This window comes from Papio anubis, chromosome 4 (assembly GCF_008728515.1).
Source record: "Papio anubis isolate 15944 chromosome 4, Panubis1.0, whole genome shotgun sequence".
In the NCBI taxonomy this organism is placed as follows: domain Eukaryota; kingdom Metazoa; phylum Chordata; class Mammalia; order Primates; family Cercopithecidae; genus Papio; species Papio anubis.
The window spans coordinates 178,213,631-178,338,345 of record NC_044979.1 but is presented as its reverse complement, the minus strand read 5'-3'; the positions used below and the strand labels follow the sequence as shown (position 1 = coordinate 178,338,345).

The 124,715-nt window shown below is 50.7% G+C and overlaps 3 protein-coding genes across 8 annotated transcripts; 2 read left to right on the top strand and 1 right to left on the bottom strand.

Moving 5' to 3' along the window:
* Positions 1-3,743: 3,743 nt before the first annotated feature.
* Positions 3,744-10,271, top strand: ERVH48-1 (endogenous retrovirus group 48 member 1). The gene is made up of 3 exons (XM_017956416.3): positions 3,744-4,063; positions 7,288-8,615; positions 9,508-10,271. The coding sequence occupies exon 2, from the start codon at positions 7,572-7,574 to the stop codon at positions 8,421-8,423; it is 852 nt and encodes a 283-aa protein (XP_017811905.3). The 5' UTR covers positions 3,744-4,063; positions 7,288-7,571; the 3' UTR covers positions 8,424-8,615; positions 9,508-10,271.
* A 6,586-nt stretch (positions 10,272-16,857) lies between these two features.
* NDUFV3 (NADH:ubiquinone oxidoreductase subunit V3) lies at positions 16,858-31,551 on the bottom strand. Of its 2 annotated transcripts, XM_003895430.4 has the most exons (4): positions 31,417-31,548; positions 27,969-28,089; positions 22,254-23,348; positions 16,858-17,643 (listed from the first exon to the last, which is right to left on the bottom strand). In XM_003895430.4, the coding sequence occupies exons 1-4, from the start codon at positions 31,462-31,464 to the stop codon at positions 17,486-17,488; spliced, it is 1,422 nt and encodes a 473-aa protein (XP_003895479.1). In that variant the 5' UTR covers positions 31,465-31,548; the 3' UTR covers positions 16,858-17,485. The 2 variants fall into 2 exon arrangements, with proteins under 2 accessions (XP_003895479.1, XP_009200457.1); XM_009202193.3 differs by lacking the exon at positions 22,254-23,348 and having other exon boundaries at positions 31,417-31,551.
* Positions 31,552-36,535: 4,984 nt separating this feature from the next.
* WDR4 (WD repeat domain 4) lies at positions 36,536-73,302 on the top strand. 5 transcript variants are annotated; one of them, XM_031665778.1, is made up of 11 exons: positions 36,536-36,712; positions 39,039-39,104; positions 40,740-40,828; positions 51,440-51,596; positions 52,624-52,736; positions 55,391-55,451; positions 59,585-59,683; positions 61,050-61,114; positions 61,923-62,106; positions 63,481-63,550; positions 65,571-66,587. In XM_031665778.1, the coding sequence occupies exons 4-11, from the start codon at positions 51,582-51,584 to the stop codon at positions 65,762-65,764; spliced, it is 801 nt and encodes a 266-aa protein (XP_031521638.1). In that variant the 5' UTR covers positions 36,536-36,712; positions 39,039-39,104; positions 40,740-40,828; positions 51,440-51,581; the 3' UTR covers positions 65,765-66,587. The 5 variants fall into 5 exon arrangements, with proteins under 5 accessions (XP_031521638.1, XP_031521635.1, XP_031521634.1 ...); XM_031665775.1 differs by having other exon boundaries at positions 36,542-36,712; positions 40,740-40,880; XM_031665774.1 differs by lacking the exon at positions 65,571-66,587 and adding an exon at positions 71,720-73,302 and having other exon boundaries at positions 36,546-36,712; positions 40,740-40,880.
* Positions 73,303-124,715: the final 51,413 nt, after the last annotated feature.

The following is a 124,715-nucleotide window of genomic DNA, read 5'->3' as shown; positions in this document are numbered from 1 at the left end:
AGGCTTGCACAGAGACCTCAGCTGGGGACTTCACTCGTGCCCTCTACCCATGCCTAGTGCAATTGTTTAGTCATTTAGTCCCTGAATACCTGCTTCACTCATTACACTCATGTTTCTAAATTTGTAGAATTTGTGATACAAAGAACAAGAAAATAAATTGTTTTTGTATTTTAATGTAAATTGTTGGCGAGCAATTTAGCAAGTGCCTCTTTTTTCCTTTACAAACCCATTTGCGGGTGGGCGTGGTGGCTCATGCCTATAATCCCAGCACTTTGTGAGGCCAAGGCAGGCTGGATCATTTGAGGTCATTTGAGGTCAGGACTTTGAGACCAGCCTGGCCAACATGGCGAAACCCCATCTCTACAAAAACAATAATAATAAGCTGGGCGTAATGGTGTGCACATGTAGTCCCAGGTACTTGAGAGGCTGAGGCAGGAGAACTGCTTGAACCCGGGAGATGGAGGTTGCACTGAGCCAAGATTTCACCACTGCACTCCAGCCTGGGCAATAGAGTTAGACTCTGTCTCAGAATTAAAAAAAAAAAAAAGTCCCACTTGAGGCCAGGCACAATGGCTCACACCTGTAATCCCAGCACTTTGGGAGGCCAAGGCAGATAGATTACTTGAGGTCAGGAGTTTGAGATCATTTTGGGTGTGAACCTGGAAAATCTGAGACAGGTCTCTGTTAATTTAGAAAGTTTATTTTGCCAAGGTTGGGCACGCACCCATGACAAGTTTATTTTGCCAAGGTCGGGCAGGCACCCGGAACACCGCCTCAGGATGTCCTGATTGAAAGATTCTCCCCTGGGCCTGAAAGCTTGACAGAATGAATAACTCCTCCTCCTCAGGCCAGTCCTAAGGCGCAAACGAGCGCCAGCAGCAAGATAGCAGAGGCAGGAAGAGAGCTGGCTGGAAGACACATACCCTCTGAAGATCAAGAGGGAGGCTGTCCCAGTACTACATAGCAGTCACGTCAGGCTGGGACAATTCCTGTTTACAGAGGACTATAAAACCCCTGCTCTGTCCTCACTTGGGGCTGATCCATTTTCAGCCTCAGGCCGTCTGCACCCAGGCGCTCATTAAAACAGCGTTTTGCTCCACACTGTCTCGTGTTGTCTGTTTGCGAGTTCTCAGGGTTCCAACCAATGCAAGAGCCTTGCATCCAGTGCTGAGACCTGCGAGGGGCTTCGGTCCACGTCCGCCATGCACCTACCACCCCTCCATTCCGGACAGCAGGCCACAGCAGCCAGACACAGGAAGCTGCTCAGCCACTAGTCGCCTCTCTGGGCCTGCACATTGGTCACTGATCTCGCCTACTGGTAAGTTTCCTGGGAGCCCAGTTAACAGGGAAAAATCCACATGGCCTCTCTTGGTTTCTCTGGCCCCAAAATCCAATGTTGGTCCAAGAAGGCTATATCATGACTATGCATGGTGGCTCACGCCTGTAATCCCAGCATTTTGGGAGGCCGAGGCTGCTGGATCACGAGGTCAGGAGTTCGAGACCAGCCTGGCCAAGATGGTGAAATCCCGTCTCTACTAAAAATACAAAAACTAGCTGGGCGCAGTGGCAGGCCCCTGTAATCCCAGCTACTTGGGAGGCTGAGGCAGGAGAACAGCTTGAACCCGGGAGGTGGAGGTTGCAGTGAGCCGAGATCGCGCCACTGCACCCTAGCCTGGGTGACAGAGTAAGACTCCATCTCAAAAAAAAAAAAAAAAAAAGGCTACAGCATCTGCCAGGCACTCGCTGATCATCTGGTCTTAGGGGGACGCCTCTATGCCATTTGATCCCGTTCTGGGAATTAAGAAGGCAGTGGTGACAATTGCCCCTTTTATCGTCTCCCTCCGGCTGTCCAGGAAGGTCTGCTTTTCCCTGTTCTCTTGAGCCTACCCTCCGTTATGGGAAATTCCTAGTCTTGCATTCCAAAGGACAGCCCTTTAGGTTGCCTCATGAAAAACCTGCAAACCTTAGGCCTCAGATAAGATACTCCTCTCAGCACCTTGTTCTTTTTTTGCAATTCAGTCTGGCCACAGTACGAATTGAAAAATGGGTTCAAATGGGTCGCAAATAGAACATACGACTTTACAATTTTGACTGACTTAAGGAATTATTGCTGACGATTGGAAAAATGGGGAGAAATTTCTTATATCCAGGCCTTTTTCGCACTCAGATTACAACCCGACCTCTCCAATTCTTGCTCACCTGTTCAAATCCTCCTCCTCCATTCTCGCTGCCCTGATCACCTTTCTCCTCCCAACCCTACCTCTTTTTCCCTGTTACATCCAGAAGACTGCTGTCCACCCGTCCCTGCTCCTACCTCTTCCTCTCAACCGTCGTCTTTAACCCCCCAAGCCTCCTCTTTGTCTTCCCAGCCAGCACCGCCTCCAAGAGTACCCACTTGTTTTCCTACACCATCCTCTCCTCAGGACAATTCTAGCACTGCCTGTACCCATTCTCCTCCCTCGCCGCCCTCTCCTGAGGCCTGCAAACCCACCCCGGCACCTTAGGCTCCTATCTGTCCTCTGCTGCCTATTAACTCAACCCCCCTTCCCCCTTCAAACCCTCACCAGAAACCACTTCCGGTTTTTCTTTCTCTCCCGCCCTTACTCGTTCAGGCATCATTTTTGGCCCATGCCCCACCCTTACTTCAGCGTCTGTGCTAGCATGCCCCCTTGGGGAAGTCGCAGGAACTGAAAGTATTGTTAGAGTTCGTGTTCCCTTCTCCCTCACTGATCTCTCTCGAATTCACAAAAGACTTGGTTCATTTCCAGAAGACCCTGCCATAAAATTTTTTGCCATAAAATTTTTATAATATAAAAATTATAGGCCGGGCGCGGTGGCTCAAGCCTGTAATCCCAGCACTTTGGGAGGCTGAGACGGGCGGATCACGAGGTCAGGAGATCGAGACCATCTGGCTGACACGGTGAAACCCCCTCTCTACTAAAAAATACAAAAAACTAGCCGGGCGAGGTGGCGGGCGCCTGTAGTCCCAGCTACTCGGGAGGCTGAGGCAGGAGAATGGCGTAAACCCGGGAGGCGGAGCTTGCAGTGAGCTGAGATCCGGCCACTGCACTCCAGCCTGGGCGACAGAGCGAGACTCCGTCTCAAAAAAAAAAAAAAATTATAGAGTTTCAGTACCTCACCCAGGCTTATGAACTAACTTGGCATGACCTCTATGTTATCCTGTCTTCCACCCTCACCCCGGAAGACTGGGACGTATCTGGACCCTAGCTCAGACACAGGCTGATACAATTATCACCAAGCTCCTGCCCAGCCTACTGGTGCAGAGGTAGTCCCCAGCCAGGACCCCCACTGGGATCATCAAGGTGGGGCCTTTGGACGCTGCCACCGAGACCACGATTGTCTCCTTGCAGGACTCAAAAAGGGTGCCCACAAAGCGGTAAACTATGAAAAACTTTCAGAAATCACCCAGGGTCCTGACAAACACCCAGCCCTTTTTCCTCTCTTGTTTAACTGAAGCCACGAGAAAATATACCAACCTAGACCCAGCCAGCCCAGAAGGAACCACTCTCTTAAACGTTCGGTTCATCTCCCAACCCATCCCTGATATCCGGCACAAGCTTCAGAAGCTTGACGATGACCCTCAATTGAATCCCACAATGAGGCCTTCTAAATTTAGCCTTCAAAGTCTTTAACAGTCATTATCAGGAAAGTAAAAGGCAAAAACAGGCAGAGTTTCAAATGGTTGCCTCCGCCATTGGGGCCCTGCAGGTCGGTGGGGCTGCAGCGCCACACGGGAGCCGCCTAGCAATCCACCTCCACCTGGCACCTGTTTCAAGTGCGGCAATGAAGGCCACTGGTCCAGACAATGCCCAAACCCAGGTAAGCCCACCAGGCAGTGCCCCCTCTGCGGAGGACACCACTGGAAGTTGGACTGTGAGCGGCCCCTGCAAGGACCGCCCCCATCCCTTCCTGAGCTGGCCAACACCTACTCGAGCTCATCGGCCTTGCTGCTGAAGACTGACGGTCCCCTGGAACGGACACCCCGGCAACTACCGTCGCTTCATCTGAGCCAAGGGTAACCCTGATGGTGGCAGGTAGCCCAGTATGTTTTTAAAATTAATATCAAGTCAACCTACTCTGCTTTATCTAATTTTTCAGGACCCACTGAGTCCTCAGGTCTCTGTTGGGGGAATTGAAGGACAAGTCTCCAAACCGCGAGCACCGCCTCCACTTTTCTGCTCCCTTCACACCTTTCCCTTCACTCACTCTTAGTCCTGCCCTCATGCCCAACTCCGCTTCTAGGCAGAGACATCCTTTCAAAACTCCACACCACTTTCCACTTCCATGTTCCCCATAGTACCCAACATATCCACCCAGACCACTCCGGGCCATCTAACTTTCTTCTCCTCCTCCAACCTCCCACCTTAAAACATGTCACCTTTCCTAATCCCCCATCCGTAGTTAACCCCGCTGTTTGAGATACTTCCACACCCTCAGTCGCAAAATACCACACCCCCTTCTGCATTACCCTCAAAAACCCCACCCAGTTCCTGTCACAGAAGCAGTATCTAATCCCCCATGCAGCTCTTACAGGCCTAAAGCCTATCATTTCTCGCCTCCTCGCCTGTCAACTACTCTGCCCAACAAACTCCCCTTTTAACACACCAATTCTACCTGTTAAAAAGCCAGATGGAACTTATTGCTTAGTCCAGGACCTCAGGCTCATTAACCAAGCTGTACTCCCAGTATGTCCAGTATTTCCTAACCCATACACTTTACTTTCTGCAATTCCCTCCAATATCACCCATTTTTCTGTCCCAGACCTAAAGGATGCTTTTTTTCCCCCACAATTTCTTTGCACCCTGATTCTCAAGACCTCTTTGCTGTTATGTGGGAAGACCCCAACACCCACCTTTCACATCAGCTCACCTGGTGCATATACTATCTCAAGGTTTTAGAGACGGCACCCACCTTTTTGGACAGGCCCTTGCTCGTGACCTCTGTGCCTTAGCCCTAAAACTGTCCACTCTCCTTGATGATGGGCTCCTGTGTAGCCCCTCTCAAAGAGACTGCAGCGCCCACACTCTCTCTCTTTTAAACGTACTGGCAGAGCGGAGGTATTGGGTCTCCTCTAAAGAAGCACAAGTGTGTACCCCCTCAGACACCTATCTAGGGCTAGCTCTTACCCCATGAACCTGAGGCCTCACAACTGACCACATATCCCTCCTCCAGTCCCTCCTGCCTCCGCAAACTAAGGAAGAAATTCTCTTTTCTAGGACTAGCAGGATATTTTAGGCTCTGGGTTCCCTCCTTCGCTCTACTTGCCAAACTGTTATACCAAGCTGCTAAAGGCCCTGTCCATGAGCCTTTAAACCCTGCACAGCCTATTACCCAGCCTTTCTGTCTACTCCAGAAGGCTCTCACCTCAGCCCCCGTCCTCACCTTCCCAGACCTCACCAAACCTTTCTTCCTCTATACCGATGAACGGCGTGGAGTTGTACTACACGTTCTAACCCAGTCTAAGGGATCCACCCTCCAGGTTGTTGTCTACCTCTCTAAACAGCTGGAAACCACAGTTCTTGGATGGCCTGCCTGCGTCCAAGCACTGGTGGCAGCTGCTGCCCTCACCCGTGAGAGCCTAAAACTATCTCTCCATGCCAACCTAACAGTTTATTCAACCCATAACATCAAAGACTTGCTAGCTCACCGCAGTGTACTAAGTCTTATCTCTGCCCCATGGCTCCTCCAACTGTACGCTTTATTCACAGAAACCTCCCAAATCATCGTGCTAACCAGCTCCCATCTAAATCCGGCCACGCTCTTACCTGAAGCAACTACCTTCCAAGACCCTGCACATTTGTGTGTGGACACCGTTCAAACCTTTCTTATACCTTTTCCAAACCTAACAGACCAGCCCCTTCCAGATGCCTCCTGTACTTGGTTTGTAGTTGGCAGCTCCTTCCTACATCAAGGACGCCGACATGCTGGCTAGGCTATAGTGTCACCTGCCCACACTGTTGAAGTCAGTCCGCTCCCCTAGGTGCCACCTCCCAAAAGGCTGAACTCATCGTCCTCACTTGAGCTCTCACTTGAGCAGCCGGACAACAGATCAATGTATATTCAGATTCTCATTATGCATCCACGTAGCGCACTCACACTGGTCCATCTGGAAAGAATGGGGTTTCCTAACTGCAAACAACACCCCTGTCGTACATGGCTCTGTCATCAGCAAGCTCATTCTGGCTGCCAGGCTCCCGCAGAAACACACCATCATCACTGCAGGGGCCACCAAACCCCAGACAATCCTACACTGGCCGGAAATGCTTTAGCAGATAGAGTAGCCAAACAAATAGCCCTACAACCCGTGCAAAGCCAGTTTCTGTCTCTGCCCTCCTTCTCTCCTCTTTACTCCCCAGAAGAAAAGGAGGACTACCGAGCCCAAAACCTTCAAAAACAAGGACCACAGTGTGTCAAGGAAGGGCACTTCGCTCTTCCTCACTCTCAAACAATCCCTGTCCTCCAAAGCCTCCACGACTCTTTCCATGTTGGGTACACACCTCTCCTGCAACTTCTCCACCCTGTCCTCACTTGTCCTCATCTTTCCAGCTGTGTTCGAGAGATTACCCAGTCCTGCTCTATCTGCCGCTCAGTGTCACCCCAGGTTCCCTCTGGCAGCTGCCTTTTCCTACCCGCCAAGCCCAGGGCCAGGCACCTGGGCAAGATTGGCAGGTAGACTTCGCTCACATGCCACCTGATAAACGACTCCGCTACCTTCTAGTCTTTGTCTGTACTTTCTCCGGGTGGGCAGAAGAATTCCCAACAACTTCAGAAGGTGCAAATGTCATCACACAAACTCTCATCATGCATATAATTCCCCGTTTCGGACTCCCAATATCCATCTAGTCCGATAACAGGCCTGCCTTTATCAGCCAAATTACCCAAGGCGTCTCTACATCCCTGGGAATAAAATGGGTTCTCCACACACGCTACAGGCCTCAATCTTCAGGCAAAGTTGAAAAGGTCAACTCTGTCCTTAAAGCCCAACTCACCAAGCTCACTCTAGAAACCTGCCAGTCGTGGCCGAGAAATCTCCCTTTCGCCCTCATGAGACGCTGGCAACACCAAAGGCAGCCTCTTTTTAGAGTCCCTTTGAGATCGTGTATGGCCGAACTTTTGTCTTAGGGCCTCCACCCTTACCAGACTCTGAGCCACTTGGGAATTACCTCCCCTCCTTAATCCAGACACGATCTTTCATTCGTGAAGCAGGGAATGAGGCCATGCCTCTCCCTGCCGACACCTTGTTCTCTCAACATAACTGTCTTGCAGGCACAGACGTGTTTATCGGCCAACCCGACCCTCACAAAAGCTACAACCGAAGTGGACAGACCCCTACACTGTGGTACTTGGCACGCTAACTGCAGTGAGAGTCCAAGGACTCCCCCACTGGATCCATCGTACCAGGGTCAAGCTCGCCCCCAAGGCTGCTTCTTCCTCCAAAACATTAACAGCTAAGTGTTGCCTAGGTCAATTTCTCCTACCAAGCTTAAATTAACCAACATTTTTTTCCTAAAAGTCAAAACACAAGGAATATTAACCACCTGCTTCCAGGAATGGCCTGTACCTACCCAACCGCTTGCTATACCTCTCTTCCACCCAAAAGTCTTAATACAGGAATATCCCTCACCCCGATCCTAATACTGTCAGTAGCTGTCCTGCTGTCCGCAGCAGCCCCTCCCAGCTGCCGTGAGTGTTATCAGTCTTTCCACTACAGAGGAAAGGTTCAACAATCCTTTACTTACCATACTTACATAGAAAGATCCTGTTATGGAACCTTAATTGAAGAATGTGCTGAATCAGGAAAGAGTTATTATAAAGTAAAGAATCCAGGAGTATCTGGCAGTCGTAATGGGGCTATATGCCCGCAAGGGAAGCAGTGGCTTTGCTTCACCAAAATTGGACAATGGGGAGTAAACACTCAAGTACTCGAGGACATAAAGAGAGAACAGATTATAGCCAAAGCCAAAGCCTCAAAACCAACAACTCCCCCTGAAAATCACCCGTGGTATTTCCATTCCTTTTATACGAAAACTACAAGCAGATGCATCCCTTCCCAAGCCAGGAAAATACCTGTTTGTAGATCTAGGAGAACCATCGCGCTTACCATGAATGTGTCCAATTGCTGGGTATGCCAGGGAGCTCGTGTGAGGGAACAGGGGCTGTGGGACGGGCTAGACATTCCCCCTTACTTACTAGCATCCCAAAACCCCAGCCTCACTCTCACTCCTCAGGAATGCCCGCAGTCCTGGACACTTAGCAACCCAGTGAGAATATCCCGCAAGTGGACCAATAAAACCCATCGCACCGTAGGTGAAAACCCCTGTCACCAAACCCTAACGGTCAACACCTCCAGAGCTGAGTGGTGGCCAAGCTTATCCCCGGAGCCTGGTCTCCTTCTAACTTAAGCTACCTCAATTGTGTCTTGTCCACAAAGGCCTAGTACTGTACAAACACCACTAACCCTTATGCTGCATAGCCCTGCCTAGGTGCACCATGCGACAATCCCATGAACACCAGCCTACCATGGACTGCCCCTGATGGATTCCTTTGGATATGTGGAACCCAGGCTTACTCATGGCTACCTTATCACTAGCAAGGTACTTGCTTCCTAGGCATAATTAAACCTGGATTCTTTTTACTTCCAAAGCAGGCGGGCAACACCCTCAGAATCCCTGTGTATGATAACCAGAGGAAAACGATCCTCGGAGGTAGGAGGGAGCCAACGATGGCGAGAGGATGAGAAACAGGCCTTACAGTCCTGCCACTTGGGCGGAGGATGGTTCGTGGGGTTATCGCACTTTCATATATACGCCAAATAGAACAATTAGACTACAGGCTGTTCTGGAGATAATCACCAACCAAACCGCCTGAGCCCTAGAAATGCTCGCACAACAGCAAACCCAAATGCACGCGGCAATTTATCAAAACAGGCTGGCACTAGACTACTTAGTAGCAGAAGAGGGTGGGGCCTGTGGTAGGTTTAATATCTCCAATTGCTGTCTTAACATAGGCGATAAATGGAAAAGCGGTTCTAAAAATTGCTTCAAACATCAGAAAAGTAGCCCACGGACCAGGCCAAACCTGAAGGGAGGGGACCCAACAAAACTTCTAGGAGGTGGTTCTCTAATTTAGGAGGATTGAAAATGCTGGTAGGGACGGTCATCTTCATCGTTGGGTTCCTCCTGTTTCTCCCCTGTTATCCCACTGATAATGAAAGTCATTAAAACTCTTGTTGAAACTACAGTTAGCCGCCAGACAGTCCAGACGATGCTCCTGCTACAATGGCACGATGGATGCCCACCTGTCTCTCAAGAATCCCCCAAAATTAAGTTTTTCTTTTTCCAAGGTGCCCACGCCACCCCTATGTCACACCTGAAGTAGTTATTGAGAAAGTCGTCCCTTTTCCCTCTTTTATAACCAAATAGACAGGAATGAAAGATTCTCTCCGGGGCATGAAAGCTTGAGGAATGAATAACTCCTCCTCCTCAGGCCCAGTCCTAACTTGCGCCAGCAGCGTGCATCAGCAAGATAGCAGAGGCAGGAAGAGAGCTGGCTGGAAGACACATACCCTCCGCAGATCAAGAGGGAGGCCATCCCAGTGCTACATAGCAGTCACGTCAGGCTGGGACAATTCCTGTTTACAGAGGACTATAAAACCCCTGCTCTGTCCTCACTTGGGGCTGATGCCATTTTCAGTCTCAGGCTGTCTGCACCCAGGCACTCATTAACACAGCGTGTTGCTCCACACCGCCTCGTGTTGTCTGTTGGCGCGTTCTCTGGGTTCCAACCAATGCAAGAGCCTTGCATCCAGTGCTGAGACCCGCGAGGGGCTTTGGTCCACGTCCCCCGTGGACCTGCCACCCCTCCATCCCGGAGAGCAGGCCACAGCAGCCAGACATAGGAAGCTTCTCAGCCTCTAGTCGCCTCTCTGGGCCTGCACATCGGTCACTGATCTCGCCTACTGGTAAGTTTCCTGGAAGCCCAGTTAACAGGGAAAAATCCACACAGCCTCTCTTGGTTTCTCCAGCCCCAAAATCCAACATTGGTCCAAGAAGGCTATGGCATGGCTGGGTGTGGTGGTTCACGCCTGTAATCCCAGCACTTTGGGAGGCCGAGGCTGTTAGATCACGAGGTCGGGAATTTGAGACCAGCCTGGCTGGTGCACTCTCAGGGTTCCAACCAATGCAAGAGCCTTGCACTGATGACATGTCCCCAGGGTGGTTGGGGCACAGCTTGGTTTTATACATTTTAGGGAGACATGAGACACCAATCAATACATGTAAGAAGTACCCTGGTTCTTCTGGAAAGGTGGGACAACTTGAAGCAAAGGCAGGAACACTCCAAGCAGGGAGGGAGCTTGCTGGGCACAGATAGGTGAGACACTGCAGGCTGCATTCTTTTGAGTTTCTGATTAGCCTTTCTGAAGGAGGCAATGAGATACGCATTTATGGCAGTGAGCAGAGGGTGACTTTGAATAGAATGGGAGGCAGATTTCCCTTAAGCAGTTTCCAGCTTGACTTTTCCTTAGTGATTTTGGAGCCCAAAATATTTTTTCTTTCACACGGGCAGCATGGGAGGATCACTTAAGCTCAGGAGCCACAGGTTGCAGTGAGCAGAGATCACACCACTGCATTCCAGTCTGGGTGACAGAGCGAGACGCTGTCTCAAGAAAACAAAACTAGGCTGGGCACGGTGACTCACGCCTGTAATCCCAGTACTTTGGGAGGCCAAGGTGGGTGGATCACAAGGTCAGGAGTTTGAGACCAGCCTGACCAACATGGTGAAACCCTGTCTCTACTAAAAATACAAAACTTAGCCAGGGAGGCGGAGGTTGCAGTGAGCCAAGATCGAGCCACTGCACTCCAGCCTGCGCAACACAGCGAGACTCTGTTTCAAAAAACAAACAAAATAAACTAAACCCACCTGTAGGCCTGGAGTAATCATGCTTGTAATCTCAGCACTTTGGGAGTCTGAGGCAGGCGGATTGCTTGAGTCCAGGAGTTCGAGACCAGCCTGAGTAGCATGGTGAAACCCCATGTCTACAAACATTTTTTTTTTAAAGCTGGGCATGGTGGTGCACACCTGAAGTCCTAGCTACTCTGGAGGCTAAGGTGCGAGAATCCCCTGAACCCAGGAGGCGGAGCTTGCAATGAGAGGAGATTGAGCCACTGCACTCCGGCCTGGGCGACAAGAGTGAAACCACTTCTCAAAAAAATAAAAACAACAAAATACCACTGAACTCCCGCCTGGGTGACAGAGTGAGACCCCTTCTTAAAACAAAAACAAAAACAAAACAACAAAATAGCACTTGTAACTGCAGCTAATCAGAGCATGGATATTCGGGGCCACTTGAGTCAGTGCTCCTGGCTTGCAATCTCTAAACTTGGCCCAGAGAAGCTCTTCTCACGTGAGTTTTGCCCCTGCTTCTTTCTTTAGGTCGACACCTGCTAGGCTTAGGACACTGTGGGCGGGGACAACAGAAAGGATATTTTCAACCTTTTTTGGTAACAAGAGTTGTTTCTTTTTTCTTTTTTTTCCTCTGCCCTGTCTTATAATGATAAAAGAGTTGCCTCTTTATTTTTATTTTTTTATTTTATTATTATTTTTTTGAGATGGAGTCTTGCTCTGTCGCCCAGGCTGGAGTGCAATAGCGCGATCCCGGCTCACTGTAAGCTCCGCCTCCCAGGTTCACGCCATTCTCCTGTCTCAGCCTCCCAAGTGGCTGGGACTACAGGCGCCCGCCACCATGCCTGGCTAATTTTTTGTATTTTTAGTAGAGATGGGGTTTCACCGTGTTAGCCAGGATGGTCTCAATCTCCTGACCTCGTGATCTGCCCACCTCGGCCTCCCAAAGTGCTGAGATTACAGGCATGAGCCCCCGCACCTGGCCTATGTTTATTTTTTATCTATTTTTTTGAGACAGGGTCTCACTATGTTGCCCAGGTGGGTCTCGAACATCTGAGCTCAAGTGACCCTCCCATGTCAGCCTCCCAGAGTGCTGTGATTCCAGGCATGAGCCAATATGCCTGGCCAAGAGTTGCTTTTTATTTTATTTATTTATTTAGAGACGTAGTCTCACTCTGTTGCCCAGGCTGGAGTACAGTGGCGTGATCTCGGCTCACTGCAACCTCCACCTCTCAGGTTCGAGCAATTCTCCTGCCACAGTCTCCCGAGTAACTGAGATTATAGGCCAGCGCTATGATGCTCGGCTAATTTTTGGGTTTTTAGTACAGACGGGGTTTCGCCATGTTGGCCAGGCTGGTCTCGAACGTCTGACCGCAGGTGATCTGCCCACCTGGGCCTCCCATAGTGCTGGGATTACCAGTGTGAGCCACCACGTCCGGCCTCCAAGTTTCTATTTCACATTTCTCATCTCCATCCTGCCAAGTGTCTATTCCGCACAGTATCGACTCATTTGCTCTGAAGGATGAGCTGAGTTCTCCTGGGCTACCTCCCAAGCTCCTGTTTGTGTCCTCCAGGTTCCTGGTTTATCTTTTGCTTACTTGTTAGGGTTTATAACACTCTCATTCTGTCTTGCAATCTCCATAGTTGTTTAGCTTTAATTCACAGGCAAATAGGTTCTAAGATCTCCTCCAGTACTACTGTAGCCTTCGATTCTTGATTTTTTTTTTTTTTTTTTGAGATGGACTTCCGCTTTTGTTGCCCAGGCTGGAGTGCAATGGTGTGGTCTTGGCTCACCGCGGCTTCTGCCTCCCAGGTTCAAGCGATTTTACTGCCACAGCCTCCCAAGTAGCTGGGATTACAAGAGCCCGCCATCATGACCAGCTAATTTTTGTATTTTTAGTAGAGACGGGGTTTTGCCATGTTGGCCAGGCTGGTCTCAAACAATTTCACCATGTTGGCCAGGCTGGTCTCAAACTCCTGACCTCAGGTGATCCACCCATCGCGGCTTCCTGAAGTGCTGGAATTACAAACGTGAGCCACCGAGCCTGGCCGAGTTTTGAATGTTGAATGTTAGTTCATCTCGTTTGGCTGGATTTCATTGTCTAGTTTTCCTCCCACAAAGGGCTTGGGGAGGTGACAGTCTCTGAATACAGGCAGTTGAAAGATGGCATCTATGGGCCAGCACAGCGGCTCCTGTCCTGATCCCTGCACTTAGGGAGGTGGAGGCGGGGAGATAGCTTGAGGTCAGGAGTTTGAGACCAGCCTGGCCAAAATGGTGAAATCCTGACTCTAGTATAAATACAAAAATTAGCTGGGCCTGGTGGCCTTTCCTAAAGGATTGGCCTCAGCCACTTAGCCTGAGGCTGCTCTGAGACCGCAGTGGAGAGCCACTGAGCTGTGGCTTCCTCACACCCAGATGCTGCTTCAGCCCCAGTGCCTCTCACACCCCCATCCAGAGGCCTTGAGGACTGCCCTCCAGGGCTCCCTCCACCAATGCCCTGTGCTCCTGGCGAAATCCCTTTCAACATCCGGGTGAGGCATGATGTCCTTCAAAGCCTTCTCTGATGAATCCCCATCTCTGCCCCTCCCCAGGCAGCTCCCCTACCTCATCTTCCACATCTGTTATTATCCAGCACATCGCCATGCATCTCTCAGCTGCCCCCTTCCCAGGCCGTGCACTCACAGAAGGCAGGCTGTCTTTATCATGTCTGAACCCATGGCTGAGGCATAGTGCCTAGCATATAGTAGGCATTTCAAATAATGTTTATTACAGACAGGTCTGTAAGAGTGAAAATTACACTAGAAGGAACACTGTTTTAGCAGTTGTGAATTTTTTATATTCTATTGCTTCAGATCCCTTCTAGAATAAAGGCCAACCAAGGTCAGGGGGAAGGGGAAGGAGGGTCAGGGAAAGAAGGTGGTAGAACCAAGGAAGCTGAGCACCTAAAACACTCACTTATTTTAATCCTATCTCTGGCCAGCCCTTTTATTAAATTAAAATTACCCCTTTAATACTGGATCAACAAACTATAGTCCAAGAGACAAACCCTGCTTCCTGCCCCTTTCTGTAAGCTAAATGTTTTTTTTTTTTGTGATGGAATCTCGCTCTGTCGCCCAGGCTGGAGTGCAGTGGGGTGAACTCGGCTCACTGCAAGCTCCGCCTCCCAGGTTCACGCCATTCTCCTGCCTCAGCCTCCCGAGTAGCCGGGACCACAGGCGCCCGCCACCACACCTGGCTAATTTTTGTATTTATTTTAGAAGAGATGGGGTTTCACCGTGTTAGCCAGGATGGTCTCCTGACCTCGTGACCACCCACCTCCGCCTTTCAAAGTGCTGGGATTACAGGCGTGAGCTGTGCCCGGCCTCCGACAGCACTCTTCAAAGACAGAATGTGGGAAATCACATAGACCCAAACAATAGCCCCGTGGGTGCCCACTGTATTGCCACCAGATGGACTGTCAAGAAGTCATCTGCAATGCTAGCTACAAAATGCAGAACTGTGCTTGGTGCTGGCTATTGGGTTTTCAGCCCTTTCAATGGGTGGAGGAGCGTAAACCAAAATCCCAGAAAGACTAGCCCAACAGGACTAGTTCTAAGGGAAGAACTTTGTATATTTTTTGAGATGGAGTTTTGCTCTTGTTGCCCAGGCTGGAGTGCAATGGCGCGATCTCTGCTCACTGCAACCTCCGCCTCCCGGGTTCAAGTGATTTTCCTGCCTCAGCCTCCCGAGTAGCTGGGATTACAGGCACACGCCAACACACCTGGATAATTCTGTATTGTTAGTAGAGATGGGGTTTCACCATGCTGGTCAGGCTGGTCTCAAATTCCCGCCTCAGCCTCCTAAATTGCAGGGATTACAGGCATAAGCCACCGCGCCCGGCCAGGGAAGAACTTTATACAAGTCTCATGCTTCATCCTAAAAATATATGCAAATCAAAATATATTCATGTTCATTTTAATATTAAAGGAATTTCCATTTCCAAAGCATCACCGCCCATCACAGTAGTTCCATGGATCCCAGCTTGAGAAGCTATTAAATGAAAAACCAAAAAAAAGCAAATAGCAGGATAGAAAAGTTGTATGTACATTAAAATGGTTACATCACTTTAACCACCACTAGGGAATCCTGTAAGATGTTAATGGCTGGGCATGGGGGCTCATGCCTGCAATCCCAGCACTTTTGGGGGCTGAGGCAGGCTCTGCCTCTACAAAAAATACAAAAATTAGGTGGGCATGGTGGCCAGTGCCTGCAGTCCCAGCTACAAAGTGAGCTGAGATGGGAGGATTGCTTGGGCCTGGGAGGATGAGGCTGCAGTAGGCTGAGATTGCACCACTGCTCCCGGCAAGAGTGAGGCTGTCTCAAAAAAAAAAAAAAAAAAAGCCTGGGTTAGCTTAGTGGATTTTAGGTAAGTTTACTATTTTCTTTTTGGTAATGTAGTTTTACCACTTTTATTATAAAAAATGTGTTTAGAAGAATCTGGCTGAGTTGCTAAGTCTCCTGTGTGGTAACACAATCTGAGGCAGATGACAATACTAGTTTTCAATTTTGATATTTAAAAAAAACTTTTTTTTTTTTTTTGAGATGGAGTCTCACGCTGTCACCCAGACCGGAGTGCAATGGCATGATCTCGGCTTACTGCAAACTCTGCCTCCCAGGTTCAAGCGATTCTCCTGCCTCAGCCTCCTGAGTAGCTGGGATTACAGGCGTGTACCATCACAGTCGGCTAATTTTTGTATTTTTAGTAGACACAGGGTTTCACCACGTTGGCCAGGCTGGTCTCAAAACTCCTGACCTCAAGTGATCCACCCGCCTTGGCCTCCCAAAGTGCTGGGATCACAGGTGTGAGCCACCGTGCCCTGGCCCTCACCTACATTGGTTACTTTCTCTAAGTCAGACTGGGCTCTGTCTCTGCACAGTGCTGGGGGAGTGTGCTCCATGTGATGCACAGGAGCCCCCCCGCCCCCACTGTCCCGGAAGGTGTGCCTTAAAGTTATCACAAGGGATGGAAGGTTACTTGGCCAATCCAGAAACCCTCAATAGGTAAAACAGCTCACTGAGTGCCTATGGCCAGCTAGGATCAACTTTGTCATTGTACTGCACAAAACTTCACCTCTTCCTAATGTCACCAATGAAAATGTCCCCAAGTTTACACAAAATACCTAACAGAGGCAAACAAAACAATTCTCTTCCTTTTCTGATAGTAAAAGACTGCAATACAATTTGTTTGCAGTGCAGCAGTTAAAATTAGTAACATTCCTGTTTTTGTTTTTTTTTTTTTGATGGAGTTTCGCTCCTGTCGCCCAGGCTGGAGAGCAATGGCGTGATCTCGGCTCACTGCAACCTCCGCCTCCCAGGCTCAAATGATTCTCCTGCCTCAGCCTCCCGAGTAGCTGGGATTACAGGTGTCCACTAGCCTGCCTGGCTAATTTTTGTATTTTTAGTAGAGACGGGGTTTCACTATGTTGGCCAGGCTGGTCTCAAACTCCTGACCTAAGGTGATCCACCTGCCTTGCCCTCCCAAAACGCTGGGATTACAGGCATTATCCACTGCACCTGGCCAAAATTCCCGTTTCTAATAATAAAAAGCCAGGGCTATAGGATTAGAAGTCACTATTACTGGCTGGGTGCAGTGGCTCATGCCTGTAATCCCAGCATGTTGGGAGGCCGAGGCAGGTGGATCATGAAGTCAGTGGTTCAAGACCAGCCTGGCCAAGATGGTGAAACCCTCTCTCTACTAAAAATACAAAAAAAATTAGCCGGGCATGGTGGTGCGAGCCTGTAGTCCTAGCTACTTGGGAGGCTGAGGCAGGAGAATCGCTTGAATCTAGGAGGCGGAGGTTGTAGTAAGTCAAGATTGTGCCACTGCACTCCAACCTGGGCGAGAGTGAGACTCTGTCTCAAAGAAAAAAAAAAAAGTCACTATTACATTATTGATACTCAGCTGATAATCAGTTTAATGCTAAATTGACTAGGCTCAGTACAGTAGAATCATACGGCTGTAAAGCACTTAAAATTCTCTAATTATATGGATTTGTCCAGTGATCCATAACCTTAAAGAAAAATTCCTTGCACACAGTAGATATTCCAAAATATATGTTGGATAATCAGCATTACTGTTGCTAATTCACCACTCACTGTAAAAAGCGTGAAAGTGGATGGGCACAGTGGCTCACGCCTGTAATCCCAGCACTCTGGGAGGCTGAGGTGGGCAGATCATCTGCGGTCAGGAGTTCGAGACCAGCCTGGCCAACATGGTGAAACCCTATCTCTACTAAAAATACAAAAATTAGCTGGGCCTGGTGGTGAGTACCTGTAGTCCCAGCTACTCAGGAGGCTAAGGTAGGAGAATCACTTGAACCCAGGAGGCGGAGGTTGCAGTGAGCCGAGGTCGCACCACTGCACTCCGGCCTGGGTGACAGAGTGAGACCCTGTCTCAAAAAAAAAAAAGTAAAAGTGAAACTGATTATGCACACTGGGCTTTGTTACTCTTGAGTGGATTTTATTTTTGCACTCCAGGATGCAGCGAAGACAGTGGAAGGTTCATCTTCACAGCGAGGGCCCTCAGTGTCGAGGTGACTCCCGGCCTGAGGAGGGCTGAGGCATCCTGAATTTGGAGAGATCGAGGTTTAGGTCTAAGAAGGTGTACGTGGTGTAGTCATGATGCTGGAGGTTCTTGTAGGTAGTGTTGTCAAATGGCTCAGCAGGCATTGGGGCCAGCTCTGTGGAGGAAATACGATACCCATGAGACCAACAAAAGGACAGCTCTTTATGAATGACTTGGCTCACACACAGGCCCTTATTATCTACCAAGCATTCTTCCTCAACCCTATCTGTGAGGAACAAATTGTCTAATTAAAAAAAAGACTACAAAAGCCACAGTAAAGAAAAAGAAAGATATTACTTAGAAGTTTATTCTAAAACATACAGCCTTACCAATTTAAGAAATGGAATAGTTATTACAATGTGTCTTTTTTTTGAGATGGAGTCTCGCTCTGTCGCCCAGGCTGGAGGGCAATGGTGCGATCTCGGCTCACTGCAACCTCCACCTCCTGGGTTCAAGTGATTCTCCTGCCTCAGACTCCCCAGTGGCTGCGATTATAGGCGTCTGCCACCATGCCTGGCTAATTTTTGTATTTTCAGTAGAGATGGGGCTTCACCATGTTGGCCAGGGTGGTTTCGATCTCCTGACCTCAAGTGATCTGCCCGCCTTGGCCTCTCAAAGTGCTGGGATTACAGGCGTGAGCCACCGTGCCAGGCCATACAACGTGTCTTAACGTCTTAGTTTGTATACTTCTAGGCTTCTCAAAAGTTTGAAAATGCCTAGAACAATTATGGCAGGACTTTCAGGTAACTTAGAGATGCATGATAAAATCCACCTCTATTAGAAATCTGGGCTGGGCATGGTGGCTCATGCCCATAATCCCAGCACTTTGGGAGGCCGAGTTGGGAGGATTGCTTGAGCTCAGGATTTCTAGATCATTCTGGGCAAAATAGTGAGACTCTGTCTCTACAAATAATCAAAAAGCAGGGGCCAGGCACAGTGGCTCGCACCTGTAATCCCAGCACTTTGAGAGGCCGAGGTGGGCAGATTGCTTGAAGCCAGGAGTTTGAGAGCATCCTGGCCAACAAGGTGAAACCCCGTCTCCACTAAAGTTACAAAAGTTAGCAAGTCCACGTGGTGGCATACGCCTGTAATCCCAGCTATGTCGGGAGGCTGAGGCACAAGAATTGTTTGAACCCAGGAGGCAGAGGTTGCAATGACCTGAGATTGCATCACTGCAGCCTGTGTGACAAAGTAAGACTGTCTCAAAAATAAGAAAAAAAAAAAAAATTTAGCAGGGCATGGTGATGCACCTGTAGTCTCCAGCTACTCAGAAGGCTGAGGTGGGAGGATCACTTGAGACTGGGAGGTGGAGGCTGCAGTAAGCCGAGATCACATCACTGCACTCCAGCCTGTGGGACAGAGCAAGACTCTGTGTCCAAAAAAAGAAAAAAATTGAAAAGCTTAAAGTAAAGGACCCTTCTGAATCTCTGATACAAGAAAATTAGATAAATTCTAATAACAACACAGCATTTAAACATTTGGTAATTCTAAACTACAAGTAGGGGTTGAGGCAAAAGAAGTACTGGTTTCCTGCAGTAGGACATAAAATATAACATAATGGCAAAATCAAAACCAGCACGGAAACAAGGCTGACGTTTAGGTTAAGATTTGTACTGACTCAATTTCTGGAAATCAGGTCATTAGGTCTGTCTTAACTTCCATTCGTGCTCCACACAAAAAAAAAACCTAAATACATGTATTTTCTCACTATTTCAATTAATATCAAAAGCTCTGATTTTCAGTTTTAAGTTATGTTAAACAAAAAACGATGTCTTATTTAAAGAGCTGGCATCATTCCAATCTCCACAAGCTGAGTGTCTTTGGTGTGGTGTAGATACATCTTCAAAGCAGAACATATTATTTTAGTTACTCATAGCGAGTGGTGATATACGTGACCATTTTAGATGCTGGAGTTAGTGAAAACATCTGCATCTAGGAAACGCACGCTACCTGAGGCAAGGCAAGTACTGGCAAGGCACGGCACTTGGCCTAGCTGATGAAAGAGGTGGGTTGTGCGCATGGGCACAGAAGATATTTAAGAAACAACACATCCATGAAATGTTAGAATTTTCTCTTCAGAAAGGTTTGCAATCTGAAAACTCTCAATTCTGTTTTTATCCTGCGAGTTGTGTTATTCGTCTCCATTTTAGAGCAGGAGGAGTGAAAGCAGCAGCATCAGGAAACGCAGTTCCTGAGGCCTGGGAAGTCTGGCAAGCCCCGGCACTTGGCGTACTGATGAAAGAGCAGATGGAGAGGGGAGAAAACACATAAATCCCGCCGCACAAGGAACCAGGAACAAGAAGGCGTCAGGTAAGGCACATAAGGCAAGGGGCGGCGGTAGAGGATAGAGAGCAGACACAGGACGGAGCCGCACTCGTTCGGGACCATGCATTTTAGAGAAGTCTTCAAGAAGAGCCATGGATTCTAAAACGGAAGCTGGCCTTTTCATGTTTGCCACGACCCACCTAAAGCACATTGCATTTTATCAAGTTTAGTGCTCAAGAAAATGGTAACATAGCCGGGCGCACTGGCTCACGCCTGTAATCCTAGCACTTTGGGAGGCAGAGGTGGGTGGATCACCTGAGGTCAGGAGTTCGAGACCAGCCTGACCAATATGGCAAAACGCTGTCTCTACTAAAAATACAAAAATTAGCCAGGCGTGGTGGTAGGCGCCTGTAGTGGCAGCTACTCAGGGCGCTGAGGCAGGAGAATCGCTGGTACCTGGGAGGTGAAGCCAGCAATGAGCTGAGATCGTGTTGCTGTACTGCAGCCTGGGTGACAGAGTAAGACTCCATCTCCAAAAAAAAAAAAAAAAAAAGGAAATGGTAATATAATAGGAATAAATGCTGTTGCCCTTTAAAAGCCTTCATACGCTAGGCATGGTGGCTCATGCCTGTAATTCCAGCACTTTGAGAGGCCAAGGTGGGTGGATCACCTGGGGTCAGGAGTTCGAGACTAGCCTGGCCGACGTGGTGAAACCCCGTCGCTACTAAAAATACAAAAATTAGCCAGGGGTGGTGCCACACGCCTGTAATCCCAGCTACTCTGGAGGCGAGGCATGAGAATCGCTTGAACCCAGAAGGCGGAGGTTGCAGTGAGCCGAGACTGCGCCATTGTACTCCAGCCTGGACAACAAGAGCAAAACCGATGTCAAAAAAAAAAAGCCCTTCATAAACTTTCTTCTAGAAGAGTAAAGCAGCCCATATGTGTTTTCAGTTAACCGGAGAAGGAAATGCTGTCCCGGGGAAAGGATGTGTATGCAGCGGCTGCCCTGTACAACACACTGCTTTAATTCCTGAACTGTGAATCTGCCCTATGCACAGGATGCTAAAAGTAATCATCTAATTTACCCGAAGACTCTCATGCCAAGTGACTAGCTACTGCTCTTCACCTAAGCAAGTTAAACCGGACGCTCCCCTTTTCACTTAGTGAGATGCCCCACAAGGTCATCAATGAACACTTAGACACCTTCAAAAGTCAGCGGTGACAATGTTAAGCTGCCAGTTTTCAAAAATTATACTGGTTAAGAAACGGTCAAGAGTGCCAAGGACATACTCTTTTTTTTTTTTTTTTTTTTTTTTTTTTTGAGACGGAGTCTCGCTCTGGCGCCCAGGCTGGAGTGCAGTGGCCGGATCTCAGCTCACTGCAAGCTCCGCCTCCCGGTTCCCGCCATTCTCCTGCGTCAGCCTCCCGAGTAGCTGGGACTACAGGCGCCTGCCACCTCGCCCGGCTAGTTTTTTGTATTTTTTAGTAGAGACGGGGTTTCACCGTGTTAGCCAGGATGGTCTCGATCTCCTGACCTCGTGATCCGCCCGTCTCGGCCTCCCAAAGTGCTGGGATTACAGGCTTGAGCCACCGCGCCCGGCCGACATACTCTTTAAGATGAAGGTTGGGGGCTGGGCGCGGTGGCTCATGCCTGTAATCCCAGCCCTTTGGGAGGCCAAGGTAGGTGGATCACGAGGTCAGGAGACCAAGACCATCCTGGCCAACGTGGTGAAACCCCGTCTCTACTAAACATACAAAAATTAGCTAGGCGTGGTGGTGGGTGCCTATAATCTCAGCTACTCGGGAGGCTGAGGCAGGAGAATGGCTTGAACCCAGGAGGTGGAGGTTGCAGTGAGCCAAGATCTCACCACTGCACTCCAGCCTGGTGACAGTGTAAGGCTCTGTCTCAAAAAAAAAAAAAAAAAGGTGAAGGTTAAGCAGGGTACAGATGCTCATGCCTGTAATCCCAGCACTTTGGGAGGCCGAGGTGGGTGGATTCCTTGAGGTCAGGAGTTCGAGACCAGCCTGGCTAATATGGTGAAACCCCGTCTCTACTAAAAACACAAAAAAATTAGCCAGGTGTGGTGACCTGCACCTGTAATCTCAGCTACTTGGGAAGCTGAGGCAGGGGAATTGCTTGAACCAGGGAGGTGGAGGTTGCAGTGAGCAGAGGTCGCGCCTCTGCACTCCAGCCTGGGCAACAGAGCAAGACTCCATCTTAAAAAAAAAAAAAAAAAAAAGAATGTTACATATTATATTTTAGGGATTCTGAATATAAAGATGTGGATTGTCCATAATGAAGACATACTTTTCTGCCTGGCTGAGACAGCATTACAGGCCATGTTTCTAGTACAGAATTTGATTGACTGTAACACTGCTCTACAAGCATATGGAAACTAGTTCTTTGGCCTCACTACCCTAAGGGACAGGGTGCACTTGGGAGCGCGAGTCAAGATATACCCTGTGTGCCGCCTCGGTCATCCCCTGGCGCGGCCGCATCTTCCATGGCCTCGCCCTCGGCCTCAAGCTTCGATGCTGCTGTCTTTTCATGGAAACCATGGTGATGCTCAACAGGAGCTGTCTCCAAATTGCTTGGTGGTATCTGATCCTCCACAGTTGCCTCTCCAGCCTTCAGGTGTCCTTCTATTCCCTGTGTCCCCGAGGTTTCCTTTCTGGGTAGGGGAGGGGCCGCCTTGCACTGGGGCTCTCGCACGGGTTTTTCCAGATGCCCCTCTGCTGCCCCAGGAGGAGTGGCTGGCAGCTGCCCCCCTGCTGTGGCCTCTTCTGCCAGCACAGTAGGCGCTGGGCTGCCCTTCGGTGGTGCAGACGACCCTGATTTTGTGTGGACAGGTAACGGTCCTTTAACTTCGAATGGCTTTTGGCTTTCTTTATCTATTTCATTTAATCTAAATGTTTCCTGCAATTGTTTTTCCTTTAAACTTTGCTTCAAAAACTCTTCATCTGCTTGAGATCTGGGCACTGTGGTTTTTGGTCTCGCATCTTCCCTGCCTTCTGATGGCTTAGCAGGGGGCCCTTTCTTCTTTGGCTGGTGGGGCTTCTCTGGACCGGTGACGTCCGCATGCGGCTTCTGCAGCAAGGTTTTCTCTTTTGCTGATACTGTAACTCGGGGGGCTCTGCTTTCAGAGGAACGAGAGGCCTCTGGTTTTCGAAGCCCCCCTCTGCCTTTGCTCACCACTCGAGGAGTGACCTCTGAAACGTCAGCCTCGTCATCAGATTCAGAATCAGAGGAGCTGGACGAGGATGAAGACGAAGGCGACGTCACTTTCCGACCCACCCGGAGAGCTTCTGAGTCGGAGCCCTGTTTTCTGAATGGAGACACAACTTTCTGTGGAAACTCTACCAAAGTCTTTCTTGACATACATTTCGGAACCCCTTCATCTGTGAACAGCACGCTGCCACTGGGATGGGGACTAGCTACCATCCCGCCCTTATTCGCAGCTGGTGGGTAAGAACCGGGTGAAGATAAGTTTTTAGACAATTCAGCTGCTTCCTGGGTGGCTAGGAGCTTGCCCCTCTCCTTTGGTTCCACTACATCTAGGAAATGGCATAAAGAGGAATATCATTTAACAAAACAACTTAAAACTCAGTAAAAATCACAGACATTTCATGACACATTACTCGTCACTGATGGTATCTTCAATACACTCATCCTAAGACAGGTCCCATAGAAACCCACCAAGCAACCAACTGAGGATGGAAAATGTTCAGAAAATCATCTGCTTTGACAAGCTTTTTTCCTTGACGTTATTCCCTAAACAGCACAACAACTATTTACATGGTATTTACATTGTATTAGGTATTGTAAGTAATCTAGAGACGATTTAAAGTATACAGGAGGATGTACTTAGGTGATATGCAAATACTGCATCACTGTATATCAGCGACTTGAGCATCTGCAAACTTTGGAATCCTGGTGGGAGGGGTGGCCTGGAACCCATTCCCCGCAGATACTGAAGGATGACTGTATAATAAAACACAAAACTACTGACCTAAGACTAGCTGCGTAGGCCTATCTCACAGCCTAAGATGGGGACTTTCAGAGACTGTTTCTCTTCCCTGAGAGACCATAACAAACTATGTAACATAAAGGTCTACAAATACTGTACTGGTAATTAGTAAAGGCAGGAGTTCGCCTTGTTGCTTCCCTATCTCCTCTCAATATAGAACTCAAATTTCCTGAATCTCCTTTCTGCTTTGTTGAAAAGTGAGGGCACGGCCTTCAAGTTTTTAGTGATCCCCCTATCAAAAGTAAAAAGGGTTAGGGTGTGAGACATGGATTAGCAACCTTAAAATACTTCCGTATCTTGTCAAAAGGTCACAAAACTAACTTTGGAAACAAGGCACATTCAGAAACAGAGGTGCATTTAAACATTACATTAGAGAATAAAGTTACTCAAATTTTACATGGTAATGAAAACTTCTACAGATGTTTCACTATAAAAAGGTTTTTTTTTTTTACTTATTTATTTCGAAATGCAATTTTGCTCTTGTTGCCTAGGCTGGAGTGCAATGGTGCGATCTCAAGTCACCACAACCTCTGCCTCCCGGGTTCAAGCAATTCTCCTACCTCAGCCTCCTGAGTAGTTGGGATAACAGGCATGTGACCCCACACCCAGCAAATTTTGTATTTTTAGTAGAGACAGGGTTTCTCCATGTTGGTCAGGCTGGTCTCGAACTTCCAACCTCAGGTGATCCGCCTGCCTTGGCCTCCCAAAGTGCTGAGATTACAGGCGTGAGCCACTGTGCCTAGCATTTTATTTTTAAATAAACACATGAGAATTGAGAATTTTCAGAAGGAAGACAGTACAGTGATTAAAATATAAACTGCACTGCCAGAATGCCTGGGTTCAAATCCAGGCTTCTCCGCTGACACCTGTGTGGATACCGCATGACTTGGGCAGCTCAGTCCCACACCTCGACTTCCTTGTCTGTGACATGGGGATAACAGTAGCATCTACTCCCTGGGTTGTTGAGAACTGGGGAAGATGAAAAAAGTGCTCAGAACAGTGCCTGGCACTGCTTGTTATAATTGGACATATATTTCGTTTTCTTTTTGTTTCTTTCTTGAGATGGAGTCTAGCTCAGTCACCCAGGCTGGAGTGCAGTGGTGCAATCTCGGCTCAGTGAAACTTCCGCCTCCTGGGCTCAAGTTATCTTCCTGCCTCAGCCTCCCGAGTAGCTGGTACTACAGTTGTGTGCCACCATGCCTGGGTAATTTTTTTTTGTTTTTTGAGATGGAGTTTCACTCTTTTTGCCCAGGCTAGAGTGCAGTGGCGTAATCTTGGCTCACTGCAACCTCCACCTCCTAGGTTCAAGCGATTCTCCTGCCTCAGTCTCCTGAGTAGCTGGGATTACAGTCATGCACCACCATGCCAGGCTAAATTTTTTGTGTATTTTTAGTAGATACGGGCTTTCACAATATTGGTCAGACTGGTCTCGAACTCCTGACCTCAGGTGATCCACTCCCCTCAGCCTCCCAAAGTCCTGGGATTACAGGCCTGAGCCACTGTGCCTGGCTGGATACATTAAATTTCTATTTCCAGATATTCCTCACTTTCAAAACTGAAACAAGGACTCAAATGGATAATTAACTTTGGCTTCTAGACATACTCTTCAAAAAGCTACACAGAAATTACTCAGTCAACAATTTATTACTGACTGTTGCAAAATTAGGCCTGGTTACTGGATTCAAGGAAAGCAGCAAGCTGGAGAGCCCTGCGGTTCCCCAAGGTGCACCTCCAAGAACACCCAGCCCCTGACATCTGTGCCGGCAGCCTTCATCAGGGAGAACGCATGTGCTGGGAAAAGCTGGACACCTCTGATGAAATAAGGCACAGCATGTCCCCCCGCCCCAGGGTCTTGTCCCGTGGCAGACACTCTGACTAGAGATTTGATTCCAACGATAAGAGCTTTGGGTACCCTTACTTGCATGTAGGAAACTTCCATTAGAGCTTCCAAAGCCACTTCTGGCTGAGAAAGGTTTGATCTGGCAATGTGCCATGAAGGGCGAAAAGTTCCTCTGTATCTTACACTTACCAACTACCAACACTTCCGGGGAAAATATGGGCCTGCACGTGTCCATTTACAAGGATTATTTATTTTTCTTTGTACAGGGATTTTTTGTTTGTTTTGAGATGGAGTCTCGCTGCGACGCCCAGGCTGGAGTGCAATGGCACAATCTCAGCTCATTGCAGCCTCTGCCTCCTGGGTTCAAGCGATTCTCCTGCCTCAGCCTCCCGAGCGGCTGGGATTACAGGCGCCTGCCGCCACGCCCAGCTAATTTTTGTATTTTTAGTAGAGACGGGGTTTCACCTCATTGGCCAGGCTGTTCTCGAACTCCTGTCCTCAACTGATCAGCCTGCTTCGGCCTGCAAAAGTGCTGGGATTACAGGCGTGAGCCACCATGCCTGGACTCAGTATTTATTTTTGTCAAGACAGGGTCTCACTCCATCACCCAGGATGGAGTGCAGTGGTGCAATCATAATTCACTGTAACTTCGACCTCCTGGGCTCAAATGATCCTCTCGCCTTAGCCTCCTGAGTAACTAGGACCACAGGTGCACGCTACCATACCCAGATACTTTTTAAAATTTTTTCTAGAGATGGGGTCTCACTATGTTGCTCAGGCTGGTCTCAAACTCCTGAACTCAACTGATCCTCCTGCCTCAGCTTCCCAAAGTTCTGGGATTACAGGCATGAACCCCCATGCCCAGCCTGTGCAGGAATTCTTTTAAAAATTATGAGATACGTGGCCCGGTGCAGGGCTCACGCCTGTAATCCCAGCAAATTTGGGAGGTCGAGGCAGGAGGATCACCTGAGGTCGGGGATTCAAAACTAGCCTGGCCAACATGCAGAAACTCTGTCTCTACTAAAAAATACAAAAAATTAGGCGTGGTGGTGCACGCCTATAATCCCAGCTACTTGGGAGGCTGAGGCAGGAGAATAGATTGAACCAGGGAGGAGGAGGTTGTGGTGAGCCAAGATTGAGCCACTGCACTCCAGCCTGGGCAAAAAGAGCGAAACTCTGTCTCAAAAAAAAAAAAAAACCAAAAAAAAAAAACGCAAAAAGTTACGAGATACAACTGTTCTGTGTATTGATGAGCTTAGTTCTGAAAACTCTCCTCCCACCTCAAAGCTCTCTGCAGTGTGCGCAGTAGCTACGTGTATCCCACCGCAGCCAGTCTCACAACCACCTAGCGAGGCTGGCATGCTCATCCTGCTTAAGCACGAAGGAACCGAGGCTCAGAGGCCTGCAGGGCCCGTCAAGGCCAGAGGCAGGAGCTCCATGAGAGCCCAAGGCCCAATCCCAGGTCAGCGTTCCCCTCCCCAAACCACACGCCAGATGGCCACAGAATGAAGCATTCCGTTTCCACTCACACACACACGCATGTAGCTAAAAAGGGGGCTCTTTGGCTCTGCCATGATATTTTAAAATCCATTTAATCCAAATTCATAAGTCTATGATGTAGGATTGCAGACACAGACTAAAATTCACCAAAGGAGAGGATAATGTTAGTAATGAAATTCAACTAATTGTTCATCAGTAAACATTTAGAGAAATGTCAAAAACATGCCAGGTAGGCTGGGCACAGTGGCTCATGCCCATAATCCGAATACTATGGGAGTATGAGGTGGGGAGATTGCTTGAGCCCAGGAATTCAAGACCAGTCTAGGCAATATAGTGAGACTTTGTCTCTATGGAAAATTACAATATTAGCCAGGGTATGATGGTGTACACCTATAGTCCTAGCTACTCCAGAGGCTGAGATGGGAGGATCACTCGAGCTTGGAAGGTCGAGGCTGCAGTGAGTTATGATTGTGCCACAGTACTCCAGCCTGGGTGACAAAGCAAGCGTCTGTTTCAAAAATTAACAACAACAACAACAACAAAACAGGCCAGGGATACGCCAGGTGTGGTGGTATGCGCCTGTAGTCTCAGCTACTCAGGAGGCTGAGGTGGGAGGATTGCTTGAGCTCAGGAGTTTAAGGCTGTAGTGAGCTATGACAGTGCCACTGCACTCCAGCCTGGGAGAGAGAGCCAGAGCCCCTCTCTTAAACTATGTAGCTAGTAAAACTCATTGTTGTGCTTGGAAGGCTGACTAACCTATTTTCTTTTTGCACTCTCTTTCCCTTATGACTACCATCAAAATCTTACTTTTTGGTGGACTCTGCTTCTTGGGATTCTGTGGCTGACCCTTTTCATTCTTCCCTGCTTCCGCAGACAAAGAAACCGTAGAAGCAAGTCCTCGAAACACCTGGGCTTCCTGGAGTACAGCCTGACAAAAGAATTAATGAATATGGATGTTTAGAGTTATGCCATTATAATAGCTAGTACTGTATACAAATACTTTCTTATTTTTTTTTTTTTGAGTCTGGGTCTCCCTCAGTTGCCCAAGCTGGAGTGCAGTGGCACAATCAATCGTGGCTCACTACAGCCTCCAACTCTGGGGTCCAAGCAATTCCCTGACACAGCTAGGACTACAGGCACGCACCACCACGCCTGGCTAATATTTTTTATTTTTTTATAGAGACGAGATTTGGCTATGTTGTCCAGGTTGGTCTCAAACTCCTGGCGTCCTCAAACTCCTGACCTCAACTGATCCTGAAGCCCCAGCCTCCCGAAGTGCTGGGATTGGCCAGGTGCGGGGGCTCACATCTATAATCCCAGGACTTTGGGAGGGTGAGATGGGCAGATCACTTGAGGTCAGGAGTTCCAAGACCAGCCTGGCCAACCCCGTCTCTACTAAAAATACAAAAAAAATTAGCCCGGCATGGTAGTGTGTGCCTGTAGTTCCAGGTACTCCAGAGGCTAAGGCAGGAGAATTGCTTAGACTCAGGAGGTGGAGGTTGCAGTGAGCTGAGATCACGCCATTGCACTCCAGCCTGGACAACAGAGTGAGACTCTGTCTCAGAAAAAAAAAAAAAACCATCCAAAGTGCTGGGATTGTATGCATGTAGGTACTGCGCATATGAATATTATATATCACCACTACATATAAGTGCAAAATATTCACATGGTATACTTCTAATGGTTATTACAGTTTTCATAGTGTATGCATATCATGGACATTTTGTAAAATACAAAAAGGCTGCAAGAAGAAAACACCTGAGTTCAAGGACAATCACTGTTAATATTTGGTTTAATAAAGATTATTTATTAACTTACAAAATACTATGTTCCTTTTTATTTTATTTATTTAGTTTTTTGGAGACAGGGTCTCACTCTGTCTCCCAGGCTGGAGTGCAGTGGCGGAATCTCGGCTCACTACAACCTCTGCCTCCTGGGTTCCAGTGATTCTTGTGCCTTAGCCTCCCAAGTAGCTGGGATTACAGGTGTGCACCGCCGCGCCTGGCTAATGTTTTTGTATTTTTTTTTTTTTTTTGAGACGGAGTCTCGCTCTGTCGCCCAGGCTGGAGTGCTGTGGCCGGGTCTCAGCTCACTGCAAGCTCCGCCTTCCGGGTTCCCGCCATTCTCCTGCCTCAGCCTCCCGAGTAGCTGGGACTACAGGCGCCCGCCACCTCGCCCGGCTAGTTTTTTGTATTTTTTTATAGTAGAGACGGGGTTTCACCGTGTTAGCCAGGATGGTCTCGATCTCCTGACCTCGTGATCCGCCCGTCTCGGCCTCCCAAAGTGCTGGGATTACAGGCTTGAGCCACCGCGCCCGGCCTTTTTTTGTTTTTTGAGATGGAGTCTCGCTCTGTCACTCAGGCTGGAATGCAGTGGGGTGCAATCTTGGCTCATTATAACCTCCGCCTCCTGGGTTCAAGCGATTCTCCTGCCTCAGCCACCCAAGTAGCTAGGATTACAGGCATGTGCCACCATGCCCAGCCAAGTTTTTGTATTTAGTAGAGACAGGGTTTCACCATGTTGATCAGGCTGGTCTCGAACTCCTGGCCTCAGGTGATCCACCCACCTTGACCTCTCAAAGTGCTGGGATAACAGGTGTGAGCCACTGCACCCGGCTCTTTTTGTATTTTTAGTAGAAATGGGGCTTTACCATGTTGGCCAGGCTGGCCTCGAACGCCTGACCTCAAATGATCCACCTGTCTTAGCCTCCCAAAGTGCTGGGATTACAGGTGTGAGCCACCCACCAGGCCCTATGTTTCTTTCTGTAAAATGTTTTCTTATCCTTAGAAAATAGAGTAGAAGAAATATTATCTGGCCATTAAAATGATGTAGGTATATAATAACTGCTTCAAAAATGTCTACAATATAAGTATTTACATCTTACATTATGCCAACTCACTCAGCATATATTCACTAAGGCCTACTAAGTGCTAGACAGTACAATGTTCTAGATGCTGGATACAGAACAGAGGTGCCTGTATGTGCGCATATAAACATGAAACATTTATGTTCATGATTGTAAGCATGAGTACATGTGCTTTTGTGAACATATAAAAGCTGATAAAAATCGTTAGGAACTAGATGCTTGAAGGAGTAATAGTGGACTGTCAATGGATTTCCCTATCTGTACTTTTAAATTATTCTGTAGGCTGAGGCACGAAAGTCGCTTAATCCGGGGAGGTGGAGGTTGCAGGGAGTTGAGATGGTGCCATTGCGCCCCAGCCTGGGCCTGGGCGAGAGAGTGAGGCTCTGTCTCAAAAAAAAAAAAAAAAAATATATATATATATAAAAATATATACACACACACACACACACACACAAACCCACCACCCCCCCCCCCCCCCATATATACATATTCTGCAGGGAATAGTTAATGTTTTTGTAATAACAGCCATTTTAAAATTTGTAAGATACCGAAGTGGCCTTAGTCTTATTTTATTTATTTATTTATTCTGTTCCCCAGGCTGGAGTGCAGTGGTATGATCTCGGCTCACTGCAACCTCCGCGTCCTGGGTTCATGGGATTCTCCCACCTCAGCCTCCCAAGTAGCTGGGATTACAGGAATGCACCACCACGCCAGGCTAATTTTTCGTATTTTTTAGAGACGGGCTTTCGACATGTTGGCCAGGCTGGTCTCGAACTCCTGAACTCAAGCGATCCGCCTGGCTCGGCCTTCCAAAGTACTGGGATTACTGGCAGAATCCCAAAGTGCCCGCGGCCGGCCTTGGCCTTAGCTTTCTATTTGCAGAAAAGAAAGCCCTTCTTCCCCTTTCCACAGGCCGGGTCATGTCAGCTGGCTTCTCAACGGCTGTCAGTAAGTTACCGGGTTAACCAGGTCCCTGAGAGTTCCCTCATTTCCTCTCTTGGCTAAAAGGAGAAGTCATTGTCCTTCAAAGAAGCCGTGCGGGAGGCCACACTGCGGCTGACCCCAGCGGCGCGGCAGCATCACCTGGGAAGGTCCGCCCCTGTCTGCCGCCCAGGGATGCAGCCCCCAGGAGCGCCCGTCGGCACGGGGCACGCCAGCCTCGGCCTGCACCTCGGGCAGCGGGCTTGGGGGAACGTCGGGACGCTCGCCGGCCACACCTGGCCTGGCCCCCGGCTGTCAGTCCTGGGCCCAGGGAGCGGGGTCAGCGGCCCAACCAGGACGGCTAAAGGTCGCGGACAGGCCCGGGCCTGACCAGCACCGCGCCCCCTCACCCCATCCCCTACGTGGGCTCTGGGCCGCGCAGCCAGCCCAGGGAGGCTCCTCCTTTACCTTCAGGGCCCCAGCTCGTCCTTGCCGCAGCAAACACGGGACAGCCATGGCGGTGACACTGGCGCACCAGGAAGGGCCGCGGCAGCTGTGCGGGCACCCGCGCCTGAACACCCGCCCCTTGGGCCGAGTGAGCCAATCACAGGCCAGCTGGGGGCGGAGCAGAAGCCGTAGGCCTGCGCGCGCATCCCCAGTAGGGCTACGTGCCGCCCTTGGGGCCACGCCCCGGACCAGAGCCACCAATCATAGGGAGCAGCGTGAAGGGCCCGTCCCCGGCAGGTGCCGAGCCCTGTGCCCGGCGGGCGCCTGGGCGCTGTGGCGGGGGCGCGGCAGAGACCTGTAGGGGCTGCTGGGTACCCCTCCCAGGCGTCTGCGCTGGGCCTGCCTGAATGTCCACCCGACCGCTTCGCACTTCTTTGCCCTTGTCCTCGCAACCTTAAATCTGCGACCTTCCCCAGGGACACAGTTCCTACTTGATTGATAGTTCTGTGCTTTGAGAGGTTTTAAAGCTCCTCAGCTCGCGACCTCGGCGCCCGCACCACGCGCCCAGCTCCCTCACCCTCTGTCGGCAACGCGGCCACCACTGCACACCGCCCCTCCTGCACGGCCCCTGCCAACGCTAATACCAGAGTTAGGCCGACTGGAAATAGAAGCTTTGTTTCACCTAAGTGTTTATGACTTTCAGAGCAAAGAGTTTGCCCCCAACGTTAGTCTTAATTGTGGAGTTGGTGTAATTAGTTATTAGCTTCCTTCTCTGCCTCTTGAGTTCTCTGCCTTCCCCCGCGTGCCCAGCGCCCATTCGCATTTCATCGGAGATGGACGTGCCCACACCTTCAGCTTCCACAGGGTCTGAAGAGGCCCTGCCACAGTCATTTAAATGGATTGTGTAGGGATTCCTGACTCACAGCTAGCGATTCATTGAGGTGGCAAGATAAACTGGCAGAATGAGGTACCCCCAAGCCCTTATCAAAGAGGAGTCTGGAAGCAAGTAATTGCAAGGGCATCTGCCACCATCCACCCTGGGAGGCAAAGAGATCTTAGGATAATCTTAGATCTTAGGATAATCATGAGAAGGGAATCCTTTGTCTCTAAAGGGAGAAGGAAAAAAAAATACCAACAGATTTTTTTTATTTAAATTTTTTTTTTTTTTTTTTTTTTTCAAGACGGAGTCTCGCTCTGTCGCCCAGGCTGGAGTGCAATGGCGCAATCTTGGCTCACTGCAAGCTCCGCCTCCCGGGTTCGTACCATTCTCCTGCCTCAGCCTCCCGAGTAGCTGGGACTACAGGTGCCCGCCACCACGCCCGGCTAATTTTTTGTAATTTTTAATAGAGATGGGGTTTCACCGTGTTAGCCAGGACGGTCTCAAACTCCTGACCTCAAATGATCGCCTGCCTCGGCCTCCCAAAGTGCTGGGGTTACAGGCGTGAGCCGCTACACCTGGCCAGATTTTTTTGTTTTTTCTTCGCCACCAGGCTAATTCTGCTGTGTCCAGGGAAAAGGTCACATTTGCCTTTGTGAGGTGTGCTTAATTCACAGTTTAGTAACACATTTGGGGATCCTGATCTGGAATTGGAAGATCCACGTCACCGTCCTTCATGGACCTGCAGCCCCCCACTTCCACACCACCACCAGCGGGCACATGCAGCCAGATGTTGACATCTTGCTGGAGTTACAACACTCAAGAAGAAACAAAAAGAAAAGACCTCCTCCGGCGTGGTCCCCGGCCAGGTTGGTACGGGTGGGGTACATATGGTTGAGGGGGCATGAACCATGTTGATTTTTTTTTTTTGAGACGGGGTCTCACTGTGTTGCCCAGGCTAGAGTGCAGTGGCACAGGGGCAATCTCGGCTCTCTGCAACCTCCGCCTCCCAGGTTCAAGTGATTCTCTTGCCTCAGCCTCCCTAGTAGCTGGGATTACAGGGGCCGCCACCATGCCCATCTAATTTTTGTATTTTTAGTAAAGACAGGGTTTCACCATGTTGGCCAGGCTGGTTTATAACTCTTGACCTCAAGTGATCCTCCTACCTTGGCCTCCCAAAGTGCTGGGATTATAGGCGTGAGCCACCGTGCCTGGCCTTTTTGCCCATTTTTCCATTGTGCTAATGGAAGGATTCTCAGGTTCCTAATACCTTTTACTCAGGACAGGACCAGAAATATAACACAACAATCCATAACTTTTTTTTTTTTTTCATTTTTCTGAGACGGAGTTTCACTCTTGTTGCCCAGGCTGGAGTGCAATGGGTGATCTCGGCTCACTGTAACCTCTGCCTCCCGGGTTCTAGTGATTCTCCTGCCTCAGCCTCCCAAGTAGCTGGGATTACAGGTGTGTGCCACCAAGCCCAGCTAATTTTTGTATTTTTAGTAGAGATGGGGTTTTGCCGTGTTGGCCAGGCTGGTCTCGAACTCCTGACCTCAGATGATCCACTTGCCTTGGCCTCCCAAAGTGTTGGGATTACAGGTGTGAGCCACCGCACCTGGCCAATCCATAAATTTCTTAATTGAAAAAGAAAGCCCACACTCACTCTAGGCTAATGTAATCGATGAATTATAAAAATGGCCATAGTTGGGCCAGGCGCAGTGGCTCATGCCTGTAATCTCAACACTTTGGGAGACGAGGCAGGCAGATCATCTGAGGTCAGGAGTTCGAGACCAGCCTGACTAACATGGAGAAACCCTGTCTCTACTAAAAATATAAAATTAGCTGGGCGTGGTGGCACATGCCTGTAATTCCAGTTATGTGGGAGGCCGATGCAGGAGAATCGCTTGAACCCGGGAGGTGGAGGTTTTGGTGAGCGGAGATCATGCCATTGCACTCCAGCCTGGGCAACAAGAGCGAAACTCCATCTCAAAAAAAAAAAAAGTGATAGTTTTCATGAGCTTGTTGATCTGTATCTAGGACTACAAGGAAGATAGGCATGCTACAGACATTTGTATCTAGCAGTGGGTGCTACTGTAACATGTGGCATTAGCTTTGGACTAGATGCCTGGAAAAGCAGTGGGGAAATTGGTAGTGAACACTGGAACAATGGTGAGAAAAACTATGGGAGGTGGACAAATGGTGAACGACTCTGTGTCATGGTGAAGGATTTGTAAAATTGTTCCCTTCAGTAAGATGGGCAGAGAAAAAGGCAACTACTGAATTCTGGGACTTGAAAAAAATCATCTCAGTATAATGTTGAGATTAACCTGTTTTTCTTTTGCTTGAATATGTTGAGACACTTATAGAAAAGAGTGTGGTTAAAAACAAACAAACAAATTCGCTAGCAGAATTTAGAACATACATTGGGTTGGAGCTGGGGAAAGTATTATTAGACTCTATAGTTGGTAACAAGTTCTCAAAGTAAGTCATAACCTGGGCCAAAGATCAAATTCAGAGTGGTGCTAGTAAAATATGGCCTTAAGAATAATGCTGAAGTCAAGGTGATCTCAATGATTTAAATGTTAACTAGTATACCCTTTCAGCAATATACAAATATTTATTAAAAATCTTAGAGCGAGGCTTGTTTCAACAAGATTAGTGGTAGTGTTGGCCAGGCGCGGTGGCTCACACCTGTAATCCCAGCACTTTGGGAGGCCGAGGCAGGCGGATCACAAGGTCAAGAGACCCAGACCATCCTGGCTAACACTGTGAAACCCCGTCTCTACTAAAAAATACAAAAAATTAGCCAGGAGTGGTGGCGGGTGCCTGTAGTCCCAACTACTAGGGAGGCTGAGGCAGGAGCATGGCATGAACCCGGGAAGCGGAGCTTGCAGTGAGCCGAGATCGCACCACTGCACTCCAGCCTGGGAGAGAAAGTGAGACTCTGTCTCAAAAAAAAAAAGACTAGTGAGAGTGGCTTCTGGGGCATGGAGAGCACCTGAATCAGATTCTTGAGAAGCCCACAAAGTTTTTAAGGGACTTGTAGTGAACAGAGCACCACCAGCTGCAAAAATGTGGAGAGAACAGTTTAGAGTGAAAAGATCTGTGGGTCCACAATTTGCTAATGACAGGAAGTAGGTTGAGAAAGTGTCTCAAAAGCCTTTTTCTTCAAAATGGCCAAGAAGGTGCTGGAAAAGGAGGGACACCCAAGAGGGCAGAGGCAAGAGTTGTGCGGAGATACAGCCTGGGGAGGCGCTCCCAGGAAGCAGAACTCTGGCCTGGTTAAGGAGGACTTCTTATTCTTGTAGGGCCTGAAAACAGCTTCCAATAGGATTTGAGAATTGCTCTGGCCCAGTGATTGCTCTGTCTCCTCCTCTTCTCATTTTCACATGCAAGTATTTATTGTGGTTATCTGGTCCTGGTTCACCATCATATGTTGGGTGCATGGGAGAGAAAATTCATCTTCTTAGTTTGTAAGTCTCTGAATCAAGAGAAGCTGCACTGGACAAGCCAATCTAAGACAGACCATGAGATCCTAGATTTTGTGCCTGATGCTGGGATTGTAAGAGGCTTTTGGGGATCTTGGGATGAACACTGGAAACTAACCATAGTTTGGGTTGGAAATATCACTCCAGTTTGGAGATTTTAAGTCATCTTTGGCTTTTCTAAGTGCAAAGATTAAGTAGGCTTACCTTTAGCGACCTCAGACTTAACGCCACCCGAGACACCCACACCCATGACCACATTTTGGACTTTTTTTTTTTTTGAGAGAAAGGGTCTCGCTCTGTCACCCCGGCTGGAGTGCAGTGGGGCAATCTTGACTCACTGCAACCTCCACCTCCCGGGTTCAGGCAATTCTTCTGTCTCAGCCTCCCAAGTAGCTGGGGCTACAGTCGCACGCCACCACGCCCAGCAAATTTTTATATTTTTAGTAGAAACGGGGTTTCACCATATTGGTCAGGCTAGTTTCGAACTGCTGACTTCATGTGAGGCACGCATCAAGTAGCTATCAGGTCTCTCCAGTTACAGCGGAAAAAGATCCAGAACCAGCCCTACCCCGTCTAGAGGAAAGGACGAACATTAGGCAAGCACTTGGAATCGTGCGAAGTGCACGCCATCAGATCACCTTGGTGAGTTAACCGCCAAGCCCGAAACACCGAAGGCCACGAATCCCAACCGGGAGGACGGTCACAGCGCCTGCTGCGCATGCTCAAGGCAGGCTCGCCTGGAGCATGCGCAGTAGGTGAGGGCTACGTCATCTGACGGCGTCTGCGCCTGGCGTCAGCGACCGGTGCAGACAGGAAGAGGCTCTAGGCGGGCACATGTGTATGGCCGCGAGGCGGGCGGGTACATGGCGGGCTCTGTGGGACTGGCGTTGTGCGGGCAGACGCTGGTGGTGCGGGGCGGCAGCCGATTCCTGGCCACCTCCACAGCAAGCAGGTGAGGGGGCCTTGGTCTTGGAACAGGGTGCCCAGGCTGCGGGCGCGCGTCGGGTCCTGGCGGCCCCGCTTCTCCGGCACCGCTTGGTCGCACCTGCTCTGGAGTGACCTCGGGGAACCCCGCTCCATCCTGCGAGCCCTCAGCCGCAGTCTCCGCCTGGCCGCGTGTCTGCGCCTGGAGGGTGCGTTTTCGGCGCTCCCTCCCCGGCCGCTGGCGCGCTCCTTGCCGTAGATGGCTGGTCTGCGGTATTCTTGCCCAGTTAGCGCTGGGTCACTTCCGGTCTCCGCGGCGCCGGCGGGGACCGGGTGGGCAGAGCACGTGGGACGTTGCTGACCAGTCAGCAAGGCCCGGCCGAACACGCTCTGGAGAACTGGGAAGAAGTGGGTCTCGGGTCTCCCTGGTGAGAAGGGAGGGGCTAATGGCGAGCTCACTGACCTCCGGGCGCGCTCCCTCTCCTTGCAGGGGTTGCCCGTTCCCTCTTCCCGGTCTGCATCCACTCACCCGGCCTTAATTGCTCCTTAGCGCTCCAGGTCATCTCCGACACTTACTTACTCGACCCAAGGGTGCACGTAGAGCTCGCAGCGCGCACCTCCTAGTGGCCCTTCACACGGCTCGGGTTTTGCTTTCCATAATTTTATTCTCCTTCGTTAGTGTATCGCCAGTGCTAGGACGACGCCGGGGATTTTTAAATTAGTTAATGTTTGTTGATGGAATAGTCTTAACTCAGGACTCTGGGAGCAATTAGTAGTGCTGTCAGTTTCAGCCCCTCGTTTTCTTTCCCAGGTTATTTGTGATTTCACACTTGGACGACGTGTCTGTCACATGTACTGTATATTCTTCGTTTGGTTTCAGAAAGCCAATTCGATGTTAAATTAGGTCTCACAAAAATTGTACTCGGAAACTTGTCACGTATCCCAGATGATTTTGTTTTAGACTCCCGGTCTAATACCTGCCAGAGTGAGCTGTGGATGTATTAGACATGATCTGCTTACCTTCAGTCTATGCATTTTGAGGAAATTCTAGTGGTTGGTGGAGTTTCTGACTTGGAAGACAAGTCTGCGGTTCCATATGGAAAGTTTTTTGGTGCACTCACTTTAAAGGCTATAAATATGTACAGGATACGTGCCGGGGGGTGGGATGGGATAAACCGAAGAGAGTTTAGCGTTTAGGTTCGGTGTGGAAGATGGGTAATTCTTATGTTGGTACGTGCTTGGGGTCATGGGAACATTTTCAGGTAGGTGAGATATGTTTCTAAATAAGTAATGGCTCTTTGAAATTTGTATACAGAATCCCACTGAAAACTCAACAGTATCAGAACATGATTTCTTATAACCATGCCGCATAGATTTTCTGGTGCCTGAGAGAATAGCATAGTAATACCTGTTGAGTATTTATCCCTCATTTGTTTTACTGAACTTTTTTTTTTCCCACAGAACTGTGCAGGTAGTGTATGACATATTCCAATAAGAGATTAAGCAAATAAAGTTTGTTAACTGTTCTCTGAAATATTGTATCTAGACAGTTTTCTTGTCAAGGAAAGACTTTTAATGAGTATGCAAATATTTTTTGTTCCACAGAGAAAAAAAAATCAACATTTTTTTGTTTTGTTTTATTTTAATAAAGTGCTCCTTTACAAATCATTGTTAGGCAGGCGGAGCATGGTGGCTCACGCCTGTAATCCCAGCACTTTCGGAGGCCGAAGCAGGCGGATCACCTGAGGTCAGGAGTTCGAGACCAGCCTGACCAACATGGAGAAACCCATCTCTACTAAAAATACAAAATTAGCCGGGTGTGGTGGTGCATGCCTGTAATCCCAGCTACTTGGTAGGCTGAGACAGGAGGATGGCTTGAACCTGGGAGGCCAAGGTTGCAGTGAGCCAGGATTGCACCATTGCACTGTAGCCTGGACAACAAGAGCGAAACTCCGTCTCAAAAAATAAAAATAAAAATCATTGTTAGGCTGGGTGCAGTGGTTCTACCTATAATCCCAGCACTTTGGGAGGCTGAGGTGGGCGGATCACCTGAGGTCAGGAGTTTGAGACCAGCTTGGCTAACATGGCGAAACCCCGTCTCTACTAAAAATGCGAAATTAGCCGGGCATGGTGGCGTATGCCTGTAATCCCAGCTACTCAGGAAGCTGAGACAGGAGAATCACTTGAACCCAGGAGGCAGAAGTTGTGGTGAGCCGAGATCGTGCCATTGCACTCCAGCCTAGGCAATGGGAGTGAAACTCCGTCTCAAAAAAAAAAAAAAAAAAAAATTTAAAAAGTTGCTATTTCTGTCTAATGGTAACTCCTTTTAAAATCATTCTGTTATTTCTCTTTAGTGACGATGACAGCCTCTTCATCTATGACTGCAGTGCTGCGGAAAAGAAGTCACAAGAAAATAAAGGGTGAGATGTGGGGAAGCTTTTCAGGGCCTGATTTAATGGTTCGATAATGGGACCAGAGGGTCTAAGAAGCGATTATTGTCTTACTTGCTGAATTCTTAGCTTCTGTCACACACTGGTGCGGGTAAGTACCACCTCAGCAGAGACATGTAAAAGTAACTTTCAAGTTAGGCATTAAGAGTACATTGTTGGCCGGGCGTGGTGGTTTATGCCTGTAATCCCAGCACTTTGGGAGGCCAAGGAGGATGAATCACCTGAGGTCAGAAGTTCCAGACCATCCTGGCCAACATGGCGAAACCCTGTCTCTACTAAAAATAAGTTAGCTGGACGTGGTGGCAGGCACCTGTAATCCCATCTACTTGGGAGGCTGAGGCACGAGAATCTCTTGAACCTGGAAGGTGGAGGTTGCAGTGAGCCAAGATCGCACCATTGCACTCCAGCTTGGGGGATAGAGCAAGACTCCGTCTCCAACAACAACAACAACAAAAAAGAGTACAGTGTTAGTGCCAGGTGCGGTGACTCATGCCTATAACCTCAGCACTGTGGGAGGTCAAGGTGGGAGGTTCACTGAGTTCAGAAGTTCGAAGCCAGCCTGGCCAATGTGGTGAAACTCCATCTCAACTAAAAATAAAAAGATTAGCCAGGCATGGTGGCAGGCACCTGTAGTTCCAGCTACTGAGGAGGAGACTGAGGCGGGAGAATCACTTGAACCTGGGAGACAGGTTGCAATCAGCCGAGATCACACCACTGCACTCCAACCTGGGTGACACAGCGAGACTCCGTCTCAAAAAAACAAAAACAAAAACACAGTGTTAGGACTTTTCTAAATACTTTTAGTTTCTGTCAGTAATCACATACCTTTTTTTTGTTTTTTTTAGACAGAGTCTTGCTGTGTCGCCCAGGCTGGAGTGCAGTGGCGCAATCTCAGCTCACTGCAAGCTCTGCCTCCTGGGTTCACGCCATTCTCCTGCTTCAGCCTCTGGAGTAGCTGGGACTACAAGCACCTGCCACCACACCTGGCTAGTTTTTTTTGTATTTTTAGTAGAGATGGGGTTTCACTGTGTTAGCCAGGATGGTCTCCATCTCCTGACCTCGTGATCCACCCTCCTCGGTCTCCCAAAGTACTGGGATTACAGGCGTGAGGCACTGCGCCCAGGCTGCCTAATTTTTGTAGTTTTTTGTAGAGACGTGGTTTCGCCATGTTGCCCAGGCTGGGCTTGAGCTCCTGAGCTTAAGCGATCCTCTCGCCTTGTCCTCCCATAGTGCTGAGATTATAGGTGTGAGCTACCACACCGGGCCTGTTACTAGTATTTTTAGTGTGAGTTTATCCCTGCCTCTAGCCTTGGGTTAGTCCTTGCCCGTGAGGAAGAGGGTCATGTGTCTTTGAGAGTTCTTCCAGCTTAGCTCTCTGGGTTCTGGCACGTATGCTGGGAGATTTTCTCTTTAGTTAGGCTTCACGCTGATAAAATTAGAGCTGTTTGGAACTTCCCCATGTCCTTTTAGTATGTCTGTAATTTGGCTACATGAACCCCTTAACAGTTTCTACCTCCTTCCGTGTTAGAAATTACCATGCTGGCCATGGGGGAATGCATTCTTATTTCCTTAGCAGAAGCTTAACTGTCTTCCTCTCTTCCTCAGGGAGGACGCGCCCTTGGACCAGGGGAGCGGTGTGATTCTGGCGTCCACCTTCTCCAAGTCTGGCAGCTATTTTGCTTTAACCGATGACAGTAAGCGTCTGATTCTTTTCCGTACAAAACCATGGCAATGTCTGAGTGTCAGGTATGAGATGCTAACGCTGGATTATTAAGCTGTCGAATGCACACCTTGTCCTTGCATGCCTGTAGCAATAGTGACCATAACATGGTGATAAGTGATTGACATGGAGCTGCAGTTGGGTGCCAGGCACCGCTCAGTGCCGTATGTGTGTTGGCTGATCTGATCCTCACAGCAGCTCTGGGAGGGTGCAGGGGTGCTGTTCTGTTCCCCGTTGGGTGGTAAAGAGTTAGGTAGCAGACGTCTGGTGAGTGGGCTTGGAAGACAGAGCCGGGCCCTGTGGCTGGTCCCTCCGGCTGCAGTGTTGGTGCCGGTGCCCCTGCCTTCCAGGGCGGTCCTCTGTCGTTGTGATTAGCGGGAAGGAGGCTGTGGGCCTGCACTGGAGAGTGGTAGGGATTTGGGGTCTGTTGAGGGTGGGTTTAGTGCACATATGTCTGAGTGTCTGAAGAGTGGATGGGGAGTGCATCCGTGTGGATGAGGAGGCCAGTAACTCTGGCAAGAACGGAGATATCGCTATGCCTTGCCCTCTTACCAAGCAAAGTCCAGAAAGGTTCTTCTGCCTTCCCTATTCCTCTTTTTTTATTTTTTTGAGATGGAGTTTCACTCTTGTTGCCCAGGCTGGAGTGCAGTGGTGCGGCGATATTCGCTCACTGCAACCTTGACCTCTCAGGTTCAAACGATTCTCCTGCCTCAGCTTCCTGAGTAGCTGGGATTACAGGCCCTCGCCACTATGCCTGGCTAATTTTTTGTATTTTTACTAGAGACGAGGTTTCACCATGTTAGCCAGACCAGTCTTGAGCTCCTCACCTCAGGGTGATCTGCCGGCTTCGGCCTCCCAGACTGCTGGGATTACAGGTGTGAACCACTATACCTGGCCTGTCTTTAAGATTTTTATTTCATCTTCTTTTTTTTTTCTTTTTGAGAAGGGTCTCATTCTGTCACCCAGGCCGGAGTGCGGCGGTGCGATCTTGGCTCACTGCAGCTTCCACCTCCTGGGTTCAAGCAATTCTCCCACCTCAGCCTCTCGAGTAGCTGGGACTATAGGTGCATGCCACCATGCCCAAGAATTTTTGTATTTTTTGCTAGAGACGGAGTTTGACCACATTGGCCAGGCTGGTCTCGAACTCCTGATCTCAGGTGATCCACCTGGCTCAGCCTCCCAAAGTTCTGGGATTACAGGCTTGACCCACCGCTCCCAGCTTCATCTCATTTTCAAAGAGAAGAGTAAAAATCCAAATTCAGCTGGGCGCAGTGGCTCCCACCTGTAATCCAGCACTTTGGGAGGCCGAGGCAGGTGGAGTGGATCACCTGAGGTCAGGAGTTCGAGACTAGCCTGTCCCACATGGCGAAACCCGTTTCTACTAAAAATGCAAAATTAGCCGGGCATGGTCGTACATGCCTGTAGTTCCAGCTACTCAGGAGGCTGAGGCAGGAGAATCTCCTGAACCCAGGAGGCAGAGGTTGCAGTGAGCCAAGATCATGCCATTACACTCCAGCCTGGGTAACAAGAGCAAAACTCCAAAACTCCATTTCAAAAAAAAAAAACCAAATTCTAGGTGGCATCAAAAGCAATGAATGCCTGTTCTGTCCTCTCTTCCAGTCAGGTTAAAAAGAAAGCCCTGAAACGCTGCATCATTTCTACTTTATGTGTTTTTGTGTATATGGGTTTTACTATACATGTTTTTATGTGTATGTGATTCACAATATGTTTTTGTGTATCAGGTAGGTAATAGATGCGCATGGTTTAAAAACTTAAAACACAACAAAATTAAACCAAACCAAAATTAAACAGCCTCCCTTCTCACCTGCCTTCCGGCTCCTTTCCCATAGGCAGTGATGGTTTCCCAGTAGGAAAATGACTTTTAACTGCATGTCCCCACATGTCCGAGTCATAACTGATAATAAATGGCTGCTTCCACCTGACTGCTGTGGATTGCATCATCTTTATCTTGAAAGACCTGTGAACGGCAGCCTCTTGCTAAGGTAGCTGCAACACGAGTAAGTCATTTAGGACCTAGAATAGAGAAGATGGGAAGTATTTTCAGGATTCAGGGTGAATGCCTCAAGGTGGCCTTGAGGTGTCCTGCCCTGCGCCCTCCACAGGGATCTCTGCAGGTGGCAGGGGCTTTCTAGTAGGTTGGCCTTGACTTTGGATTTCTCAGACAGCCTGTGGGAAGGAGGGATGGATAGGTTTTCACCCTCTCAGTGTTGAAAGAAGATGGTAGTTGTCCTAGTCTGCTTGGGCTGCCTAACAAGATACCACAGACTAGCGGTCTTAACAATTTTCTCACAGTTGTAGAGGTTGGAAGACCAAGATCAAGGGGCTGGCAGGGCAGGGCTGGTTCCTCAGAGAACTCTCTCCCTGGCTTGCCGATGGTGTCCTCTCCCTGTGTCTTCACAGAGTCGTCCTTTTGTGTCTATGTCCTCATTTCCTATTCCTGAAAGGAGACCGGTCAGATGGGGTCAGGACTGCCCCATTGGCCTCTGTTTCACCTCCGTAAAGGTCCCATCCAAATACAGTCACATTCTGAGGTCGTAGGTAGGTCAGGGCTTCCACACAGGAGTTGTGGGTTGGGGGATTCAGTTAAGCACATAACAGTTCGTCTTGCCTTTTGGACACTGGCTGCTGTGGAGAGCTTTCATAATTCACATGAGATTCTCAAAGGGGGCTTTGACTCCCAAAAGGTAAAAATGAAATGATCTAAAAGAATCTGATGGTCATTAAAAAAAATTTTTTTTTCAGGGGGCGGAGTTTCACTCTTGTTGCCTAGGCTGGAGTGCAATGGTGCGATCTCAGCTCACTGCAACCTCTGCCTCCCAGGTTCAAGCAATTCTCCTGCCTCAGCCTCCCAAGTAGCTGGGATTACAAGCATGTGCCACCATGCCTGGCTAATTTTTTATATTTTTAGTAGAGAAGGGGTTTCATCATGTTGGTCAGGCTGGTTTAGAATTCCTGACCTCAAGGTGACCCACCCGTCTCAGCCCCGCAAAGTGGTAGGATTATAGGAGTGAGCCACCGCACCCGGCCTGGTAATTATTTTCCTAAAGTGAAGGACCTGGCTGAGCTCTGACAGGCATGTGCACAAGAGCCACCTGGGTGTCTTGTGAAAGCGCAGACTTTGTCATTTATTTCATCTGGGCTAGGCCATATGCTCTGCAATTTATTTATTTGTTTATTTGTTTTGAGACAGAGTCTTGCTCTGTCACCCAGGCTGGAATGCAGTGGCCCGATCCCGGCTCACTGCAGCCTCCACCTCCTGGGTTCAAGCGATTCTTCTGCCTCAGCCTCCCGCGCAGCTGAGATTACAGGTGCTTACCACAATGCCCAGTTAATTTTTGTCTTTTTAGTAGAGATGGGGTTTTGCCTTTTGGCCAGGCTGGTCTTGAATTCCTGACCTCAGGTGATCCACTCATCTCGGCCTCCCAAAATGCTGGGATTACAGGCGTGAGCCACTGAGTCCAGCTACAGCAATTTTCTTGACTGTCCGTCTACTGGTGGTCAGCATTTTTGTTTTGTTTTGTTTTTTGTTTTTGAGATGGAGTTTCGCTCTTGTTGCCCAGGCTGGAGGGCAATGGCACGATCTCGGCTCACTGCAACCTCCACCTCCCAGGTTCAAGTGATTCTCCTGCCTCAGCCTTCTGAGTAGCTGGGATTACAGGCATGCATCACCATGACTGCCTAATTTTCTTTTTTTTTTTTTTTTTTTTTGAGACTGAGTCTGGCTCTGTCCCCAGGCTGGAGTGCGGTGGCGGGATCTCAGCTCACTGCAACTCCGCCTCGGGTTTGCGCCATTCTCCTGCCTCAGCCTCCGGGTAGCTAGAGACCACAGGCGCCCGCCACCTCGCCGGCTAGTTTTGTATTTTTTAGTAGAGGCGAGGGGTTTCACCCGTGTAGCCAGGATGGTCTCGATCTCCTGACAGCTGATCCGCCCGTCTCAGCCTCCCAAAGTGCTGGGATTACAGGCTTGAGCCACGGCCCGGCAGACTGCCTAATTTTTCCAATTTTTTTTTTTTTTTTTTTTTTTTTGAGGCGGGGTCTGCGCTCTGTCGCCAGGCTGGAGTGCAGTGGCGGATCTCAGCTCACTGCAAGCTCCAGCCTCCCGAGGTTCGCCATTCTCCTGCCTCAGCCTCCTGAGTAGCTGGGACTGGCGCCCGCCACCTCGCCAGCTAGTTTTGTATTTTTAGTAGAGGCGGGGTTTCACCCGGGTTAGCCAGGATGGTCTTGATCTCCTGACCTGTGATCCGCCCGTCTCGGCCTCCCAAAGTGCTGGGATTACAGACTTGAGCCACCGCACCCGGCCTTCAATTTTTTTTAGTAGAGACAGGGTTTCATAATGTTGGCCAGGGTGGTCTTGAACTCCTGACCTCAGGTGATCCACCCGCCTCGGCCTCCCAAGGTGCCAGGATTGCAGGTGTGAGCCACTGGTGCCCAGCTGGAAGAGCAACTTTTTATGTACTTAAGAATCATTTGTGTTTTGTAAGCTGTTTTTTTTTTTCATATCCTATGTTTTTCCATTGGGGTATTGTTTATTGGTTTGTAGGAGCTCTTTATATTAGGACATTTTATTTTTACAGAATAAGCCCATCTACCAAAGTATCGCTCTCACATGGCCTTTCTGTGGCACAGGTGTGTAAGGTGAGCTGCACCGGTAACCACTGAGACTGGATTAGCATTTTCCAGTACCCTTGCCTTAACTTCAAAGCCCTGGGGTCGAGAACAGGTGCAGAGCTGAGATCCATGTGCTGATGTGTACGTGGATCTCAGACTTGATCCAGTTACTTAGACGACAGTGGAATGTGTGGGTTCCCGTTCAGCTATGGTGAGTGGGGTCGTAGAAGTTGAGAGCAAATTCTCACTTGTCTGCTTCCCCTAGAGTACAGTTCGGTGTCCTCCCGTGCTACCTTTTGCCTTTTTTATCCTTTGGTTTTGGTCCGTACAGAAAATTGGAAACCACTGAGAAGTACAAATGAGAACAGTAACAAAAACCACCCTGAATCTCACCACCCAGAGTCAGAGTATGTGATGAGCACTGGGGCCAGGCCCTCCTAGTCTCTGCAGATGGATTACAGTATTTGCATGTGTTACATTGTTGCGGTGGCATGTGCTAGCCTGTAGCCTGTTTCCCCACCCAGGGCAGTGTTGACAACACTGTGTCATTCCCTGTAGCTGGGCCATTCGATTGTTTACACTGTTCCACTGTTCAAATGCTACTGTTTCCTTGTACTTCTTCCTGCCTTTAAACTCTGGGAAGTTTGAGTGAGAGCAAGTGGGACTGCAGAGGTGCGGACAGCGTGGGTTTACTGGCACTGATGTGTGACAACGCACACAGCGAAGCCTCCCAAGCCTTGGTGTCCGGCAGTTTTCTTGGGGTTGATCACATGCTGTCGGTGGCCGACCTTTAGTTCCCAGCCCCTCCAGAGGTGGAGTGGACACCTTGTGGCTGCAGGCCTCTGCCCTAAATCACATACTGAGGCTGCCTGTGGGGCCCAAGGCCCCTACTCTTAGAGATGAGGCCAAAGGCAAGGTTAATTCTTCACTGTGCAGAGGGTGTACCCTGTGCCAAGGCTTTTGATGTCTGGTACCAGACACCATTTGAGAAGTAGCCACTGCCTGCAGAGGGTAGAGGAGGCAGGATCTGGCCGTATGTGCCGCAGGCCTGGCGGCGGGTAGGGGTGAGGGGCAGGGAGCTTGCTCGTGTCTTGAACACGCTAACTCTTTCAAGTCCGGACAGTGCTGTGGCTGTGAAGTTCTGAGGTCACCAGAAAGATGGAGACGTGGGTGGAATGTCACTTTACTTCAATGTGGGCTCGCTGTCCAGAGGTCGTGTCTCACTTTGAACTTGGAAGAAAGGGTATGTCCAGTCCGCCTGCCCGCTGTGTCCTGGTTCCTAACCGTGGAGCTTCTTCACCTTGATGGAAGCGCGGAGGCCCAGGGCTCCTCCAGGGGTTCTGACTCCTGCAGAGGGACGGGGCCTCTGCTCCTGGCATCGTGCATGGCCCAGAGCAGGGAGGAATCTAGAATTCTCTCCCCTCAATGTGGTTGCCTGTGCAGTCGGCTTCTCGGAGGAGGCTGTTTGAGGTTCTCGGAGGAGGCCGTTTGAGGTTGGGAGCTCCGTGATTCGGGACTGACGGTGGGTGCAGACACCGCTGCCGCCTGGTGGGGGGCGGGGCCTCTTCATCTTGGTTGCAGGTGCTTTGCCGAGAGGGAGATGTCTTGCTGTGTTGACTCCCCTTTTGAAGGTCGTGTGCTGGTGTGATTCTCTTTATGTAAACACCTGGTAAAACTCTGGGAGGCTGGCATGGTAGCTCACGCCTATAGTCCCAGCATTTTGAGAGGCCAAGGCGAGAAGATTGCTTGAGGCCAGCAGTTCGAGGCCAGTCTGGCCTCAACATAGTGAGATCTCATCTCTACCAAAAAAAAAAAAAACAAAAAGCACAAGTCCAAGAGTGGGCAGTGCACTCAGTACCCCTAATCTGAAATTCAGAATCCTCCAAAATCTGAAATTTTTTGAGCACAGGCAAGATGCTCAAAGGAAATGCTCACTGGAATGTTTTGGATTTTGGATTTTTAGGTTAGGGATACTGAGCCAGTAAGTATTTGCAAATATTCCAAAACCTGAACAAATCTGAAGTGCAAAGCACTTTTGGTCCCACGCATTTGGGATGAGGGATGGGCAGCCTGCGGCGTGTGAGCAAGGAGCAGAGGCTGGCTCCTGGCAGTGACCCTTTACCTGTGAGTTCACTGTTTTTTTTTTTTTTTTTTTTTTTGTGGAGCGGAGCGTCTCTCTGTCACCCAGGCTGGAGTACAGTGGCGTGGTCTTGGCTCACTGCAACCTCCGCCTCCTGGGTTCAAGTGATTCTCCTGCCTCAGCTTCCTGAGTAGCTGGGATTATAGGAATGAACGAGCATGCCTGACTAATTTTTTGTATTTTTAGTAGAGATGGGGTTTTGCCACGTTGGCCAGGCTGGTCTTGAACTCCTGACCTCAGGTGATCTGCCCACCTTGGCTTCCCAAACCTCTAGGATTACAGGCGTGAGCCACTGCTCCCGGCCTGCTCTTGGTTTTGAAAGTGATGTCAGCGGTATAACTTCGTGTAGGAAATGTTTGCCTTAGGTGGTATGGAAGACGGACTCTGTGATTTGATGCGGTCCAGGCAGCAAATTACAAACTCCGGCCTCGATGGTGTGCTTGGGATTTCTCCTGACCTTGGTGTAGGGCACGCATTGCTGCCTCCCCTTTCTCTAGTTGAACTGCAGGACAGTGGGCACAGGTGTGAAGTTACTGCCACTTTCAACATCCCTTGGCAAATTCCTCAATAATCTTTTTAAAATTCCTTTAGAATTGTGGGTTTGTAAACTTTTCAGCATCAGGTGGAGTGAAATCTTTACCCTTTCTCTCAGTGAGAAATTGGAGGGGATTATTGTGGCAGGAGGAGTCCATTTGGGGGATGAGAGTGGGGCAGGGAGAAGAGCATAGGGTGAGTTTTATCAGGAGCTGCTTTCAAGGAGAGGACGGGGGTGAGTGGAACCATGCTGAGCTGGCAGGCAGCACCCTGTGGCTGGTCCGCAAACATGGGGCTGCTCCCCACAGCTGGAGGCTTTTTACGCAGACTCTTAGATCAGATGCACCCTCTCCCCAGAAAACCACCTACGCTTTGCACATCCACCTCCATTCAGTTTTAGAGGTTCCATGTACTCGTGGCCTATGTGCATTTCACTGAGGCCCTGCACCGCTGCAGGATGCGCCTGAGCTGGGCGAGACGCCAGGCTCTGTCCAGTGGTGGCTTAGTTACTGGGCTGCTGCTGGTAAGCTTCCTGTTGAAGGGTTTTGAGGCACAGCCAAGATGGAAGTTGTGGGCAGCAACGATTCTTGCCCAGGTAGCGGTTTAGAACCGCGAGGGCCAGAGGGCCTGCCACCTGGGCAGTCAGGAGACTCCTGGCCCGAGAGACTGAGGCCAGGTTTTCCAAACCGAAGATGAGGACACGGGGTGACGAGTGATACACTGATTCTGACATGTGCGTTTATGAGGGAGGAATCCTCGCAGTGCAGTCAGTGTTTCCGAAAATGCCTGTGAGGGCCGCGGCAGCGCGTGGGAAAGGCCGAGCCGGGAAACCATCCGATTCGCTCTGCCCGTCGGATGGAGAGAGAGTGCCTGGCTGCTGGAGTGTGGGTGTGGATGGCGCCTGGCGTCCTCAGTGCCCTGTTGGGGCTGCCCAAGTGGCTCTCTGGAGGGGGGCTCGGGGCAGCGCCAACTCAGTCTGGGGGTTCAGGGCTCAACCACTCGACTTCCGGCAGAGGACAGAGGGCCTGGCCCCCCTGGGGGGCCTGTGGAGATGGGCGAATACTTGCTGAGTTCTGCTGGTCTCTGGGTCCTGAACCCAGTGACTGTAGAGGGAGTGCTGAGACCGGAGACCCTGCACAGGCTGGTGGTCTGAGGGTGGGGTTGTGCCTCAGCTAGGGTGACAGGCCGGCTTGCCATTGGTCCAATGACCTGCTCCATTCTGTGACCTCCCTCGGATCCTAGCACCCAAGCCCACGAGTACGGCTCAGCTGCATCCTAGAATCGGTGCCAGGATAAGCTCAGCTGGAGAGGCTGGGAGCCTCCGGCTGGGGCAGGACAAAGGGACGAGGAGCAGTGCCCTCTGCTGAGCTGGGCAGGAGGCGCGGTGTTGGGGGCCATCTGTGCCACGCGCCTTCCAGCCTGGCTGTGGGGATGAGCGCCCCGTGAGTCCAAGTCCATCTCCCCTCCCCGTGGCGTCCTCTTGGGCTGCTCCTCTGTGCCACCATGGTCGTGTTTGTGGCAGCTGCTTAATGAGCCCATCGGACATTGGGGGCTGTGTTGCTGGCGCAGTGCAGGGCTGTTTGTTTAAATTACAGTGCACCCTGAGAATTCTGATTAATCTTGCCCCAGAGCGTAATTATCTTTCTTTGTCCTTGTTTTCTCTGTGTTTACCCTGTTATGCTTCCCTTCTGCCTCCTTTCTGCAGCTGCGCTGCACAGCTGCGGGGGAGGAGGAGGGGTGCTGCTTCCAGGCTGGGGTGTGACCCAAAGGTCCTGCCTGCCCTTTTCTGTCCTTTTGTCACTCTGCCCCTGAGAGAAACAGGGGCCTTGCTAGGACAGCATTCCTGAAGCTTTCATCTGCATTTCCAGCCGCAGGGGGCCGGGCACGCTGTACTTGTCTGCCTGGTGTTGGCTGTGTATTGGGCAGTGTGCACCGCCACAGCCCTGGGGGTGGTGAAGCAGGGCTGGCTGCTGTTCTACGGTGAGGCCCTGTGGCTAACTGGTGAGGCCCTGTGGCTAACTGCGTGTGTGGGAAGCAGTGTTACAACTCATATCTATGTAAAATAGAACACAGGGTCCCTGCCTTGTGGAAAGGACACAAATACGGGATGATTCCAGTAGAAATGGTGTGGAAATGAGAGCCCCAGGAAGTAGTGTAGCCCTGGTGAAGGAGAGGGAGCGAATTGTGACTTTGGTTCTTACGGAACGAGTGTGCAGACGTGCTGCATCTGGAACTCTGGCGCATCCGTGGCTCTGGGTCAGGGTTGGATTCGTGGATGTGCTGATCTGGATGTGGACTGTGGGGAGCGCAGGCCTCTCACGCGCTGGGTAGCGGCGCTTCCTCCCAAGGAGGGTAGGGTGCTGCCTCACTGCTGCCCTGGGCTGGGTCCTGCGCCGAGGGTGGCCGGGCCCCTCCATCCCTCTGCAGGGCACGGGGCATGGCTGTCTGTCTGAGGCTCCTGGTCCGACGCAGCAGAATGATAGCAGGGGTCAGTGCAGGTCAGGGGAGCAGCAAGGCTTGGGGGGCCCTGGAGGCTGCTGCCTGCCTTTGTCCTTGACAGTGGCCCCCAGCACACTCAGCATTTATGGAGAGGGCCGTTGTCTCCCTCAATGTACGATGAAGACTGTGGGGTCAAGGAACCATTCCCCCATTTCTTGATGACAGTTTTCAAACACACAGGAAAGTTGAGGATTTTGTCACCCTTTTATCCACCTCCTAGATCCCACCATCAGGAACAATTTTCTTTTCTTCTCTTTTTTTTTTTTTTTTTTTTGAGACAAAGTCTCGCTCCGTCACCCAGGCTGGAGTGCAGTGGCGCCATCTCGGATCACTGCAAGCTCCGCCTCCCAGGTTCATGCCATTCTCCTGCCTCAGCCTCCTGAGTAGCTGGGACTACAGGCACCTGCCACCCCGCCCGGCTAATTTTTTGTATTTTTAGTAGAGATGGGGTTTCACCGTGTTAGCCAGGATGGTCTCAATCTCCTGACCTCATGATCCTCCCGCCTCGGCCTCCCAAAGTTCTGGGATTACAGGCGTGAGCCACCGTGCTCGGCTAGCAGCAATTTTCTTAAAGAAAAATGTTGTGAAAGTAAATTTGTCAAAGGCACTGGCTTTGTTCCAGTTGTTAGCATTGCTTAAGTTTTTTGGCACCATCTTCAGCAGCTGGAAAATAGAGCATATGGTCAGGTACCGGTGCCTACCACTGCCCACAGGGCCTGCAGGGCTGTCAAGGACCTTGCGCTGCTTCTGGAAGCTAATGGGGGTGTCTCTCTGGCCTTCTAGGACTGTGGCGAGGAGGTGTACAGCCCTGACCTTCATAGCCTCTGAGGAGAAGGTCTTGGTGGCCGACAAGTCTGGAGACGTCTACTCCTTTTCGGTGCTGGAGCCACACGGGTGTGGCCATCTAGAGCTGGGGCACCTGTCCATGCTGTTAGATGTGGTAGGTGGGGGACATGGTAGGTGCAGGACGCGGTACATGAGGGACGCGGTACGTGGGGCATGCGCTGAGTCAATGTCTGCCCTGTCAAGGCTCAGGCAGGTGGGGCACCTGTCCATACTGTTAGACACAGTACTTGGGGGGCATGGTATGTGGGGTACAGGCTGAGTCAGTATCTGCCCGGTCTGTGCCCCATCATCTGGTGGGGAGAGTGGGGCTCCCCCATAGCAGGGATAGCCTTCTGCAGATTTGGGAGCAGGGGAGTGGTGGGAACAGGATTTAGGAAGATGAAGCAGGCAGCAGGGAGAATGAAGAAGGCAGGTGAGGCAGGAGGTGGCCAGTGGGGTGGCCCCAGATGGGAAGTGAAGGTGTGGGAGGAGCAGGTGCAGCCACGAGCCTCTGGCTTCGCCTCCTTGGCCCGGAGCTGTGCCAGGTGCTGTAGGAACATCACCTCAGCACTGCTCCCAGCAGCCCCTGTCACCCCATTCTGCCTGCCCCATGTGTCCAGACAAACACCTGGAGCTCCAGAGGGCCCAGGCCCACAGCCTGGGTGGTAGAGCTGGGATTGGACGCATGCAGGGACAGTCAGGAACAGTGGCAAGTGCGGGGTATCAAGGGAACCTCACTGGGACTTGGTGACAGCTGGGTGTGGGGACATGTGTGACAGGAAGGCAACCCAGTGTTGGGCATGAGGGTGCAGCAGGCCTGGGGTGGGTGGAAATGGGAGTGGGGCCTGGATTTGCCGAGTTGCGGGAGACGGGCAGACGGGGTGGCCCAGCCCTACCCCAGAAGCCTGCTCTAGCACTGAGGAGTGAGGGCTGGAGGTGGTCGGGGACCCTCTGGGGAGGGAGAAGGAGGGCCAGCGATTAGACGCAGGGACAGGAGGAGGGGAGGAGCCAAGCTGGTCTGTCATTGAAGGCCGCGTCGTCTTGGCAGCCAGGCTGCAGCCTCCCTGCCTGCTTCCATGAGGGACTGGATTCAGGAAGACTCAGGTGAGCATCTTTTTCTTTTCTGGCCCCTGGTGATGCAGGCTGTGAGTCCTGATGACCGCTTCATCCTCACTGCCGACCGAGACGAGAAGATCCGAGTCAGCTGGGCCGCGGCACCCCACAGCATCGAGTCCTTCTGCTTGGGGCACACAGAGTGAGTGCCCCTTCCTGCCCCTCCAGCAGAAAGAAGCTCTTTTTGAAAACAGCATCAGCTTGCAGCTCAGCAGGTGCCACTGTAGCTGGCGAGGCCCCACACAGGTGACAGCAGCCCTGGTGCTTGGTCACCGCAGGCGCCATGGGTGCTGCCTGCAGAAGCCCTGAAAGGGTGGGGTTCACTCTGCGCTGTTACCTGTAGTCTGTGTGGTGACTTCCCATTGGTCCTGATGAACGGGAGGGCTTGTTTCTGGGAAACCCCTGTCTCAGTGTGGAGACCCCTGCGCCATGCCGCCCGGCCGTTGTTGGCTGGTGGGCGGTGGGTGTGTTGGGAGCGAGGACGAACTTCCATGATTTCAGCTATCCAAGAATTAAGCAGCCTCTACGGCCCGGCGGTGGCCTCTCTCGTGGCAGCGAGTTCTGCCAGGACCCACGTGGAGGTGTTCCTGAGTGCCCGCTTCTCTCTCACAAAACAAGTTCTGCCAGGACCCGCGTGGAGGTGTTCCTGAATGCCCGCTTCTCTCTCTCTCACAAAAGGCTCATTAGAATTTACAGAGGAAAAGTGCTTAGTGTAATTGGCTGAAATGTTTTAAAATACATTATTTGAGGCAGTGGAAGAAATTGGAGGGAGGGAATTCAATGCCGAGGTTGCCTACGTTTTCCTGGTTTTGAATGGATGCAAACATTTCCCTGTTTAAGAAGGCCAGTCACTGATGTGTGCCTCGGGATAGCTTATTCTGACTTGCATTTAGTTCCCTAGTGATCCAGCTCCGGAGTTCTCTGGACTGCAGCCCCTGGGCCCCTCCCCTTCGCCATCTCTAGCTGGGGTGTCTGCAGCTCCCTTGCCTCGCCTCCCTCCCCCTCCCTCCCTCCCATCTCCTCCTCCCCCTCCACTCCTCCCTCCACCACTCCCTCCTCCACCACTCCTCCCTCCACCACTTTTGCCTCCACCACTCCTCCCTCCCTCCTCCTCCTCCTCCTCCTCCTCCTCATCACTCCTCCTCCCTCCCCTCCCTTCCCTCCCTCCATCCCCCTCCCTCCACTCCCCTCCTCCACTCCCTCCTTCCTCCCTCCCTCCCTCCCTCCTTCCTTTCTTTCTCCATTCCCTGTTCCTTGTTTCCATTCGGTCTTGGGTGGCTCCCTGACCTCCTTCCAGTTCAAACAATTCTTCCTCCATTGCCTCCATTCAGGTTCTGGGCTCCTGCCACCGCTTGATTACTTTTTATTATTTTAGTGGGGTCAGATTTTTTGTGATTTGTGAGGCTGTTTTTGCTATGTTGGCCATGTTGGTCTTGCTCTCTCTGACCTGCATTGATTTCCACCTTGGCCTCCCAAAGTGTTGGGATTACAGGCGTGAGCCATAGCCCACGACCTGCTCGTTTGCACTTTCAACACAGTGGCTGGCAAGTTGAAAACAAACCCCCGTGGCCCCTGTGTGGCTGGAGCTGCGTTTCTGCTGAATGGCGCTGTTCCGATACCCTTTGCGGACACTGCAGTATCGGTTGGTTCACTGGCCGACTCCCGCTGCGTCTGAGTGGTTCTGGGGGTTGGTTGGGCCTGTTGCTGTGTGCAGCCCTCAGCGTGGTGCCTGGCATGAGTAGGCACTCAGTAGATACTGCAGTGATTAGAAGAAGAATTTTTTGAGATTTTTGTTTCAAACCAATGGTGAAACCCCTTTCAAACTGTTGAGAACTGTGAGGCCACTCGTACCCTCTGCATGGGGCGTCCTGTGCCCTATCTGTCCTGGGCCGTGGGCTGCTGTCACTGCTGTGGTGCCATGCAGGGCGGTGGCTGCAGGACTGGGCCCAGCTCATGCCATGGCTAGCTCAAGGTAGCAGAGGCCATGACTGGCAGAGATGGAGTGAGGCTCACGAGCCACCCCATTCCAGGGTCCCTGGGAACCCCGTGCATGAGGGATTGCTTGAGGTCACTGTTAGAGCGGGAAGAAAAGGAGCCTTGTCACCCTTGTAGGTGCCCGAGCCAGATGGGTTTCCGGGCGAGCTGGGCTGCTCGGGTCACTCTTCGTGGCTGTGCTGATGGGAGGGTGCCTATGACTTTGGGTCCTGTGCAGCTGCAGGCCAAGCCCTCACAGGAGGACTGGGCCGGGCTCAGCAGAGACAGCTCTCTGGCCAGGTCACTCAGAGTTGTTGCTGAGGGACTGTCGGACCCTGATAGGAATCTGTCTGGGGGCTTGGCTGCTTCTCCTCCCTCCTCCCTCCTCCCTGTGTGCTGTGTCTTTGAGTCTCCCCCAAGGCTCCTTTCATCACAGTGCAGGTGCCTTGGGCCAGGGTGGGTGCTGGGGGGCCTATGGAGGTGCCGCTGAGCAGAGCTGCTGCAGAGGGGGCTGCAGAGGGGCACGGGGTGCTTGGGTCTCTGGCAGGCATGGCTGAGGAGCAGCCTGGGTTAGAGCTTGCTGTGCTGTTGGGGACCCAGGAATGACCTCACTCACCTCCCCGATCACGTCCAGGGGATTTCACCTGGTTAACCCTAACCAGGTTAGGGTTAGCAGATACTTCCCATGTGGCTGTTTTTATTGGGTCAGGGGGTTTGGGGCAGAGGCTTCTCTTCCTTAGATGAACAGGCGGCTTCCCCAGGCCTTCCCGTCCCCGCGGGTGCCGGGCTAGCTGACTCTGCTTCTCTCTCTCGCCCTCACAGGTTTGTGAGCCGCATCTCCGTGGTGCCCACTCAGCCCGGACTGCTTCTGTCCTCCTCTGGGGTAAGTGTTCTGCCCAGCGTCACTCACCTCTGGATTCTTGAGCCTGAGGGGGAGGAGGGGGTGGGCGCCTCCTGGAACTGGCCCCTCTGGATCGCTGGCCCCTGGATGTCCGCGGCTGTCCACTAGATGGTGCTTGTTTTCGAATCTTAGAGCTGCCTGCGGCTTGCTCCCCGCTCATGCTGCTCATTCAGGACTGTGTGTGGGGCGTGTTCAGGTGCATGTGTTCACACGTGGGATGAACTAGAACAGGTGTGTGGAAGGCTCCCTTCTGAGAGGGCGGCTGCTCCATCTGCAATAGTATCGGCGATCAGGATCTCAGGTAGACACCGTAGATGGGGGCCTCTCTGACTCCTGGAGGTGTCTCAGTCCATCCCATTACGGGCTGCATTGTTTTTTTCTTTTTGAGATGGGGTCTTGCTACATTTTTTTCAGGCTGGTTTCAAACTCCTGGGCTCGAGCGATCTGCCTCCTCGGCCTCCCAAGTAGCTGGGACCACAGGTTCAAGCCCCCGCACCCGGGTTACCACAGTGCGTGTTTACTTGCTGGCTGCAACTTCTGCGTCCCAGCAGTTGGGTCCGGGGAGCCTTACAGTCCAGTGATGAGAGACGCGTTTCCCCTGAGGAATACGGTAGAAGGACTGTTAGTGATTTTGCCAAAGTGAGGGCCTCGGATTCCGCACAGGGTCTGATTCTGTCCTCTCGCGGAATTGTTGCCCGCGTCCCACCACCTTCCTCTCCGCTGCCCTTCCCTGTGTTGTCTGTGTTGGTCCCTTGTGTGGTGTGGCAGGACGGCTGATGGACCTTCCGGCCGCTCCTGCATTTCTTCTCTGATTGGGCTTCGTTCGAAGCCTCCTGTTCCTGCTCTTTAAATTGACGCACAGCCATGTGCCCTGAGAGAAGAAGAACAGTGTGGCCACAGTCCCCAGAGGGTCAGGGTCAGGGTCAGGCTTCGTCAGCGTTTTGTTGTGCACCTTCCAGTCTTTTTCATGATAGTGAGGAGAATCTTCCACGGGCAGAGAGGCCTCCCCAGGCCCCATCTGTCCCTCAGGGCTTTCTGCTTTGTTTGAGTGGAACGTGTCATCTGGTCGCTGCCAGAAGGCAGGAGGAGGGTGTTTTCTGACTTTGCCTTTCTGGAAATACCTTTAATCTCCTTTTGAGGCCTGGTTGTTAGTTTGGCGGACAAGTCCTGGTTGAAACGGTTTCCCTCAGAGCTTGAGAGGCCTTGCCCGCTCTGCTCTCCCGCTGGTTGCTCCTGTGGGCTTCCCTGCGCTCTTCCTGTAGAAGCCTGCAGCCGTCTGCTGTGGGTCCGTGGGGTGACAGCGGGGCTGTCCTGCCTGGAGGACCTTCTCTGCCCCAGTGTGCAATGTCGAAGCCACTGAGGTGACTTGGTGGACCCCGGAGAGGAATTGGCTGTGCAGCCAGTGATCTCCAGTGTCCTCCGACCTGGGGCATTTTCTTACGTAATTGCTTTCTGTTCTCTATCCCCGCTTCCTGCTGGCTTTTTCTAAAGCTTGTGTTAGTTGAACCACTTTAATTCTCCGATTCTTATTTTTTTTGAGATAGGGTCTTGCTCTGTCACCCAGTCTGGAGTGCAGTGGCGTGATCTCGGTTCAGTGTAACCTCTGCCTCCCAGGCTCGCGCAATCCTCCCACCTCAGCCCTCCCGAGTCGCTGGGATTACAGGCAACACACCACCACGCCCCGCTCACTTTTTATACTTTTGTAGTGATGGGGTTTTGCCAGGTTGGCCAGGCTGGTCTCAAACTCTTGACCTCAAGCAATCCACCCACTTCCACCTACTGGGATTATAGGCGAGAGCCACCATGCCTGGCCATAATTCTCTGATTTCTTTTCTTTCCTGTTCAATCTCGTGTTTCTACTCCTTTAGGAATAGTCTTACTTGGGAGATTGCCTCAGCTTTACTTCCAGCCTTCTGTGGAGACTTGAGTTTTATTAGGATTATTTTGAATCTTCAGTTCTTTCTTGCCCTCGGCACGTTCTTTTTTGCAGCCACCCATTCTCGGATAGCGCACGTGTCTCTTATCTCCTGAGATGAGCATGGGCTTGTCTTTCTTCGATTTGTTCCTGGCGTTGTGTTTGATTCCCTTCTCTGGAGCGTGTTGCCGCCTTTCTCATTGGAGGTTTTCGTCGGCTGTCTGGTGATCCCATCTGCCTGTGTGTGGTGGGAATCAGCACCAGCCGGCCTCAGAGGCTGGATGCGTGCGCCCAGGATGGGGCCCGAGGGGCTTCAGAGCAGGTGTCTGAGTGTGGGCAGCAGCCCCTTGCCTGTGGACCCCGTAGAACGTGTGGGTCAGTCGGTCTCTTCTGGGTGGTCAGTGTCCCGGCCTTCACTCTTGCCCAGGTCTGTCCCCTGGGTCTCTGGGAGGTGAGTGCGAAGGGGCTAGGTGGCCCTCTCCTCAGTGGGTATTTGGCATCCCCGAGACAGGGCCTCTCGGCTCCGTTTGGCCTGGAGTTTGGGGCTGAGGATGCATTGGGGAGGTCCTGCTTCTCTTTGGAAAGACATTTGACAGCTCCCCTCACCACCTTGGCCTTCAGTTTCCTGGCCCAGTTTGGTCTTCGGAAGGTCCTGGCACCTCTCGGGCTTCTCTGTGGCTGGCGTGTTTGTTCCCCGGCCTCTAGTCCCCAGGTTTCCTTGTTGTCTCTCCGCGGCTGCCTTCTCTACTTACCTCTTGTCTTTGTCTTAGTGGGTTCATGGTTATTAAATATCTTTTTCTTGTCATCATAGAGAGGTTTGGAGGTGAGTGAAATGCCTGTAGATGTGTGTGTTAGTCTCCATGTTTATCTGCCACATTTGTGGCAAGGTGTGTGTGCGTGTGTGCGCCTGTGTGTGTGTGTGCATTCATACATCCACTCTTACCTTGGCACCCAGAGGATATGCATCTACTGTTAGCTGTTTGGGGTATTTACTTTTCATCTTTTTCATTTAGTCTTTTAAAAATACTCACAGGTAGTGCACAGACACTCTCTCATTAGATTTAGTGAGTATTGATTTATTTCTCTCCACTTCATTAGTGCTGTAATGAATTTTTTTAAGCCAGGTGTGGTGGCTCCTACCGTAGTCCCAGCCACTCGGAGGCTGAGGCAGTAGGATTGCCTGGACCTGGGAGTCAGAGGCTGCAGTGAGCCGGGAGCAAGCCTGTGAATAGCCACTGCACTGCAGTGGGCCGCGTGGCATAGACCCCATTTCAATTAAACAAAAAAAATAGCAACAGATAGGCCGGGCGCGGTGGCTCAAGCCTGTAATCCCAGCACTTTGGGAGGCCGAGACGGGTGGATCACGAGGTCAGGAGATCGAGACCATCCTGGCTAACACGGTGAAACCCCGTCTCTACTAAGAAATACAAAAAACTAGCCGGGCGAGGTGGCGGGCGCCTGTAGTCCCAGCTACTCGGGAGGCTGAGGCCGGAGAATGGCGTGAACCCGGGAGGCGGAGCTTGCAGTGAGCTGAGATCCGGCCACTGCACTCTAGCCTGGGCTACAGAGCGAGACTCCGTCTCAAAAAAAAAAAAAAAAAAAAGCAACAGATAAAACCAAGAAAAAAAGAGAAACCCTTTTTTCCATTTATGGTGGTTTTAGAGCGTGGAGGCTCTTGGTTCCCGTGTTGGCTTCCTGAAGGGTTGTACCAGTCGCCATGGAATGGTTGCCGATGACCATGTCCTTCCTGTCATCCTTAGTGAAATGGAACAGTGGCCACGCGCTCGTGAGGCCACGCGTGTCTCCCTGTGGGAAGTGAAGTGTCTGCACCTGTGTGCATTCCCTTGTCTACGCCTGGCCCGGGCATAGCAGATGTGGTCTGGCCTCCTGGCAGATGATAACCTGGCTGTCTGGTGGCCTTGGCTCATTTTGCTGGGATCTGCCTCATTGCCTTTGTCATCTGCCTGGGCATATTGGCACTCAAGAAACAGGCAGTCGGTCACCTTCCTTTCCCCACTCTTGTTCTTGATGATTTGCATGAGTGATTTACGCAGTCCGAGCAGAGAGCCTTTAATTCCTGAAGGTAGGTGGCATGGCTGTCACTGAGTGGACCCCTGACCACATGCAGCTGTCCTCTCTGTCACCTTGCCTGACGGAAGCCCTGCGACCGTGTGCTAACCTGTGTGTTTGGTGTGTGCAGGATGGCACCCTGAGGCTCTGGGAGTACAGGAGCGGCCGCCAGCTGCACTGCTGTCACCTGGCCAGTCTACAGGAGCTGGTGGACCCCCAGGCCCCCCAGGTAGTTGCTTCTGTTCACTCCTGGGCGACTGAGTGCTTGTAGGCACCTGCAGTCGCTTGGCTTGAGTGAAAAGGCACTTCGCCATTGGAAACGTTTGCTCTCAATGCCAGACTTCTTCCTGTGTGAGGGAAATCTCATATTTCAAATTCTGAAGGTGGCTAGTCACGTCAGTGGGAAATAGTTTGTCTCACCGTTGCATGCAAACAGTTAATGTACAGGAAGACCTCTAATCCTTTTCTGAAGTGGAAGGAGTAGAAGTGCTTGAGCATGCACCTTTGTGGGTCTGCCAGCCAGGTGGGGTAGGGGTGGGACCAGGCCCACTCCAGCATTCTCCGGCCAGCTTGGAGCAATCTCATGATGCCCTGAAAGCCCAGGCCTTGGCGAAGTTTCCCACCAAATGGTCTGTTCTGTTTCCTAGAGAACTGTGTGGTGTGGCCTCTGCCCCCTGCCAGGCAGCCGTGTAAGAGAGGACCAGGCCTTTTCCTCCATGCTTCACATGGACTCAGGTTCCTGGAAGTTTCCTTCATTTAAAAAAAAATTTTTTTTTTTGAGATGGAGTCTCACTCTTGCCCAGACTGGAGTCCAGTGGTGCTATCTCGACTCACAGCAACCTCCCCCTCAGGCTCCTGAGTAGCTGGGATTAAAGGCGTGAGCCACTGTGCCCGGCCTCTTCTTCATTTTTTTTTTTTTTTTTTTTTTTTTTTTGAGACGGAGTCTCGCTCTGTCACCCAGGCTGGAGTGCAGTGGCCGGATCTCAGCTCACTGCAAGCTCCGCCTCCCGGGTTTACACCATTCTCCTGTCTCAGCCTCCTGAGTAGCTGGGACTACAGGCGCCCGCCACCTCGCCCGGCTAGTTTTTTGTATTTCTTAATAGAGACGGGGTTTCACCGTGTTAGCCAGGATGGTCTCGATCTCCTGACCTCGTGATCCGCCCGTCTCGGCCTCCCAAAGTGCTGGGATTACAGGCTTGAGCCACCGCGCCCGGCCGTCTTCTTCATTTTTACTATTTCCTCTGCCAGGAAGTGTGGGAGCTCCCAGGGCAGTGGTATGTGTAGCTCTCGTCTCTTCCTTTCCCTGTGTCCTCCGCTCCCTCCTCTCCTCACTGTCTGACCCATTTTGTTGGCTTTGGAGGCTGTCACAGGCCCTGTAGGGAGTGCCAGAGCCACTGGGGGGCTTTTGTCATCTGCATGGGAAACAGGGAATCAGCTACCCTCCTTTCTCTGCTGATTCCAGAACGTTCCAGTGCTATTTCCTCTTCCTTGGTATGTGGGGGCGTGGGCGTCCTTCGGTTTTGCTATTGTTGGATCAGAGCGCCCAGCGTCGGGCCCCTGCAGCTGGCGTGAAATTAATGGGCTGCTTCTTTCAGAGGTTTGCTGCGTCCAGGATTGCGTTCTGGTGCCAGGAGAACTGCGTGGCGCTTCTGTGCGACGGGTAAGCTGCGGCGGCACCTCTATGGCCTCCGGTTCTGCAGACCTGCAGGGGGAAGAGTTAGGGGGTTGGCCACTGGCCCACGTCCTTAATGAAGATGTCCTGGACAGTGGTGGTGTTGGTCTAGCACCTCCCCCTGAGAATGTCACTTTTGATGACTGCTGCTGCCTGAGGGTGGGGGCTCCTCTCAGCCAGCGCTCTGCAGCCTTGAACTGCCCTGGCGTAAAGAGCATCAGCAGCCTCTGCCTGGCCTTCTGAGATGACAGACTTTCCCCTGGGCCAGTCGCGGTGGCATCACCTCATTCCCTGCTCGGGGCTGGTTGGATGGGACCCCCCCTGGGGTTGGCGGTGCTGACAAGGTGGGTTTAGGGGTGGAGTGCAGTTCTGCTGCTTCTTCCCGAGCAGCCTCTGTGTGTCAGGAAAGGTATTCTATTTGGTGCTTTCGGCACTTTGCATCTTGTCCTTATGACAACTTGGGGAGGTCTCTTAGCTCGTTCTAGAAGTACGCAGATGTGAGAGGAAAGCCTGTGTCTGAGCCCAGGGCAGGCGTCCTCCCGCCCTGCCCGCCTGTACCGTGTGATTATCTGTTGCTGCACCATGAGCCTCCCCAGAGCTTAGGACTTAAACCATGAGCGTGCATCACCCCATGGTTTCCCCGGCGCTGGCACTTGGGAGTGGCGCAGCTGGAGCTTTTAGCGCAGGCTCTCCTGAGGTGGCCCCAGTGAGGGCTGCGTCGTCTGGGGTGCTGCCTGCAGAGCGGTGACTGTGGGCCTGCAGTCCTAGTAATCGTGCTCTCTTTCTTCATGGCAAGCACTCCTGTGGTCTACATCTTCCAGCTGGACGCCCGCAGACAGCAGTTGGTGTACAGGCAGCAGCTGGCGCTCCAGCACCAAGTGTGGGATGTGGCTTTTGAGGAGACCCAGGGCCTGTGGGTGCTCCAGGACTGCCAGGAAGCACCCCTGGTGCTCTACAGGCCTGTGGGCGGCCAGTGGCAGGTGAGACTCGGGCACCTTCTTCATGTCCTGTGCTCTGCTGTCCCATAAGCCTGTGGGTGACCAGTGGCAGGTGAGACTCGGCACCTTCCTGATGTCCTGTGCCCTGCCGTTCCATAAGCCTGTGGGCAGCCAGTGGCAGGTGAGATTTGGTGCCTTCCTGATGTCCTGTGCCCTGCTGTTCCATAAGCCTGTGGGTGGCCAGTGGCAGGTGAGACTCGACACCTGCCTTATGTCCTATGCCCTGCCTTCCATAAGCCTGTGGGCGACCAGTGGCAGGTGAGCCTCGGCACCTTCCTGATGTCCTGTGCCCTCCTGTTCCACGAGCCTCGGGGTGTGGGGCGGCAGCTGTGGTTTTTGGGTCCAAACGTGAGCCTTTTTCAACTCAGCCACTTCTGGGGCCCAGGGTCTGTGTCCTGAGGGGCAGTGGTTGGGGCTTCCACTGTGGGTGAAGGGAGCGGGTGCCTGGCTGGCTTATCCCGTGTGGTGATGTCTGTAGCAATTCTTTTTTCAGGAGAGTGTGTGCCCCCCACACCACACTTAGTGATGAAGTTGGCACTCAGTGTGGCTAGGGTGTGTGAGACTAACACTTGCAGGCTGGGTTAGCACAGCCTCGGGCCTGGGGCACGGGCTGAGCCTTGTACCTTGTCTGTGTCGCTCCTGGTAATGTGGGAGCAATGCTCCTGCCCGCCGTGTCTCACGGGGTTGCTGTGTAGTTGAGTGGAGTAGATGCCCATTTACTAAAGCTCATTTGAGCACTTTGGAAGCACTTTCTTTTTTTTTTTTGAGACTGAGTTTGACTCTTGTTGCCCAGGCTGGAGTGCAGTGGTACGATCTTGGCTCACCACAACCTCCGTCTTCTGGGTTCAAGTGATTCTCCTGCCTCAGCCTCCCGAGTAGCTGGGACTACAGGCATGCGCCACCACACCCGGCTAATTTTGTATTTTTAGTAGAGACGGGCTTCTCCATGTTGGTCAGGCTGGTCTCGAATTCCCAACCTCAGGTGATCCACCCACCTTGGCCTTCCAAAGTGCTGAGATTACAGGCGTGAGCCACCGCACCTGGCCTGGAAGCACTTTTAAGCCATCTAGCTTTTTTTACCTGAGAAGTGGCGGGCCACATGATGTCCCCAGTGGGTGCCTGTTGCACTTGCTGGAACCCTGAGGTTGATGAGCTGGGTGTGAAGAGCTCACCCTGGCATCATGGGCTAGCTGTGGGTGCTGCCTCCCCGGGTCTCCATGGAAGGCGAATGGGGGTCACCAGGCACCAGGCGGGGACCTCCCCTGCAAGCCTCTGTGGCCAGTGTGTGTTGCGTCCTGGTGCTGGGTTTCCAGGCCTGCCTCTTTCTGATGAAGGTTTTCCGTTTGTCACCTGCAGTCTGTTCCTGAGAGCGCCGTGTTAAAGAAAATCTCTGGTGTTCTTCGTGGGAACTGGGCCATGCTGGAAGGTGAGAACACAGGTGCAGGCTGCCCTTGGGGGTCACACCCAGCGTGGTCCCCAGAGAAAGCAGAAGCACACACTGTGACCCGCCCGAGGGACCCGGTGTGCAGATAAAGAGGGAGGGTAAGCGTGTGTACCCATCCAGAAGGCGGGCCGGGGCAGGAGGAGGGTGGCGCACAGCAGAAGGAGGACCCCCCCATGGGAGTCAGGCTAACGAGAGCCATGCAGGAACCAGGGGCTCAGGGTCTGAGCAGCATCCCCCACTCACCACCTGCCTTCAGAGTGGGCATTGAAGGTCCCCAGGGCAGGGCTGGCATCTGGTGGCTCCCAGAGGGAGCGGGCGCTGTGCTGCCTCGGGCCTGGTCCACGGTGTTGAGGGAATTGATCCCACTACAGCGTGCGTCAGCAAGTGCAGGACCCCACTGGGAGGTCAGGTGGGGGTCCAGCCAGAGGCGTGGGGGTCTTCAGGAGGCTGAGCAGAGGCTGGATGGTCACTGTCCTGACGGGAACATTCAGCTGAGGGGAGGGAATCTGGTCAGCAACTTGTGTGGCTGCGGCTGCAGGAAGGAGAGCAGTCGGGCTGAGGGAGGAGCTGGACGAACATTTTCGGGGGACACGGCGCACTGTAATTCTGGGTGTGCCATTGCGCCAGCACTGCGCTGTCTTGGAGGCGATGGTGTCTGCAGGATGGGTTAGCCCAGCACGGAATCCTGGTACCTCATTCACGACAGGAAGTTGCTGCTCTGAGGAAGTCTTGCAAAGCCAGACCCGCTGCAGTGAGCACTGAGGTTCCTTGGAGCTCCGGAGGGAATCAAACGCAGGTCGGAGGAATTGCCGCTGACGGTGGCCCAACCGCCTTCTGCCAAGCTTCCTGAGTGGTGGTGGCGCACTGGGTCTGCCTCTGAGGCTTCTCTCCCTCCTGCTTTACTTAGGATGTTGAGGGTTGAGACAGGCAGGGTTGGGCCCCCCCAGTGTGGTTGGGATCTGCTTTAGAAACACTCCGAGTGGGCCTGTCACTGGCTGTGTCAGGGACTGCAGGCGGCAGTGCTCATGGCTGGGCATCTGCAGTGCTCATGGCCCCCGTGCTCTAGGCCACAGGTAGCCTGGACCTGTTTAGTGTCACCTTGCACAACATTCTCAGTCCAAAGCCCGGGCTCGCTCTCCTGAGACGTTTCATAGATAGAGTGGCACGTTCCCCGCGCAGACTTGGGGGCCTTGTTGGGAGAGGGACGGGGGAGGGCTGCTGCTTGAGTGTCCCACAAGCAGCAGAGTCACTGGAGGGGCGGGGTGGCTGCGCCACCTGCCGGATGGACGGGCTTCAGGCCATCGCTGGTGCGTGAGTTACCGGCTGGGCCTGTGGTTTCCTGGCCAGGCTGAGGCCGTCTCTGTGTGCCTGTGGTCAGTCATTGCCCCCCAGTCCTTGGCATTTAGATAAAGTAGATGAAATCCATGTCCATTCCCTGTGGCTGCAGAACATGTTATCCCACACTCGATGCCTTAAAGCACCCCACCCTGAGCGTCTCACTGTTGCTGTGGGTCAGGGGTCTGGACTCCGCTGAGCTGTGTCTCTGCAGGTGGCCACCTCAACTTCACCAGGCAGGGCCTGACCTCGCTTAGTCCGGGTTGTCGGCAGGACAGGGGGCCTCTCTGGCTGTTGGCCAGAGACCGCTGCTTCCAATCCCTGGCCACCTGGGCTGCTTCACTGGGCGGCGCATGGTGCAGTAGTGGCTTTCTCTGGGTGCGTGAGCAGAGAGTGCTGGCAGGGTGGAGGCCCAGCCTTGGTGCCCTGGTTTCCGATACATTCTTTCGTCTTTGCCCCGTTCTGTTAGGAGGCAGTCCTCAGGTCCAGCCAGGGTGTGGGTGCCAGGAGGTGGGTACCATGGGGAACCATCCCAGAAGATGCCCTCCATGCTCCACTGAGGACTCCAGGTGTCACAAAGTAACTCCCGGCTGCAGGGGGCCCGCTGTGGCGGCCGAGTCCCATGTTCCTGCCGCACCTGGCACCTGTCCTTGTTCCCCCATCACAGGCTCTGCTGGTGCGGACGCCAACTTCAGCAGTCTCTACAAGGCCACGTTCGACAACATGACCTCCTACCTGAAGAAGAAAGAGGAGAGACTACAGCAGCAGCTGGAGAAGAAGCAGCGGCACCGGAGTCCCCCGCCCGGGCCCAACGGACAGGCCAAGAAGATGAGGCCCGGGGAAGCAACCTTGAGTTGCTGATTGTGGCGGTCAGTGGTGCCTCTCACCTCAAATTAGGAAAAGCTTTTTCATTTGTTCCCCTGCATCCTGGCATCTCCCTTCAAGAAGGAAAAGGTGAGGTCAGTTGTGACCAGCTCAGAGGACGGGACTGTCCCCTGGGCTCTAGAAAGAACATGCTGTGTCACCAGCACAGGCTCTTGCTGGGTGCCTGTGCCCCCTTTCTGGTAGAAGGGAAGCCAGACCAGTGGAGTGGAAACTCTCGAAGCGCTTCCTTTTCACGTTGGAGGCCGCGTGCGAGCTTGTGGTGGCGACAGCTGTGTTTCTGCTGTTCTCGTCTGCCCTTCATGTCTGCTGCGTCTTCCTCTAGGAGCATCTGTGGGCCGGTGTTCCTGGCACGGTGGACTTTTTCATGTTGTTCACGCCGTGTCAGCGTCCGGGTGATGCGCTGCCCCGCAGTAGCCGCTCGCCGCACAGGCTGTTGAAACGCAGCATGAACGCTTCAGCCCGCCCCAGCCCCAGCCGCAGCCATACCCCTGTGCTCAGGAGCTGCTCCTGGAGAGTGGCTCCCCTGTGGGAAGTGAGAAATGTGTTTCGGAGTCGCAGGGAGCTCTGTCCGGCAGCGCTGGGGCAGACGGTGAACTTGTTTCAGGAAGTGTGAGCACACGGGCCCGGCTGGCACCCGGTTTACAGGGAGGTGATTGAGGACGTCGTCGTGATTTGATTTGACCTTGGCGCACACTGCAGAGCCGCAGGGATGTTGCTGAATTTCAGTCACCAGTTAGCAAGGATGAACCTTTGCAACCTCCTGGAATGTTTAGCAGCAACATAATGTACCAAGCAAAACGCCTGGGTGCCTGCACTGTGTGCGAGTGAGGTGCGCACTGCGTGAATTGGGAAGAGGCTTCTGTGATGGGCAGGCTTTTGGGTACATCACATAATTCGTTCAGGCCGGCTCCTGCCTGCTCTCCAGTGATGAAGTCTCCACACAGGAACAGGTTCATGCTGGCGATGACTTTGATGTGGGGTATCGCTGGGGACTGAGAATCCTTCTGTGGATCAAAAGCTGGAATGCTTCAAATTTTTCATAAGTGCCTTGTTTTCCTTTTAACACTGATCTGGAAACAGTGCTGTCTGCAAAGCTGAGGCCCACTTCTCTCTGCTGGGGATCAGGGGTTTTAGAAGGCAGGGGCCACGCTGGACCACCATCCTGTACGAGCAGCCTGGTCTCCTTCACGCTGCTGGGGCAGCTGGCGCAGGGCACGCTCTCTCGTTCATAATCTGCTTTCAAAGTCTTGGTTTTAGGAGAGGTTCAGGTTTGCCTTGCTGGCATCTTCACCTAAGATAGGGGCTGGCAGACAGGCCCATGCACTGCATCCCGCCCGCAGCCTGATAGATGGCCTGGGAATGGCTTTTTTACGTTTTAAAAATGGTTGAAAATAAATTAAAAATATATTTCGTGACATGAAAATCATGAAATTCACATTTCATTGTCTGAGAATAAGCTTTTATGGACGCAGCCATGCCTGCCTGTCCACGTCTCATCTGTGGCTGCTTTGGGCTACGGCCGCAGAGCGGAGGGGCCTGGACTGAGACCGAATGGCCTCCCCACAGGGCCGCGTCTTTCCACGAGGACTGCAGGGCTTCTCCGAGGCTCTGCTTCCTCCCCAGCGGTGCCAGCTTCCTGCTATTCCTCAGCATCCTGCCTTGGTCCTGTGTTGGTCCCTCTGCCGGTAGCCGTTTGTGTGTCTCAGTGGATGGTGCAGCCGCCTTCTTGCTGGTACCTTGACTGATAGACTGGTTCCTGTTCACCTGCCCAAAGTCTCCCGGAAATACCTCGTACAGTTGTGTGGGTGGAACCCAGCTCCGCATGTGTTTAGGGTTCTGTCTCTTGCCCCTTCACCCAGAACAGCAGTACCCACCGCCTTTCTGTCCGCTGTGACTGCCTCGCAGCTGGGTCTGTTCTGTGAGACATCGCCACCCTGATTGCCATCTGCGAGGATCTCACGCCTTCAATTTCATCTGCTCCCTTCCGTTATTTTTTAGTTTCTGTGTATTCTACTTTTGGGACATTCATTCCTTGGACTTTGTTCTACCTCTTTAATTAAAAAATGTGGTCATTGTATTTTTTTTTTTTTTTTGAGACAGAGTCTCGCTCTGTTGCCCAGGCTGGAGTGCAGTGGCGCAATCTCGGCTCACTGCAAGCTCCGCCTCACTGGTTCAAGCCATTATTCTACCTCAGCCTCCCAAGTAGCTGGAATTACAGGCACCCACCACCACGCCTGCCTAATTTTTGTATTTTCGGTAGAGATGGGGTTTTGCCATGTTTGCCAGGCTGGTCTCCAACTCCTGACCTCAGGTGATCCTCCCGCCTTGCCCTCCCAAAGTGCTAGGATTATAGGTGTCAGCCATTGCACCCAACCTGTTGTATTTAATTCTAAGCACTTTCTTCGAGACTGTCTCACACTGTCACCCAGGCTGAAGTGCAGTGGTGTGATCTCGGCTCACTGCAGCCTCAACCTCCCAGGCTCAAGCAGTCCTCCCACCTTGGCCTCCCAGAGTGCTGGGATTACAGGCATGAGCCACTATGCCCAGCCCCTCTTTCTCCATTTTGCTTACAGTATGTGTACTGTACATCTGAAAAGTGCGTGTGAAATACTAGAACTGGGATTTCAGCAACTGAATGCACGTGTGTGACTACCGATGAGAAGCAGGACACTTAGCACCTGCTGAGAAGCCCCCATGCCCATGTTCCCTTCTAGGCACTGCACACGCTTGCTGGCCGGCCTGACCTGTTTCCCTCTGTTGCTCTGGCTGCTTCTGCTTCACCCTCTGAGGCTCATCCCCCTTGTTGCTTGTGGTTGTGGATTGTTCATTCTCAGTGCTATGCCAAGTACTCCATTATGTGAAAATTCACAGCGCGTTCATTCTATTATTGATGGGCGTTTGGGTAGTTTCAACAGTTCAGCTGTTAGGAATAGTGCGGTGATGAACATGCTGGCACCTGTCTTCTGTTTTTGTTTGTTTGTTTGTTTTTTTAATTTTTAGAGACAGAGTCTCGCTCTGTTGCCCAGGCTGGAGTGCAGTGGTGTGACCTTGGCTCATTGCAACCTCAGCCTCCTGGGCTCAAGTGATCCTCCCACCTCAGCCTCCTGAGTAGCTGGGACTGCAGGTGTGTGCCAGCATGCTGGCTAATTTTTGTAGTTTTTGTAGAGATGGTGTCTTGCTCTGCTGCCCAGGCTGGTCTCGAACTTCTGGCCTCAAGCAGTCCTCCTGCCCTGATTTCCCAAATCACTGGGATTACAGGCACGAGCCACCGCCCCCAACTAGCATCTGTCTTCTGGAACATATGTAAGCAATTTCTGTTGGGCGTGTACTTGCGTGTGGAATTGCTGACTCTCAGTTATGCACGTTTCTCTTAGAAGATCCTGCCAGTCCTTCATCCCAGACCCCGACCCCAGCATGGAAAACGCAGTGCATCCTCATGCCTCGTGTTCGCGGCTGTGATGGCTTATGATCGACTCGGAAGGCCCACAGTGTGTGGTGTGGAGTTTTGCAGGGGGCCGACCTGCGGTTCCTACAGACTGGTGTAGGAGCCAGTGACGCTGCCCACCTACGATCCAGACCTAACCTTGATCCTGTTCTCCGAGGCCACCTTACCAAAAGCTTGGGTCACCCAGTCTTAGATCACTCACCCTGGGGGAAACCTGCCGCAAGGTCACGAGGGCACTCAGCCAGCCTACAAAGGGTACCATGGCAGAGAACTGAGGCCTCCTGCCAGCAGCCAGTAGCAGCTGACCAGCCACGAGGGCCCCTCTGGGAAGGAGAGCTTTCTGTGTATCTTCTGCACCCCGTATATGTTGACGTGATACGTTTTTCTTTCTGGTTTCCCTTGTGATGTCTTTGGTCCGTGGGTTATTTGGAAGTATGGTTTAATTTCCAAACATTTAGGGTTTTCCTCCAGAATTGGTTGTTTCTGGTTTCTGGTTTTAATTCCATTGTGGTCTCAGAATTTACTTTGCTGACTTCCCTCTGTTTAGATTTGTTGAGCCCTGTTTTGTGCTTCATGGTTGGGGGATGACGATTGCATGTGCACGTGCAGATGTGTGTGGCCCCCACACGGTGTCTCCAGCTGTCCCTGTCTTGCCTCTCCGTGCCCAGCGCACCCTTCTCAGCCCTGCTGTGTGACCCTGGAGCTGGGCCCTCCCTGTGCCCTCCTTTGCAGGTTGGCACAGTGTTTGGCTCTCACTGGAAGGAACTGGAGGGACTCCACAGGAGGGAGGGCCTGCCCTCCTGGTTCCAGTGTGCTTGCTTTTCCTGGCTTCCATGGTGCGTGCCTGCCAAACTCACGGTGGGGGCGGGGGCTCTCAGTGACAGTCTCCAGGAGTTTAGCGACACCCAGGTTCATTCATCATGGTGGGAAGGATTCCTGCTAAGCTTCCTTGTCTTTGTCCAGCTCCCAGGGGGTCTGCCTCCCTCCTGCCCCAGGGAGAGCTTCTGGGTGAGTCTCACTGGCACTCCTGCCCCGGGTTGCCTGCTCTCAGGCCTTGGCCTGCTGCACCTCGGCCAACTGCACCACCTGGCACCTCATAGCCCCACTCAGGTCAGAGCTGCGTCTCAGCCGACGTGGGGTTCCGAGGTTCTCACGGGGATCCAGACTCAATGCTTGTAGGTTTGTTGTCTCAGTCCTGGAGGTGGAGGTTCTCCCGAGGTCTCAGCGCCCCTGTTCTTGGAAGTCTCTTTACATGTTAGTGGAACCCTCTGTTCCTTTTGAATCATTCTTCGTGTTAAACGTTTCTGTCTCTTGACTGATACATGATGTATCAGTCATCATGTAAGTATTCTGCGGCTGGTTTTGATTTTTTTCTCTTTATCCCTGGATTTCTGCAATTTGATAAGCTTTAGGGTATGTGTGTGTGTTCTGGGGTTTGTCAAGATTAGTAGGATTTGTCATTTTTATGCAATTTGGAAATATTCCAGCTATTCACAGACTCCTACCCTGCCTCCTACAGTCCCAGGTACTCGAATGGGCTGCTTGCTCTGGACTCATGGGTCCGTGAGTCTCTGCTCACCTTCTTCAGTTTGCGTTTCATTTTCAGTAGATTCTGTTTTCACGTCTTCAAGCTCACTGATCTTTCTTTTAAGCTGCTGTTACGCCGTGGCCGTTTTCCGTATAAGCCATTGTATTTTCTCATCTCTATAAATTTGGTTTTGGTATTTTAAAAAATGTCTTCCAGGTAGGCTGGTGCTCACACTGGTGATCCCAATACTTTGGGAGGTTGAGGCAGGGGGATTGCTTGAGCCCAGGAGTTTGAGACTAGCCTGGGTAACACAGTGAGACTTCATCTTTAAAACAAATTTAAAAAGCTAGATGCTGTGGCTCACGCCTATAATCCCAGCACTTTGGGAGGCTGAGGCCAGTGGATCACGAGGTTAGGAGGTCAAGAGCAGCTTGGCCAATATGGTGAAACCCTGTCTCTACTAAAAATATAAAAAATTAGCCGGGCACAGTGGTACACTCCTGTTGTCTCAGTTATTTGGGAGGCTGAAGCAGAAGAATCGCTTAAACCTGGGAGGCAGAGGTTGTAGTGAGCCAAGATTGCGCCACTGTACTCCAGCCTGGGCGACAGAGCAAGACTCCGTATAAAAAAATTTAAAAAAAATTAGCCAGGTGTGATGGCACATGCCTGTAGTCCCCAGCTGCTCGGCAGGCTGAGGCGGGAGGATCACTTGAGCCTGGGAGTTTGAGGCTGCAGTGAGCCATGATCGCACCACTGCATTCCAGCCTGGGTGACAGAGTGACTATCTCAAAAAAAAAAAAAAAAAAAAAAAAGCACACCAGTGTCTTCCATTTCTCTTCTAATCATAATCATGCTTTAAAAAATACCCTTGGGAAAAAAAAAAATACCCTTGAGCATATGGAGCAAATTTAAGATAATTGTTCCTTTTCTGCTAATTCATTGTCACTGTCATATCTAGGTCTGTTTCTGTCGACTGTGGACCACTTACGTGCAATCTGTCGGCCGAAGATGAGCTTACTGGGATGTAGCTCCATCGTAAGTCAAGGAGCATCTGTGATTTGTCCTCTGCTTGTGGGATATGTTTTTCTGCTACTGAGTCTGTCTAGTAAATTTTTGATTATGAACATGTGGAGATTTACATTGTTGAGTGCGAAGTTTTGTTACGTTCCTTTAAAGAATATTACACTTTCTGGCAGGCTGTTACGCCCCATGTAGATTAATTTGGTCTTTTTCAGGTTTGTTTTAAGCTCACTAGAGTGAGGCTGGAGTGGCCTTTCCTTGGGGTGATTTAGTCCTTCCAAGGTGTGACCCTAGAATCCTGTGTATTCAGAAGTGTCTGCACACTGGCTGGAGGGACGAGGGTGATTTCTGTGCAGGGCGCAGGAATTGTTTGTCTTACCGTCGGGGGATTGTTCTTTCCTCAAAAGCTACTCTTTGGCGTCCTGGGGTTTTACAGAACGTGTAGGTCGGTGTTCATTCGAAGACCCTGATGGGACCCTGGTGCGTGTTTCTCTCCGTCTGTGCGGCTCCTCTCCCCTCTGCGGGTATTCTGTCCCAAATTCTAGCTGCCTTTGCCTTACCTATACCAGGGAGGCCAAGGGGCCTGCTCAACCCACTCCCCTTCCAGACAGGGTGCAGACAGGGGCCCTCCCATCTCCTGGACGGCCGCGGCCCCTGTGCAGAACTTCTGCAAGGGCACCTCGCAGTCTGGGGGCCTCTTCCCCAAGGAGTCCCCGGTGGTGACTGTATTGCCTCAGGCTCACTGTGCACTAGGCAGGTCACATTGATGCTGCCTGAGGGGCAGGGATTACCACCCGCTGGTTCAGGTGAGAAGCCCGAGGTCCAGGTGAGGAGTGTCTGGCTGCCCATGCGGTGTTTGGACAGTATGCCAGCCCCTGCCAGGAGGCCCAGCTTCTCCAGCCCAGCCCGCGCCCCCCAGGAAATGTCCCAGTTTACTTCCCTGGAGCAAAGGCCCTTGGCTGGCTGAGCGTCCCCTCTCCCAGCACTCGGAGGCACCTACAGTTGCTCGTTCATTTACTGCTGAGAGTGGAAACTCATACGCTGAGCGGCAGTGATGCTGCGGAGCTGACACCAAACCCCACACCCGCCTGGTCACCTGCTTCACCGAGGGCCTCAGCCCTCTGGGGTCAGGCGGCCATAGGGGTCCTGCCTATGTGGGATATCCATTCTGTGGCCCTGCTCAGGATGGCACACATGGCGGGGACTGGCCCTGGGGTCGAGGCATGGGCTCAGCCACCACCCTGCAGGGATGCAGCCAGGGACCTCTTCCCGGCTGAACCATTTGGACCAGAATCGCACAGCAGCACCCGCTCCCCTACAGCAAGACCTCACCCAGGGGTCCCCACGGAGGAGGCAGGGAAGCTTGAGAGTCCCAGAGGAGTGTGGAGTATGCACCATGCTACACACACGTGCATCATACATGTACGTACGCATGTGCCACACCACATCACACCATACATGCACAGACACCCACCACACCATACTACACTACACACACTCGTGCACCATACATGCACACCCACACACCACACATCACACGTGCACATTCCACACCATACATGCACACAACCACCACACCATGCTACACTACACTATACACATGCACCATACATGTACTTACACATGTACCACACCACATCACTTGTGCACACTCCACACCATACACGCACATACCATACCACACACTATACACATGCACCTTACATGTACATACACAGGTACCACATCATGCATTCGCGTACCACACATCCACATACACATGTGCCACTAAACTCACGCACCATACATGCACATTCACGTGCCGCACCACACCACACTACACACACGCACCATACATGCACATACACTCATACATGGCACACATACACCATACACACAGGCACACACCACATATGCCACACAACACACACATGCACGCACCATAAATGCACACACGCACAACCACACACATCACATACGCACATTCCTGCACCATATATGCATATATTCATACACCACACATATTCATACAGCACACATCATATCACAGTACACCACACCATGTATGCACTTATGCACCATATGTGCACATACACTCACATACATTCACACCACACATACCCTCACTACATACATGCACACAAACATCACATATGCACACTCGCACCATATGTGCATTGTGCACATACTCATACACACACCACATTACACTGTACACACGCCACACCACATGTGTACACATGTCCACTCGTGCACAGACACCATACAGATAAAGTACACACCACATATACCACACACATTATACCACATACTACACCACACACAAACCATACATGCACATGCATACACACAAATACCATACCATCCCACTCACACCATACATGTACATACACACCCTACACATGCATACATGCACACAGCATCAAATACACAGACACACCACACATGTACATGTGGTACACAAACATGTACCACACTGCATACAGCTATGCACACACAAACACACCAGATCACTTACATCATACATGCACACACACATTACACTATATAGACACCATACAGACACACACCACACCACATACACGCCACATATGCACATACACAAATACCACATCATACTATTTACACACACCATATATGCACGCACACCATACAGACACACCACACGCTCATACACATGCAGAGTTGGTCTGGAGATGGAGTCACTGCAGCCAGCAGGGGTGGCGTGCAGACAGGAGGGCCTAACTCAGGCAGGCACGGCAGGTACACAGAGGTGGCCCCGGGAACCCTCCTCCTGCCCGGCCCCTCCCATCTACCCACCCACCACGTTTGGGGGTTGGGGACCTCCAGAGTAGATAGGGGCTTGCTTCCAACAGATATGGGAGAGGGCACACATTAGGGAGAAGAACACAGAGGCCTTGAGAGTGAAAACTGACCGTGGTAAGCAACAGGAACACATTCTGCTAAGGAGCGGAATGAAAAACCCTGGAGAACAAATTCCTGAGCAGGAGAACGGAACGGAAGAGTCAGCCGAGGAGGGTAAAGAGATGGGAACAGGAAAGAAAACCTGTGGGATGAGATGTTGCTGTGTTGCTCAGGCTGGCCTCCAACTCTTGGGCTCAAGTTATCCTCGTATCTCAGCCTCCCGAAGTACTGGGATGATAGGCATGAGCCATCACACCCAGCCAGAAAGCAGAGGTTTTTTTTTGTTGTTGTTTTTTGAGACAGAGTTTCGCTCTTGTTGCCCAGGCTGGAGTGCAGTGGTGCGATAATGGCTCACTGCAACCTCAACCTCCCACGTTTAAGAGATTCAACCTCCCAGGTTCAAGAGAACCTCCTGAGTAACTAGAATTACAGGTGTCCACCATGCCTAGCTATTTTTTTGAATTTTTAGTAGAGACGGGGTTTCACCATGTTGGCCAGGCTAGTCTTGAACTCCTGACCTCAAGTGATCCGCCTGCCGCGGCCTCCCAAAGTGTTGGGATTACAGGCGTGAGCCACTATGCCTGGCCTTCATTTTGCCTTTAAAAATCTCTGCTTGGCTGGGCGCGGTGGCTCACACCTGTAATCCTAGCAGTCTGGGAGGCCGAGGTGGGTGGATCACCTGAGGTCTGGCCAACATGGTGAAACCCCATCTCTACTAAAATTACAAAACTGAGCAAGTTGTAGTGGTGTGTGTAGTCCCAGCTACTTGGGAAGCTGAGGCAGGAGGATTGCTTGAACCCGGAGGTGGAGGCTGTAGGGAGCCAAGATCGTGCCATTGCACTGCAGCCTGGGTGACAGAGACTCCGTTTCAAAAACAAACAAGCAAACAAATTTGACAGGAAACAGTCACACAGTTCAGAAAGGATTATGCAAACCAGAATCAATAGTGACCTGATGATTCCGGGTTCCTGACGGTTCTAAACCACGGAGGCTGAAGGTCCCAGCTAAACAATGACAGTACCTCGGGGAAGTCGGGGAGACGTGCAGTGGGCTGTGGAAGGAGGCCAGAAGGATGCAGGCCCTAGTCCAGGCTGCTGGTGATGAGAACTAAACAGGGTACAGGGCGACGAGCAAGTTCTGGAGCCCGAGGAGCAGCCGCGGCGCCAGCGCTGTGGGTGGAGGTCGCCGTCCCTCCTAAGGCGCAGCCAATGCGTTTGGGACCTGGGAGAAGAGCCCGCGCCTCCCCAGCGGCCTCCCCGGGGTCTCGGGATCACCTGGCCGGGGAGGAGGCCTCGGCTCCTCCGCAGAAACCCGGGGCGGCCGCAGGGAAGCAGCGCCCTCAGGTGACTCGAGGATGAGTCAGAGGAGCCCCGAGAAGGACCTCGCCCATCCCCGCCGGACTCCATCCTCCTGGATTAGGCGCGGAACGGCCCAGGCCACCAGGACCCCCACGCGCAGCTCAGTCCGCGGGCTCTACCTTAAGGCCGGCAGCAGAGGACGGGGCCGAGGCCGGGGCGGGGCTGGGGCTGGGGCTGGCAGAGGGTGGGGAGGGCTCTCCGGGGAGGTCAAGGCCAGGGCTAGGCTTTCAGGGTCAGCCCTTTTTTCAGCCCTTTTCAGAGGGCTCCCCGGGGAGATGGGGAGGGGGGCGCTGTGAGCAGAGGGGCCCCGGGTGGAGAAGGTGCTGCAGGCCAGGGGTGGGGAGGGCAGCGGGGGCGGGGCAGAAACCCAGGTGGGGACTTGAGGTGGCCGAAGGGACCCTCGGGCTGCAGGGACAGGGGAAGGGAGCAAGGGGTATGGCTTGGGCAGGTGCCGGCAGACGGTGGGTGCCTTTTATTCTGAAGGGGGATGTGCTGCCCAGGGCAGTGGGACCTGGAATTACATTTTGAGATTTCCAGGACAGTTTCAGGTGGAGGCAGAGGCTAGGCACAGAGGAAAATGTGGCAGTGGCAGAGTGTGGGGTGAGAGCTGCGAAGAGAGGAGGTCACTGAGGTGGACAGTGGGTCAGAGAGAGGGACAGAGAGAGGAAGAGGGACAGAGAGACAAGAAGAGGGACAGGAGTTTCATAAACATCCTCGACGGGTTTGGCAGCCATCAGCATTGCCTTCCATTCATGGACAAAGCGCGGGTGCCCAGAAGAAGCCGGAAGCCAGCATGGAAGCCCAGGCCTCCCTGCCGCCACCCGGTGCTGGCTGAGCTGCAAATGGCTGTGCAGAACCCCCTCCACGCCCCACCCTGGTCTGGCCCGGACCACAGGGCCCTTTGGTTCTTTTTTTTTTTTGAGACGGAGTCTCGCTCTGTCGCCCAGGCTGGAGTGCAGTGGCACGATCTCGGCTCACTGCAAGCTCCGCCTCCCGGGTTCACGCCATTCTCCCCCCTCAGCCTCCTGAGTAGCTGGGACTACAGGCACCGCCACCACGCCCGGCTAACTTTTTTGTATTTTTAGTAGAGACAGAGTTTCACCGTGTTAGCCAGGATGGTCTCCATCTCCTGACCTCGTGATGTGCCCGCCTCGGCCTCCCAAAGTGCTGGGATTACAGGCATGAGCCACCGCACCCGGCCCGGCCCTTTGGTTCTTTTCCCAGATCCTAAGTCTGAGAGTCCGACCCACACTCAGAAGCAGTGCTTGGTGGAGTCTGCCCTGAAGATGCACGTCCAACAAACACACACCCAAGGTTATTTGTTGTGCTTTGTTCACAAGGGAGCACTGTGCAGCTGTGACAGATGAGTGACAATGTGGGGTGGTTCCCACGACCCGCTGCTGAGCATGAAGGCAGGTGCAGATGTGTGTCTGCAGTGTGTGCCCTTCAGGTAAGAGAAATGGGGAGAGAAGCAGTTACTCGGGTGCCCTGGAGGAAGGAAGGATAAACCAGGACCTAAAGAGAGTGGTTGCCTGCAGGTGTGGATGGGAGTGGGGCAGAAAGAAGGGAACAGGAATGGAGTAGCAGGGATGGGGCGGGTCAACATTTTTCCAAGGAGACTTTCTGTGAAGTGCCCCATTCTTCGAATCACAGTGACATATCACAGCCCCCAAAATAAACAGTGAAGATCAACCAGGTTGTGGGAGGAATCTCAAATGGATAGAAACAGTAACAAGCAAACTTCACTGTTCAAAAATAAGTTCACCACCCTGAATTCAGGGTGAAGGAAAGAAACGAGTAACTGTGGGCCAGGGACGGTGGCTTACACCTGTAATTCCAGCACTTTGGGAGGCTGAGGCAGGATCACCTGAGGTCAGGAGTTCAAGACCAGCCTGGCCATCATGGCAAAACCGTGTCTCTACTAAAAATACAAAAATTAGCTGGGCATGGTGATGCACACGCCTGTAGTCCCAGCTACTGGCAAGACTGAGGCAGGAGGATGGCCTGAACCCAGGATGCGGAGGTTGCAGTGAGCTGAGACCACACTCCAGCCTGGGCTACAGAGTGAGACTCTATCTCAAAAAAAAAAAAAAAAAAGTAGTAACTTTGGAAAACAGGATTGTGATGGATACCCTAAGTTTAAAGACAAAAAGAACTGGACAGAATACCGGAGATCAAGCTTGTCCAACTCGCAGCTTGTGGGCTGTATGCGGCCCAGGACAGCTTTGAATGCGGTCCAACACAAATTTGTAAACTTTGGTAAGACATCCTGAGATTTTTTTGCAATTTTTTTTTTTTTTTTTTTTTTAGCTCATCAGTCATCATTAATGTTAGTGTATTTTATGTGTGGTACGATACAATTGTTTCATGGTGGCCCAAGGAAGCCAAAAGACTGGACACCCCTGCTGTAGATCGTGAATGTTTTTCACACAGGGGTCGAGGCTAGCAGTTCTGAAATGTCTGTACACATGAGGATTGACCACACAGGGAAATCTAATCTAATCTACAGTGGACAGTGAGAGCCGGGGGAGGCCAAGGAAATTCACCCTTGGTGTTGGGTTGGCATCCGAGGTATCTGTGTAAACCCATGGTTTTTACCATGTGTGTATGCAGGTAGATACAGGAATAAATGCAGAAGTGTGCCTATGCTTGGGCTATTATGTATGCACATCTTTTCTAGGTCTTTAAGCTCGAAGGGCCTAGAAACGATGTCCCAGCCACAGTGAGCTCACCTTGCACTCAGCTCTTCGTTTTCCAGCACTATTCTTTCTCTCTCTTTCTTTCTTTCTTTCTTTCTTTCTTTCTTTCTTTCTTTCTTTCTTTCTTTCTTTCTTTCTTTCTTTCTTCCTTCCTTCCTTCCTTCCTTCCTTCCTTCCTTCCTTCCTTCCTTCCTTCCTCTCTCTCTCTCTTTCTCTCTCTCTCTTTTTTTCTTTTTTTTTTTTTCCTTTCGGAGTCTTGCACTGTCACCTGGGCTGGAATGCAATGGTGTGATCTCGGCCTACTGCAACCTCTGCCTCCCGGGTTCAGGAGATCCTCCTGCCTCAGCCTCCCGAGTAGTTGGGATTACAGGCTTCCACCATCATGCCTGGCTAATTTTTTTGTGTTTTTAGTAGAGATGGGGTTTCACTGTTGACCAGGCTGGTCTCAAACTCCTGACCTCATGATCCACCCGCCTTGGCCTCCCACAGTGCTTGGATTACAGGCTGCGCCTGGCCTCCCAGGCTGGGATTAAACTGCACCTGGCCTCTTTTTTTTTTTTTTTTTTTTAATGTAGGCCCTATGGCTATAAACTTCCCTATTAGTACTGCTTTTGCTTTTTCCCATAGTTTTGATGTATTGTGTTTCTATTATCACTTGTTTCAAGAAAACTTTCAATTTTCTTCTTAATGTCATCATTGACCCACTGGTCACTCAGGAGTATATTGTTTTTGTTTTTTTTAATTTTTTTTTTTAGATGGAGTCTTGCTCTGTCGTCCAGTCTGGAGTGCAGTGGCGCAATCTTGGCTTACTGCAACCTCCACCTCCTGGGTTCAAGCGATTCTAGCATATTGTTTTATCTCCATGTATTTGTATAGTTTTCAAAATTCCCCTTGGTACTGATTTCTGGTTTTATTCCATTGTGGGCAGAGAAGATGCTTGATATTATTTTGGTGTTTTGAATGTCTTCAGACTTGTTTTGTGACCTAACACATGATTTCTCCTTGAGAGTAATCCATGTGCTGAGGAGAAGAATGTATATGCTGCAGCTGTTGGATGAAATGTTCTGTAAATATCTATGAGGTCCATTTGGCCTGTAGCAGAGATTATGTCTGATTATTTTTGTTGGTTTTCTGTCTGAAAGATCTGTTGAATACTGACAGTGGGGTGTTGAAGTCTCCAGTTACTGGTGTATTGGGGTCTGTCTCTCTCTTTAGCTCTAATTATATTTGCCTTGCATATCTGGGTGCTCCAGTGCTGGGTGCATATGTATTTACAATTGTTATATCCTTTTGCTGAATTGACCCCTTTATTATTTATATAATGGCATTCTTTGCCTCTTCTTTAGTTTTTGTCTTGAAATCTGTTCTGTCTTACAGAACTGTAGCTACTCCTGCTGTCTTTTGGTTTCCATATTCATGGGATATCTTTTTCCATCTGTTTATTTTCAGTCTATGTGTGTCTTTGTAGATGAAGTGTGTTTCTTGTGGGCAGCAGATCATTGGGTCTCTTTTTGGTTTTTGTTTGTTTGTTTTTAAATCCTTTCAGCTACTCTGTCTTTTCTGGAGAGTTTAGTGAATTCTCCTTCAGTGTTATTGCTGATAAGAAAGGACTTACTCCTGCAGTTTTGTTATTTGTTTTCTGGTTGTTTTGTGGTCTTCCTTCTTTCCTTCCTGTCTTCTTTTCAGTGAAGGTGATTTTCTCTGGTGGTATGATTTAATTTCTTGCTTTTTGTTATTTGCATATTCATTGCATTTTTTTTTTTTTTTGATTTGAGGTTAACATGAGGCTTGCAAATACTATCTTATAATACATTATCTTAAACTGATGACAGCTTAACATTGCATAAACAAACAAGCAAAAAGAAAACTAATGAAAACTCTACACTTTAACTTCATCCCTCTGCTATTTAACCTTTTGTTGTTTCTATCTATACCTTATTGTACTGTCTATGTCTTAAAAAGTTGTTGTAGTTATTATTTTTGATTGGTTCGTCTTTTAGTCTTTCTACTTAAAAGTAGCTTACACACCATAATTACAGTGTTATAATATTCTATGTTGTTCTGTGTACTTTTTTTTTTTTTTTGAGATGGAGTCTCGCTCTGTCGCCCAGGCTGGAGTGCAGTGGCCAGATCTCAGCTCACTGCAAGCTCCGCCTCCCGGGTTTCGCCATTCTCCTGCCTCAGCCTCAGTAGCTGGGACTACAGAAGCCCGCCACCTCAGCCCGGCTAGTTTTTTGTATTTTTAGTAGAGGCGAGGGTTTCACCGTGTTAAGCCAAGGATGGTCTCGATCTCCTGACCTAAGTGATCCTTCCCGCCTCGGCCTCCCAACGTGCTGGGATTACAGGCGTGAGCCACCGAGCCCGGCTCTGTGTACTTATTATTACCAGTGACTTTCATACCTTCAGAAGATTTCTCACTTCTCATTAATGTCCTTTTCTTTCTTTAGTGTTTCTTGTAGGACACGTCTGGTGAGGAGTGTTCTGTAACCTTCTTATACTTGAATATTGATCTCTTTCTCTAGGTTTGGAAAGTTCTTTGTTGTTATCTTTTTGAATAAACTTCTACCCCTGTTTCTTTCTCTACCTCCTCTTAGATTCACCCCTTTGAGGCTATTTTCTAGTTTTTATAGGCATGCTTCATTATTTAATAATGCCCCTAGGCATTTAATAATGTGTTAAACATGTGTTAAATATGGTACATTCATTTTACGGGTTACTATACAGCATTTAAAAGAATGTGAAATCCCTCAGCTTTTGTTTGTCTGGGAAAGTCTTTATTTAAGGATATTTTCTCACCAGGTGTACTGTTCTAGGGTAAAAGTTTTTTGGTTTTTTTTTTTCCTTCAGCACTTTATTTATTTATTTATTTATTTTATTTATTTTATTTTTTTTTTTTTTTTTTGAGGCCAGTCTCGGCTGTGTCACCAGGCTGGAGTGCGGTGGCGCGATCTCGGCTTCACCGCCATCCGCCTCCCAGGTTCCGCGCCATTCTCCTGCCTCAGCCTCCGGTAGCTGGGACTATAAACCATACCCGCACCCGGCTAGTTTTGCATTTTTAGTAGAGGCGAGGGGTTTCCACCATGTTAGCCAGGATGGTCTCGATCTCCTGACCTCGTGATCCACGCCTGCGGCCTCCCCAAAGTGCTGGGATTACAGGCTTGAGCCACAGCACCGGCCCTCGCTGGCACTTTGTGCATCATGCCACTTTCTCTCCGGACTGTAAGGTTTCCACTGAGAAGTCTGCTGCGGAACCATATTGTGGCAGCTGGTATTGTATGTTATTTGTTTCTTTTCTCTTGCTACTCCTAGGATCCTTTCTTTGTCCTATGGAAGCTTGATTATTAAATGCCAATTGCTTTCTTCTTTGGGTTAAATCTGTGATGTTCTAGCAGCTATGCTTGTTAGCGAGTATTTTTTTGGCGGAGTCTTGCTCTGTCACCCAGGCTGGAGTGCAGTGGCGGATCTCAGCTCACTGCAAGCTCCGCCTCGGGTTCACGCCCGTTCTCCTGCCTCAGCCTCTCGGTAGCTGGGACTACGAAGCCACGCCCTCGCCCGGCTAAGTTTTTGTATTTTTGGTAGAGGCGGGGTTCCGTGTCATGGGATGGTCTCGATCTCCTGACCTCGTGATCCGCCCGTCTCGGCCTCCCAAAGTGCTGGGATTACAGGCTTGAGCCACCGCGCCCGGCCGTGCTTGAATATTAATGTCTTTCTCTAGGTTTAGAAAGTTCTTATTATTATCCCTTTGAATAAACTTCTACTCCCATCTCTTTCTCTTTCTCCTCTTTAAGGTCAATAACTCTAGTTTTGCCCGTTTGAGGCTATTTTTTAGGTCTTGTAGGCATGTTTCATTATTTCTATTCTTTTTTCATCTCCTCTGATTGTGTGTTTTCAAATAGCCTATCTTCAAGCTCACTGATGTTTTCTTCTGTTTGATCAGTTCTGCTGTTAAGAGACTCTAATACGTTCTTTGTTATGTCAATTGTGTGTATCAATTTCAGAATTTCTGCTTGACGCTCTTGAATTATTTCAATCTATTTGTTAAATTTATCTGATAGAATTCTGAATTCTGTCTCTGTAATTATGTTGAATTTCTGTGAGTTTCCTCAAAATAGTTCTTTTGAATTCTCTGTCTGAAAGATCTCATATCTCTGTTTCTCCAGGATTGGTCCCTGCTGCCTTATTTAGTTCATTCACGTTGTCCTGGGTGGTCCTGATGCTTGTGGATATTCACTGGTGTCTGGGCCTCGAAGAGTTAGGTATTTATTTTAGTCTTTACAGTCTGGGCTTATTTGTATCCATTTGTATCCATTCTTCTTGGGGAGGCTTTCTAGGTATTTGAAGGGACTTAGGTGTTTTGATCTAAGCTGTATCTGTACTGGGCAGGGAGGCAGGGGGGAGCACCTGAAGCCCAGTAACAGTGTGGTTGTTGCAGACTCATTGAGGTATTTATTGCCTTGGTGGTCTTGGATAGGATCCAGAAGAATTCTCTGGCTCACCTTGCAGAGATTTTGTTCTCTTCTCTTACTTTCTCCCAAACAAATGGAGTCCGTCTCTCTCTGCTGAACTGCCTGGAGCTGAGGGTAGAGTGATACAAGCACCCTTGTGGCCACCACCACTGGGACTGTGCTGGGTGAGATCTGTAGCCAGCACAGCACTGGATCTCACCCAAGGCCCACCGTAATTACTACCTTGCTGCTGCCTATGTTTACTCAAGGCCACAGGGCTCTACAATCAGCAGGTGGTGAAGCCAGCCAGGCTTATATTCTTCCTTTCAGGGCAGTGAGTTCCCCCAGGCCCCAAGTGGGTCCAGGGATGCCATCTGGAAGCCAGAAACTGGAGTCAAAAACCGTAGAAATCTAGCTGGTGTTCTATTCTGTTGCAGTTAAGCTGGCACTCAAACCACAAGACAAATTTCTTCCCACTCTTTCCTCCCACTTCCATAAGCAGAGGAGCCTCCCCCGTGGCAACCACCATTACAGGCCCATGGAGAGTATTACCTGATTACCGTCAGTGTTCACTTAGGGCCCAGTAGGCACCCCCTTGCCCAAGGCAGGTCCAGAATTGCTGTTCAAGAGACAAGGCCTTGCATCAGGGACCCCAAGAGCCCACTTGGTGCTCTACCCCATTGTGGCTGAGAGAGAACCTGAAACCAGCACATCTCAGTCTCACTCAAGGCCCATGGTGCACTACCTGGTATCGTTACTAGTTATTCAGCGTCCAAGGGCCCTTTCGTCAGCAGGTGATGCATCCTGCCAAGACTGAGTCCTTCCCTTCGAGGCAGTAGGTTTCTCTCTGGCCCAGGGTGTGTCTGGAAGTATCATGCAGGATCTAGGGCTTGGAACGGGGGTCTCACAGCTCTGCCCAGTGCCCTGTCCTGCTGTGGCTGAGCTGGTATGCAAGATGCAAGACAGAGTCCTCTTTATTTTTCCGTCCCCTCCCCTCCCCTCCCTTCCCCTCCCCTCCCCTCCCCTCCCCTCTCCTCTCCTCTCCTCTCCTCTCCTCTCCTCTCCTCTCCTCTCCTCAAGCAGAAGGAAGGAGTCACTTTCGTTGCCGCGAGCTGTGCTGCCTGGAGTTGGAGGAGGGATGGTGCAAGCACTCCCTTAGCCACCAAGCTGGTGTCTAACTAGGTCACATGCCCCCCAAGCCCACTGGGTCTGAGCCTAGCACAGCACTAGGTCTTGCCAAGGAGTTGCAGTCCTTGTGGCCTAGACTGCCTTTAAAGCTTATTTAGGCCCCCAGAGAACTTTAGCCTGTGGTGGCAAAGCTTGCTGAAGTTCCAGTCACTGGGATGGGCAGTTTCCCTCTGACTAGGGCTGGTCTAAGTGCTCCCTCCATGGGTGGGCGCTGGCTGAGTTCAGCCCAGTATTGCTTTCTGTTGTGACAAAGCAGCAGCACTGAATTCAATGCAAAGTCCCACAATCACTGCACCTTCCCTCCCACAAGCACGCAGATGGTTGCTCTGTGCCATGCAACAGCTGCCAGGGGGTGGCAGAGGGATGGTGTCAGCAATTAAAGAGTGCCTTTCCTACCCCTCTTTGGTGCCTCTTTCAGTAATATGAAGTTAAAACTGATTGCTCACCTGATTTTTTTTTTTTTTTTTTTGAGACGGAGTTTCACCTTATCACCCAGGCCAGAGTGCTGTAGTGTGATCTTGGCTCACTGTAACCTCCACCTTCTGGGTTCAAGCGATTCTCCTGCCTCAGCCTCCTGAGTAGCTGGGATTACAGGCACCCACCACCATGCCTGACTAGTTTTCGTATGTTTAGTAGAGACAGGGTTTCACCATGTTGGCCAGGCTGGTCTTGAATTCCTGACCTCAGGTGATCACCTGCCTCGGCCTCCCGAAGTGTTGGGATTACAGGCGTGAGCCACTGCGCCCAGCCTGATTTTTAGTTCTTAATGCAGGTGCTTTTTTGTGTAGATTGTTGTTGAATTTGGGAGGACAATTGGTGGAGGATTCCATTTGGCCATCTTGCTCCACCTCTTTTCCCCTGTGTTGTTTGTTTGACACGTCCCATCATTCTTTGAGCACTGCCTTCTTTCTATAAAAAAAAGATTTCAGGCTTATTTCGTACCTTTCCTGCCCAAGCTCTAGACTCAGTCATTTCTCCAGGAGCCCTGATTTCATATATTGGAGAATGGTGTTTAGAAACCAAGATCTGGGCTCTAGGTGTGTTTATTGCTGTTGAGGTCTAACGCCCTCTCAGTGGACAGAGCAAGGAAACAAGCACATTAATACACACATTTCTATGCAGATCTATTTTGCATTCACTCATATATATTGAAGACCATGAGTGCACACCAGTTCCTCCAGCCCAACCCCATGGAGCGCATTCTCGTTTTCTCCCTCTCCAGATTTGCGACTCCCTTTTCCAACAGTGAGAAACCTGGCTCCCATTATCATCAATGTATTTACTATTGTATCAATCCCCAGTGTCTAACCAATCTCCAGGGGATGACCCTACCTCCTAACGTGGATGCCCTGACCACTCTTCTTGGGCCCTGGCACCCTGTGGGCCACTGATGTCCCCATAAATAAACCCTCCTCACCCCTTTTAGGATCTGGAACTCTGCACCAGGACAGTGCTGGGGCCAAGTCCCATGGATGCCTCCTCGTCGCACTGGGGCTTCTGGAGGCAAGAAGTCTGAGATCAGGGTGCTGGCCTGGTCAGGTTTCCAGTAAGGGCTCCCTTCCTGGCTTGTGGACAGCTGCCTTCATGCTGTATTCTCACACAGACTTTCTCCTCTCCTAGAGGGGTACCAATCCTATCAGGTAAGGTCCCACCCTTAGGACCTCATGGAACCTTATTTACCTCCTAAAAGCCCTATATCCAATGCAGTCACATAGGGATTCAATGTTTGAATGTTGGGGGATACAACTTGGTCCATAGTGCCCAGATGGGCCCTGCCACCCTGCTGGTCTGCCATCTTGGCCCCTCCACCACCTGGACTCTGATACCTACTCCAGGCCTGTGATGCTGCCCCTCCTCCTGCTGCTGCCCTTCACACCACTGGGGCTCCACCATCGTCTTGCTCAGTCTAATGGATATTAGACTAAATTATTAAGGAAGGGAGAGAAGGAGAGAGTGAGGAAGGAAAAGGAAGAGGAATGGATGAAGTTGAAAATTTATTAACTTTTTGAATTTAGGTTTTACGTATTTTAAAACATTTACTTAGTGGCTCATAGGTTCAAAGTTTGTTTGTCTTTCCTAAAAAATTCTTCCTTTTACTACTAAGCCAGGACCCTCATTATCCCTCATAATGCTATTTGTCTCAAAGTCACTTTTGTGTGATATCAAAATTGTGACAACAGCTTTCTTTTGATTTAGTATTTTCTTGGTATATTTTCCCCAACTCTTTTCTTAGGCCTTCTTTTTTCATTATATTTTAGGTATGTCTCTTGTAAACAGCAGATGGCTGGATTTTTTTCTTTTACTTTAAGAAATCTGTCTTTTAACTGACAAGATGATATATTTTTATGAAATAGAATTCTCGTATATTTTGACTCAGTTTTCCCAACTTATTTTGTATTTTCTTTTTACTGCATCCACTTTTTAACTGTCATCAACCCCCTTCTTTTGGGTTGGTTGTGTTTTATCCACCCCCTCCTCTTTTCCTCACTCTACTGGTTTGCAAGTTATACATTTGATTTATCTTCTTTCAGTGCCATGCTCTGATAAAATAAAGGACATTTATTACAGAAAAAAACCCCATAGTGTAACAACTACCACTTCCTGGTGATGAGTAAGCACCCAGTGACATGGAGCACGGATTTGCTCTTAGATAAGGAGGAATAGAGACCTTCTGGAAGGGCTGTGGGGATGCAGCGGTGGGGTGGCTAGGCTCAGCATTGAGGAGCCCCCCTAACTCATGCTCATTCCCTGCACACAGTGAGGACTGTGGAAGCGTTTCTTCTGCTTCTCCTAAAGTGGGCCCTGGAAACTGAGCTGTGGCTGATGGATTGGCCTGTTGGGGGTATCCAGGGAGTATGTGGGAGATGTGGACCAACAGACTTGATGATTGTTCCGCAAGCACAATCTTCCTGGGGAAAAGAACAGACAGCTCAGGCAGTGAGATCCCAATAAAATGAAGATGGGAATTTATTGTTGAGGAAAAATACCTGCTATGTTTGAATGCTTATCCTTTCCAAAACCCATGTAGAACTTAATCCCCAATGTAGAGATTAAGTTTAAGAAGTGATTGGGGCTGGGCATGGTGGCTCACGCCTGTCATCCCAGCACTTTGGGAGGCCAAGCCTGGTAGATCACCTGAAGTCAGGAGTTTGAGACCAGCGTGGCCAACGTGGTGAAACCCCGTCTCTGCTAAAAATACAAAAATTAGCTGGGTGTGGTGGCGGGTACCTGTAATCCCAGCTACTCAGGAGGCTGAAGCAGGATAATTGCTTGAACCCAGGAGGGGGAGGAAAAAAAGGTTTTCACCTTTTTTTCTGAAATGCTTGAGTTATCACTTTGGTTAAGTGAATGACTTATTTTATTTTATATTAGATGGAGTCTCGCTCTGTCACCAGGCTGGAGTGCAGTGGTGTAATCTCGGCCCACTGCAGCCTCTGCTTGCTGGGTTCAAGTGATTCTCCTGTCTCAACCTCTGAGTAGCTGGGACTACAGGCACCCATCACCACACCCTGCTACTTTCTGTATTTTTGGTAGAGATGGGGTTTTGCCATGTTGGCCAGGCTGGTCTTGAACTCCTGACCTGGGTGATCTGCCCACCTCAGCCTCCTAAAGTGCTGGGATTATAGGCATGAGCTACCGTGCCCAGCATGAATGATTTATTTTACAATGATCTGTGATCCTACTTTGTGATATCAAGTGTCTTAAACCTTTCATATTTGACAAATTTTCCAAAATTACATGATAAATTATGTCTTTTTCTGACCTAATTAATCCTTTAAGATATTAGGTTCCCTAAAGTCCAAACAATGACATAATTTGGCTTATTTAGTACAAAAATTATATAGGAAGCATTGTCAAATATGAAATGGTGTTAGGTTTTCTTTGAGCTGTATTTGTATAAATATGTTATTGGTATGTGTTCCAAAATTTTGGGAAACTCCTGTAATTCTGATATAACAGTGTACATTATCAGAAATGATCATGATTGTTATGTTAAAATTATTGTGTGCCATAGAGGTAACAAATTTCCTTGTCAATTGTGGCTTTGACTATGGCTGCCCTAAAACTTTCTGTCATTCACAAACAATTGTTGTCTTATTTTGGTCCTATTTAGAGGGTGATTTTATAATCAGCTATAAAACTCTACCAGGTGCTCTTGAATGCAGGTTTCTGGGAACTTTGGAGATTGTGACATCAGAATAGAAGGAAAGCTTTCAGGGCTCAGGGAGAGTTAAAATGTTCACGAGTGTCAGGCAGAACAGGAGTTAACTGCATGGACTGAACTGATCTTTTTGACTTTTTGCTTAAAATGCTTGCTGATCCTTTGTTTTGTTTTTCAGAGTCTCAAGACTTTTCTTTTAAACGATCGACAGTGTTTAACAATTTAGTGTACTTTTAACAATTTGGTATACTTATTATAGAAAATAATGTTTTCAAATTGTTTTCCTTCTTTCTTTCAATTTTTTTTTTTCTAATTTGGAGTCCCTGAAAACTAAGCTGTGCTTTCTTAAAGCCCTGTGAACTGAAACCACACAACTTAAACTTCAGAAGAAAATAACAGCAACATATTTACATACATAAGCCACTTTCATACCTGCCTACTGATGTATAGACTTCAGAGTCGTGTGGCCTATATCACATTTTCAGGATTGTTCTTTTGTTTGTTGTTGTTTTTCTCCCTTTCTCCCCCTATTTTCTCTTCACAGGACATGAGACTTCACAACCTGTTAAAAAGGAGCTTTGGGGACCTACCCATCTAGGAATAAACTGTCCTAGCCATAAGAAATCATATAAAACCTAAGATCAGAGACTCATTTTCTTCTAAACTGCTTTCTCCAAAAGATTTTAAAGAAGGAAAGGGGGGACATGTGAAAGGAAAATATCTTGGGCCCCCAAAATCCCTAAAAACTAAAAGGAAAATTCAAGCTGGAAACTACTCAGGGCAAACCTACCTTTCATTCTATTCCAAGTCACCCCTCTGCTCACTGAGATACATGCATATCTGAGTGCCTTCTTTGGAAAGGCTTATCAGATACTCAAAACAGTGCAACCATTTGTCTCTCACCTACCTGTGACATGGAAGTGTTTGAAATGTGTGCTCCCCATGCCATAAATAGCACTTGAACATAAATTAATTTATTTAGTAAGGCCATTTTTACTTCCTGCAGAAAGGGTACACTCACCAGCAGTTTTGCCATGAGAGTACACCGAACAAAGGAGACAGGGTCATTTATAACCTGACAAGTCCACCCTACTGCTTCCATTGTCTGGAACGGGACCTCACATTCTGTATTCGTCCCGATTGGCTAGCAACTTAGAACTTTCTTTTTTTTTTTTTTGAGATGGAGTCTCACTCTGTCGCCCAGGCTGGAGTGCAGTGGCCGGATCTCAGCTCACTGCAAGCTCCGCCTCCCGGGTTTACACCATTCTCCTGCCTCAGCCTCCTGAGTAGCTGGGACTACAGGTGCCCACCACCGCACCCGGCTAGTTTTTTGTATTTTTTTTTAGCAGAGACGGGGTTTCACCGTGTTAGCCAGGATGGTCTCGATCTCCTGACCTCGTGATCCGCCCGTCTCGGCCTCCCAAAGTGCTGGGATTACAGGCTTGAGCCACCGCGTCCGGCCGCAACTTAGAACTTTCTAAAAGAGGCAAAGGTAGAGGGGAACAAAGGAAGGAGGAAGTAACTTGTGGAATGCTGAGAAAGGTAAACACTTTTAAATAAGGAAGAACAGGCTATGACCTAATGCTTGCTTGGACCAGTATAAGCATGCCAGGCAAATATTTAGGAGTACAGGTCTTTGAATAAATTTTGCTTCCAAGAGAAGTTACTATTTATTCCTAATTAATTAGATGGGGAGGAAAGTCTTTGAAGAGGAACCTCTACTTTTGCTTTTTACAGAAGCCTTTGCCTTTCTGGGTGGAACCAATGTACTTCTTATATATATTGATTAATGTCTTATGTCTCCCTAAAATGTATGAAACCAGGCTGCACACTGACCACCCTGGGTACGTGTTGTCTGGACCTCCTGAGGCTGTGTCACGGGCATGTGTCCTTAACTTTGGCAAATAAATCTCCTAAAATGATTGAGACGTGTCTGGTCATTTTTCTCAATTGACAACTACACACCTGAATGTCAGGTGAGTCGACAGAAAGGACAAGAGAGAGACACAAGGCCGGGTGTGGTGACTCACGCCTGTAATCCCAGCACTTTGGGAGGCCAAGGCGGGTGGATCACAAGGACAGGAGATCGATACCATCCTGGCTAACAAGGTGAAACCCCGTCTCTACTAAAAAAAATACAAAAAATTAACCCGGAGTGGTGGTGGATGCCTGTAGTCCCAGCTACTCAGGAGGCTGAGGCAGGAGAATGGCGTGAACCGGGGAGGTGGAGCTTGCAGTGAGCCGAGATTGTGTCACTGCACCTCCAGCCTGGGCAGCAGAACGAGACTCCGTCTCAAAAAAAAAAAAAAAAAGACACAAGTTCAGGCAAGCCTTTATTAACCCATCAGCTGCTCCATTGCAGACAGAGGAGGCAGCCCTGAGCTTACAAAATGAGGGGTTTACATGGGAGAGACCGACCCTGGGGTCATTTGTTGGTTAAGTTTGCTGTATATCACCTTGTGACATTTATGGTAGCAGCCAAATGAAGGAACTTACAGGAGGGTGTAGGTAAAGTTTGTTTATGCTTCCCATGACCTCCCCCTGTGCGGCCTGGATGGTTTGTAATTGGGGTTTGTTTATCGTAACAAGGCCTGATAGGTAAAGTCTGCTGGTTTCACTGCGGCACCTAGATAAGGGCTTAAAAATGTAAAAAGATTTTGGGGAAGGGTGGGCAGCACGGAGAGGTTTGGGGGGGGTGTTGGCAGTACCAAGCTTTTTGGGGCAATTTGTCCCTAACACTAAAAATAGTTAAAATCATAAAATGTATGTTACACAGTATGTATTTTACCACACACACACAGACATTTTTGTGGAAGACCAAACACCTGACCCGTGGATGTCCATACCAAGAGGGGGTGTGGTCAGCACAGAGGCAGTCCTGGAGGTGGATGTCACCTGGTCTAGAATAATACAATGGCCGGGCACAGTGGCTCACACCTGTAGTCCCAGCACTTTGGAAAGCCGAGGAGGGTGGATTGCTTGAGCCCAGGAGTTCAAGACCAGCCTGGGCAACAGTGAGACCCCATTGCTACAAAAAATACAAAAATTAGCCAGGCGTGGTGGTATGCACCTGTCATCCCAGCTACTCAGGAGGCTGAGATGGGAGAATCACTTGAGCCCTGGAGGTGGAGGCTGCAGCGAGCCAAGATAGCACCACTGCACTCCAGCCTAGGTGACAGAGACTGTCTCAAAAAATAAAAATAATAAATAAAAATAACTAAAAAAACTCAAAAACCAAACATTTTCCTCCCACGATGGGAGGACAGTAAGAGCTGACTTTTTCGTGGGTGCCTGTGTCTGCACAGCCCTGCATGGGTGCACCACATTCGCGATTTCATTTAATCTTCACAACGAGTGATGTGACTCTTACCCCTTTTAATGAAGGCAGCGGAGGCCCAGGAGGTTAAGTAAAGAATTGATTTTTTGCCAGCGCGGTGGCTCACGTCTGTAATCCCAGCACTTTGGGAGGCCGAGGAGGCTGGATCACAAGGTCAGGAGATTGAGACCACGGTGAAACCCCCGCTCAAAAATTAAAAATGAGCTGGGCGTGGCTGGCTGGCTTGCAGTCCCAGCTACTCGAGGCTGAGGCAGGAGAATGGCGGAACCCAGGAGGCAGAGCTTGCAGTGAGCCCAGATCACGCCACTCGCACTTCCAGCCTAGGGGACAGAGTGAGACTCTGTCTCAAAAAAAAAAAAAAAAAAAGAATCGATTTTTTTAATTGACCGAGTTCCACTCTGTCACGCAGGCTGGAGTGCAGTGGCATGCTCTTGGCTCACTGCAAACCCCACTGCCTGGGTTCAAGTGATTCTTGTGCCTCAGCCTCCCAAGTAGTTGGAACTACAGGTGCATGCCACCATGCCCGGCTAATTTTTTTAATTTTTTTTTGGTATTGAACTCTTGACCTCAGGTGATCCGTCCGCCTCACCCTCCCAAAGTACTGGGATTACAAGCATGAGCCACTGTGCCCGGCCAAAGAATAGATTTTGAATGTAAACCCGGCTATCTGGCTGCAGAGGCAGAGTCCAGAGTCCCTGCTGGCCCAGGGGAGATCACCAGGGCGGCAGGCCCCGGTGCTGGAAAGTCCCAAGCTGGGGCCTGGGAGCCTCCTTTGCAGCCTCCACCCAAGTAAGTGTTTCCTCCTCACCCCAGGCAGTCCCTGCCCACTCCAGTCAGCAGCTCCAGAACAGAATCACCCAGGGTTCCACCCTTGCAAAACACCTGCTTTCTTCTGCATCAAAACCCTTTCTTGTCAGTTGCAATTAGAAATAATTAGAGGAGCTAATTCCCATTAAATTGTCAATGACTCATCAAGGCATCCATGCTTGCTTTTTGTTTTTTTAAAAGCTTCCAACTCAATATTTTTCTATTCTTCCTTTGAACTATTCTTGCTCCGATTGAATCAAAGCAGGACCCGGCACCACCTCCCTTTCCCTCCCTGGGGTTTCCCATTTCCCAGTCTTCCAGGAGGGTTAGGAGGCGCTCTCCATCCTTTTGTCAACTGGCAGTCACCACCTTGCATTTTAATAATGGACAGTTCCCTAATGGAGAAAAGTGAATCTCTGGTGGAGGAATGACAATTTCGTTTTTCCTGTGGGGAGAGGCAGGAGGACAGTGTGTGTGTCCTCTGCCAGGGGTACTGACCGCTCGCTCAGGGGAGGGCAACTGTGCCCACGGCTGCTTCCCCAGGACGTCGCAGCTCCAGAGCAAGAGAAGTGAGGAGCAAATCTCAGCGCAAACGGAAAGAAAGCATCTCCTGATCCACTGCTAGCAGCAGGGGAAATGGAAAACCGCAGGGAGGGAAAGGCAGTGGAGTGTGTGCATGTGTATGTGTGCCTGTGCCTGTGTGTGTGTGCATGTGCATGTGTGTGTGCCTGTGCATCAATATGCAATGCAGCGTGTGTGTGTACCACAATGCATGTATGTACCTGTCGCGTCACGATATACCTATGCATAATGTATGTCGCGTGTAATGCGTGCCACAATGTGCCTATGGGGTATGCATGTATGTCACAATAATGCGTGTACTTGTGCATGTGTATGTGCATGTGAGTGCCTGTAGGTGTGCATGTGTGTGCCTGTGCATGTATGTGCATGTATTATTACATGGCATACCTGTGTAATGTGCCTATAGGTAATGCATGTGTCGTGCATGTCCGTGTGTATGTGTTGTGCCTATGCATATGCCTGTGCATGTGTGTATGTACGTGTGTCTGCATGCCTGTGCATGCATGTGCCTCTGTGTGCGTGTACCTGTGCATGTGTATGTATGTGTGTGCATACCTGTGTGTCTGTAGGTGTGCATGTGTGTGCCGATCGTGCATTGTACGTGCATGTGTAATGTAGTAATGCGTGCCTGTGTGTGCCTGTAGGTGTGCATGTGTGTATGTGCTTGTCGCGTGCGTGTACCTGTGCATGTGTATGTGCGTGTGTGCGTGCCTGTGTGTGCCTGCAGGTGTGCATGTGCGTGCCTGTGCGTGCATGTGCATGTGTGTGTGTACTTGCAGCATTTGGGTCCTTCACATAATGGTTGCTCTCATTTCCTGAGAATTTTTGATGCATTGGATTAAAAGCTGCCCAGCTCGGAGAGCTGTGAAAGGCTTTTTAAGGCCCTTATTCTTCCCTTTCCCTCCTGTCATGCGGTTCCCCAGGGAGGCGTCCCTGCTTCCCAGCTGCTGGAGCACACTCCAGTCTCAAACATGCAAAGGACCTGTTCCCCTGTGTGTCTTTAGGACACAGTCTCTCCTGAACTCAGTAATTTTCAGCTTTTGCTTCATTTCATCATTTCCATCGGCTACAAATGATAGAGTTTAAAGGGAACCATTACTCTGCGGTAGACTCAAGGCTCCAGTCCCTGGGACCTCACCGAAGCTTGGAAGAGGACCTCTGGCCCCCCAGGAAGGCCCCCTGCAGTCTTTAGGGAAGAGCTTCCTTCCCATCCCCGTGGGGCTTTTGCTTTTCTCACTCACTTGCTCTAGGGCAATTTTAAAAAGCCAATTCTTGGAAGAGCCAATTTGCCAAATGACCAGCTTCCCAATGTATTGCTTCTTTGAACTAAGTCGTTTTCCTTGGGCGTTGTCAATTTGTGTTTCTATCAGCACACTGACCCTTCATTCTGTCTCTGCCTCAGTGCCCTGGAGATGGGGTGTGTGGGGAGCAAAGACAGGGGGATTTGCGAAGGCGTCAGAAGAGTATATTTGGAGCACATAATCGTGACTGTTAAGAATTCTTGTCAATCAATCCTTTATTAAAGTAATTGTCTTAAAACAATTATTTCATATTGAAGAATAAATTCAAGACGATATTCAGTGATGCATTCTTCGTAAATCTATTTATTAAATGTATTTGATTGATGTGTCACGTCTCCCTAAAATACATAAAAACCAAGCTGCGCCCCGACCACCTTGGGGACATGTTCCCAGGACCTCCTGAGGGCTGCGTCACGGGCCATGGCCGCTCATATTTGGCTCAGAAGAAATCTCTTACAGTATTTTACAGAGTTTGACTCTTTTTGTCAACATCGTTACTTTTTCAATCTTTATATTCTGTGTTACAGCACTGGCCTCTGCTTTACTGTGTAATCCTTATGTCAAATATTTTATGTCAATGAATCGTAATAACTAAATCTAACATTTTTATTTGCTTTAAAAGATTCTCCTTTAAAAATGATAACTTCTTTCATGGTTCGTGGATGCTATTTTTTAAATCTCTATGTTATCTAAAAGAAACTCATTCGTTTTAAGTATAAAGACATAGTTAGTGTGAACCTGGACAACTGAGACAAGTCTTAGTTAATTTAGAAAGTTTATTTTGTCAAGGTTGAGGACATGCACCCATGACACAGACTCACGAGGTCCCGATGACAGGCGCCCAAGGCGGTCGGGGCACAATTTGGTTTAATACATTCTAGGGAGACAGGAGACATCAATCAACATACGCAAGATGACCATTGGTTCAGCCTGGAAAGGCGGGACTACTCAAAGCAAAAGCGGGAAGACTGGAACCCGGGAGGGGGCTTCCAGGCCACAGACAGATAAGAGACAAATGGCTGCATTCTTTCGAGATTCTGATTAGCCTCTGGGAAGGAGGCCATCAGATACGCATCTATGTCAGTGAGCAGAGGGGTGACTGAATAGAATGGGAGGCAGATTGGCCCTAAGCAGTTCCCAGCTTGACTTTTCTCTTTAGCTTAGTGATGTGCGGGCCCCAAGATTTATTTTCTTTTCACAATAGGTTAAAAATAAAAGGATGAGAGAAGATATGTTGTGCACACAGACGCTATGAAATCAGCTGGAGTGCAATATTCATATTAAACAAAGCTCGGTACAAGAAATGTTACCAGTGTGAAAGTTGTCAGAATCAAAATGGAATCTCTTGTGTTAAAACAAAACAATACAAAAAAGACAAAAACAAACAAACAAACAAACAAAAAACCACCTTGTGGGTGGATGTGGTGGCTCACACTTGTAATTCCAGCACTTTGGGAGGCCAAGGCGCCTGAGGTCAGGAGTTCAAGACCAGCCTGACCAACATGGAGAAACTCTGTCGCTACTAAAAATACAAAATTAGCCGGGTGTGGTGGCGCATTCCTGTAATCTCAGCTACTCAGGAGGCTGAGGCAGGAGAATTGCTTGAATCCGAAGGCTGAGGTTGCAACGAGCCGAGATTGCAACATTGCACTCCAGCCTGGGCAACAAGAGTGAAACTCTGTCACAAAGAAGAAAAAAAACAAACAAACCTTGACAGAGAAGACCAGGAAGAGAGGGTTCTCAAGCATGAATGTCTGACAGCAAAACTATCCCAGAAGAATGCAAAACCCACAGCCTTGCAAAAAGGCCATTGCAAACTCACATCAAAGGTCCTTCTGCGAGGACACCTGCCCAACCTTGGCTTGGTGCCACCTGCGTTATTGGTCTTTGTAGCCAAGGATAATGATCCCAAAACAATGATGCGATCCTCCTCATTTTCCTGTCATCTTCCTTTACCTCCCTGGGTAACACAGAGTGTATGATGGTGCATGGATTTCCACGGCAGTGCTCCAATCCCAAGTAGACTTCATCTTCTTTCAGAAAGCCTCTCTCTGTTTAGGTTGACACCATGGATAAAGAGGGATATTGCATAAAGATCAAGGGGTCAAGTCTGTGGAGTCCTGATAAGGTAAGTAAGCAACAATGAGGAAGAGGTCCCAGGTGAGGGAGAACAATTGCTCTGAGAGATGGCTAATCACGGGCAACCTGCTGGCAAACTACGTGGCTCAGCATGTAGCCCCTGCAGCACCACCCTAGAGAATCTCCCTCCAGCCCCTGCCTCTTTGCAGACAGCTCCTTCTCTGCTGTGCTGCCTGTTGCATCCTTGCAACGCATCTTTGTACTTTCTCTAATAAATCTGCCTTTCTTTTTTTTTTTTTTTTTTATTTTCTTTTTTTTTTTTTTTTGAGGCGGAGTCTCACTCTGTGGCCCAGGCTGGAGTGCAATGGCCGGATCTCAGCTCACTGCAAGCTCCGCCTCCCGGGTTCACGCCATTCTCCTGCCTCAGCCTCCCGAGTAGCTGGGACTACAGGCGCGCGCCACCACGCCCGGCTAATTTTTTGTATTTTTTAATAGAGACGGGGTTGCAGGGCATGACAGGCTGATCACATCACCTGAGGTCAGGAGTTCGAGACCAGCCTAGCCAACATGGTGAAACCCTGTCTTTACCAAAAATACAAAAATTAGCCGGGCGTGGTGGCACATGCCTGTAGTCCCAGCTACTTGGGAGGCTGAGGCAGGGTGAATTGCTTGAATCTGGGAGGGAGAAGTTGCAGTGAACCAAGATCGTGCCACTGCGCTACAGCCTGGGCAACAGAGCAAGACTTGGTCGCAAAAATAACTAACTAACTGGCCGGGCACAGTGGCTCACGCCTGTAATCCCAGCACTTTGGGAGGCCAAGGGGGGTGGAGCATGAGGTCAGGAGATTGAGACCATCCTGGCTAACACGGTGAAACCCCGTCTCTACTAAAAATACAAAAAATTAGCCAGGCGTGGTGGTGGGCACCTGTAGTACCAGCTACTTGGGAGACTGAGGCAGGAGAATGGCATGAACCCGGGAGGCGGAGCTTGCAGTGAGCCGAGATCGTGCCACTACACTCCAGCCTGGGCGACAGAGCGAGACTCCGTCTCAAAAAAAAACAAAAACCAAAAACAAACAAACAAAACACAAAAAACTAAATAACTAACTAAATAAATAAATAAAGGGAAAAGTCATTCTGGGATCTGCTTAGGGCCAACCTGCCTCCCATGCTATTCAATGTCACTCCCCGCTCCCCCACTGAGATAGATGCATATCTAATGGCCTTGGTTGGAAAGGCTAGTCAGAAACTCAAAAGAATGAAACTCTCTCACCTACCTGTGACCTGCAAGCCCCCTCCCAGCTTCGAGCCTTTCTGCCTTTGCTTCAAGTTGTCCCGCCTTTCCAGACTGAACCAATGTACTTCTCACATACGTTGATTGATATCTCCTGTCTCCCTAAAATGTATACCAAGCTGTGCCCCGACCACCTTGGGTGCATGTCGTCAGGACCTCCTGAGGCTGTACCACAGGCCCGTCCTCAACCTTCAACCTTCTCCTCAACCTTCAACCTTCGCAAGATAAACTTTCTAAATTAACTGAGGACGGATGGGGATTTCCCTTTCTTCTGCCCTAGAATCCAGAGAGCTTAGCTTATGTCCTGGGAGCAAGACGGTTTAATGCGCCTTCCTCAGCTGCTCAAGTCTTCCGCTTGTAAGAGTGTCCAGGGAGCAGGTGGGGCTCCTACCTGCCCCAGCACCGTCCCCTCCCACACACCCGTGTCACCCACAAGGGCTCTCTGTCATCACCTGCCCTGTCCCGGCTCTTTCCTTTTTTTTTTTTTTTTTTTAGACAGAGTCCTGCTCTGTCGCCCAGGCTGGAGTGCAGTGGCAAGACCTCTGCTCCCTGCAAGCTCCGCCTCCTGGGTTCAAGCAATTCTCCTGCCTCAGCCTCCCGAGGAGCTGGGATTACAGGCGTCCACCACCACACCCGGTTAATTTTTGTATTTTTAGTAGAGATGGGGTTTCACCATATTGGCCAGGCTGGTCTCAAACTCCTGACCTCGTGTTCCACCTGCCTCCGCCTCCTAAAGTGCTGAGATTACAGGCATGAGCCACCGTGCCTGGCCAGTCCCTGCTCTGTCTTAAAGACCCATGGTGGAGAGTTTAAAAATGAGTGCAAGATTCCCTCTGTATGGGACCCCAGCTCTCCCTATCTGTCACACAAATTGGCCTTTAAGAATTTTACTGAATCTTTCTTGTCCATCCGTATGGTGGCCACTGTTTTTTCTATACACTGTGATAAGATTCTCTGCTCGATCAAAATTTAGTCAAGCTTCTGAACCTTCTCTTGGACCATCTGTGCACTTCCTTGTAAAGTCCAGCTTTAGCAAAGAATCCTGCTAAGTCAGTTTATTTATTTATTTTTATTTTTATTTTTTGAGATGGAGTCTCCCTCTGTCGCCCAGGCTGGAGGGTAGTGACGCGATCTTGGCTCACTGCAGCCTCCACCTCCTGGGTTCAAGCGATTTTCCTGCCTCAGCCTCTCAAGTAGCTGAGACTACAGGCGTGTACTCCTACGCCCAGCTAATTTTTGTATTTTCAGTAGAGGCGGAGTTGTACCATATTGGCCAGGCTGGTCTCGAACTCCTGACCTCACCTGATCTGCCCACCTTGGCCTCCCAAAGTGCTGGGATTACAGGTGTGAGCCACCCTGCCTGGCCCTAAGTCAGTTTAGGAAGAGCCTTTCCATCCTCGATATCTGGGTAATTTCTTCATCCCCAGGTGATATCTGATTACCCCGTGCTCTCCTTGTCAAGAATCCTGTTAAGTCAGTTTAGCGAGAATCTCCTAACCGCTGATGTTTTCCTCTGTGTAATTTTCCATCCACTGACCCCCACGCCCCTCACTCCTTGGCAAGCAATTCCCACTTGCCTGAGCCAGATTTTTTTATTTTTATTTTTATTTTTATTTTTATTTTTGAGACAGAGTCTCCAGCCCAGGCTGGAGTGCAATGGCGCGATCTCGGCTCACTGGAGGCTCTGCATCCCGAGTTCAGCCTCTGCCTCCCGAGTAACTGGGATTACAGGCCTGCACCATTGTGCCTGGCTCACTTTTGTATTTTTAGTAGAGACGGGGTTTCGCCATGTTGGCCAGACTGGTCTCCAACTCCTGGTCTCAGTGATCTGCCTATCTCAGCCTCCCAAACTGCTGGGATTACAGCCGTGATCCACCACACCTGGCCGGCCTGAGCCAGATTTGAAGTTGAGCTTAATTTCTTAAATCCCTGCAAATCCCTTGGCTGTGGTCCCTACACCTACCTTGATGGTCCTGAATAGAGTCTGCCTTACTGTGTTTTAACAAGTATCATTCAGCCTGGGCAACACAGCCAGACCCCATCTCTCTAAAAAAAATGATTAGCTGGGCTGGTGGCACATGCCTGTGGTCCCAGCTCCTCGGGAGGCTGAGGTGGGAGGACCGCTTGAGGCCGGGAGGTTGAGGCTGCAGTGAGGTATGACTGTGCCACTGCACTCCAGCCTGGGTGACAGAGCGAGACCCTGTCTCAAAACAAAACAAAACAAAACACCCCCAAACCAAAAAAGACACAAGTGTTATTGAATATGTTTTTCTTTGACACCTGTCAAAGCAGTTCATGTGCTCTCTCTCTGCTCGAAGGGCCCCTCCTTTCTGGAATTCAGTTCACTCTGTTCCCCTGTGATTCCCCTCCCCAGTGGTGTTGAGGACTGTCTGACTCTTCTCATTGTTAGTGTGAGAACAATGCTCTTTGCGGTTTTCTACATTCTAAGAGGAAATGGGAGTCTCTGTTATGCATCTTATTACAGCCAGAGCCTAATGGACTCACTCTGTGAGCTCATTTTCAGTGGGAATTTCTTCCATAGGAGTCCTAGGTAATGGCAGTAGCCCCCTGGGATATCTGTCATAAGATAAGGCCACAGCGGGCCACAGATATCACAGAAAACTGGGTCACTGAGGAAAGTTTAGTAATGAGACTATTTACAAAGCTATGGGCCGGGGGACAGAGAACTCAGTATTCCAGGGCTAGGGAGAGCAGGCAGCTGTGCCTTTCCTGCCTTCCCTGAGGTCTGAAATGGCAGAGAGGAGACTCATCCGGATGCGGCGCAGATGGCTGCATGGAGAGGACTGTCTGGCAGGGGCTGCAGCCCTCAGTGAAAGACCATTACCATTGTTGCTGGACATAAAACAAACAAGGATGTAGAAGTACTCAGCACACTACCGATCTGCGTGACCTTCCCAACATTCACAGAACTCTACCTAACAACTGCAACGTACAGTCTTTTAGTTCTTCCTCTTCCTCTTCCTCTTCCTCCTCCTCCCCTTCCCCTTCCCCTTCCCCTTCCCCTTCCCCTTCCCCTTGAGACAGGTCTCACTCTGTTGCCCAGGCTGGAGCACAGTTGTGCAATCTGACTTCACTGCAACCTCTGCCTCCCAGGCTCAGGCAATCCTCCCTTAGCCTCCCACGAGGACTACAGGCACGCACCACCATGCCCAGCTAATTTTTGTATTTTTTGTAGGGATAGGGGTCTCGCCATGTTGCCTAGGCTTGTCTCAAACCCTTGGGCTCAAGCAATCCACCTACCTCTGCCTCCCAAACCGCTGGGGTTACAGGCGTGAGCCACTGCCTGGCTGTACGCATTTGTTTCAAACATTCATGGAACATGTACCAAGATGGGTTGCATGATAAGCCATAAATTAAACCCCAATAAGTGTAAAAGAATTGAGATCATATAGAATGTGTTCTTTGACCACAGGGGAATCAAACTAGATGTCAGTAACAAAAAGACAACCCATTTGTGTATTGCTGGTGGGAATGTAAAAGGTACAGCCGTTCTGGAAAACGGTTTGGCAGTTTCTTACAAAACTCCATGTGCAATTACCATACGACCTCAGGATTGCTCTCCTGGGCATGCCCCAGGCAGGCGAAGACTCATGTTCATAAAAACCAGTGGATCAATGTTCATAGCAGATTTACCTGTAAAAGTCAAACAGTGGAATAGCCTGGATGTCCTCAATGGTTATACAAACTGGTCTCTTTTTTTTTTTGAGGCAGAGTCTCACTCCATCTACCTAGGCAGGAGTGCAGTGGCGCAATCTTGGCTCACTGCAGGCTCCACCTCCCAGGTGCAAGCGATTCTCCTGGCTCAGCCTCCTGAGTAGCTGGGATTATAGGCACCTGCCACCATACCCGGCTAATTTTTGTATGTTTAGTAGAGACGGGGTTTCACCATGTTGGTCAGGCTGGTCTCGAACTCCTGACCTCAGGCGATCCACCTGCCTCGGCCTCCCAAGTAGCTGGGATTACAGGCGCCTGCCACCATGCCCAGCTATTTTTTATTTTTTATTTTTAGTAGAGATGGGGTTTCACTCTACAGAGATCCTGTGGATCCCTGGAGGGATGTCTGTGATTTGGGAGGTGACTGGGGAAGGTTCTGGATCTTGTGTGTGTCACTGTCAATACTTGCCTGTGACATCATGATATGTTAGAGAAGATGTGAGCATTGAGGAGAGCTGGGGCCTTTTATTACAGACGGGGAGGAAGTATTTCCAAGCCCTATATCTGACAGAGGATGAGTATGTAGAATAAAGGCACATGGGATTGTTCTATATTATTTCTTCTTATTTTATTTTGAAATTTTGTTTTATTGTGTTTTGTGTAACCAATGTAGTGAAAAAAAAGTCTTATGTGAATTAGATATTCATGTATAACATGCGTTAATACACAGATGTGATCATGAAAATCAATCTTAGCACTTAAAGCCATTTGTCAACAAACAACAGTGCTGTTTACTCTTGCCATAATTAGTTTAACTTAATTTTTTTTTTTTTTTTTTTTGAGACGGAGTCTTGCTCTGTCACCCAGGCTGGAGTGCAGTGGCTGGATCTCAGCTCACTGCAAGCTCCGCCTCCCGGGTTTACGCCATTCTCCTGCCTCAGCCTCCCAAGTAGCTGGGACTACAGGCGCCCGCCACCTCGCCCGGCTAGTTTTTTGTATTTTTTTAGTAGAGACGGGGTTTCACCGTGTTAGCCAGGATGGTCTCGATCTCTTGACCTCGTGATCCGCCTGTCTCGGCCTCCCAAAGTGCTGGGATTACAGGCTTGAGCCACCGCGCCCGGCCTAGTTTAACTTAATTTTTTTTTTTTTTGAGATGGGGTTTTGCTCTTGTTGCCCAGGCTGGAGTGCAATGGCACGATCTTGGCTCACTGCAACCTTCGCCTCCTGGGTTCAAGTGATTCTCCTGCCTCAGCCTCCCAAGTAGCTGGGATTACAGGCACCTGCCACCACGCCCAGCTAATTTTTTTGTATTTTTAGTAGAGATGGGTTTCACCATGTTAGCCAGGTTCCTGACCTCAGGTGATTCATCCACCTTGGCCTCCCAAGGTGCTGGGATTATAGGAGTGAGCCACTGTGCCTGGCCCACAATTAATTTTTTGATTCACGTCACTTTAGGATTCGTGAGGGTAAGAATCCTATCCTTCTTCATTTGCCATTATATATATTGAACATACTATGCCTAGAATAAAAGTTCTTTTTTTAAAAAAAATTCAATTTTTATTTTAGATTCAAGGGTACATGTGCAGGTTTGTTACCTGGGTACATTGCGTGATTCTGATGTTTGGGGTACAACTGATCCCGTCACCCAGGTACTGACGATAGTGCCCAACAGGTGTTTATCAGCCCTGGCCCCTCCCTCCCATGTCTAACAGTCTCCAGTGTCTCTTGCTGCCCTCTTTACGTCCTGTGCACCCAACGTTCCGCTCCCACTTGGGAGTGAGCACATGCGGTATGTGACTTCCCTTCCTACGTTAATTCGCTTTGGACAGTGGCCTCTAGCTGCACCCATGTTACTACAAAGGACATGATTTCCTTTTTCTCTATGGCTGTGCAGGTGATCCTTCTGCCTCAGCCTCCCAAGTAGCTGGGATTACAGGCACGTGTCACCATGCCTGGCTAATTTTGTATTTTTAGTAGAGACGGGGTTTTGCCATGTTGGCCAGGCTGGTCTTGAACTCCTGACCTCAAGTGATCCACCCGCCTCGGCCTCCTAAAGTGCTGGGATTACAGGTGTGAGCTATCTCACCCGGCCTGTTTTATTTATTTATTATTATTTTTACTTTTTGTAAGGACGTTTATTCTGTAAATTTTCTTTTCTTTCTTTTGTTCTTTTTTTTTTTTTTTTCCTGATAGAGTCTCTCTCTGTTGCCCAGGCTGGAGTGTAACGGTGCAACCTCTGCCTCCTGGGTTCAAGCGATTCTCCCACCTCAGCCTCCCAAAGTGCAGGATTACAGGTGTGAGCCACTGCACCTGGCTGTGCTTTGTTTAATTTGAAGTTTTTTCTACTTGTAAAACACTGTTATCTGCCTTCCTTAGAGTTGCCTGAAAGCTTCAAATCTCCCTTAAACTTGGCAGAAATTGAGTGACTCTGCTCTCCCACCAGATGGAAGGCCAAATGTGACAATTTCAGTGAGCACGGGGCACTCAGAATAAAACCTTGCACTCACTTTTGAGAATCCCTTAATTACAGATTTGCACTGCAAGGAGGATGTGTAAGAATTCTTTACATTTTAAAGTTTCCTTTGATGGCTTGCGAAAATAAACACCTATGTATAAAAACTGGTGAGGCAAAATAACACCAGATGTCAGACACTCATTCTTCACACACTCCTGAGTCTTGGAAGTTAGCCGCTGACTCCCTCCTTGACTCGCACTGGTTATAACCAACACCCCCATCGGTGCCGGGGTAGCATGAGGCAGATCAGCAGCAGGTCTCCGGCAGTCTCTCAGCACCACATGGAGGGTTTCAACAGTCTTAGAAGGTGGAATCCTTCAGTGTGAGTTCAAGGAGAATAGCATCGGATGCCAAGTTAACGTTTCAGCTATTCTTTCTTTCTTTTCTTTTTGAGACGAAATCTCGCTGTCTGTTGCCCAGGAGATCTCGGCTCACTGTAACTTTCACGTCCCAGGTTCAAACGATTCTCCTGCCTCCGCCTCCTGAGTAGCTGGAATTGCAGATGTGCGCCACCACGCCCAGTTAATTTTTTTATTTTTTACTTTTGTATTTTTAGTAGAAATGGGGTTTTGCCATGTTGGCCAGGCTGATCTTGAACTCCTAACCTCAGGTGATCCACCTGCCTCGGCCTCCCAAAGTGCTGGGATTACAGGCGTGAGCCACAGCACCTGGCCTCAGCCGTTTTTTGTAATAAGGGGTCGTGGTGTGCCCTGACCCTGGAGTCAAGTAGCTCTTGGAAGTGTTAGAAAAAGCAGCAGGGCTTGGTGATAGAGGAGGCTGAAAAGGGCATGTAAAGACAGATGCTTGAAGAGTGACTCACAATCTTGTTTTTAGCCATCTTCCTCAGTCTGGTAGATTGCAAAAAAATAAAATAAATAAATAAAATTTTAAAAAATGCCATAAGTTCTCTGCAGCTCCTTCTGTCATGAAGTGAGTTTTTTCTTTTCTTTCTTTCTTTTTTCCTCGCTATTGCTGTTGCCCAGGCTGGAGTGCAGTGGCACGATCTCAGCTCACAGCAACCTCCACCTCCCAGGTTCACCTGCCTCACCCCCACTAGTAGCTGGGATTACAGGCACATGCCAACTATGCCAGGTTAATTTTTATATTTTTAGTAGAGACAGCGTTTCGCCATGTTGGCCAGGCTGTTCTCGAACGCATTGCTCATGATTTGTTCTCCTGAGTTCTTACCTCCCTATCAACCTTTTCCTTCTTGCCCCTTTCCATCAGTTTCCCCCTCCCATGTCACACTGTACCCAGTTTGTAGAGCCCCCGAGCTATCCAAGGCCTCTCAAGGAGACCCCGCTGGCAGTCCCTGGATCTCACACACACTCTGAGTCTCCAGTTCCCTTTTGGTTGTGGATTCCTCAGATCCTGACTTGTTTGGGGAAAAGACGTTCCCAACTAACAGCTCCACCCGTGCTTGCTTGGATTAGGAGTAACGATGCCTCCACACACAGGAGAGACCGAGGCAGGCCCCGAAGGGTACCCAAGGAGCGCCAGACACTGTGCAAAGAAAGCCCGGTGTTATTTCGTGTTATTAAACTTCACAACAACTGAAGAGGTAGAAGTTGACAGATGGGAAAGCTGAGACTATAAGGGTGTCGTGAGTTGAATTGTGTCTCCAAAATGATACCTGCAGGTCCTAATCTCCAGTTCCTGTGACTGCGACTCTATTTGGAAATGGGGTCCTTGTAGGTGTGATCAAATTAAGATGGAGTCGGCGAACAGGAGTAGGGTGGGCCTAATCCCAGCATGACTGGTGTCCTTATAAGAGGAGGGACATTTGGACACAGAGAGACACACGGGGAGAAGGCCCCATGAGGACAGACGCAGAGACTGGAGTGACGCAGACACAAACCACGCAATCTCCCAAAGTGCTGGGAACCACTTGGGAGATAAAAGAAGCAAGGAAGGACCCTGTTGATCTGCTGACCTCCAACTTCTGCCCAAGGACTCTTTGTTTTAAGCCACCAAGCTGGTGTCAGTTTGTTACGGCAGCTCCTGGAAAGGAGCACAGAGGGTGAGTGGTCTCCACAATCCCGGGGCAGAGGAATGCGGAAAGCCTCAAACCCTGTCCTGCCGGGCTGTCTGCAGAGCAGGTGGCTTCTGTGTGGGCCACGTCCTGATGGCAGAGGTATCCCAACACAGCTGGAGCGATGGGCCATGCCTGAGGTTGGCAGGGGTGTCAGAGGGGCCAGCGTGGGCCGCGGGAGCCTCTGGTGAGTCCATCCAATGGTGGGCAATCCGAGGTGGGCAGGTGATGTGCAGAGGGAGCACCCGTGTGGATCCTTCCCCTGAGAGCTGTGCAGTGTGCCCCGCCCGTCTCGCCTTGGCCTGCAGGGAGGCAGTAGCGATGGAGGCAGCAGCGATGGAGGCAGCAGCGATGGAGGCAGGGCCGGTGGCCACACATGGGGAACTCTGCGAGTCCTGCTGCAGCCGCTTCCTCCAGGCTCTATGGCACAGGTGGGACATGCTCACGGCAGCTGAGGGGAGAAGCAGCCAGGCGGTGTAGCATTTCCTTCTGTTACATTCTGATTGGCACATCCAATGCATTTTGAATTTCTGGATAAAATTACTTTCAATCAAAACAACAGAAAGTCAGTCCAGAATTCCCCTTGCCGTAAGTAGTTGTCGGATGCTGCACGAGGCCTTGGCACCTGATGGTGCTGCTCCAGGAGGGACCCGCTCTCTGCCCGCCTCCCCCCTCCGCACTTGCCCCTTTGCTCCTTCGTGAAGCCCAGTGTTGCTAGCTTTTACTCTGTTCCCTGCCAGGTCTGGAAAACTGTGGCCAGGGTGCTTGCTTGGCATCTTTGCATGTTTTTGGCTTCCTTTCTCTTAGCTGGAAGCAGGGCTAGGTGAGTGATATGTGCACGTCTGCACATAATGTACACACATGCCCAGGCACACACATCACAGGAATACACATGCCTACCAGAGGACCCCCTCCTCCCCCAGCACAATCTGCACTGTGGGTTTTTCCTCTGAGCTTCTTTAGGTTGGCAACCACCACTCACATCCACTTGGTCATCCCACAAATGGTCATTGAACCCCTAGCATGTCCCAGCCACCGGGCTTCCCTGGGGCATTCAGGCTCCTAGGAAGGGACGTTCTGCAGCGTGCCTATCTATACAGACACTTGGAACCACCCCAGTTCAGCATGCCAGCACCATTCTGGGGGTCAATGTCCAGTGATCCCATGACAAATGTGGCCCTGGCCAGGGGACGTGCTCTGCTGCCAGCCACGGGTGCCTGACTCCAGGAGCGCCTGGGTCTTCGGCTGACCCCGTCTGTCTGGGGTCTGGATAGAAAGTTAGAGTACATCTCAAAAGGTGGAATGTGGAGGAGCCCACGTGTCCCTGCCCAGATGGCACTGCCAGGCTGGCTGGTCTCAGGCCATTGGAGTGGGACTTGGAATTTTGGGGAGCACCACAGGGCAGGGCCTGTGGCTGTCTGAGGGCGGCATCACAGGCATGCTGAGGTCTGGGGCTGGAGGAACCCTGGACAGAACAAGGGAGTAGGGGATGACAGACAAACAAGCCAATATGTAAAGCGCCATGAGGCCAGGACATCAACCTCCTCCATACGTTAGCCTGGGTTTTCTGGTTTGTACCCAAAGTGGGGGTGGGGGTGGGGTGGAGTGGGGGTGGGGTTGGGCTGACATTAGGGTAAAGGTGGGGGTGGGGTGAGGTAGGGGTGGGGTGGGTGGGGGTGGGGTGAGGTGGGTTGGGTGGAGAGTAGGGTGGGGGTGGGGTGAGGGCACGGGTGAGGTGGAGTGGGAGATGGGTGAGGGTGGGGTTGGGTGGGGTGGGGTGAGTGGTCGGGTGGGCTGAGGGTGGGGTGGGGGGTGGTGGGGTGGGGGTGGAGATCCATCCGTCATCATCGTCGAATCCAGAAGTCGGTCATCGAAAATCCCGAAAATAAAATCGGAAATCATCTCCGAAATCAGGATAAAGATAAAATCCGTCGGTCAATCGAAAATCGGAAATCGTCATCGAAATCTCGTCGAGATAAAATCATTCTAATCAAAATAAAAGTCGGAATAAAGAAATAAAGTAAAATCGAATCCATCCGTCGATAAAGGCCGAGCTCAAATCGGTCAATCATCCCGATAAAATCAAAATCTAAAAATCCGGTCGAAATCCGGAGATAAAGATCAAATCAAAATCGGAAATCGCTCTAAAATCCCGGAAAATCGCTCATCGGAAATCGAACCAAATCCGGAAATCATCTAGAATCGAAATGGAAATCGGTCGTCAGCGTCAGTAAAGATCGGAAATGCAAAATCCGTCGAGATCGAGTAAAGAATCGAGTATCAGAAATCGCGTCAATCGTCGCGGAAATCGTCGAGATCGGCTTCGTCGAAATCAGGTCGTTCGTCGAAATGCAAATCGTCAGATCAAGTCATCGTCGGAATCGCTCGCGTCGGAAATCGAGATCCGTCGTCGATAAAGTAAAATAAAATCGGTCGTCGGCGTCAGTAAAGTAAATAAAATAAAATGGAGTAAAGTAAAGAATCGTCATGAAGTAAGTCGAATGGATGGGGTGGGGTGAGGCAGGGGTGGGGTGGGATAAAGGTGTGGTGGAGTAGGGTGGGGGTAGGGTGGGTTGGAGTGGAAGTGGGTGGTGGGGTGAGGCAGGGGTGAGGTGGAATGTTCATGGGGTGGGGTGAGGTGGGGTGAGGCGGGGTGAGGTGGAATGTGGATGGGGTGGAGTGGGGTAGGGTGGTGCTGCAGTTTCTGACAGGGCAGTCAGGAAAGGCCCCCCAGCCAGGTGCAGGACAGAATCTGCCCCCACCCTCCCACCAGGATTTCCTGGTGCTAATTCCTGGAACGGTGAATGTTGGCTCCCACAGCCAAAGCGACTTTGTAGATGTGATTAAATCCCGGACTGCCCCGTGGGCCTGGGTCGTCTGGGTCCTTTCAGGAGGGCAGCAGAGGAGGGCAGGGAGAGGCAGTGGAGAGGGAACGAAGGAGAGGGGAGGGGATAGGAGCAGAGGCTGAAATGATGGGCTTTGAACTGGAGGAAGAGGCCATGGGCAAGGCCACAGAAGAGGCTAGGGAACGAGCTTTCCTCCAGGCCGCTGGCAAGGAAGCAGTCCGGCTGGCACCTTGGCTTCAGTTCTGTGGCAGGGCCTGTGGGCTCCAGACGCCCAGGGCTGTCAGAGAGGGAATCTGTGGTGCTTGGTCGGCGATTGTTACAGCAACAACAGGAAACCAGGGCAAGCGGAGAGCCGAGCCGGAAGAGAGGGGGGCGGAGGAAGGGCGGCAGCCTTAAGCGGCTCAGGCTGGGCTGGAGAGCGGGGCTTCTGCCCTGGGCTGTCTCAGTTCTGGAGGTCCGAAGCCGCAGATCGGGGTGGGATGGTCGGGCTCTGGGGAGGGTGCTGCTCCAGGTTGCAGGCAGTGGTCTGCCTTTGTGTGCATCCTCACGTGGCCGAAAGAGAGCTTCCTGGGGTCCCTTTCGCAAGGGGACCACTCTCACGCTCCCCTCATGACCTCATCACCTTCCAAAGGCCCCACCTCCTAATACCTCGGGGGTTGGGATTTCAACATAGGAATTTGTTCAGCCTGTTGTAGCCTCCTGGACCACCCACCGGGAGAAGATGTAATAGGACATAGAGTTAACTGCAAGGGACCAGAATCCAGAATTTAAAAAGAACTGTGATCTGATCGCCAGGTGAGATGGCTCACGCCTGTAATCCCAGCACTTCTGGGAGGCCGAGGCGGGCAGATCACCTGAGGTCAGGAGTTTGAGACCAGCCTGGCCAACACGGCGAAACCCCGTCTCTACTAAAAATACAAAAATTACCCGAGAATGATGGCGGGTGCCTGTAATCAGCTACTCGGGAGGCTGAGGCGGGAGAATAGCTTGAACACGGGAGGTGGAGGTTGCAGTGAGCTGAGATCGTGCCATTGCACTCCAGCCTGGGTGACAGAGCAAGACTCCGTCTAAAAAAAACAACAACAAAAAACTATGATCAACTTGGAAAAGACAAACTGCCCCAGCGGAATGTGGGCAGAGGCCGTGCATCACGGAAGAGGAGGCTGAATGGCCAGTGAGCGGTTCAAAAATCAAAGATCAGTCTCATCAGCCATCAGAGAGATGCCTGGGAGCCTCGGGTGGGGCCCGCACGCCCACTGCGGAGGTGTGACTGACGCTGGGGGTGACAGGGTGGTTGGTGACCATGGACCGACATAGAGGGTGGGGGCAGGGGTTTTACAGCTGGCTGGTAGCGTGGACAGGGACGAGAGCAGGCATGGGAGGGCAACTTGGCGGTCCTGACAATTGAGGCAGTGCGAAGGTTGAAAGGGGCTTCACTGAGAGCTAATTAGACTCCCCTGGTGATGTTGAACAGGTTGTCACTATGGTGAGGTTGTGAATTCGATGGTCTAAGGTGCTCCTAATGCCAAGAAACAAATTACTAGAGCACAGCCGTAGCAGGCTGCAGTCCCCTGTGAGCCTCTCTGGTGACCCACACTAGGCATCCTGTCCCTCGTCTTTCTGATGCTGTGGGTGGACAGCACGAATTCACTTGCCAGCTCAGTTTCTCAGGTGCAGGGCGTGTGAGATGCCTGGATGCGGTAGTATGGGTAGCACGTCACAGTCCTTATGTCTGTGGAGGGAGAGAAGGAGCATGCAGGCTGGCTCTGTTCCTGCGCTCACTCCCCACCCAGCCATGCCCCCAGGCTGCCTTCTCCATTCTCCACCCGACCAGAGCCCCTGCAAGAATCCACTTCCAAGCCAGGACACTTCCCTGAAACAATTAGGGCCTCCCGCCCCACACTCTTGCTTCCTTTCATGTCACCTCACATGCATCAGATGCAGATACAGATGGGCAGATGCCAGCACCCAGGAGACCATCAAGCGTGGCACCCTATGCCTTGCATCAGAGACACACAGCTTGGCAAATGGACTTGGCAGCCAGAACAGACCTACAGAATCAGAATCTCAGGGCTGGAGCATGTCTCAGTGCCCACAGATGGCCTGACGACCGGCCAGGCTCAGAAATTCCTGACCCAGTGCAGCTGCTCCTGGGTCTTACAAGAGGAAAAGCTCAAGGAAAGGGAGGGAGGGGAGAGAGAGGAGAGAGGGGAGGGAGAGGAGGCAAGAGAGGCAAGGGAGAGAGGGGAGGGAGGGGAGGCAGGGGAGGGGAGGGAGAGAAGGAAGGGGAGGGAGGGGACGGAGGGAAGGGGGGAGGGGAGGCAGGGGAGGAAAGGGAGGGAGAGGAGGGAGGGGAAGCAGGGAAGGAAAGGGAGGGAGAGGAGGAAAGAGAGGGAGGGGAGAGAGGGGAGGGAGGGGAGGCAGTGAAGGGAAGGGAGAGAGGGGAGGGAGGGGAGGCACAGAAGGAAAGGGAGGGAGGGGAGAGAGGAGAGGGAGGGGAGGAAGGGGAGGGAGAGGACGGAGGGGAGGGCAGGCAGGCGAGGCAGGGCTGACAACAGAGAGCCTTGGCCTGTCTGGCCACCCATGCTCCTGCCATGGGGAGCTGACTGCCAGGCACGGCTTCTTGGAGCTAGCCGAGTCCCCTGAATACGTCCCTCACTTTCTAGGGTTTAGCAGGAGTGGCCATGGGGGTATGAGGGTTCAAACCTGGCTGCCTCCAGCTCACAGAACACAGTGTCTGCTGTCTGGAGAGCCTGTTCCTGGTGAGGACAGGAGGATAATGGGATGCGCTGTTCCATTGCCAACAGTGTTTTTCTTCGGAAAGGAGAAAGGACATGGTGCTGTTTGAGGAATTCTTGGAAGCTCGTGGTAGGTGAGCAGAGCGGGAGGAGTTGCTGGCAGGAGCGCGGGTTTCCCACCGGGCCAGGCGGCCTCAGACCTGGCGCTCGGTGCGGGTCCCCCGGGCTGCGTTCATCCCGCGCCAGCGAAGGCGGCCGGAGGCAGAGGCTGCATCGCCTTCGCAGCCGCGTGTGGGTGAGATTCAGGGTCTGGCTCCTGCAGAATTACACCGGCTGTGACCCCGGCTCATCGTGAGCTTCTGAGGCAACACTTGTGTTTAGAATTTTCCATGATATGATGTCTGCAAATACATTCTCATGAGAGGGAGCCTCGGACCCTGCCGTCCCCACGTCCAGCAGGAACCAACCAGAATTAAGAGGAGGGTGTCGAAGGCGGCAGCTCACCTTGTTTTCCAACTTCTCAGAAACCCTGAGAAACAACGAACATCTCTTTGCAGCAGATGGAAAATTTTATAGTCTTGCTGTCCCAAATTCTTTGGCTAAACCACCAGATTTTAAATATCTGCTAGCAAAATATATTAGAAAAGTTAGGATTAACTGGAAAAAAAACAGTACTCTATATATTTTCACTTGTAACCAGGCAGCTTAACTTCAAAATGCATTTTAACGTTTTTTTTCCCCTTTCTCTTCGATTTTAAGATACAACCTTGAAGCGAACTGCAGAAGCCTTTTCTCTTAGCCTTAAAGTAGACTCCACGTTCCCGCCTTCCTCACTGTCTATACCCGCTTCACTGTTCTCTAACTGCCTGCGTGTATCTAATTATGCACCTTCTTAGAAGTTCCGGGGGCTGATCTTGAGACAGACCAAACCTGGAGATCAAGCTGCAAAGTTGCACAGATGACGTCCAGGTGGCTAGTTGACCACCTGGTCACTATTGAGGTGATGCCAGCCCGAGACCCAGGTGGATGGGGACCCAAAATAGCTGCCGGAAGAAGATACACAGACATTGTACTCCACCCAATTCTTGTATTTCTTCCTTATCAAGTTCTCCTTTCTTTCTTTCTTTTTTTTTTGAGATGGAGTTTTGCTCTGTCGCCCAGGCTGGAGTGCAGAGGTGCGATCTCGGCTCTATGCAACCTCCGCCTCCCAGGCTCAAGAGATTCTCCCACCTCAGCCTCCCCAGTAGCTGGGATTACAGGCACCCGCCAACATGCCTGGCTAATTTTTGTATTTTTGTAGAGACGGGGTGTCACCATGTTGGCCAGGCTGGTCTTGAACTCCTGGCCTCAGCTGATCCACCCACCTCGGCCTCCCAAAGTGCTGGGATTACAGGCGTGAGCCATGGCACCCAGCAAAAATCACTTTCCTTCTATGAGACCTCACTCTTGTTAATTGTAGAGGCAGGGGTGAGCTTCAGGACCTGCATTGGGTGGCATACCTGTCCTTTTTGTTGGTTTGTTTATCCAATAAACATCATACACCTACACTTTCAATTCCTAATTTTGAATATTTTGTTTCTTATTAAAAATTCAAATTATATAAATACAATTATCTATATTATGAATAATTGAAAATCCTGTGTGAAGGCCCAGGTATGTCATACGAAGTGTGATTGGAAGCAAATCCTAGAGTAATGGTAGAAATTTGCATTAGGTTAAAACCACATGGGAAGACTCCCAGGTAAGCCTTTGAAAATATTTTCTTTTCTGTGCAAAATATGTTTAAAATTTTTGAAGTCAAATTAGGCCTGGGTCTTGTTTGGAAGCCTAAGCTCCGTAGTCTGGGGATCACCTCGGAGGCTCCTCGAAGTCTTGGGGTCCAGGAGTCTTCCCTTCCTCTGCAGCGCCTCGCATGGCCTCCCATTTAAGGCCACTTCATCATCCAAGGTGGTGGCCTCGGTTGCAACTATCTCGCCCATACTCCAGCCTTTAGGAAGGAGGAAGGAACACAGATGAAAGGGGGCAAAAATCACACCCTGCTGTTTTGTTTTGGTTTGTTTTTGAGGCAGGGTTTTGCTGTTGTTTCCCAGGCTGGAGTGCAGGGGTGCGATCTTGGCTCAGTGCAACCTCCACCTCCCAGGTTCAAGCGATTCTCCTGCCTCAGCCTCCCGAGCAGCTGGGATCACAGGCACACGCCACCACACCATGCTAGTTTTTTTTTTTTTTTTTTTTTTTTTTTGTATTTTTAGTAGAGATGGGGTTTCACTATGTTGGCCAAGCTGGTCTCGAACTCCTGACCTCAGGTTATCCATCTGCCTCGGCCTCCCAAAATGCTGGGATTACAGGCGTGAGCCACTGTGCTGGGCCTGCTCTGCTGTCTCTTGAGGATTTTTAAATGCTGCCATAGGATGATCACAGTTCTTACCATTTGCCTGGATCCAGGCAACATCCTCGTTGCAGGAGAAGCAAGGGAAGTTAGCCTTGATGAAGATGCTACCCTGGGCGCTCGTGTGTTCCGCTAAAGTTCTGTCGCTAGCGGGGAACCTCTTCTGGGGTGCAACTAACAGGACCTGCCACAAGGTCCTTTGATGAAATCCACAGAATGAAAATGACAGATGGATAAACAAAACGCGGTCTATTCATATGGTGGAATATTATCCAGCCTTAAGAAGGAGGAAATCCTGGCCGGGCCCGGTGACTAATGCCTGTAATCCCAGCGCTTTGGGAGGCTGAGGTGGGCGGATCACGACGTCGAGATGGAGACCATCCTGGCCAACGCGGTGAAACCCCGTCTCTACTGAAAATACAAAAATTAGCTGGGTGTGGTGGCGGCACCTGTAGTCCCAGCTACTTGAGAGGCTGAGGCAGGAGAATCCCTTGAACCCAGGAGGCGGAGCTTGCAGTGAGCTGAGATCGCCCCATTGCCCTCCAGCCTGGGCGACAGAGCGAGACTCCGTCTCAAGAAAAAAATAATAATAATAAAAATAAAAAATAAATAAAGAAGAAGAAGGAAATCCTGACACATGCTATGCATACAGCATGGATGAACCGTGAGGATATTATGCTCAGTGCAAGCAGCCAGTAACAAGAGGGCAGTACCGTCAGATTCCACTTACATGATGTAAGGAGTCGGATTCCTAGAGGCAGGAAGTGGAATGGTGGTGCCAGGGGCTGGTGGAGGGAATGGGAAGTGAGTGTTTAACAGGGAAGAGTTTCAGTTGGGGTGATGAGAAGTTCTGGGATCGCCCCTGCCTCTGTGTTGGCAATCTCCTTGAGGCTGTTTGCAGACAGAGCCCAGCAGCCTCTGGCTCACGGACACCCTTGAGTCCCAAATGCCCCTCTGAGTGGGCACCTGGCCTCTGGGGTGCCAATGGGACCCTCCCCTTTGCTGTGGGGGATGGGGGAATCGAGAAGATTCTTCCCAGTTCTGTAGAGCCTGAGAAGTTCTTTTCCTCCCTGGGCCAAGGCCGCCTCCCCACAGATGAGGTCGTGGGAGAGCTGAGGAGCTGTGACTGCAATGCTGCTTACGTGTCTGGCTTCAAAGCCTCATGTCAGACTCGGAGGCTGGTTCAGTTAACATCTTGACATCACAGGTGAGTAAGGGGTGCAAGGAGAGCTTCAGTCATCATGCCTGAGGTCACATGGCCACGGTGGCGGTGCTGGGATGGATGGATGCTGGAAGGAGGGCCACCCACATGGCTGGCGTTCTCAGTGCCCAGGTGCCCAGGCTGTGTGCGCTGGTGCCCTGTGCCTGCTTCCTGGGGTGGGGGGGGGCCTGGGAGGATACCCTCTGTGCCCCTCAGGTGGATGGGGCTGGGCTCCCAGTGACCACCTAATTGTATCATACATCACGCCCTGGACACAGGTCCAGCTTCCAAAGCCCAGGCAGGAATGCGTGCCTGAACAGTGTTTTTGCAGGGCATTGGAGAGGGAGCAGTCTGTGGATCCCCAAAGATGTGTCCACATGCTAATCCCCAGTAACTGTGAATGTGATCTTTTTTGGAAGTAGAGCCTTAGCAGATGTAATCAAGTGAAGAATCTCAGGAGGAGATCACCCTGGATTTTCAGTGAGCCCTAAACCTAATGACTGGGTGTCCTTTTAGGAAGAAGAGAAGACACAGAGAGATGCATGCGGATGCACAGGAGGGAGCCATGTGCATCTCTGTGTGTGAGGAATAAAGCCCAAGCTCTTTTAGGACTCACCACCCAACACAAGAAAGACAGACATCAACAACCACCACTGATGACCAGCTTTGGACTCAACAGCGTGGACTGAGGCAGAGATTGGGGTCAGGCAGCTACCAGCCCAGGACTGAGTCAAGGACAGCGTCAAGGAAGAGTTTTGAATAGATTCTCCTTTAGAGCCTCCTGAGGGAACCAGCCCTGCTGACGCCTTGATTATGGATTTCTGGCCTCCAGAACCATGAGACAATAAATCATTCTGTTGTTTAAGTTGCCAAATTTGTGGTGGTTTGTAACACAGACACCCACTTGGCCTGATGTTGGGATCCTCCCCTCTACACCTCACTCTAGAGGTGCCCCTGGTTCCTCACAATTGCACCGACCACCTAGGTCTCTTCAAAAAATCTGGTGAGCTTGTGGGGTCCACTCTGTTGAGTCCGCACCTGGTCATCATGGTGGTTGTTGATGTTTGACTTGCCTGTGGTGGGTGGTGAGCCCTAAAAGGGCTTGGGCTTTATCCATCATAATTTCCTCCCATTCTTACAATAATGCCTGGAATATAGTAGGTGCTCCGTTTGTCCATGTATCCATCTGTCCATCCATCCTTCCATCCATTCATCCATCCATCCATTTCCATCCACCCATCCATCTGCATCCACTGATCCATCAACCATCCATCCATCCATTTATTTATCCATTCATTAATCTATTCACTAATCCATCTATCCTTCCTCCTACTCCATCATCCATATTGTATCTATTCATCTATCATCCCTCTATCCATTCATCCACCCACTTCATCAATTCATTCATTCATCTTTATCCATCCATCCATCCATCCATCATCTTTATCCATTCATCCATCCGTCCTTCCATCCATCCATCCATCCATCCGTCCTCATCCATCTATTCATCCATCCATCCATCCATCTCTATTCATTAATCTACCTCTTCGCTCATCCATCTATCCCCCATGCACACCACTATCGATCTTTTCATCTATCTATTCATCCATCATCCCTCTATCTATCCACCTGTCCATTCATCCACCTATTCTATCCATTCATCCACCCATTCTATCCATCCACCCACCCACTCATCCATCCATCCATCCATCCATCCATTCAACAGGTATTGGAGCACTTGTTAAGTTCTGAGGATACATCAGTGAGTAAACAAGCCAGACAAAAGTCTCTTCCCTGTGGAGCTATGTTTTAGTGGGAGGAGATAGAAAATAGACAATCACTACAATAAATAAGAACTGTAGAGTCTGTCAGAGGTCATAAGTACCATGGGGACAAATGGAGCAGAGTGCTCAGTGGTTTGAGGGTAAACACAGTGGTCAGGGTGGGGCTGGTGGAAATTAGTGATGGTGGGTGTTTAACAAGATCAGCCACACTATGGCTTAGACTCTTAAATCATCCGTTTAAACAATCTCAAAGAGCAAATGGTTCCTGGCTTCAAACACTTGTTCCCTGTGTGCAGCTTGAAACACAGCCTGTTCAAGGAGGGGCTGCCCGCAGACAGCACTGGGGGAGGGGAAGGGTTAATGAGGGTGCTTGTCCCGTCGGCCTCTGGACAGGAGGGGACAGCTGGGCTGGCAAGGGGGACCTGCCCTTTCAGAGGGTATGGTCTGAGGCTGTCTCATGCTGGGGACAAGCATGAGGGATCAAAACCAAACCGGAAACAGGAAGCTGGGGCACCCCAGCAATCTGCTTACATTTTAAAACTACATCATCTCTGATAAAAGACACAGAAAATTAAATTCTTCTTAAATTCTGTGCTAGGAAAAAGTTGGTTCCTCCTGAGTAATTGGTTTGCTTCTTTGTGTTAGAAAATTAGGACTGGGTAATTCATCATTTCTTTTTTCACCCTGGCTGCCGGGAAACTCAGAGCTGAGTTTTAACCTCTATTGTAATAATTTTCCTTAAGCCAGGTTTTCTGTCATAATTGACTCTGTGTCTTATTTATAAGCTCACATTTGCTCCCCACTGTTGTAACTGATGCTCTCTTACTACATACAATTCAGCCCATAACAAGGGGGCTCATGCCACACACTACATTAGTGGGCTTTATTTTTCCAGGTTGGTGTCACAGTTTAGGGCACAGGCTCTGGAGTGGGAAGGCCAGGGTCAGATCAGACGTAATGGTTAAGAAAGTGCTGCCATACCAGCCCCTGAGCACAGCAAGGGTGTGGTATCCTGAGCTGTTTTCACCTGTTACATCTGTTTTAAAGTTTGCATATGTATCTTTTTTTGAGAGCTGTCTCAAATCCTTTTTGTGTGGGGAAAAGAAAGAGATCAGCCTGTTACTGTGTCTATATAGAAAGAAGTAGACATAAGAGACTCCATTTTGTTCTGTATTTGAGATGCTGTTAATCTGTGACCCTACCCCCAACCTTGTCCTTGCAAGAGACATGTGTTGGGTGACTCAAGGTTTAATGGATTTTGGGCTGTGCAGGATGTGTCTTTGTTAAACAAATGCCTGAAGGTAGCTTGCTGGTTAAAAGTTATCACCATTCTCTTAATCTCAACTACCCAGAGACACGTACACGGCCAAAGGTCGCAGGGACCTCTGCCTAGGAAAGCTAGGTATTGTCCAAGGTTTATCCCCATGTGATAGGATGAAACAATGTTGCTAAAAAGTTTATCTCAAGGCACAGGATTTTCCTTTGAACTTATTCATATCACAGAGGTTTTTGTTCTTATGTCTTACTGCTAATTTCCTCCCTAAAAATGATCCTATTGTCCTGCCACTCCCTTATCTTTAAGATGGTAAAGATAATTATCAATAAATACTAAGGGAACTCAGAGACCGGTGCCGGCGTGGGTCCTCTGTAAGCTGAGCGCCGGTCCCCTGGGCCCCCGCTTTTCTTTCTCTATACTTTGTCTCTGTGTCTTATTTCTTTTCTCAAGTCTCTCGTTCCACCTTACGAGAAACACCCACAGGTGTGGAGGGGCAGGCCACCCCTTCATTTTGGAAGTAGGTGGGTGTACTCGGCTGCTAGGGCTGCCATAACAAAATACTGCAGACTGGGCGGCTTAAACAACAGGAATTTATTTCTGTGTTCTGGAGGCTGGAAGTCCAAGATCAAGGTGCCAGCTAAGTCGGTTCCTGGTGAGGGCTCTCTTCCTGGCTTGCAACCGATTGCCTTCTTGCTGTGTCCCCATGTGGCCTTTGCTTGGTGCATGCATTCAGAGAGAGAAACACTGAGCTCTCCAGTGTCTCTGTTTTCATAAGGGACTGACCCACCAGGAGGGCCTTGCCCTTATGACCTCATCAAACCCTAATCATCTCCTAAAGGCTCACCTCCAAACCCCATCACATTGGAGGTTAAGGTTTCAACATGTGAATTCTGGGGAGACACATTCAGTCCATAGCAATGGGGAATAAATCAGAGATTATAATAAGGAAAATGAAAAAAAAAAAAAAAGGAAGGAAGGAGGAAGAAAAGAAAGAAAGCGATGACATTTCTGACTCTCTAGTTCTTCTTCTCTTTTTTTTTTTCCTTACAGGTGTGGTCTCATTTTGTTACCTATGTTGGTCTCAAACTCTCAAACTCCTGTGCTCAAGTGATCCTCCCACCTCGGCCTCCTAAAGTGTTGGGATGACAGTTGTGAGCCTCCATACCCAGAGGCAATGGTTCTCTCGTCTGCTTTTCCAGTGCAGTAAAGGACTCAGTCCACCCCAGGCTGTGACCTTGAATGTCCCCCAGAGTCACTGGAGCTCGGGCTCGGGCTAGAGGGTGAGAGTTTGACAGCGCCGCCTCCTTCCTCCCTCTCCAGTTCACACGTGAGTGGGTGGAGGAGCCCGCCTTCCTCCCTTGGCAGCTGGAGGGGGAAAGCCGCATTTGGGGAGTGGGGAAAGGGAAAAGCATCGGCCCAGACAGTGCCTCTGATGGGCACCCCGGCCCCTCGTGGCCTCTATTGGGTCATTCAGGTCCCTGGCACCACACCAGGCCCTGTGCTGGCACTGGGAATACAGTGACAAAAGGCCCTGCTCTCATGGGGCTGCCTCTGACCAGAAAACTGGTGCCACAGCGGAGGGCTGGTGCTGTAACCCCAGCCAGAGCTCAGTCAACGAGGGCACCGAGACCAGGAGGTCAGGGGAGGCTTCCTGGAGGAAGATGCGTTCCAGTGGAGACCCAGCGGACACTCTCTGCCCCTTTCTTTTGAGTTCCTTAGGTGGAGTGCCTTCTGTGGCCTTGGTCACTGGGCCACACGCACTGGGACAACCCACCAAGGAGCTCTCCTGGTGGCCCCTGATACCAAGCTTGAGGACCAGCCCTTCTCCTCCCACACCCTCTCCTGTTCTTCCAGCATCTCAGGCCATGCCCTCCTTGTCCCCCTCTCTTGGTGCTGGGGGCCCTTCCAAAACATCCCTGGGGTGCACGAGGGAGGCCTGGTCCTGGCTGAGTCTGAGCCTCACTCCCCGCCTGGCTCTAGCCCTGCTCTCCAGGAGCCTGTGCTATACTCACCAGGGCTCCCCAGAGAAGCAGCTGGACAGGATGTGTGCGTGTGTGTATGCATGTGTCCATGTGTGTGCACTGTGTGTATATGCTCATGTGTGTGTAGTGTGTGCAGTGTGTTTGTGTGTGTAACGTGTGTGTGTGTTGTGTATGTAGTGTGTGTGTGGTATGCATGAGTGTGTAGTGTGTACATGAGTGTGTAGCATGTGTGCATGAGTGTGTAGTGTGTGGTGTTTGTGTGTGTTAATGTGTAGTGTGTGTGAAGTGGTGTGGGTAGTATGTGTAGTGTGTGAATCTAGTGTGTGTAGTGTGTATGAATGTGTTTGTGTGTGTGTATTGTGTGTGTGATGTGTGTGTTTGTGTGTAGTGTGGGTGTGTTTGTGTGTAGTGCGTGTTCGTGTGTAGGGTTTGTGTAGTGCAGGTGTGTTTGTAGTGTGTGTGCCGTGAGTGCGTGTGTAGTGTTTGTAGTGCACGTAGTTGTGTGAGTGAATGTGTAGTGTGTGTGTAGTGTGCTTGGGTAGTGTTTGTGTGTACTGTGTGTGGTGTGTGTAGTGTATGTGTGTAGTGTGTGTGAATGTGTAGTTTCTGTGGTGTCTGTAGTGTGGTAGTGTGTGTGTATTTTGTAGTGTGTGTGAATGTGTAGTGTGTGTAATGTGTTGTGCGTATGTTTTTGTGTGTAGTGTGCATACTGTGTGTGAATGTGTGTGTAGTGCGTATGTTTGTGTGTGTACTGTGTGTGTAGTGTATGCGTAGTGTGTGTGTGAATGTGTGTAGTGTGTGTGTGCGCGCGCGAGTGAGTGTGTAGAGAGAGATTTTAAGAATTGGCCCACGTGACTGCGGAGCCTGGCAGGTCTGAAATTTGGTGGGCGAGGCCGGCAGGCTGCAGGCGAGGGGGGCGTGGCAGCTTGAGGCCAGCCCGGGTGCAGAGGCTCCCTTTTGCTAGGGTATCAGCCTTGGTCTACCCAGACCCTCTCCAGAGCGGACGAGGCCCGCCCGCAGTAGGAGGGCGGCCTGCTTTACTCAAAGTCTACCATTTAGAGGCTAATCTCATCCCCGCAGAGCACCCTCCTAGAAACACCCAGAATCACGTTTGGGCCAGGTGGAGGTGGTGCCTACGTTGACCATGGCCCACGCATCCACACGCCAGCTGCCCGTTCCGGTCTCTGGTTTGCGCCCCGGGCACGCGCGCTTGGCGAATGGCAGCCCCTGCTCTCTGCCAGCATCCACCCGGGGCCTGTCCGTGACTCAGACTTGACATGCTGCGGCCACACTCATCGTCCTCCCCGTTCCCTGTCTCCTTGTTCCCTGTGCCGGGCTCCGCAGCCTCCCCCAGCCACGTGGCTCCCAGGAACCTGTCCAGGGATGAGCGGGAGGGCTCTCCTGGGAGGGCTGCTGTTGCGCCTGCTCTGGGGCTCCGCGGCTCTGTGACCTGGTGCGCCTCTCTGTGCCTGTGGCCCTCTCTGCAAATGGAGCACTAGGGGTTACTGATGACAAGGAAGCCGCTCAGGGCTTGCTGTGGGGAGGGGCTCCTGAACAGCCCCGGGCTGGGGGCGGGGTGCTGCGAAACGCAGGGTCAGAGCCAGCAGTTGTCAGGATGAGGATTAGGACCACGATCATCACTCAGTGACCGCTTGTGTGTGCTTCCCCAGGCGGCCCAAACAAACGACCCCAGAGGGAGTCTTCAACAGCAGAAGCTCATCTCTCATAGCTCTGGAGGCCAGAAGGCTGAAGTCAGGGGTCGGCAGGGCCGCGCTCCCTCCGAAGGCTGCAGGGGCTCCTTCCTGTCCTCCGAAGGCTGCGGGGTAGGGGTGGGGGTCCTTCCTGTCTCTCCCAGCTCCTGGTGGGCCGAACGTCTGTGATGTTGAAGCCAGACCTAGGTTGGTGGTATTAGGAGTGGATCACTTGGCATGAGAGTGGCGCCCTTAGGAAAGAGATCCCCCCACTGACAGCTGGTTGGCCCCTTCCCGTGCCCTCTGGGAACCCTCACCAGACACCGAGTCAGCCGGCTCAGAGCGGTGGGAAATCCCTGTTGCCACAGTCACGGGATGGGCTGAGACGCCAGCAGGTGCTGGCCTTGCCACTTGTGGACACAGTCACCTTGGCTTCCCCTGCACATCTCAGGCCTTCTCCCTGCAGGTTACACGTTGCTATTTCCACACCCCAGCTCTAAAATAAAATAACGTTTATTTATTTTATTCATGAAAGGAAAGCCAGTTGTGGAAAAATTGGAAACTACAGGGCAAATAATGAAAATAATTTCCCCCATCGGCCTCCTATGGTCTCACTGTGATTCGGCTGGAATCCTAACTCGACCTTGGCGGTGAGGAACTGAGGTCAGAGGGCTTGGATTTGGGCTCGATGACCCTATCCCATGCTGGCCGTAGTGGCGGCTGGGTCCACGGGCCCTTGGGCGGAAAGGCCCTGCAGGCGGCTGGCACGGACTCTGTGGCGGAGGCTTCCGGAGGGAGCAGCCTCTCCTTTTGAGGCCCCTTGTCCCCTCGCTGCGTCCTCACTGCCTGTGCCTCGTAAGGGGTGAACCACAGGCCTGGCCTTGCCTGAGGAGAGAGAAGGGCTGGGCGTTCCCTCAAGCTGCCTCTCCTGGCTCCCATGGCCTCAGTGCTGGAGAGAACCCGCCTTCTGGGCAGCGCTGGGGCTGGGAAATGATGATGGCTTTGCCTAAGGGAAGCTCTTTAAGGGGCCCTGCAGGATTGGGCTGGCCCCAGAGCAACTGCGTCCCAGCGTGCGCACATGCAGGGAGAAAGAGATCATGCTACCAGCGTGCGCACATGCAGGGAGAGAGAGATCATGCTGTGCTGGCCCAGTCAACCCAAGCTCAACCTGTCTCCAGCGCCCGTTGTGAGCCGGGCCCACGTTGCTGCCCAGGGAGGCAGTGGTGAGGGAGGTGTGATGTGTGAGTCCGCTCGGGCGGCCCTAGCGAGGCACACAGGTGTGTGTGTGTGTGAGCTTGGCTGGGGGCTTAAACAACAGACACTTATCTCTCAAAGTCTGAGAAAAGGGTTGACAGGGCTGGCTTCCGCTGAGCCCCCACTCCTCTGTGTGTTGGGGTCTGTCCTCCCCCGGTGCCCTCTGTGTGCATCTGTGCCCAGATCTCCTCTTCTTGTAAGACACACTCAGAGTGGCTCAGGGCTCACCCCGTGAGCTGATGTTATCTTAACTGCCTTTTAAAGGCGCTGTCTCTACAGTACTGGGAGGCACCAGGTTGGGCTTGGATGTAAGTTTTGGGGAGAGAATTCAGCTGGTAACAAGGTGACTCACCCCCACCGGCCCTGGCTCCTGCCTGAGGCCGTGTTCCACAGCGCCGTGTTCTGGCAGGGCACCGGCCCTAGCTCCCAGGAATCTGGGGACCCCCGACCCTCATGTTCCCCTGTGGCAGGGCGGGGAGTCCCAGGGTGGGGGCTGGGAAGACCTGCCTGAGGACTCAGGGAGACTGGAACCCCAGCACCTTGCTGGGCCCCTTTTGGTTACCAATAGAACACAGTCCCCTCCCAATTCAGAGTGACTATGTTATCTGTCCCTTAGACTACGGTGAAAGCCCTTGGACCAAGATTTTTAAACCTCCCTCATGGCCACAGTGCAGGAGCTGTGGGCAGAGCACCGCCTTGTCCGGGCACTGCCTGGTGTCTCCTGGCTCAGGGGCATCCAGCCCCAGGCACTGCCTCTAGAGTGGAATGAGGCGTGGCTTCCCGTGGGATGGACTAGGGTGTGACTGCTTTCCTGTTCCAGAGGCCACCTGGGAGCCGATGGTGTCCACTGATGGACATTTTCCTGGGCTGAAGTATTTCAGATGCCCAGTGTTCTCCCAGCCCTCACAGCGGTTAGTTCTGCTTCACGGGTTTCCCACGTGCTTTGGCTAAGACGTCAGCAGGCAAAGACGCTTGGGTTGGCTTTAGACATTACGAATAAAGGAAGCTGCGAGAGGCGGCCAAAGTCTGAGACATGACAGGTGACACGGGATGGCTGCGCCCAGACCGGCCCTCCCTTTGCAAACTTTCTGTTGTTTTTGGCGAGATGCTTGCTGTGTGCTGGGAGCTCACGGTGGAAAGTCCCGGGCATTGCTGCTGCTGTCTCCTGATGTGCGTGCGGCTTAACCGTCAACATCTTTACCCTTCATGCTGACTTAATACTGACTGTTGGGCAGAGTTCACTTGGAAACACACCGTCCTGGGAGGAGATGGTGCCGCCCACCCCAGAGGGGTGTCTTGTTCAGTGGGTTGTGCTCATGGCGGTGGGCCCCTGTGTCTGCACACTCACTCCCTATGCTGGGTGTACCCCCAGGCCTGGGTGCTGCGTTCCCCACACCT

Coding starts and splice junctions, on each gene's coding strand:
- NDUFV3 (XM_003895430.4), bottom strand. CDS start 31,464: ATGGCTGTCCCGTGTTTGCTGCGGCAAGGACGAGCTGGGGCCCTGAAG. Junction 23,349..27,968: donor GAAGCAGAGTCCACCAAAAA/GTAAGATTTTGA, acceptor GCCATTTCCTAG/ATGTAGTGGAACCAAAGGAG. Junction 17,644..22,253: donor TGACCGAGGCGGCACACAGG/GTATATCTTGAC, acceptor TTTCCTCCACAG/AGCTGGCCCCAATGCCTGCT.
- WDR4 (XM_031665774.1), top strand. CDS start 36,624: ATGGCGGGCTCTGTGGGACTGGCGTTGTGCGGGCAGACGCTGGTGGTG. Junction 61,115..61,922: donor GTGGCGCTTCTGTGCGACGG/GTAAGCTGCGGC, acceptor CTTCATGGCAAG/CACTCCTGTGGTCTACATCT. Junction 62,107..63,480: donor CTGTGGGCGGCCAGTGGCAG/GTGAGACTCGGG, acceptor TGTCACCTGCAG/TCTGTTCCTGAGAGCGCCGT.
- ERVH48-1 (XM_017956416.3), top strand. CDS start 7,572: ATGGCCTGTACCTACCCAACCGCTTGCTATACCTCTCTTCCACCCAAA.